The sequence below is a fragment of the Tribolium castaneum genome, chromosome 9 (genome assembly GCF_031307605.1).
Source record: "Tribolium castaneum strain GA2 chromosome 9, icTriCast1.1, whole genome shotgun sequence".
Lineage (NCBI taxonomy): Eukaryota > Metazoa > Arthropoda > Insecta > Coleoptera > Tenebrionidae > Tribolium > Tribolium castaneum.
In genome coordinates this window covers 10907536-11009231 of record NC_087402.1, presented here as the reverse complement: position 1 = coordinate 11009231, position 101696 = coordinate 10907536, and the positions used below count along the sequence as shown (strand labels likewise).

Genomic DNA, 101696 nt, shown 5'->3' with positions numbered 1-101696 from the left:
ACACAAACATCGGGTGATTTACTCCCATAAGTTGCTTCTGGTATTTGTTATCAGTATTATTGACTTTATTCCCCTCGAAGTTTAAAGAGGCGTGTTTGCTTTCTTATTCCAGTTTAGTAATGGATTCAATCAGGCGTAAAATTGGTAAAAACTAGAGTCTGATGCAACAATTTTTCGCTTTAACCACCCACTTGATTGTTTAATCCTATCACGAAGTGACTTAATGTTTTTTGTATTAGTATAAATAAGATCGAGTTTAACGATTCGTCTGCAAAAGCGGACATAAAAGGGCGCCGAAAGAGCCTGATCCGCCCCTGCTCGAACTCTTTCTACTTATTAAGAAATAAGGACAATCGTAAGGCTATTTGGCTTACGACAACACCCGTCTCCAGTATAAATTCGTAATAAAGCAGGCGATTTGCATAAGTTGGCGTATTTTGCGGAGTGTTTTCATGAAACTTAAAACGATACAATATTACTTAAAGAAGTTTATTCAGCCAGAGCCAAGATCTCGCCCAAACAAATGTAATTATTAAATCGAAAAAAGGAAGACACATCCATCGGACAAATTATAAATTATGTAGCAACGTACCTTGCCCTGGTGGGAGTCTCTCAGGGCGACAGCGTCGCACTCAACATCTCAAAGACTCAGTTTACTCACAATCTGCAACTAAAGCGCAACTGGCCTAAGCGCAAAGACTCGAGCACGTGCTTTAGTCGCTCCTGAGCTTTCGCTGCTGTTGTGTTATCAGAAATGCGAGTGCTGTGAGTAGGTTTTCCATTTCCTGCGACCACCACACATCAAGGTAATGCATTTTTGGATTCAAATTTTTCACTCCATTGAACCGTTATTAAATTGCGATAAAGTATGCATAACGTAATTGTATAATTATGTAAATAGCGACAATTCAAGAGCAATTGTTGCAACAAATTGGCTGATTAAATAATGCATGCTACACAAAACAAACATCAATTCCGACATGACATCAACATCCTGGTCGGTGACGAGACGAATCGGGTCAGATTTTCTATAAGCCCACAAAAATTCAGACGCCCAAAACAAGATCGAGACAAGCAAAGGCGTTAAATCCCGCGAGGGTGTGATTTAATTAACTGGATTGCGTAAATTCAGAGCAACTGATTCAAAGGACGAAGGTCGACGCGGATTTCCAAAGTGGACAGTCAGACAACCATTTTTAAATATTTATAAACATTCAAGCCCAGGATTTTATTCATGCGATTCAAATACGAAAAAATAAATAAATAATAGACTCCTCCTACTATTTAAAAAATCAAATGTTAGTCTTTTAACTTTAAAATAAATGGAATTCTATTATGAAAATTAATTATATTATAATAATTTTGCCAAAAACCCTTTCTCTGTGGCACTGTTGTAAACAATTGGAGAGAAATTTCTCGAATCATTTGTTACAACTATTGTCCGGGTTTTCACAAATACCAGACAGTAATTAGCCACTTGGAGCTTTCTTCAAATTCTTAGATAATTTACAATTAGTTTTGCTAAAAATTCAGCATAATTTCTTTCCCAAAGATATGCGGAAACAACTTGTCTAGGAATGTGGATTATGACTATTATTAATTGGAAAAAACTGCTGGTGGGTAAAAATAGCTGGCATATCCTGCGAAAGGATTTCAGGTGCAAATGTCGAAGCTCCGACCTTTGGTGAAAACCCGAGCCCAGTCTTGATTATACATCAAATGACATTTCCTTTAGTAATTTCTGAGCAATTTGAATTTTTTCGAATTCTAGCACAAGAAAACAAATATAAATTACAATCAGTGAGTAATTTCCTTATTAAAATGCAAACGATCACAGGTGCAGGATATTTTATCCATTAATAATTAGGAGAGCAATTAGGCACCACCCACAATATTTTTCTTCATCGTGCACACGTTCGTTCTGATCAAGTCTTGCGGAATTTCGTAAACGTTTCAATTAGATTCGCGCCAAAGGCGTGATGGCAATTTAATCATCAGCCACAGGTGGTTGAAGTCCTTTGTTTCCACTATTAGATGACTTCATGTCATTTACGTAACGTATTTACATGTAATTAATTAGAATTACAAAACTGCAGCGAGATTTTCGCGTCCGACATACAAATCATGAATGGAGCGGAGCGGACCCGCCGCCACAAAGCGATCCCACGCCCAACACGCCTGGAAATGTCAACGAAATGGAATAACTTATGTAAGGACATTGGCGAAAAAATCAACAACACACTGTACATTTCAAGAGAGTGTTTACGAAGTGTGCCCGCTAATGATGCTCATAATTCTAATGGACGGGCTTTTTGATTTATTTACTGGCGTGGGATAACTAATTAGGGAAAACATCCAGCTTTTGTTCCAGTTTCGCATGGCACCGGTCACTTCCGGTGTGATTTATTGATTCCGGACGATTGCATCCCGACGAACAGGACCGGATTTGGACAAATTTTATATTATCATATTTCATTCAAGAAAATAGTTCCTTATTCATTGAATTCACTTCTGACTAAAAAATTTTGATTCTTCAGTGATTTCGGCTAGTCTTATCAGCAGGAACTTAACACCTCTTGAAATACGAAAGAAAAATATAAAATATACAGGATGTCCGTTTTTTGACCTCCACCATGGGAATCTCATTTAGTTTAAAACCTACGAAGGCGGTTAAATTAGGACAAAGTTGCGCATTTTTATGCTGAACCATTTATAGCAAACAGCAAATTAAAAGAGCTTTCTAATGATTCCAACTTAATAAAGTTACATTTTATAAATCCGGAGTTATTGGTAAAAAAATGTTTCGGGTAGCAAAAATCGAGGATATTTTCGGCAACAACTACAAGGTGTTTGTTTTACGAGCTTGACCATAGAGAGTTTACAATAAGAGATACGAGGTCGGTTTGTGCATTTTTATGCTGAACAATTATCTACAAGAAAATTTGATATGTCATCTTTGGTTTTTGAATAATTGTAAAAAAAACGGAAATTCAAGCGAAAACCAAACAAACTAGACGTTTTTAATCAAAACGTTCTTCAGGCAATTTTTTACAAGGAATCTAAATCTGTCATCGTATTTTCCAAGGCATTCTTGATGTCAGAGATAGAACTCTCTACTTTGGTTTTTCTCATGGACGGCATATTAGATTTTTGTATTTTTGAAAAGTGTTTTTATTTCTGATTAAAACGATGTATCACATGATATGATCGAATCTTAGATGCTGATCAAAATTTTAAAAAATAATTGGTGTGCTTTGGAAAAAACGCCAACAATTTAATTGAATTTGGATCTAGAAGGTTCATACTTCCGCCAAGCTTACTGATTTAAAAATTAATCGACATTATAAGCTAGAAGTTTATTTTTTGCAGAACAAAACAAGACAAAGTTATAAAAATTCTGCTCGCATATTTGATAGAACTGTTAAAAGTTAGTTTGCTAAATAAAATTTTTGGCGTTATTTTCCAAATTGTTTTTTTTTATTAGAGTTTAAGTTATACTTATTCTTTTCTCAAAATTTCGATAAATTATTCCAGGAAATATAATCGTCAAGTTTTTTGGGGCATTTTACATCTAACTGTTTACGAAGAGAAGTTTTGACAATCATTTTAAGACTTTTTTGGAAACTTTGCTAATGCAAGGTTAGAAATCATTAAATTAAAGTCGATAAAATTTAATGGGATTGATTATTTAGGCGTGTTAAAATATTATTATGGCGTTGTATTTGCATTTTTTAAATATCCAAGTACTCTTTTCAACCGATATTTTTTTTATTATTATTTTTGCAAGATATCGTCAAAAATTTCCCGAAAATTGTCTTTTTTTAAGCTCTAAACAAATAGGTTGTTCATCCAAAAGCGGAATGATTTCGGGAAAGTCTTACGAAATAAGCAGAATAATTCAGTAATTGTGTCAAAAATTAAATTATTTTTGCAATATGTTAGCATGTTTTTATCTGGAAACTACAACACTAAATAATGTGGAAAACTATATAATTTTTGCCTTTTTTTGTCAGTTTAAAATATACGTTACTAATCTAAAAACTCAGTTTTTTGCGAAATTTCATGTTTCGGAGCTTAATATACCTATAAACTTATGTCTTTTTAAATGGAATGGATACCTTTTATTTTGTTATATTTTTGAACGTACCTTTAATATTGATGAATGATGATTCTGACCTAAACTTTAAAAATCACAAGCACAGATAATAATATAAAGTATTTAATAGAAACTAAATTTTCTGCGACTAGTAGATAATTTTTGAGGTATAACAAATACACTAGTAGACTAGTTGGAATAAATTGCATTATTTTTATGAGGAACCTTTCGCTTATGTTGCCATTAACAAATTTTTTCTTACACTCAGTATAAAAAAACTAGGTTTTTTTATAATTCTAGATAAATTGGAAAGAGAATGACTCGAGTCTTATTGCGCTTAAATTCGATTGAGTCAGAAAATTGATTGCGTTCGAAAACAAAATTCTTGCAATTTCTTTTCCCGATGAATATTCTATGAGTGCGATTATTTATTTATTTTTTCGAGTTTTGTTGACGACTGAAGAATTATGATCTGGAAAAAGAATTGATAATACATTATCATAACAATTGCTATGGAATGTAGTAATTTTTCTTTACTGACAGCTATACTAGAGGTGTAGGTGTTTTTATTATCGCAAAAGAATGAGACTTTCTTTCATTGTTGTCGTAATAAGGTATAAACATTATAAATTTCTACTTGTTTTGATTTAATTATTGAAATATCAAGTTTGAGCAAAGATCGTGTCATGGGGATATTAAATTGTGTGGTATTCATTTTGCATTTCCATATTTAACTCCGGTTTTTTCCGGGTTTGCCAACACTTGTAATATCTATTTGCTTACTTAACTGTGGCCACAAGCTATTAAATCAGGATCAAGTTGCTTTTTTCTCAATTCCCAATAACCATAACGTCGGCTTTGCCCCATAAATAAATGGGATTACAAGTAGTTATCTATAACTTGGTGCTCCTTGCATCATATAAGTGCCGTTTAATAAACTCGTATTTATGTGAAGATTGATTTTTGCGTTGAATTTGGCCAAATTTGGTGTGGTCGCCCGGCGCGCATTCCTTCCATTCGGCGACGAAGGAGTGCGAATTAGCCCATAAATCCATGCATAATGACAAAGTAACACGATTGCATGCACATTCACCTCGTCCATGTAAAAGTCGTCGAATTTTTTCGATAGTTGAGCAAAGTACCAGAGATTGTATGTAAATGTTCATTGACGGAACGTCATGTCGTAAAGTGTCTCCAATTGAAATTGTGGCGGCCCACATAATATCGTTGGGAAAAGATGAAATGTGACAGTATTATTATGCATCGTGTCGATTAGCCCCCCTTGGGCACACCGCCATCCAATTATAAGCAGATAGTGCGTGTCTGCGGAGTATCCGGTGACCGGAGGAAATCTGGCGGGCCATCGCGTATGAATGGAGCGGCCCTGGATGTAGGCGAACACCTATAAGGCCGATGTGTGGGTGACGCGTAGGGTCCGATCTCTAGATGCACTAACCTGCTGTCGGCGGTGCCTCATTACACCCAGGGCCGGACCACGACTCATTTCTTATAAATCCATTCCTTCAAATTCTTCACAAACATGTATTACACTAAATCCAATTTCTACAAATTCTAGTATAAAATCGTTAATCGTTAAGTCAGTGTAACAAGAAAACATCATTCAGATTAGTTAATCGTATTTTTCATAAAGTATTCAAATTTTGGATTAATAAATTTTATTTAAAAAAACATTTTTTTATAACTCAGAAGACATAAAATGCATTTCAGAAGGAATAAATTATGATCCATATTTATAACTTTTTTCAACTGTATTCCAGATCAGCTTTGATTCCCCGAAACAAAAAATTAAGAAAACATAATTACATGTATACAAAATTTAATTTATTTTTCAATTTAATAAATAAATGTTAAATTGAAAAATATGTAAAATATTTTTCAAATTAAAAAATAAAGCGTAGTTAAGCTAAGAAAAGGAAAGTGATGATAATCTAGATCAAGAACGTAGCTTTTATTGTTTATGATATTTTGTAATATTAATTTAAGTTTTAAACCTAAAAGATATTAAAGTTTATGTTTGAATTATAAAATAACACAGCCTGGATTATAATTAACGCTTTCTCAAAATAATATATTACAATTGGAGGGTTCAGAAGTCAATCAGTATACGAGGGTGGATCAGGTAGTACCAAATTCAGCCTAATCCATTGAGTACTTTTTGTTGGCAGCCAATTGTGTCACACAGTGTTCGTGTTTTTCAAAAAATTGGTTAAAAACGCAAAATTGATCCATAACATAATATCTCACTGTTTTAACAGACGGTGAAGGATTTCCATCGTCTTTAGTTTTACGCATGTTTATCCACTTAATTAAAAATAAAAGTCGAATCGAATCAATGTTGTTTTTTTCATTTTTTTGAGAAACACAAACATAGTTTATTGGCAGCCAAATAAAAACTACTCAATGGATTAGGTTAAAATTTGGTACTGTGAACTTCAAAAGATGGCAGTATACAACGATAATGTCAACATCACCGCTTCTTTAGACAAACACGGGTTTTTATTGATCCACCCTTGTAATAAGTCAAATTAGAAAAGTTACATTAATATACCAAAACTTGCAAAGGAGAAAAACAAAATCGTATTAAAGAACTTATTAGACAGATTAGCTTCTAAAAAATTAACAATGTAGTAACTTCTGAACCACATAAAGTACGTGAAAAAGTACTGACACTGATTGATCTCTGAACTTTCCAATTAGGTATCATTTTCTGCAATATACTTTACTCTGAAATACAGTTGAAAAAGTTGTAGAAATAGTTTAAACAAAAAAACTATACTTTTCATGCCACTAACAGAAATGTGTATGAAAAAAGATATAGAGTGTGTACCTATTTTAGAATTTTATAAGAAGGGTAGGTACAGGTCTAAATGAAAGCAACTCTAAAAATAGCGTATACTAATCACTACTGCCTTCTTGTAGCAATTTTCATGTAAACTGTGCCAATACATTGATACACGTTCAAAACGCGACAAGCCCTTAGTAAATATAATAAGTTTTCGTTATTGTGTACAGCGATGTCAAGTTGAATTGGCGCACAAATCCTTTAGAAAACGAGTATGTTATGCCATTTTTTATACTTTGTACCCCTCCTTTTTCTTATTTTAATAAAAAAAAATTTTGGCGATACAGCTTTCAAATTTAAATTAATTCTTAAATAATTTGTGACAGAGCCCTTTATGTCTACTATCTTGTGTGTGAAGATGAGCTTTTTAATTTTGTTAAAATTTTGTTTTGTGATCTAGACCGTAGGTATATTTTATAATAATAGCAAGGTAGAAAACTTGTAGATAAGAACTAAGGTGAAACAATAATGTTCTACTTGACTAAAAGCAAACATTTTTAACTAATTCTGAAACAAACAAGAGACCTTATTGGCAATTTCTAGAGGTTTATAAAATGTTTAATAAGTAATATTCGCACTAAGGTGACTGATTGATTGATTCTTTATTGGTGCTTTAACGGGGTTACACGTTTGACACAAGTCACAGTAAATAGACAGTAAAGATGCAGTTTTGATTTAAAAATAATTTTACACCGAATTCCAATTTCAAGAAAATTAATTACAGGGAAATTCTAGTACTTATTTAAAAAAACAGTACCTAATTGTAATAATTCATATGAAAATTCTAAATTAATTTCAATTATTCCAAATTTATTCCGATAGCTCTAAACACGAAATTCAACATAATTCTGACAAGGTTTTATTAGTTTTTTAAATAATAAAATTTCGAACGGTAATATTTAATTAGAATATATTTTTCCCTCAGTTTGTAATAGTTTATCAATCACAAAGGAAAAACACCACCTGCTGTAATTATAAATTCAAATGACTACATGGTATTTCAATGATTCACAAATAATTCCACTTCCACCAAAATTCCAGTATTTCAAATTATTCAGAGTAATTAATAATAATTAATTAATAATAATTAACTTATAATTATTGGAATTAATCTATAATTCCAATAATTATAAGTTAATTCCCGAAGTTCCAACTTAATTAGCGTAATTTTAAAATAATTCCTGTAATTCTAAATTATGTCCGATAGTACAAAGAAAATCAACTTATAATTTCCATTCCAAGTAATTCGGTTAATTCCTAAAGGAATTCCAGTTATTTCAAAAAGAATTACAGTAACTGCAAAAAAAGTAGGTACAGTAATTTACAACATTCTAAGCAATTTCGGTTAAATTTGTGCAACTAATTACAGAATTAAATACCCTTCAGCTCTGTTTTTTGACTGCTTTATTTCACTATGAAATTGCACGACAAAACCATTTTTTTATTCTTACTTATAAATACTTTAGAACATTGTAGTTTACCCAGTAGTTAGTACACGATATAAAAATCTTTTTATTTTGTTGAATTAAGGTCAAAAATTGCAAACTGGGTTATTTTTTTACTCAAAACTCGCTAATTTTAGAAGTTTTTATTATATCGAGGCAAAACAACTCTATACAGTGGACTAATATACATTTGTCGCTTTGGTTTCTTCACTTTATTAGGTTACTTTCGATAAGAAACGCTATTATTTTATTTTTAAATAACTATTATTGTGGCTCCTTTTGTTCAATCTGGTTTTTTATTTCCATGTTTTGTTATACACTAAATTTGCCGAAAAATGTTTTAAATTTTATTTTTCAGCTTATTCTGTTCGCTAATAAATAGCACGATAATTTCAAAAATTAGGCTCCAAAAATTAGAAGGCGCAGTTCAATAAATCACGAAAAACGCCATCAAATTTGCAGTTACGCTTGCATAAATAAACCGAGTTTTCCTTCTACATTTGAGTATTTTCAATTTGCTTCGTAATAAACACGGCGCCAGCGCAGTATTTTATTTTCGTACCAAAGTATAAATTGCTTTCTTCAGAAAGGTGTAATTTTGCCACCTGTCAGTGGTCGAAGTACTGCGAATAACTCTTTAGAAACGGAACGTGATTTTGAAAAGGCGGCCTGATTACGGCCCTGTCCGTCTGAAGAGAAAGATGGTATTGTGAAAGGCAGGTGGTGGGCGCCAATGAATGGACATCGTATTTGCTACAAAAGGCGATGCGTGATTGTTGATCAGCCCTCCGGATTTTTCTATAATAACCACAGGACGAAATTCGAATTTCCGGTGGATTGTTCAATACCGCCCTAGAATTTGTTCGATTGTATGTACCTGGCTCGTCTGAAATATTGGCAAGCGTTCAAGCTGCCCTCGTTTACATAACGCCACAATAATTTCAAATAATGCTCGTAATTTTCCGAATCATAATATGCACTTACCTAAATAAAATTGATTCTCTTGTTGCGAATTTGCATGTCTGCGCTTTACGTCAAGCCGGCGAAAATAACAAACTGATTTTTTACGGCGGGCGCCACCAAGCTCTTAAAAAATAATCAGTTGGCTAAAAACAAGGAAGCTGGGGCTTCAATAAGACAAGATATTTCGAGAGCTTGCTCGGCGAAAACACGCCGTCAGCAATTACATACTGTTTCCATAATTTTGTTTGTTTTTCCAAAATAGCATCGCTAAGCGGTTTATAATTGTCCACTCTTTAACACCTTATTATCGCCGATACAGTTTCCATAATTTGGCTTTCTAAAATTCGTTCGCATAACAATACAAAGTGCGTTCGTTCAAAATTCATATCTTATTAATATCTTATGGCTTATTTTTCAAAAAAATCTTCGAAGAGGCAGATTTCATTTTTATAAATAGTACTACTCCTTGACATTTTAATTCAAAATTTAGGTTTACGGTTTTTGATAGTGCACTTCTTTATCTTTCTAGTAAGTATAAAAAAAATATTAAAAAAATAAAGCAAAAGAAATTGAAAAAAAAAAAATAAAAATAAAATAAAAATGTTGAAAAAGTTGTGGATAATTTTCCACAAGGTGCTTGATTTTTCTGTTCTGGCTTTATTTTATGACAAACAGTTTTTTTTTAATTTATTGTTTATTTATTTTATTTATTTTTGTGTGTTTAGGCTTTGCAATATGTTTCCACGCTAATTAACTAAAAAAATTTTATTTTATTTTTTATTATTAGAAAGATAAAGGAGTGTACCTACTGTTAAAAACAGCAAACACAATGTCAGCTGCCATTTAAAAAAATAAAAATCAAGTCATTACTCAATAACCAATGACGTTTTCGTTATCAAAATCGATATGTTTGAGATTTTTTTTTAATTTAAATGAGCCATAACAAAGTTGTGAATTTTATAAAGTCTTACTGTACAAGGTGGTGCTTTTTGGATGTTCGAATAGGCTCTCTCCGAATCTTCGAAACTGAGAGGTTTAAAGAAAAACAAGTGACACATTCTTGGTCCGTTTTTTAAGAAAATAATTTTGGTCAAAATCGCATCCCGCTATCGTCTTTTGTTTGTCGTCGAGTTATAAACAAAAGTTGACATTTCAGCGAAATTTAAAAAAATACATTGTTTTCTTATTATAAAAGACATACATCTGGAACAAAGACATTACTTTTTTACAGATAATTTAATAATGTTGCCAGCGATTTTTTTTAACCATTCGTTTAGCTGTGATAATATAAAGTTTTATTTTTTTCAATAGGAATCATAGGCGGCTGTGATATTTTTTAAAAGCTCATTTTTTTTTGATTTGATATGTCTATGTGTGTAATACATTATTTTTACATATTAAAAAAACAACATTTCGCTTTTTCTTTATAGTAGTCTATGGAAAATGTTGGATTTTCAATTAAATCTATGAAAAATATATTACATACCAAGTATTTATAGTTTAATGATTTTTTAAACACTAATTAATTCAAAAACAGCTTATTTTTAGATCAAATTTTTGCGATTAATAAAAATTATTTTTTTTTAGATTTAAAATGGCAAGTTTACAATGCCATTCTATTTTCTAATTAAATACAAAATGTCGAAAAAAGAAAATACTTATTAATAGTATGAATGTTTGTCAAAAAAAAATATTTTACAAAAAAATGACAATACAAACACCAAAATCAAATCTCATCTGCGGTAAAAAAAATCGCTGATAACATTATTATATTTTCTATAAAAAAGTGTCTGTATAATGTCTTTGCTTCAAATGTGTATCTCTTATAATAAGAAAGATTTAACTAAAATGTCAACTTTTGTTTATAAGTCGAAAACAAAAAACGATAGCAGAATGCGGTTTTGACCAAAATTATTTTCTTTAAAAACGGATTTGAATATATGTCGCTCGTTTTTCTCTAAACCTGTTAGTTTCGGAGATCCCCTATTCGGCCATCCAAAATGCAGCACCCTGTGCAAGTAAATAGAAGTACAAAATATGAATTCCATTTGGATTCTTATTAGATTTAACAGCGAACTTAACTGTATTGGTTTGATGATATAATAAATTTCAATTTAACATTTAGTATTATTGATTATTGCTTCTAATGAGTTTTAGATTTTATGATAAGTAGGTACGATTTCGATTTTTACGCTTCTTTGGTGTCAAATATAATTGATAGTTTTCTCACTTCGAAAGCTAATTCTTTAGCAATAAAAGGGGCAGTTACTCTATCTTTACAGCCTTTAAATAACTTCCTATTATGTATAAAATGTCAGACCTTTATTACCTTGGCAGCACATATACCTAACGCCGAAGGCAAAACCAAAGAAGTAGTGCAATTTAACGGATCATTTCACATCGGTTTCTATTGCAGTCAGTCATGATTCACAATTTTTACGCGCCATTCTGTTTATTTATTTAGCCAGCTTATGATCAGTGTAAAAAACTGCAATAAAATCCCAAACACTGGCACTGACATTGAGGAGCAATAAGTTAGTCAGGATTTTATTACATATCACCAATTAAAAAACCCGAAAACGTTGCAGCCAATTACGCCAACCCACCTATTAGCTTTTTGAGGAGATTGAGTACAAACTTGTCTGATTTTGTGTGGGCATATAGTAGCTTCACAGGTCAACTCAATTTTTATTTCCAGATGGTTTTCTCCGGCATCCCTTTCGCCCTTTGCGTCTTCTTCAGCCACCAAATCATCACTTGTATGTCTCGGAGTCCTTCCAGTGACTCGATCCTCGAAATCATCAACACCAAAGAAGTCGAGAGGCTTTTAGCTGAGAAAAAACGCAACATATCACGTGAGGAGCGACGTTATCTTTTGGAAAACGAGCTCGACGAGAACTTTATACCCCCAGACCAGGAGTTTGAAATCCAAAAATTGAAGTTACTGGACGAGGAGAGAGCACCTCGCACGGAGAACCCTCGAGTTGATCTTAACGCGTTTTTGCGCAGGAACAACCACTCGGAACCGTACCGTACCACTGAGCTTCTGCAAGATTTGAGAGGTTTTAACGGGCGCAAGTTGTTAAAATCGAGCAAAAATGCGTTGTTTGTTACGAAAAAAGAGTACTTGCAAAGGGATTGGTGTAAGACTGAACCACTGATTCAGAAGGTGAAGGAGGAGGGTTGTTTGACTCGTACTGTGATTAATCGGTTTTGTTACGGACAATGCAACTCGTTTTATATCCCGAAGAATCCGAAAAAGCGCCACAGGCATATTCCAGTGAGTGAGGAGACGGAGGACGAGGACCAGAACGGTCCAGCTTTCAAAGCTTGTGCTTTTTGTCGTCCGAGTAAGTTCACTTGGATCAGTGTTACTTTGAAATGCCCTTCGCTGATGCCACCGTTCCGGAAGAAGCGCATCCAAAGGATCAAACAATGCAAGTGTATTGCGGCAAATGTAAACTGAGCGATTAGTGAGGATTTATTAGCTGACGTAACGCTCTTGAACTTAAGGACAATTGTAAACTGCTTAAGATAGAGAGTAAAATTAAAAGTCGTAGCCTGGCATGGCTTAGGATTTTTAAAAGTGTTTTTGTACCGCGTTTTTGCCGGCTTAAGTGGCTAATCTTAGTTTAAAACGAGTCGTCGATATTGATCATAGAACCCGTTTAATTGATATTTTATTGCAATTAGTTGCGAGTTGGGCGTCTTCACATGGCGCGTCTGTGCGTAAGGTTTTTTGCCGCGGACGAGGAAACGTCTGCGAGATTTAATGTCGGATAATTGTGATAAAATCTGCGTAAGGATGAGAGTGATATTGCGCGAAGCTAGACGATGGTAGGCGACAAGTGCTAATAAACGTTCCCAACAACATTAATAAGTGTACAAACATTAAACGGCGCCACAAACCTACATGCTGAGTGGGTACCGATCATTAAAGTTATGTTGATTTCTATTTATACTTTTATTATTAAACGGCCTACATGGACCCGAAATCGGGAGATTTTTTCAATGAGGGCCGGTTTCAGACGTGTGGGCTTTGCTTTCAGGAAGGTCGAAGTTTGCTGATGCGGGTGAGGATGCAGTGGCGGACAACAATCCACTTTTAAAAACTATCGCAGTTTTGTTTTATTTTTCACAAACGTGAAACTTGTCAACCAACTTCATTAAACTTTAATTAATTAAATGTCCATTTACAGTTTTTGCAGCCGGGATTTATATCCTAGTAAACACATAAGTTGTATTCAACAATTTTTTGCTGTAACTGAATCGAACTAATTAAAAAACTTTTGCATTACATAAAATACGTAACATATGGAACGAATTTTTTTTTATTTTCTATGCCGTGAACAATTGAAAATAACTGTTTGTGCAATAAAATAGAAAATTTTGTTTTCATTCTTGACGAAGAATTATTTTTTTTTTGTAAATTTAAACGAAGTAGGAACTCTTGATTTTTTATTTCTGGGAAAAATGAATTTTGTCAACTCAAATGAGAACGGAAAAGTTAAAAAAAAATACCGAAGTTTGAAGACGCACCTTGCAAAGCAAAATTATGTCAAATGTCTAACTGTACAGTTAAAAGACTCTTACTATAACTTAAAAACTAATATAATAATAATCGCACAGAGTTCAACGTTTGCTGTTAAATACTTTGTATTTTTCTTCAAGTCTGTGAAGTTTTTAGAATTTGTCTGTAATTCCTTATAATTACAATGAATTAATTATTGAATTGATTAATTGCTTTGTTTTTGAATAATGCTACAAATCATACAATTTTGATTAATTAATATTTTTGTATTTTTAATTTTATTGATATTAATTAATAGACTTAGAGCCTGCTTAGAGAATGCTCAATGAAAGGTAATTGCGCTGTTAAAAGTTAATAACGCGAAAAGACCAATCAAAGTCGTTCAATTTGGTCATGTGATTACTTAATTACGCATTTAATTGCGAATTAAATTAAAGACGCTTCTCTAAACCGAACCTTAGGGCCGGTTTATAGAAAGTTTCATTAAATTTTAATTCGTTGTTAAAAGTTATTCACGCGAATGGACTAACCAATTTATTTGAATTTGGTCGCGTGATCAGTTAATCACATATTTAAATGCAGATTAAATTAATGAAACTTTTTATAAACCGGTCCTGTATTAATTACTTTTAGGACCGGTTTATAGAAAGCTTTGTTAAAATTTAATTCGTTGTTAAAAGTTAACAGCGCGAATGGACCAATCACATTTGTTCAGTTTGGTCACGTGATCAGTTAATCACTCATTTAGTTGTGAATTAAATTAACGACGCTTCGATAAATCGGTTCTTAATTATATAAAGAAGGGTAGAAACATTTTGAAAAAATTTACATACTCGTACATAGCAAAAAAAACCAAATATATTTAGCAACAAATGCTACTATTAGTTCATGGTTTATGAGATAAAGGGCCGGTTTTTAGAACGTTTTAATCACAATAAATTAAATTTTAATTCGCGATTAACTTTATGTTTGTCAGTGTGAAAATGTAAAATAAATAGCAACTTAATTTGAATAAAATAATTTTAGAAAATAATAATCTAAAACAATTTCTTGAAATATTAGCTTTATTTTGGAGTAAAATAAATAAATATTTGTAATTTTTCTTAAAAATTAAACGACAATTTTTAATTTCGAAGAATTCTGTGCTGCTTTTTAGTAATAAAACTTCTGTTAGCCATGCTAGCACAAGTTACAACATACATTATAGATTTTAAAAACTTATTATTCAAAATTTGGAAAATGAACTGAATTAGAGTAGGCCGTGTTTGCGGAATTTTAGCCACATGACAAACATATAGACATATCAGGAATTTTCAAAGACTGATTCCTTGCATAATATAAATTATTCCGAAATGGTGTTTACCACCCTACAAAAGTGGAAAGAAATGGAAGGTGGATGGACATATTCAATTGGTCAATGATGCCTAGCAGAATTTCGGGAGAAATTTCTCTGAGAATTTTTTAAACTGTTATTTTTTAATATAAAAACAGTATTACTGGATTCTCTCTGGATTACCGTATTCTCCTCTACTGTCTTTTGAGACACTATATTTTGATAAGAAATGTGGCTAAAGTTACACAGGTTATACTATCTTTTCAAGGCTTGCTTTAATTCATTTCATTTTCGATCTCATGGTATAATTAATGTAAATGTGCTTCTAGGATAACAATGTTATGTGAATCACCCTGTCCTTTTTATTGTATTATTGAATCATTAAAGATGAGAAATATTAAAACAAATTTATTAATTCAATCAATCAATGACAACTAATATTTGCAACAAATATTGTATTAAGCATTCATGCATGCCTTTGTTTGTTAATTGTTTTTTTAATTATTGATTGTCGTCATATTTTTACTACAAAAATAAAAGGTTTCTGAAGATTAAAATCGTGTTCTCGTTGACAAGGTAAGCTACGTAAAACTTTCTAATTTTGTGGCCTAAAAATAAACCAAAGTAAGTATAAAATTTTATTGACAACAGGGTTATTTTCGTCGTCAGAATTATCGGTGGTTAAATTGGTTTCAGTAAATTTGCCAATTTTACAAAATAAAACAAAGTTTGGTTACACCTAATATTACCTCTTATTATTCCTAATTTATTGATCAGAATTAGCGTGTTAATTAATTAATTAATTAGCTACTTTAGGTAGTTGTACGCCACTGTATTCACATACCTCAGTTTCAGCACGTGAGCAATAATAATGGTTTTTAGGCATTTAATAAACTAACTTCATCTGTTCAAGTTCCTACTATTTTTAGTTAATGGTTAAGTGATTAGTCGTAATTTTGTAATTTATTATTTATTATTTATAATTAACATATTGTATGCGGACGTGAGTTCGGCTTAATTTATTTATCCTGGGATAATTATACGAAATCCCCTTGTAATTGCTTTAATGGCTATGAAATTTTGTAAGTCTGAATGTTAGTATTAACATTTAACAGTGTTATTTTATTGTTACACGTAGTTTCTTTCTATATCGCATTGAATAAAAATAAACATCGAGTACAGTGTTTTATTTGCGGCGCCAAATTGGTTACAGCGACGTTTCCCACCGCCAATCAAATGTTTATTTAGACTGGTGCTACAAGTCTGGATTAGTCGCTTTTTTCCCTTGTGGAAGTGTAGGGAATATCCGTTCGGTGTCGCAGGAACTCGCCATACATCATAAACAAGTAGAGCATTTAAAGGAGTTGCTTTTTAGTCTCGACAAGTCGAAAAGTTTTGCTTCTGGGACAACTACAAGTTTCTGTCTGTCGACGAACATATCAGACCTGGAGCCAGACCGACTGGCCGAGAGAACTTGAATTATCTTTGGTGTGCCAAACAACCAACCTGCCGATAATATGGCAAACTTCCATGGAATAATATTCACCTCGGACGTATAAATCCAGCGGCGATTAGACAAGCGTTAAGTGTTTCCGGAAATACCCGGAAACGTGTTTGTTTGCAGGAAAATACGAGCGCATTTTTTACACGCAATAAAGAGACACTATAACCACTTTTGGCACCAGACCCCGAATTTGCATGATGGACCAAAAACACCGAATTTATTGTTTGTTTACCATTTACAGGAGAAATCCGGAAGTGTTTATTCAACTCAAACACTTTGTAGACAAAACCTTCACATTTTTTCAATTTTGGGTTCGCGGCGCATAAAACATCAAAGTTATATCACGACGCGACAATTTGCATAAATAACTATTAAAAAAGCAGCAGTAAATAAAACAGTGAAGGTAGGCCACCACCAGGTGTCTGACAAAAATTGCTTATTTCTAAAAAAGTGCGTATCCAGATCGGGAGATCAGTGCCGCCAAAATTCACGCCCTCGCTCCTAATTTAATAGATAGTAGGATTTCTTTTAAGACAAAAACAATCTGCTCGTCAAAATAATTGTGCTATAATTATTATTCGCAGTGTTCCAATAAAAAGGATGACATAATTCGGCGTATATGGGTGGTGGCTAATCACTGTTTTCAACACTGGCCAAATTTGCGATTTTTGATATTTCGAGGTATTAATTGGATTGTGTTAATTGGCGTGCCGCAAAAGGAGCGCAGCTTTGACAAACGACCGAAATATTTATTCAGCAATTTCGGAAATTAAATAAAACAAACATTTGCACGATTAATTTATTGTTTCGGGGATTTGATTTTGCAGAAGGTATTACGTAGGTACAAGGTGAAAGAGGCGTGCAAGTTTTGTTGGTTTTACATAATTTTGTTTATTTTATTGCTGCTTTTATTTTAAAAATAGTGGATTACGTTTGGTTTCAAGGAAATTGCTTCATTGTTATTGATTGTTTCGGTTTTTTAAATAAAACACATGTTTGCATTAAGAGAATACATTATATATTTTGACATCTGAAAGGGAACAGATCCATAATGTTGCTGTGGTCTGTTCAAGATAACATAGTGAATATACATCTGATTAGCTATAAGCATAAGTGAAATGGTCAACCATCTCACGATCACACAAATTTTAAAATCTTAAAACACCAAATCTTGATAACGAATTAACATCAATAAATGTTCTTAATTGTCAATAAATGTTTTATCCATTACTAATCCGAGAGATTCCAATATCAAGGTAATGATACATATGATTTGATCATATCTTGGTTCCATCAGAGATGGGTTGATCAAAAGGTATTTTTAAGTCGCGCACTGATTTTACTTTGCAGTGTTAAACACGAGGAGCGCTTGATAGAAATGAGGATTTGCATCAAACGTTCCGAAGAGACCGTTAACAAAGCATTCGAAAATCAATAGGGCCTACTACCCGACTTAACAACACCATTTTTCGTCCAAATTGATATGTCCTTAGCCCTCAGTAACCGAAAAATCACAAACTAAAAACCGGGTCAAACGACATTTCGGTCACTCAGAGAAACACTTTGTCAAATTTCGTGGTTGTAATATGGCCAACGATACGCCATATTTTACAAGAGAATTCGAGTCCTCAGTTCTTTAACAGTATGGGGCCTTCTCAGGGTTAAAAAACACGATTATTTCAAACACTTAAAGCATCTAGAGATATCCTAAAGTACAGTGCTTCCAAGAATCAAAATTGAATCATCAGCCTTATTCGTTGCCATGTCGTTTGTCGTTTTGATCAGACTGTCCTTTGCGTGGCGGCAGCTTCTTCGGCCAGCACTGGAAAAGCTGACGCCACTCGTAATTGTCTTTGGGGCACCTTTTCCTTCAGAATACCACATTGTTGCCCTTCTTGGCCGCCACTGGCAACCTCTCTCCACTCAGAAACGGGTTCAAGCGACCACTCTGCAAACAAACAAACCCATAACACCGTCCAACACCAAACCCTCCCTTCTCAAAAAGAGGTGTTCTTTATATTTTTTGGGGTGCTATGAAAAGTTTTTTACGTGCAATTTGAAATGTTTTTGGCTTTTCGAGTTAGAACACACTTCTTAAACACATTGACTGAAAAATTGCGAAAGTTGAACCAAATTTATGTATGAACCTTATTTTGCAAGATCATATCAAATCTTTATTTGATTTGTTTAACTCAATTCTTGAAAAATAAGCCGAAAAATTACAAATTTTGGTCAAAAAAAGTGTTATTTTAATATTTTTAAAGGAAGTTAAAATGTGTTCGAAGTTGTATCCCCATTTTCTTCTGAGAGACAGTGAAAAATAAACACTTTCCTATTACAAATGTTTTGATTCGGTTTACAGTCATCAAAGAATTAATCTTTCAAAATTTTGTAGAAAACAAACCGTAAGTTAAACTAAAAATTGTGTGAGTTTTGCGTTTTTTGAATTTATAAACACGTCTTTGAGATAACACCAAAACTTTTTTTGGAAAATTTTCGCTAAAAGTTGATGAAAATCAGATTATTTCAACCAAATTTCAACTAGAGATTTATTTGTTACAATTCAAAAACTTTTTACAACAATAAATTTTGGTCAAAAGTAAGTAAATTATTAGCACCTTCTGAAGGTAAAATTTTTGTTTTTCCCCAGATTTGTTTAGAAGAGACCGAAAAGTCACATTTTAGTTATACTAAAATGGGTATTACTTTAGCCTTCTTCGAGTCTGGTTGAGATAAAACCATTTTTTTTTAAATTGAAAGAAAAACATAAAATTAGTCCAAAATTTATGTTATCTTAATTTTTTAGAGGGGAACTAATTTATTTTGTAGGAACTTGTTAAAACACATCTAAAAGTCACAAAATAATTGAAAATTGATGTAAATTTCTCACGATTTACCTCATTTTCGCGAAAAAAAATCGTCAAAATAAGCTGAATGACTACAATATCTGATCAAGAATAATGTTCTGTTTGTGTTAAAATAAAAAAATAGAAAAAAAAATAAATAAAAAAAATTAATAAGAGAGAAAAAATAAAAAATAAGAACAATAAGAAAATTACAACAGTTTTGCCTTTTTTGAGTGTTTAGCAGTTTTTTAGATGAAAACAGAAATAAGTATTTACAAGATTCTATTCAAACCAAACCGAAAAATGAACAAAATCAGGCGAAAATAAATTGTAGTTTTTGATTTTTTTTCCGTGTGGTTAACACTTAGTTTTTTCTCTCGACAAATTTCTCTAAAAGTGGCTACAAATTCACCAAATTTGATCGAAACCGCTATTATTTTTTATATTTTAACCAAAATTTAATTCGTTTTTGAACCTAAAACTTATTTAGTTTATAGGATATTGTAAAAACACGCTACAAAATCGCAGAAATAGAATGCACCTTACTCGTACTTTGCCTGTTTGACTCGATTTAATGTGTTTTTTAGCGAAATTTCGTTAAGTATAAGCAGAAAAATTATAATATTATTATAATATAAAAGGAAATTGGATCTGTCTACTTTCTTTCAAGCTTTGAAACATGTTTTTGCATTTTTTACCTAAATATACCGAACTGAAAAGTCACCTACCTAACATTTTTTAATTTTTGCGTTTTATTAGTACGTTTTTAATAAAATCAGTTTGTTTTTCCTTTAAGATTCTTTATTATTTGTCAGTTACTATTACAATTTTCACAACAAAAAAGAAATAGTTAAATCTCACTGATTTGGGATCGACGAAAAAAATATGCCCATGAAAATTTTTCATTAATTCTATTGTTTTCAAAATACGCAACAACCCGTGGATAAAGAAATACATTTAAAGGTAAATTAAAGAAATAGTTTTAAATTAAAATATTAATATAATACATCAGCTCATGTTTCATTAAACAAGGTGTAATTCTCAAAATAAGAGGTTGAACCTATTCTTATAAACGTTCCTGAGAAAAAATGAAAAATTACTATTATCTGTATTATTACCTTTGGAACATTCAATTCTCCACAAACCAGCCAGAGAGATTTATTGACCTAAGTAGGTTCTGTATTTTGAAAATAAGAGTTAATTAGAACTTTTTATAGTGATTTTCGTGTTTAACTCTACAAAATACTTCAAAAATAATTACTTTTGGGTTTGCATTTTCATTCATTTTAGTAATAATAAGAAATACTCAAATACTTCGAAACAGTCTTAAATTATTGATAATAAAAAAACATAATATTTGCACCAAAAAACATAAAGTGTCCTCTTTTTCGTCTAAAGGAGAGAAATACGTGACCGTTTGTTGGACAGTGCAATCGCCCAAAAACTTACCGTTCTTGCGTACTGATGGAACTTTTTCGCGACCAAATTCTTATGTTGCAACCCGGGATTCATCTGCATTGTGTGTTGCAAAAACTGGTTAAACTCCAAATCATTGAACGAATCGTCATCAGAATCCCCAGGGTTGGGATTAGGACACTCAAACATATGTTCAGTGTCGCACATACAATCCTGAGCTGCTTGATATCTCCTGCTGTAAGAAGCCGTGTTTTCGAATTTTTCAATACAACCTTGCTCCGCTAAAATCGTCTATTATATGATGCAATCGTTGTTTTTTTTACAACCAACCTGTGTAGCCAACAGGACAGGGATTAGGCGGATTGCAATACGCTGGTAAAGTCGAGTCGGATTTAATTTCTTGAATGTTTTGGATGGTGCCTTGGGGGCGCAGCCTCTGTTTGCCCTCCCCAGCCCCTCCTGACATAAACTGGCTTCCATAGAGGCTGCTATGTTCCAGGAATTCCTGATCACGGATGCTTGGGTGGATGTTGGGTTCACCCAAAGCTTCGTAGTCTAAGGGGAAAAGTGGTTCTTCTTCCATCTCACGTCCTAGGGAGCGCACACCAAGCGGGAGTCGGTTTTCGGGGAAGTCCATGTAAGCCAAATCCGGTAAATCCTTGTTCATTCGATTAACGATTTCCCGGAGGAAAACTCCGGGCATGAAATTGTCCTTAAACCGGTTTATTATTCCCAGAATTTGCGTCGGGTCTTGTGGTGAATTTTTTTGCTACCAAAAAATCCACCATCTCCTGGATTATTTACTACTTACTTTGCCATCCGGAATGTAGGCGAAAGCTGCGGCTACACTCCACAGAACTATCGCCAATATCATGGCGATAAGAGGAGTTCTGAAAGCATCATCGGAAAAAACAATGATTTAATCTATTGCGATGCAAATGTAATTAAAATCAATGCAAACAGAATATTTTCCTACTATTGATTCATACCAAATTTAAATAAATAAATATTTTGATAGGCTACGTGGGTTCATCTCATGAATGCGAACTACTTCTGAATGAACCACCTGTTCAACGATCAATGAAACCAGGCTCACTGACGTTTTCTTGCCGATATTTACAATTTAGCAAAAACCCGGAAAATAACCACCACGGATTAACACTTCCGGTTGTTTCCCGAAAAGGTGACGTGTCTCGCAGCACCCACAACATTTCTCTCGAAAATTTTGCAAATTTTCGCAATGCCGGTCATTAATTTAAAGTAAAATTCGAACAAATTAGACAATTGACGAAAAGCAAATTGTTTGTTTATGTACTCACCCGTCAGTTCTTGTCGAAGAGTGCACGAGACCTCCGAATGTAGGCTATGTGAATCAATGACGCCTTTGCGCAATGGACGTCACTGGGCGTCCCGACGGCGACGTCAATTCGGATTACTTCGGGAAAATCGATCATAATTTAATAGGTTCTGATTGCATCCACACGATTTTAACAACGTTTTTGATTATCAGCGACAACAACGAATTTATCACAAAGACATCAAAGCGGATGTGACGTCAGTTATGGCTTTTGCACCCAAAAGCTCTTCACTGGATTAATACAAACGCCCACATTTAGCCAATCTCATCTCTCGAATTCAGGAAAACACGAGACTTTTTGGGGTCTCCGATAATTAGTTTTTCAAATACGTTTACTAATAATATAAGTAATATACCTAAAATTTTATTTTAGTATTACTATTTTTTTATACAAAATATTTTTTGTACGGTATCGTTCTTGTTGTAGACAAATTTGGGAACTGTATATGTTTTATTGCAGGGCTTTAATAAAATTGCAGTTGACTGTTTTTGAATGCTTTTGAAGGCACTTTTTTAAAAAGATCAAAAGTCGATAGTTAAAAAAAATCTATACAAAGTTCAAGTTTTCGTTTCTTGCTTTTTTTTCTGTTCATATTATCTTATGACAATTTTATCTACTGCAAGTTTTAGGTGCCCTTCAACTCTGAAGAAAATTAAATAAAAAAAATGCTGCAGATTTATAAACCTATATTGATTTTTTTTTACAAAACCACAGGAAATGAGCTATTATAACTTAATCAATATTTAATTAAACTATACGACCGACAATCTTAGAGCGGGTTTATAAAAAGCTTTATTAAAATTTAATTCGTTGTTAAAAGTTAACAACGCGAATGGACCAATCACATTTGTTCAATTTGGTCACGTGTTCAGTTAATCACGCATTTAATTGCGAATTAAACAAATATGTAACGCTTCTATAAACCGGTTCTTAAACTTTTTTATTTGTACCAGATTTATTTTATTATGTTGTATTAGCTATATCAGCTATATCAGCGAATATTTCCAGTCACATCAAGTTCTGAGTTGTATATTTATAATTTATAATACACTAAAGTAGTCCTAAAAGTAGTAGAAAGTATTATTTTGAGTAACTACCTCAGTTAGCAAATATTGCTATGAAACAAAAAATAAATCATTTACCAAAAAAGGTAAAATGGAAATAAAAAGCTTAAGCAAAACTAAAAGAATAAAAAAAATACAAAAAAATAAAAAATCTACTATCTTTGCAAACATTTTGATTAAAAATATTTCGATTAGAAACGTATTGTGGTGAAGTCTTTGTGAAGTGAAGAAACATTTTGTTTTTTGTTTTATATAATCAGATACTATTTCTGTTTCAAATTAAATGTCCGATTTAGCTATAATTTTTAAAGTAAAATCCGACACTTAATTTGAAACGGAAATAGCTGAAGCAAATAACGAAAATCAGATCTAAGTAGAGTACCATTCAAGTTATAAAAATTATGTCCTCTAGTGTAACTCAATCGTTTAATGCAAAAAGTAAGATTTTTGACCATTTTTCAGTGTACCTACTATGTTTTCGTTAATGCTCTCTTTTTGTAAACCTACCGTTTAAATTTAAATTACAAACAAAATTAAGTTAAAGAGAAAAGAGTGGTAAAGTTCTGATTTTAATATCCAAGATTAAATATAATGTTTTTTAGCGAATGCTTGAATGTTATCAGAATATATTAAATCACCAACTAACTCAAAGGAAATGAAAGCACAGCATTAAAACGTTTTGTTTTTGTCAATAATATTTTTTCATTAAAATTTCTTTGAAATGTTTTAGTTTATATTAATGTAACTAATTTTTTCTTGTCCATGTGAGAACACAAAAATAAGATGACCAATCGTCCTGATTTAAATTACTTTTTTTAAAAATTGAATCTAACACAGGATAATATGTAATCAATACAAGATGTATCTCAACTAAAATATGCAAAATTTTCGATTTCGATCAAGATTTTAGTCATTTAAGTTTAAAGTGGAACCAAATTTTATCTTAGTTAAATCTTAGTAGAGCTATGACCTCAAGTACTTTTAATATTAGCTGTTTCAAAACTAAAAACGCCAACGTCGCATTTTACCGAATTATTTTTTTAAACAAAATTGCACAGTTAATGATCCGGACTTTTATTGAAACAATAAATTACATTACATCGAAGTTGAGAAGAGTAGACATTATAAGCAATACATTCGTTATATTAAATTGTTTCTTTAAATAACAACTTTTATTTCGTCTCACAACAATTTAGACAATGTTCTCTAAAAGGAATCCGCTAAAATTGAAAAAAAAATTAGTTGCATGGACAATACAGGTGAATGTTTTTCTCTCGCATTTACCATTCGACCCCTTTTGCTATTTAAATTTTTTGAAGGGGTAACTCTGGGCGCCAGAGGTATGCGGAAATAACTTTGAAACTACGTCTCCTTTCCAACCTGTTTCAGAATTTTTTTCAAACTTGGACAAGATATGAGATTTCTGGGGATGGAAATTTTAATTGAGACACTCTGTAAGAGATATTTAACATAGATACGGAAATACTCTATTAATGAAGTTTTTCTTTGTCCTTTTAAAATAATTCTAATATGTAGTTTGCACGTAGATATTTTCCTTATCACTTATCATATCACTCTTGTAAATATCACTAATGTCCTGATTTTGTATTATTTGAAGTTGGTCACCTTACAAAAAATAATAAATCAGCAATCAAATAACACAGCTCTTTTCAGTGATGTTGTTCTTGACTTCTTTTAATTTCTTTTCGTTGTAAGATTTGCGAAAGTAAAAGATTAAGTCGCGATTGCAAACTTTAAAAAACAGTGAGATTGTAATAACAAATTCGACCACTAAACTTTGTTTTTCTCAAAAACATTGAAACGTTACTTGGTCGTTTAACAAAACAAGCCACCAATTTTTTGGTTTGAATTTGGCGCGTCACTTAGACACACGCCAACCGCCAAACCAACCAAACTCCCTAGTATTTGGCGCCATTGTTGTTGTGCTGTCACTTTCGGTTTTTTGCGTTCGAGCCGGATTTATCCAAATTTCCCGTGTTTTTCCACGTTTCGTGTCACGATGGCCGAGAGTTTAGATACCAGCAATGTGAGTGATCAAAATGCCGAAGATTCGGAAGTCGTAACACTGACTTTAAACGATGTTTTGGAACTTGAAGATGAATTGATCCAAGACGCAGCTGCGGTCTTGGGAGCTTCCAACGACAAAACATGTTCATACAATGATGTAAGTTCGTTTCGTTTATGTTAGATTAGCTTGCAAAGCATAATTTTAGGGCTATCTTAAGCGACAGGCGCTGTATTCTTGCCTGACTTGCATCCCTGAAGCCAGGAACGACCCCGAAAAGGGTGCAGGGATTTGTCTCGCTTGTAGTTATCATTGTCACGACGGTCACGAACTTGTCGAATTGTACACGAAACGTAATTTTCGATGCGATTGTGGGAACAAAAAATTCAACGGGGCTAAATGTAATTTATGCAGTGAGAAGGAGGATTATAATGAGTTGAATAAGTACAACCAGAACTTTGGGGGGATTTATTGCATTTGTCACCGCCCTTATCCCGATTCAGAGGACCCTTTACCCGATGAAATGATCCAATGCATCATTTGTGAGGACTGGTATCACTCCAGACACCTTGGAGTTGAAATTCCAAGTGGCCCTTTTGCCGAAATGATTTGTGGTTCATGTGTTGGCAAACATGAATTTCTTTTACACTATGATACCGTGGAAGTAACCGTTAGTGAGGAAAAGCAATGCAAAAAGCCTGAAACTAAATCTGAAAATGTTGGGGCTAAATTCTGGCCTGATATTTCATGGAGGAATGATTTGTGTACCTGTGATGATTGTTTAGAAATGTACAAGAAGGAAAATGTTTCGTTTTTGATCGATTCGGAAGATCCGGTACATCTCTATGAAGAAAAAGGCAAAGCTAAGACCAAAGAAGTGGTAGAAACGCATAATAGAAATTTTATGAATTCTTTGGACAGAGTACAGTTGGTTGAAGCCATAGCTGGCTATAATGATCTGAAGGAGAATCTCGCCGAATATTTGAAAAAATTCGCTGAGAATAAAAAAGTTGTCAAAGAGGACGACATCAGGGAATTTTTTGATGGTATGATGGCCAGGAAGAAACAGAAAGTGTCCGTACCACATTTCTGTCATTAAAAATTATCAGTATTGCTTTTGTTGTAGGAAATAAATGGGGGTCAAAGTATTTTTTTATTACATGTATTTCGAATGTAGTCAACAAGTAATAAAGTAAATGTAAAAATGTTTTCCTTTATTGTCGCACTCGATTCCTATTCCTTTCTAACCGAAAAGTACTCACTGCATTCCTTGGTCAGAAAGTAACATGTATACTGTACAAAGTTACAAGTTCAACAAAATTATCAAACACAACTTAATTACCGAAGAATTAAGAAAAAATTACAAGTAATAGTATAATAAAAGCCTAGTTCTTTCACAAATGGATTAAGGGCCGATTTGGAAGAGTCATTAAGTTAATAGTAATCGTCTTCTGATCAAAATTTAACCAATCAAACGCTAATATTTATGATTTAATTTTTTTTTGACTTGTACAGGGTGTCTCAAAATTGGCGGGTTCAGAGTGTTGTAATCACTTTAGTAGGCCACATATAGGAAAGAAAGATTCGGGGCTTCCCCACAAAAATGCACTGATTTGAAGATCACTCTTTAAACAGCGTTTTCTTCAAATGCAGGCTAAAAGTTCCAGTGGTTTATTGTTATTTATGGTACAGATGACAGTGAAGAATAATAGAGTAAAACAATTTTTCAAAAAATTAGAATAATTTTGGAGTAAAATAATCTAAAATTTTTGTAATTCGTCTAAAAAATGTTATACATTATTTTTAACAATAATCTACACTTATAAATAACAATAAACACTGAAATTTTTAACCCAGTCAAATTAAATAAATGGATAAATCAGTGGAAAAAATTCCTAGACAATTGGAATTTTTTTAAGCGGTTGTTTCTTTACACTTTACACTCGATATACTGGAGCTTTTATTTCAAAAAGAGCCTGTCTCAATAACTTTTGACATTGAGCAAATCTCTTTTCAAGCAAAACCAACATTATACTTTTCATCTCTTAATCGCTAGCCACCCATATTTTAGAATTTTAATTAGCGCCCCCCTTCTTTTAAAACATTTTCGGAAAGAGAAAAAATTTGCGTATACTATAACTGTCAAAGAAAAAAAAATTGTCGATTTGATTTTTAGTTAAGGATGGTTATATTCTTGAAATTTTTAATCGTAGTAGGCTATGATTTGAAGCATATTTAATTTTTTAAACTAAAAAGTAAATTTTAAACAAGTTTTATATTATTGTGGTGGAAGATTAGAACATCAATTTAAAAAACTTTGTTTTTCTCGTTGCAACAATATCTCACAGATTATACGATTTTATTTGTTTGTATTTTCTGTTTGTGACGTTGTATCCACTATACATATTGTTGTAGTCTGTTATTGTTGTGCCGTTTAATTTTTATCGGTTTGTTATTTGTGGTTGGGAACTGATCTTATAAATAAAATCTGAATTTTGCGGTTTAAAAACTTCAAATTTGTTGGCTAGTGGGTGTTGATCGTGATTATAAATAGTAAATGAAATTTCAAAGAGAAAAGGAAGAAACTATTCAGTTTCTTTGTACACTTTGTACTAATTTCACAGTTTTTTATTTTATTTAAGATGATGCGATGGGACTTTGGTGCAAATTGTAGCAGAAAAAGATGCCACAAAGGTCTGTGAGTTTTTTTTGTTCTTATCATTAGTGAGATGTTGAATATGTGATAGGTACCGTAACAGAAAATTTTTGCATTTGATTTCTGTGTTGTTTTATTTTGTATTTTTTTTCACAAATTATAATAATAATAATTTATAGTCAATCTTTATAATAGGTCTTATATCTTATCTTTACTTTTATCTTTATAATATTTTTCTAATATATCTTTACAACAGTACTTACCTGTTGTAGGTACTGTACCTTTATAGAATATATATAGAATTTTTTTCGGGATAAACGCGTTCTTTCATTAAAATTTACAAGAATAAGCTAATTTTTCCATAGTATTATACCATATCGTTTTTACGTGCCAATCTCTGGCTCTTTTAGTAAGGAAATTAATTCTGTATTTAGATACAAAACAGTGATGATACACTCGTATGTCTTGAGAAAACTGAGATATTCAATAATAAAGCTTTCAAAGAGAGAATAAATGCATCCAAAATCCAAAAAAATATTTTTGACGAAATTTTAACACAAATGTAATTTTTTATGTTTAGGTGCAAAAACAATAAATAAACAAAAGGGAGAAATTTAATGATCACATTGATTACTCAAATTTAGATTTCTTTATATCAATTGATAAGGAGCAAGTTGTATCATTGCGTCATCTTTATTGTAGCTCTTGAAATAAAGTTAGCTAAATTAATTTAGGTAAAGTTTAAATGACTTCTGTCCCAGAGTTTATAAAAGCATCACCCTTCTGCCTGCAGCTAATTTTCAAATCAGTAAATCTATTCTTTTTCTTAATAGGTCCTAAACTTAAAAGAATGTATCTGTTTTTGTTATATCCAACTCACGTCTTCACTTTTTTTTTGAATTCACCCCTTTTGGGTAATGTTGGACGATCTACTAGGGGAAAAACACTAAAATTAGGATAATGAGACGAAATGGAGGAAATAAATCAGGAATGTTGAATTGAAACTCTTTTATAATTAATTACTAATTATTAATAATTAGTCAAAAAGGTTCAACAAAAAAAAATCGGATTAAAAATTACAGATGAGGCTTTATTATGTAACATCGATCTCGAGGCTGCGCTTCTGTATCAGAAAACACCGCACATCAAAATTCAACATTGGGGGGGAAAATAGTTAATTTGTTGAGCTCTCGAGGTAATAAAGCTCTATTTCCCACCTTGCATAATTTTAATAATGCACTATAATGGACAAAAAAAGAAAAGTTTCAATGTTTGTCATTTATTTGATAAGTATATCTAAGAGGTCTTGACTTTTGCCGTTGCCAATGCTCTTGGCGAAATGATGTGACCTACAATGCTCTGCCAAAAGACTGACCGGAGCACGTGTACAACAAAAAATGTAACTGTTGTCAATTTTTATTTAATTTATTTGCCCTGAAAAAAGTCCTCATAAACCGGATACAATCCATTAAGGAAGAAGGGCACATCGAGGCACTTGATCCCAGTCCCGAAATAAACAAATCCATATTTGGGTGTTTTAATCTCATGGAAGAACACCATCCCTGGCCAGTACAACGATTTTAACACGACCATCTCCTCTCCTGCTGTAAAATTCTGCAACCAACACCCTTCAGGTATATCAACATCCAAAGGATCCAAAAAATCGATTGCATAATTGTAATCGTCTCTTGTCAGTAGATTCGTGTTCCACTTTCGTGTTGGTTGTCTAAAATGCAGGAAACTCTTCAATTCGCGCGCTTCCAACGGGGTGAGGCCTTCAAAAGCCCGGTTTTCCACAATAACCCCATCGGTACGTTTATACAATGCTCCCCTTGGTACCACTGCAACTTCCTGGTTTATGAGGTGTACCGTTGCAGATAACCGGTCTTCCTCTTTCAGTTTTTTGACTTGGGGTTCCGGAAGCGGATCGCCAAAGCTGATCTCGTCTTTCTCTAGCAAAACATCGAGGACTAAAGCTGGATCGCCTTGGAATCTGGCAGTACATAAGGGGGTTAATTTCAGGGCATAGTCTTTCGGTTTGGGGAGCAACCCCCAATTGAGACAATTCGTACTGTAGTAGAAGATTCGATCATGCAGTGCGTCGCTCCTATACCCGTACACAACGTAATAATCGTTATCGGTGCCACAGATGCGCCCCCAGAAGAAAATTTTCCGGAAGTGATTCTCGTTTTGTAAAATCAGGAGCGAATTGTGGAGGATTATCCCCTCTTCAGTGCTTATCACGTGCCCGCTTTGTTCCGAAACATGCAAACTGTCCAGAACTTCGTTTAGATTCATTTTGACAAGGAAATGATTGTTTGATTTAAATTTGGCGCGTCGTCACGTGATTATAACTAGAGGGCGCTACGGTCGCCAGTTGACTTGACATTTTGTGAGGATCAGCAAACGTAGGTGAATGTTGTGAAATATTTTGATTTGGAGTTGGATTTTGTGTTCCCTTTCGTTTGAAATAGTGATTTGGGACGAATTGGAGGATTTGTGACAATGGCAATGTGAAGCACGCCGAGTAAGGTGAGGAATTTTTGCGAAAAAGCTGATGTTCAAGTAGTGTCACTATAATTTGCGTATAAAGGAATTGACCCGTGCTAGAAATTTCGCTGGTTGTGTTTTTGGGGCTGTTTTTGCGCCAGTTTGTGGTTCTCCACGCGCGTTATTGATTGGCAGTTGTTTAAACAATTGTTATTGGTTACAGGAATCTGGAGCTTGAGCCCTTCGGGTGTGAAAGGTCGCATTAAAGGTACGTGCAATTGGTGACCTTTGTCCCGGTTTTTCCGGAAAATAGCCCAACACCTGGAACATTGTTCTCGTGACATTTCGCGGACGCATTCTCACGGCAACGCAACGTGTAAAATTCTTTGTTTAAATCCATTAAACTCAACGTCATTCGGTCTGTTCATGTGCCTGAATTCAACACGAACACTCGGATTTGTTGCGAACAAAGGGCGTGAGTATCTTGAGCTGTTTTTTTCGACGACGGTTGTCGCAATTTGCACTTTCGTCCCGTTCGAGTCAAGTTTATTTTGGCTGGGCAATGACCCTCACCGAAATAAGTTTCCTAATACTTGCGATGGGAAGTCGCACGAGGGATCATTGTTGGCAGCTTTCACACACCATTTCACAATCTTGACGAAAAGTCTTCAAAATGCGAAGAAGTGGGCCTTTGGATGGCCACCTTGAACCATTTCATTGCGGTCAGGTGCGCGAAAATACTAGCAATTTCATTTCGGCGAGCAGTAACTGGAACGGTTTTATTTAACTATGAAATTACTGTTCTTTGCGTCATTTGAGAAAAGTTTTCTTCTAGTCGTGGAACATTACCCTTAAAATATGAGGTTAACGTTCAGACAATCACGTTTCATTATTTAAACCAGTTATTTACTTAACGTATTGATGATATCTTGTCACGTGCTTCGGAAACGCGAATCAAAATGATTGGGATTCGTTTGAATAAAAAATACTGCTGGTATTAACAACTTCAAAGGTTTTTTATTATGTAATAGTACAAAGTGATGGACTGCCAGCGAATGATGCAATTTTTGTTGTGAAAATTGATAATAAAAAATGTACTTGGAGTAGTATTTTGTTAAAGTAGTTTTTGGAAAATTTGAGAGGAACTACAGATTATTTCTTTTAGGTCGTGTTGAAATTGTTATCAATTTTTTTATTGTGCAATCATAAATAACCAACGTTCTAAATTTTGGTGTGTAATTGATATTACATGAAAAGTTGCATTGTGACTTGTAAAATTTAGCTTGAATCACTCGAAAAATTGCCTGTGAGTCACGAGATACCTAAATCATTAATACGTAGGTATTAGCGGTCAAAAACTGAATAATTTCATACATTTTTTATATTATCTTTATTGAATATTTCTGTACTTAGTCAGCGTCTTAACAATGATCAAACAAGATTTGAAAGATCATTGCATTGTGTTATGATTACAATTATTTATCTATGTATTGAATATTCGACGTTTGAGCGATACACGTGTACTTTCAATGAACTTTGAGTTGTAATTTTTTAATGATTTTTTGGCGTTGTAAATTAAAAATAACATTTCTTCATAAATTATTTACAATATGTTTTTTTTCATACTAGTGCATGTATTACAATAGATACTTGAATACTTTTTTATATTATGATTGTGTACGTTTTTATGTCACTGTAATCAGAATTTTATTGTCTATTCAAGTTACTAATGAAGTAATGAGTAATGATATTTATTGCTTGCTGTTATTGATGCATTTCGTATTTAGATACTTAAATAATACTGTGTAACACAGAAAATGTTCACCTTTTTTAAAATTTTTGTATGCATATTACATATGCACTTTTTATGCTCAAGTGTCGGTCCTTCAAATTTTATTGCAAATTATTTTTCATCCGTAAGAACCATTCAGTAAGCAGGCATGGATGGCTGGATTTTTTAAACAAAATTTTGGAGCATTTGCATAGTGCCATTAATTGTTCTGTTATTCTCTAATTTGTGTTTTTTTCGTTACACTTAACCAAGTTTGACGTTATTTGTTTTTTTTTTTCATTAATAACGTAACAATAAAAGATTAAATTAGGCTTAATTGTAAATTGTCAATTCCAATTTTTTAGCGTAGGCTGATATTAGAAATGAATTGCGACCAAAAATGTATTCAGAAAGACGTATATTTTTAATAAACACTAACATTTTAAAATTTTCACTTTTTGTTACAGTGTAATTTGTGACCAGTATTTAATAACTTTGGCTTAATATTTTTCCAAGATAATTTATTTAGTTTTCGTGCGAACAAGTAATATGGTTGGTTGCTAATTTCATGGCTTATTAAAGCGGTTTACCACAACTTTATTATTTATTACATATGTGTTTAGTGTATACTTTGTCTTGCATGGTAAACTATAGTTAGGAACGTTTTTCTTTATGAAAAGTAGGTATCATTAATCATTATCAAGCAACTATGGTGGATTCATCTACTCGGAAAACGATTTTGCATATTATAATAATATGATGATAATGATTGTTTTTTTTGCGAAAGTGTAGTCGCAATTCCTGTTCAAGAACAAGTCTTTATTTGGCACACAAAACATAGAATACTGAAGGTTCATTCTATAAATTCAGCTTTTTTTTCAGGTTGAAATACCTGGCCTTGGTTTATATTGGTTTATTTTTTAAATTAAACAGATTAGGTATGTGTCCGGATTTTGCCAAAATGTTAATTTTTAATTTTAATTTTCATCGTTAGGTTAAGCACAAACTGAATAAATAAAAGCGTAATTGAAAAAATTTGATGTGGCTTGAATTTATTTGTTAGTAAATGTATAACAGTAATGAAAGTGACTCATATTTAATCATGTTTGTCTCTAAATGGTCCATTTTATTCTGACATGTCAGGTGGTTATTGTTAAGATAATTTTTCACTGAAATGTTTGTCAACGGTTGATAAAAACAAGCATGTGTTTTATTTCATTTATTTATTTATTACTTAGAGAGTATCTAATGCGAACGAACTTTACATACTGTTTGTGGATTTTTTTTTTTTGGTAATTGCTAATTTTAGAAATTCAGCTGTTTCAATAACATGCAGGAACGTCAGTTATATCTAAAGTGCGCCACTGTTTGCGTAAATATGTACAAGTGGAAAAGACAATTTTACTTTGTGCTAAATAATTCTAATGTTTTGAAGAAATTGAAACGTTACATGAAATTGCACAAATGTTTTTGCTTTCAACAACTGTTTTCAATATCTCTGTTTCAACATTTTGTATAAAATGTAACAGTTTCAACAGCAAAATAAAATGGGTCGAACAATAAACCAAAACCTATGTAAAATAAGTCTCCAACAAGGTTAAACATAGTGGAGTTTATTGCAGCACTAAATATCGATTTGTAAAGAAAGGGGGATTTTATTATAATACATCGTCGATCAACTTGTTAACTCTTTTCGATAGAAAAAATATATAGGTTTACGGTTAATTGTTACTGCCAACCGGCCTAGAATATTTTTTAAATATCCGGTACTATTTTTCTTTTGTTCTAAATTAGCTGATTAAAACTGTTTACTCATCTAAACATAGCTTTCTATGTTATAACAAGAGAAAATATTTAAGTAAGTGAAAGCAAATAAATTTTCTTCTAAATTAGTGATAAAGTTATTTCTGTCGAGGTGGATTGAATATTTTGTAAATTAGTTGGGAGAATTGCTTTTTATCTTAATTAAATGTTAGTTCGTCTGTATTACATCCGCCAGTTTAAATTAAATTTTAAACAACTTAACCTGAAATTGGTATTATTCCACCTCGTTAAAATTAACCGGACCAATGCCGGTTAAACCTCCTAAATCACCTATTTTCATTTAAATTACCATTCAATCTGTTTGTGCTTTCGTTTCGATAAGAGTACATGGATTATTGTATGAATAATTGAATAGTATTCGCATCTCGGGATTGTAAAATTGCTGTTTGTTTCATTCATATTAAATCCGCGCCAGTGATTGTATTGAAGGCGTTGTTTGCATCCCTCACCTTGTCCCACCCTTTGAATAAAATAAATAAAATGATATGAAAGCAATCAATAATGCGACTTTTCGCTCTAGCAACTATATCGATTACCATGGCGATTAAGCTGATAAAAATTGAAGGCTTTATTTATAAATAAACACAAAAATGGGTTTGTTTGAAGAACAATCCAAACATTGCATAACAATTTGAGTATCTCAAACAAAACGATTTTATAGATAGCAGAATTTATCCCAAGAATCATGTTTATGTAACCGTTAGAGCGTTCAAAGCGCAATTTTCCAGTGAAAGTCGAAGAGACGAAAAGAAATTAACAGCAAATGCCGCGACGTCGTCGTGAAAGTTATTTTTATTGGCGTAGCACGCGTCGAATTCGCTTCAAGGAATTAATTTCTAATTAAGTGAATATAACGATGATTAAAAATTTAATAAGGGGATGTTCATTCGTCGGCTAGTTTCTCTCCGGTCCCGGTACGAAACAAATGAGCCAAATGAAAGTTTTATTTATAAATAACCGATTCCAGAGCCAAGAATCCCACCAAATTACCACCATCACATAGAAAATTGCGCAGTGACTCATGAAAAATCGCGCGACTATTTTCGATTCTATGTAAATTCGCACATGTTTGCGTGTAAATTTTATGACACATGTATAGTGGGTTGATTTGTAAACAAACAGAATTTTTGAAGGTTGCTATTCTTTGTTTTGGTGTCGGGTGTTGATCTCGTCGTTTTCAAAAATGCGATTTGACGACTTAAAACGCGGATCTACAGTTACGTAACGGGACTTTTTCGTGATGATTGGCCATCGTCGGAAGACGATGCATCAGTGATTTTGTCGTTTGAAGAGATTTTTTGTCGTAATTTGGGTCGATGGAGTCGTGAAAGTCGGAATGTTAAATTTTTGTTAAAATGTTTCCTAAACATTGCACCATTTCCTAAAGATGCGTCAATATTTTCTTAATTGGACGATTAAACCCCGGTTTATTTATCTATTAAGAAAAGATGTATCAGGTAGGTAAATATTTTTTTAATTTTGACATTAATTCTCATGTATCCATTGTTGGTGTGTAAAAAACTTGCGCTGAGAGTCATGTTTTTGTACCGAAGTCTTTATATCAAAGGAAATTGCCACATTGCGTAGGTGGTAATAAATAACTTTCTTGCATAATCTTTTAACTTCAATCTTGTAAACATTGATGATTTTTTGTGATGATTTATTTTGAGAAGGCGAGCATCAAAGACGAAGCAATTTTTAGATGTATGTAAGAAATTAACAGTTTTGAATAAATATTGGATGGAATACCGTGCTTATTAATGAGGAAACGTAGAAATATTTTCCATATTTAATTGCACAATTGGAAACACTTTCAAAGGAAATGACAATTCTATTTACATACAACTTCTGGAACATATTCATTGCGGAATGAGTTTATCTTATCATGCGAATCGTAAATATTATGTTTTTATTGAAACAGCTAGAAACATCTAGAAATATGAAAATGTCCATAACTATGTGTCGTTAGTTAACGCATCCTTTATGATTTCTCAGGTACACAAAGGTGCAGTTGAGAATTGTTTTGTCTCGACAAAGAAATCTTTATTTGAAAGATGACTTTAAAGTGCATTTCCTTGAAAATTTTGCTGTACAGAATAAGGTTTCAAATGTACTACCTACATTTTAGCAAATTATTTATGAAAATAAAAGTGTTTTAAATCGTATAATTTGTTAAAATCGCGCGTAAGCAATGGAAAAATCTGCAAATTATAATAAGCTATAAAAATATTGCATAATTGGGACGGTATAATAGAAAGGTGGCATTAGCTCTTTTCTGTCATAATCTTCACACATTAATTTTTAAAACAATATGATATTAAGACTTGGCGCATTTTTATGAAAAGTAATCTTGAAGGCGGATAATGCGGATTTATTATATTCTTTCTGCTTGTTAGCAGAAAAATAACTATATTTTTGTGTAAGCTTCCGGAAATACGGTATACGTATCTTGTCTCAGGTTGGCTAGAATTTTTCTTTTTGTATTTTGTGTAAACAGAAGGTGTAGTAATGGTGCAATACTTGTATTGTACTTTTGCTAAGTTAATTCAAAACTAAGGCAATTAAATATTAAACCATCTATTAATACCATAGTGGAGACAATCCGTAACAAGTTGTTGCCCCCTTTGTTTAAGAAGCAATCTCTATTTATTTCTAGTTGAATTGCTCATTTGCTACCTGTAGCATCTCAAACGTGCCATAGACTCCCTAAGTAGAACGACCGTTTGAATTTTTAACGTCAGTCTTACCTGTTCTAAATCACCTACAATAAAACGTTATCTCCGATTTCAGATGGCAGATCCTGATCCTGAGACGTTGCTGGAATGGCTAAACAGCGGTCTGGGCGACGAGCGAGACATGCAGCTCATCGCCCTCGAACAACTATGCATGTTACTTCTCATGTCCGACAATGTAGACCGCTGTTTTGAAAGGTATTTCAATAAAAAAAATTGTAGGTTTTGTTGATAATTAAATGATTATAGTTGCCCTCCTCGGACGTTTCTCCCAGCCCTCTGTCGCATTTTCCTCGACGAGCAGGCCCCCGAAAACGTCCTCGAAGTAACGGCACGCGCCATCACTTACTACCTGGACGTCTCGGCGGAATGCACACGTCGTATCGTCGCCATCGAGGGTGCCGTCCGTGCCATATGCAATCGTCTCGTTGTCGCCGAACTCTCATCTCGAACGAGCAAAGATCTAGCCGAACAATGCGTCAAAGTACTCGAGCTCATCTGCACGCGTGAGGCCGGTGCCGTGTTTGACGCGGGCGGTCTCAGCGCTATACTTCCCTTCATCAGAGACAATGGAAATCGAGTACATAAGGATACGCTCCATTCGGCCATGGCCGTAGTCTCCAGATTGTGCACGAAAATGGAACCAGCCGACGTGCAATTACCCACATGTGTGCAAGCCTTGAGCACGCTTCTGAGGCACGAGGATTCGCACGTGGCCGATGGAGCGTTGCGGTGTTTCGCTTCGGTGGCTGATAGGTTTACACGGAGAGGTGTTGATCCTGCACCTTTGGCCCAACACGGTTTAGTAAATGAGCTTTTGAGTCGATTGTCGAACGCTGCGGGTCCTTCAGTGGCGACCGGTACGCAGAATACGTCGGGTAAAGCATCATCAACAACGAACGCTACTGCCGCCGTACCAGACGCTAAAGCAACAGCAGCTTCAGTATCAACAATCATCAGTTTATTGTCCACCTTGTGTAGAGGATCACCTGCGATAACACACGTAATCTTGTTACTACAGTGACGTGATTTGCTTGATTGATGTTTTAAATTTCAGGATTTGTTACGTTCGGAATTACCCGATGCTATAGAAAAATCACTTAAAGGCGACGAACGTTGCGCTTTGGATTCGATGCGACTCGTCGATTTACTTCTAGTTTTATTGTTTGAAGGCCGTCGAGCTTTAGGCAAATCAGGTGGTGCTACCACCTCAGGACAACTCTTGCCAAGGATGAGACGAATGGATCCGGCAGCTGAAAAATCACACCGACAACTTATCGATTGTATTCGGTCGAAAGACACAGATGCACTCATCGAAGCTATAGAATCGGGAGGAGTCGAGGTAAAGACGAGTGGCCAAAAACACTAAACTTTATTTTTAATAAATACACGACACAATAATAAGAATATTTTAATTTTGCACAATTTATTTTGATTTTTGGCTCGAGAACGTGCTAAATAGTTGACCTAGTTTACTGATTTTTCATTCCGGTGTTATTAAATCGAAGTTTTTATTCTATCTGCGTGTTTAAGCGATTGAAAAAGACAATTCTGGTATTATAAGTGATCGATTCGTTGACTGAAAATTTGCATGATTGGAAAAACAAAACTAACTGAAATTCGGTGATTTTTTGAATTATTTTTATTGTAATTTTGGAAAATAATCGCGGTTTTGGATGATTTTGCTTGGATTGTAAAAATTGGTTGATTTTAGATGATTCTTTTCTCAGAAATGGCAAAACTCGCTGTAGAAAACCTGCCATCACTCTACTCAGGTGCCGGGAACGAAGATTTAAGCATCAAGTTTAGCACTTGATTCAGACGATTCATTCACAAAACTTTCTGTCCAAAAAATCTGAAACGACAATTCAAATACAGTTTTGTTGAAATTAGTTGATTTTAGATAATTTATTGTTCATAAATTCGCTGTAGAAAACCTGAAATCGGTTTACCCTACCGATGACAACTACGATTTGAGCACCAATTGTGTTGAAATTGTGTTGTGTTCAATTTTGGACTCTGTCTTGTCCAGAAGTATCAACATAACGTCCGAATGATCTACTTTTGTAATTTTTCAAACCGTCGTGAAAGTTTTTAGCCCTGAAAGCGTATTTTTAAGTACATTATTTTCAAACCAACTCAGCGATTTCTTGGGTAATGAGTAATTTTTTACGAAATTTTTGGTGAATAATTGCGTTCATTGATTTTTCGGTTCTAAAATTTTACAAAAACTGCGTATTTATATCAATAATGGGCCTAAAACACTCGGAAAATGCAAATTTTGAACTAATTTTGAAATTTCTCGGTTTTACAGGAAATTTAATGAAACAACTGCGTTGCTAACTCACACGGAGGGCAAAATAATGTACTTTTTGACCCAATTTAGTATTTTTTTCGGCTGGTTTTTGAGAAATTTGGTCACATAATTACGGTTTTAAAGGTGAATTGCCTGGACAAGCCAAAACTAAATTCGGCTTATTTTGAATTAATTTTCTTAAAATAATAGCGTGTGTCATTGAATAACTTGCTGAAATGTTCGAAAAACGTAAAAATATAAATTTTTGATTTTGTATAAACAAAACCTCACGTATTTGCTCAAAAAAGATAAAAATAACACCATTTTTAACCCAATTCGACAAATTTGACGCAATGTGCATGTTCTTGCAAAACATGACTCTAATATCGACCTCGTGAAGGCCTAGCGAGTTAAAGTTTTGCGGTTAAAAATTTACTGAAATGTAATAATAATAATAATAAAGTGTCCTTATTTAAAATAATATTATTTGTGTCTTAAGGTATGGTATTGACGAATTATATTCAACTTGCTAAGAATTGAACGAAACAAATTATTTTTTTTAACAATAGGAACCAGCCAAATTATTGTCTCGCTTTTTAGTTGTTTTTTTTTAGTCAAAACGCGTGTCGTGTGTTTAAAATTAGGAAGATGGTGCTTTTTGTAAGATTTGTATGTTTCTAGGTGAATTTTATGGACGATGTTGGTCAGACGTTGTTGAATTGGGCGTCGGCGTTCGGAACGCAAGAAATGGTCGAGTATTTGTGTGATAGAGGTGCTGATGTTAACAAAGGACAAAGGAGTTCGTCGTTGCATTACGCGGCGTGTTTCGGTCGTCCTGCGATAGCTAAAGTGTTGTTACGTCATGGTGCTAATCCAGATCTGCGCGACGAAGACGGTAAAACACCTTTGGATAAAGCTCGAGAACGGGCCGATGAAGGACATCGCGAAGTGGCGGCAATTTTACAATCACCCGGTGAATGGATGATTCCGATCGATAAAGATCGCAATCGAAAATCCGAATCGGACAACGATGACAATATTGAACCGCGTGGCGATCCTGAAATGGCCCCGGTTTATCTAAAAAGACTCTTACCGGTGTTTTGTACGACGTTTCAATCGACAATGCTAGCGTCCGTTCGTAAGGCTAGTTTAGGATTAATTAAAAAAATGATACACTACATTCTACCTAGTTTACTGGAGGAACTTTGCAACAATGAATCTAGTCCAAATTTCGGAACGCAACTAGTTGAAGTGATTGCAACGGTTTTGGATAATGAGGTAGGTGGATTTTTTGGGTGCGTGACGGTGTTTGGTTGTGGTAAATAGAAGGAAAGGGGTTTGGGATTCTAGTAGTCAGGTTGCCTGATGGTGGCGCATTTTACAGATGACTTATTGCTGGCCCAACACTCATAAAACCATCACAGCACCCTTCAGTTTATTAGTGCGCACGATGCGTGCTTTGGTGCATGATAGGCGTGTTATTCCGTATCCCTCTCTGGTCAGTTTTATTTTTTAATCCCCACTAATTTTTTCTTGAGTTTATGTTTGGTTTTCCCACAGTTTTCCAAATAATACCTAATCACATAACATACAGCATGCTAACAGAAACGGATATTGCGCATTTCATTTTAACCAAATTGTGGTAGAACTTCCAAACATGCCTAACTCACTCTCTTTCTCTATTTCTCTTTTCACCTGTATGCATTTTTGTATCCCCATTTTTTCATTGCTTTTGCTTTATTTGTTTCAATCAGTTGCCTATGAAAAATACACACGAGTCAGAACGATTTCCTCTCTCTTGTGTATTTTGCAATAAAAAAAACAAAAACAAATTGTGTTGTTTTTAACGTGCATGTACAGTGGGATACTCGGTAGTCATTTTGAAAAGTAAAGATTATCTCCACAGTAAATTGAGTGAAATAACTGTCGTAATGCTCGAAAATGTGCAATTTTCTTTAGGATGACGAAGACGGCCACCTGATCGTTCTCGCCATTATCCAAGACTTGATGGCTAAATGCCAGGAAATATTCCTGGATCATTTCGCGCGTCTCGGAATCTTTTCAAAGGTCCAAGCTTTAGCCGGCCCTCCAGAAGTGCAAGAAAACGAAGAGAACGAGCAACAGACGACCGAAGGTGAGTTATTTTTCCATACTTGGCGTTTTTGTTCCTCCCTCGGTCAGTGTTAATTTTCTCTTGTTAGAAGTTACCGAGCAAAGTCATGTGGAAGATGCCAAAGAAATTTTACCAGGTAAAGCCTACCATTGGAGAGATTGGTCAGTGTGTCGAGGTCGAGATTGTTTGTATATTTGGTCAGATGCGGCCGCTCTCGAACTGTCAAACGGTTCGAACGGTTGGTTTCGTTTCATACTCGATGGGAAACTGGCGACGATGTATTCGAGCGGATCGCCGGAAGGTGGTGCTGATACTTCCGGTAAGTAGCGGAATAGGTTCCAGGTTATGATGCACTTAAATACGAACAGCATGATGTTGTTTTTAGAGATATTTTCTTTGATTGAATCATTTGATAAGCTTGGAGTAATTTTTTTAAATTATGCGGCTTTTAGAATATCATATACATCATCACGAAATCATTCTGATTAGTCGAAGCTATATACAGTTGCTTTTTTATTAGACATTGTTCCGGATTTTTTGATCATATCATGTACTTGCTAATTTGCATTGTTAATATTGCTGAGTGGTAACACAAGTGATTGTTGATTTGTTTGTCTTCAATAGGCAAAGGACGAGCCGCAGACACACTCACGACCGAAGGTAAGACAGCTTCATTTTATACGGAAAACACAGTCGCCTAATAGTCGCTCACCGCTTCGCCTATTTGCCAATTTCGTTCTTTTATCTGTTACTTTGCTCTCATATGGTCGATTTTTTTCTTTAATTTTTTGTCATCATGTAGGATCTATACTACATTAAATGCTTTGCATCTTTGCTCATTTTTCTACTGTGTGTCACTGTTTTAAAATACTAAGCCATTTGGATGCATTCCGTTAGACTAACAATAACCATTTAAAACTTCAGAAAATCGAGGCGAATTTTTGGAAAAGTTACAACGGGCCCGTGCTGCTGTCAGAAGTAACGTCAGTTCGATACCCATTTTATCAAAGCCGGGACCTACGCGTTTGGTTGTGGGCAACTGGTCATTAACGTCACGAAAAGATGCAGAAATTCACATCCATAATTCCGACGGCCAACATCAAACTACGATTTTAAGAGAAGACCTTCCCGGTTTTATTTTTGAGTCAAACAGAGGCACTAAACATTCATTTACAGCGGAGACTAGCCTAGGTAATGTTGTAATAACTAATCAAGGAAACAAAATACAGTGTTTTTAATAGGTCCCGAATTTTCCGCCGGTTGGACCAACAAGAAAGGTAAACGTCTACGCTCAAAAACCGAAGCCACAAAGATCAAAGTGAAATACCTGGCTCATTCGATATACGAACAGTATTTCCGTGCGGCTCAAGCTCAACCTCGAGGAGTAGTAGCGAAATTAGGCAACATTGTAGCTCAAATTGAACGCGCATGTCAAAAACAATGTTCCTACGGTAATAATCGTGAAGGTGGTAATTCCTGGAAGGAAATTCTAAGGAATGCACTCGATGATCTTACCCAAATTCTCGAAGACGACGGTGTTGTTAGCGCTTATGAATTGCACAGTTCGGGTTTAATTCAAGCCCTTCTATCGCTACTATCAACCAGTTATTGGGATCAAGGCTTAAAGTCGAGCAAAATGAACAAATACCAGAAACAAAGAGTGCAAGTCTTTAAACAATGTTTCAAAAGCAGGGCAAACGAGGAAAAGAACTCGATTCAGATTCTTGTACATAAATTAGTGGCGGTACTTGAAAGTATCGAAAAATTACCAGTTTATCTTTACGATTCTCCGGGGTCGGGGTATGGTTTACAAATTTTGACCAGACGTTTGCGATTTCGATTGGAGAAGGCGCCAGGTGAAAGTTCGTTAATTGATCGGACTGGTCGTGGCCTCAAAATGGAACCTTTAAGTACCGTAGCACAATTGGAGCGATACTTGTTGAAGATGGTGGCGAAACAATGGTACGACTATGATAGGAGTACGTTTCAATTTTTGAAAAAGTTACGCGAGAGTAAATACCAAACGTTTAAACATAGTCACGATTTTGACGAGAATGGAATTATTTATTTTATCGGAACGAATGGTAAAACTAGCTCTGAGTGGGTTAATCCGGCTCAGTATGGTCTAGTAACTGTGACGAGTTCTGACGGGCGTAATTTGCCATATGGTCGAGTTGAGGATATTCTATCGCGTGATTCATCAGCTTTAAATTGCCACACAAACGATGATAAAAAGGCTTGGTTTAGTATAGATTTGGGTCTTTATGTTATTCCAAGTGGTTACACGTTGAGACATGCAAGGGGATATGGACGTTCGGCGTTACGTAATTGGTACTTTCAAATGTCACGTGATGGAATCACGTGGACAACTTTATCCACTCATACTGACGATACCTCGTTGAATGATCCGGGTTCGACTAACAGTTGGCCGATCGAACTGTCGTCACCTGATGAACAAGGGTGGCGCCACGTTCGCATCCAACAAGCCGGTAAAAACGCATCCGGCCAAACCCACTATTTGAGTCTTTCTGGTTTTGAAATTTACGGTCAAGTAGTTGGAGTGTGCGAAGATTTAGGTAAAGCGGCTAAAGAAGCCGAAGCACATTTACGCAAACAGAGACGTTTGCTTAAGTCACAATTATTGAAACATATGACCGTTGGTGCTAGAGTCGTTCGAGGGATTGATTGGAAATGGCGAGGACAAGATGGGAATCCTCCAGGTGAAGGTACAGTCACTGGAGAACTTCACAGTGGTTGGATCGACGTCACGTGGGATCATGGTGGTTCAAATTCTTATCGAATGGGTGCTGAAGGTAAATACGACCTGAAGTTAGCGCCCGGCTATGATGTGGAAGCCACAACATCATCCAAAAACGCGACAAGTAAACCAAAAGACAGTAAAGATAAACAGAGTGTGTTAACTAGTCGCAAAAGTAGTTCAACTCCAAGTTTGCCCGAAGCAACCGATGTTAAGACATCGGTTGCGTCAACAGAACAAGCCGCCTCAGCTGATAATTTAGCGGCAAAGCAAGCTGCGGAAACGATCGCCGAAAGTGTGCTGAATATGGCACGAAACGAAGCTTTGGTTGCTGTCACTTCAGAATCTCAAGCCGCAAATAACGATTCGGAACTTTCGGTGGTTGTACATCCATTGAGAGACCCACACCATGACCTATCAACGATAAATAATTCGAGTGATTTGGCTACGATTGTCGAAAGTTTGGCACTGTCTGACACTAAACCGGCCACTGTCACAACACGACGACAAAATTCGGACGATCGACCGAACACATCCGAAAAAGCATCAATGGTCACAAGCAACTCAACTTCAAACCTAAATAAAAGTGGACACTCAAATCGATCAAAAATCAATAATAGTCAAGTGGCCGCAGCTGCAGCACAAACATTTGTCGAAGCCGTCGAAGCGTTAGATAAACTTCGCGAAGGTTCGGACATGTTACGTAACAACACGAATAATTTCCTGTCCGGTGAGTTACTACAAACCGCTTTGAGTCTAGGCCAGACTAGCCAACAATCAATAAGCTCTCTAAATACAGGTGTACGCATTTCGGTATCAGGTAATCCCGAAACCGATGAAGAAAAACCAGTTCGGAGGAAACCCGACGAACCATCAACAACTAAAGATCCATGCAGCGAAAAAGACGAAGTTACGAATAATGCCCGAAACACGAGTAATAACACAATCGTTGTGACAAACCCGATGAGTGTTAGTGTTCCAAATTTGACTTCGACAGAAGCCAATAGTCAAATCGAGCCAACTTCAACCGCTGGTCTTTTAGAAACGTTTGCAGCTTTAGCGAGACGACGAACTTTGGGTTCGGTCACCACGACGAACAGTTCGAACGCAAACCCGAATAATTCGGGCGCTATAACAAATTCCAACGCACAGAATAATCAGAATACGGGTTCTTTGTTTCCGAGAGGACCGAATTCGGTGTCGAGTTTGGTGCGGCTTGCTTTATCGAGTAATTTTCCTGGAGGTTTGCTTAGTACAGCTCAAAGTTATCCTAGTTTATCATCGAGTAATAACACAGCAGCTCAACAAGGGGGAATTTCGACGACTGCAGGGACGGTGCAAGGGTTGAGTCAAGCGTTGACGATGAGTCTAACGTCGACGAGCAGCGACAGCGAACAGGTGTCACTTGAGGATTTTTTGGAATCGTGTCGTGCGCCGACGCTTCTTGCTGAGTTGGACGACGATGAGGAGATGGGCGATGAAGATGATAACGACGATGATGAAAATGAAGACGACGCCGATTATGACGAAGTCATGGTTTCGAGGAATTTGTTGTCGTTTATGGAGGAAGAAGGGTTTGAAACGAGTTCAAGGCCGAGTAAGAGGCGATCATGGGATGATGAGTATGTGCTGAAAAGGCAATTTTCGGCTTTAATTCCCGCGTTTGATCCGAGACCGGGAAGGACTAACGTCAATCAGACTACAGGTATGTTATTATTTTTTACAGGACATTTGCTTGAACCATGATGTAAAATTACATTAACACTACAAGAGATTCTTTAAAGGATTCTGATTGATTAACTCGTCACTGTTTTTATAAAATGACTTTTCTCGCCTGGAATTTGTCAAGTTCAAATGATTCCCGTTTTGAACGCTACAGTTTCGGGCACATTTGTCAAACTCTGTCTTGTGTATCTTGTTTTGTTGTTTTCATTGGTTTTGTTTTGGATCATTAATTAATTAGCACAATAGCAACTCCCAAAACCGTGAATCTCCGTTTCAATGCATTATTTACAAAATATCCAGCAGGCGGGATTTGGATACATTTTATTAAGAAATATTTGACATACAACCCCACAAGATTGTTGAATTATTGTTAATTTGATGTGTATACTTCATTCGAATCTTTTAAAATTTAAATTCAGTGTTGTCAACAGGCACAGTATTTCTGGATCAGTCTGTAGATTAGATTTTTCAATAAAATAAAATAAACAAAATTTAAATAATCATCTGGTACACTAAATTGCCTACAAGTCTTAAAATTTGTTTAGATATTTTATCGGGTATAAACTGTTCGGAAAAAACTTAGGTATTTAATATACAGGGTGTAACGAAAAGATGGGGACAACGGAATCAGTTTTTTTCTTATTGTAAAATAGATACTACCTATCAATAATTTAACACATTTTGGGGCATGTTTTTATTATACGTTATCTGAATGGCTTAATTATTCAATTTATTTAAAATTTATTATTTTTGTCTCTCATAAAGTAGTATTCACAGTTGTGAATTTAAAAAAAAAATCGATTTTAACCCAATATAACTAATTAAATTACACTGTCGTTTTGTAAAATTTAACTGTTACAACATTAAATAATAATTTACTCAAAAACAGCAAAAAATGTGTGTGGTAACAAAATAAGTAAATGATTAAAAGCATGAGTCACCTGTACTATCTCAAAAATTAAAACTGATAGAAAAAATCTTTTGGCAGTTTTGAAATCATCGACCAACAATTACTTCATAGTAAAAAATCAGAGATAACTGTCAACTAATTGGCGACACTTGACACTTTTTAAATTATACTTTTATTCCAAAATCATGATCATGATGCAATAATTTATCATATAAAAATTGTTTAAAATTAATGGCCGTTTCGAATAAAAAATTGGTGCCGCTTGGATGACAAAAATATAGCTTTGAACGTTTAATGTTGTTAATAAGTACTTTACCATAACCAAAAAAAAGCAAAGGAAATAGACCCAAAACATGTGGTTTTAATCGTAAATTATTTTTATTAAATTTCATGAAAAACTCTTATTCTATTAAGAAGTTATTAAAGAAAATCGAAAATATCTATAACTTTTAAACGGTAAGTTGCGCTTTATTTTGATCTGGGAAATATCTGGTTCTCTTTTGTCCCTGTCTTTACGTTACATACTGTATTCCACGGTATCATCTACATTTTGAAATTATACGTTTATAAAGATCATATTTTTTACTAGAAGATTTTGCTGATCATTTCACAGAGACTTTTTTAGTTTTTTTATTAAAAAAATTCACAACTCTAAAACGACACGTCTTATAACAAAGCGGTTTGTTCCATCGAATTCTACGGATTATTTTACGTATCACACTTAGGTTTGCCGATTGTTTGCCGTAATTGAGAAAATAAAAAAATTGAAAATTTTTCAGAGAAACAATATTTGGATTTTTGAAATTATTTGCCTAAAATTATAGTGGTCGTTTCACAGAGGCACTACAATCTAGAACGGCTTGCTAGTAGTTCTGTATTGTAATCTGTAATATACTTTTTCTGGTTTATGTGCAGTATAAAGTATAATTAAAAATTCTCTAAACTAAATTTTTCGGTGAATGGAAAATAAATACACGGGGAAAAATACTGCGTTATCGACTTACGCCTTAATCTCTGCTCCTTGCGAATTAACAATTCAATTTCATTCTCTTGCATAAAAAATGACAATTTTCTTTATTTACAATTAATGCAGATTTGGAAGTACCACCGCCTGGACAAGAAGAAAACGGTTCTTATTTAGAACACGAATTGTTGCCACAACCGAAATTGCAACTAGTGTTGAGGGGTCCAAATATGCCGGGAATTCCCGACGTTGAAATCGAATTAAACGATCCGTCTTGGACCATATTTAGAGCGGTTCAAGAGTTGATGCAAATGACCGAATTCGGTTCAAAACAAGAGAAACTGAGACGGATTTGGGAACCCACATATATGTAAGTTAATTCCATGCTAAAATGTTTCAATTATTTATTATTTCGTGTTTAAAGAATTGTATATCGCGAATTAAAAGACGATGGAACTTACGATTCGGAAGAGGGTCGTGCCACTCCTGTTGTCCTTTATTCCCGAAGTGGAAGTAGTTCAGTTGCTGGTACCACCCTTTCACCCAGTACTCCTGTTCCTGGAACACCATCAGTCTCAAATTGTACCGTCGAAGACGTCCTTCAGTTACTACGTCATCTTTTTGTAATCACAACAACAAAAGAGAACGATTTGAATTCGTTAGACAACAACATCGAAATCACTCCCGACCAATATACTAGCAAAAAGATCACAAACAAGCTATTGCAACAAATCCAAGACCCGTTGGTACTGTCGAGTTCTAGTTTACCGGCATGGTGTGAAGAGTTGAATCATTCGTGTCCGTTTTTATTCCCGTTCGAAACTCGCCACTTGTATTTCAATTGTACCGCATTTGGAGCGTCTCGAAGTATAGTCTGGTTGCAAACCCAGCGTGATGTCACAATGGAAAGGCAAAGAACCACGGGTTTGTCACCACGTCGCGACGAACCACATGAGTTTAGAGTAGGGCGTTTGAAACACGAAAGGGTGAAAGTTCCTAGAGGTGAAGAGATTCTGAGTTGGGCAATGCAAGTTATGAAAATCCATTCGGATAGAAAATCAATACTTGAAGTAGAGTTTTTGGGAGAGGAAGGTACAGGACTGGGCCCAACTTTAGAATTCTATGCTTTGGTCGCTGCCGAATTACAGAGGAGGGATTTAGGGATGTGGATTTGTGACGATGATGCCATTGATATGCAAGAAATTGTTGATCTAGGTGAGGGTGTTAAACCTCCCGGATACTACGTGCGGCGAGTGTCGGGTCTATTCCCTGCACCTTTGCCGCAAAATTCTGAAATTTGTGATAAGGCCGTTAAGTATTTCTGGTTTTTGGGCGTGTTTCTCGCGAAAGTTTTGCAAGATAATCGTTTAGTTGACTTGCCGTTGAGTCAGAGTTTCTTGAAATTGATGTGTCATGGAGAGATTCAGAACACAGTCAATGAACGGATTGGATTTGCGGGTGTTAAAAAATCGAGCGAGGATGATATTATGACTTCGAGTTTGATCTCGGAAGAGAGTGAGAAAGAGTTGGAGTTGGATCCGCCTAAAATGATTATTGAGGATAAAAAACCGTGGTATTTGAATATTCTCGGTGAAGAGGATCTCCATGATATTGACTACATCAGAGCGAATTTCTTGAAACAGATTAGGGAATTAGTGAAACAGAAACATAAAGTAATGCAAGATCATAATCTTTCGCCCGAAGCGAAAACACATCAAATACAAAATATGTGCTTGAATCACGCTTCTGGGCCTGTGCTCTTAGAAGATTTAGCTTTGACGTTCACATACGCGCCTAGTTCTAGTGCTTTCGGCTTTTCGGCTGTCGAATTAGTGTCGAACGGAGCCGATATTGAAGTTAATATAGAAAATATAGAGGAATATGCGGAATTGACAACGTCGTTCTGCTTAGATAAAGGTATAGCTAGACAACTCGAAGCGTTCCATAAAGGCTTCTGTACGGTGTTCCCTATGGAGAAGTTGGCTGCTTTTAGTCCAGACGAAATGAGGATTATGCTGTGCGGCGACCAGAATCCTCAGTGGACGCGTGACGATCTCATCAACTACACGGAACCCAAACTAGGATATACTAAAGACAGGTAAGTGAAGACATTATTTTTTGGTTTAGTTTCACAATTCAACATCAGATTTTTATTTTATAAGCTCTGTGAAAGTAATTTCTGGGCTTAAATATGTCTATGGGCCGGTTTACAGAACGTTTTAATCGCAATTAAATTTTTATTCGAGATTAACTTGACGTTTGTCGATGAAATTTAAATGGCAACTTATGTCGAATTAGTTAATCTGTGTTTAATTTGGAATTTAATTTTAATTTCTACTTCTGTAAATCGACCCTGTGTGTTGGATAATATTGCAAGTCAAAAACATAAACATTTTTTTATCTCACCAGAAAACAGTATAAATGCTTCTTGTATTCTTGTAAGAAAGAAGTAAAAATATAGTAAAAGCTTCATCGCTCAGTCAATATGATGGTCAGTGTTATTAAAGGACGTGATCATGAATTCGTACTAAAAAAATCGTTTTGTGCTTTCTGCACTATTGAATTTTCTCATTCATACAAAAGCTTTTTATTCCAATTTTTGAGGTAGTTAAATAAGCCTTCAAATAAAAATTTGGAGGATATGTTTGAATTTTCGAAATACGTTACTGTGAAATACATTGATTCAAACATTTTATTATCAAACGCTGAGAAAAAGGTAAAAAATTGAAAATAATGTGTTTGTTTCAAAATAAGATTGTTCAAAATACGTAAGAACTGGGAAAAATTGAAGTTGTAAAGCATAAAATTTTACATAAAAATCTTCTTTTGACATTTTCGTTAGCACTAGAATTAACAGAATTAGGGAATATTAGGGTGGTTAGATCTAAAGGAATGTTATGTCCAACTTCAAAAATCATAGAATAAAATTGGGAAACTTTTGTGTTTCCATCCTCGTATCTTTCTTTTGGATAAAACTGAAAACTTATTTTCTTGCAAAAGATTTCTCAATGATTCTAACATCTACACACAAGCTTTAGTCTTGACAAAAGAAACTGAGAACACTGCAGTTTTCTCGTAAAGCCTCATTCATGTTCGTGTGGTGAAATTTTCGTAATGCGAGAATCTTTTATTTTAAAAATTTAGTCCCCCTACAAAATCGAATTACCTTCATTTGCATGGGTTGGGAAATATAGCTACTCTGCATAGGTTGAGTTTAATGGACCCATAGGGTAAAATAATAGTTATTTATTTAATGAGTGGATGATAAACCACTCGTTTTCATTCGTGGTTTAAAAATCCACTCGTGAAATAAAGCGTCCGATTTACACAAAAACGAGTTGAATACAACATTTCATTCTTCGAAATAGACTCTGCAAGACTTAAAATTGCTTTAAATTTGTTAAAAATAATCTGACGTTTCGTACTGAGAAATGCCAAACAGTTGTCAAAATTTCCTTACACAGGAGAAAAACCGTAAATTTTGACAGTGTCGAAGAATAAAAAAATAATAAAATACCAATTTGACATATTCAAACTGCTTTTTTGATAAATGATTTAATAATTAATCAAATCAAACATATTTATTTGAAACAACTGAAATCAATCATTTTTTTAAAAAGATGAAAAATGCCACTCGTCTTGTCACCGTACGCAGGTAATTGTTTTTTTACCATGTTTGCTTAAAACCTTGTTACGAGTATCACATGGCTCAGAGGTCTTCGATTTTCTATAAATTTTGGAGTGACAATTATAGCGTTTGCATTGTAATCCTCTGCTGTATTTATTCTATTTACTTTTTTATACTATTTACTATGTTTGGTTCAATGGACCAATTTGTAGATGTTCATAGAAATAAAAAAATTAAGATGCGTTCTACGGCTTTTTGCAGTATACATAACTCATCTGTAAACATTTAGAAATACATATAAATTTCTTTAGATTTTTTCTGCCATAAATAAAAATTGTATCGAGAATTATAAGCAACGTTGAGTCCATTGGATCCACACCTATGCAGATGAGGGTTAAAATGAAGCTAATAAATAAGTTTTCCTCAATCCCACGTTGGTAAATTATACTTAAAGGCAACAATAATGGAAAGTAAAACATTCTAAGAGATTTAATCCAAAAACAAAAAGACGATTTTCCGCAGCAGGTCACTTTTCATGTTTGGGAGCTACACCATTCGTTTGCATTTACAAACAATTTAAATTTACCAAGAAAATTCATAAATTTATACTCATTGCAGCATGTGGAAAGTCAGTTTATTGTTGCAATAATTTATAATTCTCTAATTGTGTTTCGTTAACAGTCGGCATTTTGTTGTTTTTTTTTCTTTGTTTCAAATATTAAAAAAGTGACTTTGGTACTAAAATATAGATTATTATAATACTTGTAACAAGAAATAATCCTTACTCCAACGCATGTATTTTGCGTTTAAACTGATGTGTTGTGTGATAGAGTAGTTGTGATTGGAATAAAATTGCAGATGACCAATACGCTTAATTGTTTACAGCCCTGGTTTTCTGCGGTTTGTCAACGTGTTGGTGGAAATGTCCCCCGAAGAAAGGAAAGCGTTCCTCCAGTTTACGACCGGGTGCAGTTCGTTACCTCCTGGTGGTTTGGCAAATTTGTATCCGAGGCTGACCATAGTGCGAAAAGTGGATGCTGGCGAAGGCTCATATCCCTCTGTTAATACCTGTGTCCATTATTTGAAGCTACCTGATTATCCCACTGAGGAGATTTTGCGACAGAGACTTTTAGCAGCTACTAAAGAAAAAGGATTCCATTTGAACTAGAAAACAAATGCTGCTAACTAAATTTGTACCTTTTAAATTAATGTTTCTTTTAGGGTAAAAGTATAAAGAGATATAAAAAAGAGTACTGAGACTTTTTTGTATTGTTTATATTATTAATTCTGATATTTTCGTAGCAAATTATCAAGCTGTACACTTTTAAAAAGTACACTATTTTTCAGCAACACTTGTTAACGAAGCTGCTAGTGCATCTTTAGTGATATCTTGAAAAATAGAGAATTTATGACCAAATTTCATCATGATACGTGACGATTTTTTATTTATTGTGATTCATTAATTTGCAATACATTTACTGAATATTTAATTATTAGTGCATAGGGCACTGGGTATTTATGGTTTAGAGTTAATTTTGCTTACTACTCACAGCGTAACTTACAGTAGAAAATGTCTGTATGTATTGATGTTAAATTCAATGTTATTACTCCTAATAAACTACTTTAAATTCTACTCTCGTTTTTGTTTGCCATATACTGCCGATCGATATTTTGGTTGAATTCACAATTTTCTTGTGGGAACATGCAAATTTTTTAGACAGTTGTTTATTTATTTATTACTTGCGCAATTATTAATGCTCGGTTTGCGGAACATTTTTTTATCGAATCAATAACTATCGGTTTTATGACTTTAAGCAATAACTTTAGAATGAATTGGTCCGATTGACAAGTTATAAGAAATCTGATAGATGACCTCAGTATTTGTAGCATTTCTCTCTCAAAACTCGTTAAAAACGTATCAAAATTTACGTTATGTAGTTTTTTGCGACGGATTTTTTGAAATTTTTCCTTAATCGCTAGCCACTTCTTTAAAATTTTAAATTGCACCTCTACTTTCTTAAACATTTTCGGAAAGGGAAAAAATTGTGTATCTAACTGTCAAAGAAAAAAAAATTGTTTTTTAGTTAAGGGTGGTTATATTTTTGAAATTTGTAATTATAGTAGGCCATGATCTGAAGCTAATTTAATTTTAATAAAAAAATTTTGATTAAGGATGCAATGAAAGATTTTAAAACTAACATTTTAACTTTCATCCCTTAGTCGCTAACCACCCTTTAAAATTTCTAATAGCACCCCCAACATTTTAAAAGATTTTATATTGGTTTTGAATTCAAAAACAAATCGAAAAAATGACTGCTTTTACGGTTAAACTCTCTTATGTACACTGAGGTACAACTATTTTTTTTAATAAATAAATTAAAGAAAAAAGAACCTAAAAATGAAGCAATGAAGCTTTCCACTGATGTGAAGAGTAAAATGTGAAAAAAAAGTTTTTTATCAGTTATCACTGAATTTCAGACACATGAACAAGGGCAGAACATTTTCAAAATACTCATAAACAGTAATAAATTAATAAAGGTGTGTAATTGCACTCAGATTTCAGGAAGGAGTAATTTTTTATAAATTTGAAACTGAAACTTTCTTAATACGTCCTTGATTCAAGATTCCATGTTGCCAGGATTTTTTTTGTCATTATGCATATTTACTATTATTGTATACGTAAATAATTCATAATACATTGGAGTCCCGTTAGAAGGAACTCAGAAATGCATCAAAATCAGTTCGTTATTAAACTTACTTTATACAGGTAATTTTTAAAAGACCGACAAAATTTTATCACAGTTTTCCAAGGAAAGATAGAGAAGATCTGTACTATTTATACGTTTTTATTTTTTATTTTTATTTCGAAAACAGTTACTGAGAGAATTTTATTACTATTCGTTCCAGCATGTAAGCATTTGATACTAACGTGAGTTAAATTTTGTCAGTCTATTTAAGAATCACGCTGTATATGAAATAAAACGAATTAAATAAGTCCATATCTATTATAAAAAACGAATATTTTGCAGAACAACAATATGTATACTGTGTGTATTTACAGTTGTGCAAATATTGTGATGGGTGGTCAAATGAAGTTAAAATAACTTAACTTGCATTATCCGAATATGAGATATAATGAGAGTGTTGATCGGCGAATAAATTTGGCACTAATAAAAATTTTAATCAAATCTGATTTTGAGCTTACTTAAAATTACCAAAAACAACCACAGAAAAAGTCTTCACACAAAAAAATTAACAATTTTGCATCAATTTTTTTGGCAAAGATAGCACGGAATTTCATTTTCTCAAATCACCGTCTATTTGTCTTTGTTAATATTTAAAAAAGTACTTAAAAGACGTAAACCTAAATAATATTGCGTTTTTGACGAATTTTTAAGCTGAAATGGAGGTTACACCCTCCATATTTTAAAAAGTAGTAAATGTTCGAATAAAGCAAGTCTATCTCGGCTTTTTTGAGATTTACTACCATAAAATATATATTTACTCAACTATCAAATTCACACCGTAATTATATTTAAAAACACGTTTTCACTGGTTAAATTGATTTTAATTAGAATTCAATAATATGTTCATTATTTAACATTTCTCTTGCTGCTTTGTCAATATTATCAATCCTTCGGTGAAGAATTCGTTATAAACGGAAAATTGCATCATATTTTACGTCAAATTTAGTTCGTTATATCCGGAAGTAGCGAGTTCGCTATAACCGGACACCATTGTAATATTTTGTTTCAACCGTACCGTAATAAATATTTTACTTTTATAATATTCATGCCGGAAAATACCATTTTACCGGACTAGTCCGGCAAAAACAATACAATGAACTTAGAAGTTTAGGGAATTATTTATTATAAATAGTACAATGTACAGACATGCTACATGAAGAATGAGGTATTACAACTGCAGTCGTGTTTTTAACATTGTTAATTACGTTAGACACTCCTTCGAGATGAATAAATCCTCATCGCGGTTGCAAAAAAATGTACGCATCACGTACGGAAAGTAATCTTCTTCTAGCAGTAGTAAGCTACCAGGACTGGTTTTCGACTCGTCCTGGTATTTGCTTACTCGTCACATTTCATGTGCTTTTTTTGATTTTGTTGTACACTTATAGTTCGTTGTAGGTATTTTTCAAAAGGCTTAGCATCGGTTCTAATAATTTTTATTTTTTAATATTTGCCCTGATCTCAATAATTTCTTTCTTGCATACATGAACTGATAGAATTGTGAAATTCTATTTCTTCGAGGTTAAAAATTTCAGTAATTTTTAAGATAAAGCAAAATAACTCACTAAAATTATGTCCAAATAGGGACAAATACAAAAATAATTTGATATTTTTTTGTCATAATACAAGTTATGGAACAGATATCTGGTCATTATTGGCCCGATAAGTTATCGAACAGATATGGATTACATAAACTCCCAATAAAGTTTCAGAACCACTTTTTGGTAGTTTATTGAAACCATAACTTTATTGGACAGATATCTATCGGGTATAAGACACGATTATTACTGTACAGTTTTATTAATAAAACATAAATAAATGTACAAAAATGTAAATACAGGTCACTGTTAATACGTTACAATCACATGAACATGGTATAAACCTAAATAAATCAAGCTTTGATAGGGTCTAACTTAATTATATCCCTAATCTCATCCAGTCGTATCCTCGACAGCCTATTCTTCTTACTCCTTTTCTGATGCGCGTGATAATTGTAATGACCCTCGTTATTATCCTGAACTGGGGGCGTCAGATCTTGCTGATAATCACCTTGGTCAACTTGTTGGTACCCAGCATCGGGAGACGTTGGGTAATAGTAATTTTGTCCTTGATTCGAGCCCTGATCATAGTAATAATCCTGGCTAGAGTCACCACCAGGACTCGTATACGCATAATGCATTTCTGGCGTTTCCACTTGAACCGCACTGTAAGCATGTTCCGGGACTGCAATGGTTTCGGGTTGATTTTTATGGAAAATAACCCTCGTGTGGGTGTCTTTGGGGTAATTTTCGTGCGTTAGCAACCCATCGTTGTATTGTTGTTGGTGGTGATATTGGGGTTGTTGTTCCACTAGCGAACTTTGCACATACTTGGCAAGCAAAGCTTGGACATCTATTGAGTTAACTACAGGGGCCATGGGGTGAGTTTGGGGCAAATTGGGGTGAAGTACGGCCGAAGGGTCGGTCAGTTGACTCGGGAAAACGCGCAGGATTATGACAGGTACTTGGGGTTCGTGTCCTTGGTGAGGTAGATACGAGGATAGTCCTCCAACTTGTCCCTGATTATTGACGCTCGAGTATAAAGTCGTGCCCGGTTGGACGTTGTAGGAAATTGATTTTTGTACGTCATAGTTGTGTGATTGGATGCCTTGTTTGAAGACAGTCGGGGGGCCTCGGTATGGGGGTATGTCATGCTGGGAGTACTTGTAAACTTGGAATTTGGGTGGCGCTTGGTAGCCGTAGCCTAAGGACGAGTCGATCGTCCTCTTGGAATTTTTCGAAGTCTTGTTCTCGTTGGGATCGACGATTTCGATCGCAATAATTGCCGGAGGAGATTTCGGTTTCGTAATGAGTTTTTTCGACTCGTCCTTGAATTTTTTCGGCGATTTGGATGTCGCCGACGTGATGTAGATCAAGAGTATCTGGAAAATTACTCATTTTAGAAAGTGAAAATAATTCCGGATTCCCTATTTATCTAATCACGTTACTGGCTGATGTAATCCAGTGCCATCTGCCGGACTTTCACTGGTGGTACTTTCTATGGTACGACGTTATGATTATGATGGGACAAGTTCGTGGTCTGTCAATGACAATCAAGACTGTCTTCTGGTACATGGTACTTTCAAAAAAATCAATAAAACGTTATATAACCAATTTGAATATGGATTTCGACCATAAATCAGTGATATATCGGACGTGTTTTTTATCCCGGAGAAAGTATAATGGAAGTATTAAGTTAATATCGAAAGTGGTCATTTGAAAACCACACAGGGAGAAAAACACGTGTGAAATACATCCAAGGTGATTACAATTTATTAAATTCGTATACGTGAAAGTCGGTGCTTCAACTTTGCCTTATTTATCATTTAAATTTTATTCAAGTGTAGGTACTACTCCAAGTTCCGTTTAATTTGAATATCTAATCCCAAAAAAAGAAAACACACATTTCATTACACCACTCTATCATTTTTTATCAAGCGCAAACATGTTCTCAGTTTTCTCATGAAATAAAATCGGATAAGTGTGAAGAAATTGCGTGTTGGTTTAGATAATTTCAAGGATGGTTGCGAGTTAATCTACGATCTTTTACCCAGTGAAGAAATTTTTATATAAAAAATTTATGAGAGTACCTAACCCAAATGAGTGAGCGGTTCTTCGGAAAAAATTACTACCAATATTAAACCTTGATATATTTAGCCTAATTTAATCAACACATTGTAGGCGATTAGCTTGATGTTGAAACAGCGAACCTTGAATTGGGAACCACGAACCAATTTCAGCAATTAATTAATCTCTTCATATCCGCAAATCAAGTGAAATTGTGAGAAAAAGTGGCTTGACCTTCCTCAAATCCATTCTTTCAGGATAATAGTGATCGGCCGAGCTAATTATTGCCGATTTGTACTTTCACTAAAAATAATAACAGTCCGCAAAGAACGCATTGTTTTTTACATAATAGGAGCGTCGTAATTAAGTAATTTCTGCTCTGTCTAGCAGTTAGTTATTTTTCTTTTTTACGACTTGTTGGTATTCTATGTCAATGTTACGTTACGTTATGGTCCGGAGGTGCTTTTGCATAACATTTCAAGATGTTTCAAGTGAAGAATTTACCGATAAGTGCGGAAAAGTGGGTCAAATGTTTTACTATCACTAAGTACAAAAAGTTATGATAGTAATTAAAAGAGCGTCATACGACGTCTCAGTTTTCCTTTTCTATGTAGATTTTGTTCACATTGCTTTCTAATGAACGTTCACTTATTTTTATCAATTGCATAAACCCCGTTTGACGGGGAAAAATTAATATCAATAAATTTGGAACGTTTTTTAACGCTGCTCCAAAAATTATGCTAAAATATGCGAAACATTTGTTGGGATTGTATTAATTTAAATAACTAATTTATCATTTTGCAACAAAAGTTTGGTATTTACAATTTGATACATGTGCTAGAATTTACGGAAACTAATCAGTTTTGAAATTTTTCGCCGCCACTAACTTGGAAATTTATCACTCAATTAAATAATAATTATGCCAATTTAGCGAATAGATAATCCCAGTCATTTCTTAATTGGTTAAAAGTGTTTCCAAAGAATTGCCATGTTGACATAAATAAACAGTAAAATATTGTAGGAAATCATTTTTTAATGGGGTTCAATAATTTTATTGTCTGTCTTTTCACGTGACTTTACATTGTTTTTTAATTAATGGGTTTGGGAAAATTGGCAGTGCAAGACAAGCTTTTTAGTTAATTAACTTTTTATGTCTCTATTATTAATTAAAATCGCCGAGGATGTAATTAATTGGATAAACGGAAACATAAAATTAATAGGGATTATCTTAATGTGGAAAAAATGCCACTTACTACTGAAATAAACCTCATTATCACTCCACTAAACCCACTACCAACCGATTCCTTTTATAGACTAGCGTGCAATCTCCGGATTCTTAGGTTTTATACTCACTTTACACAAGACACCATCCCTTCCTTCCGGTCTGTTGCATCCGCAAATGCAATTCTTTATCTCAAATTGGCATAAAAGTTTATTTGGAAATAAAAATAATCTCGCTTTCTGATCATTTACATAATAAATGTGTTTTGTTGTATAATTGAATTAGAACAGGGGACCAGTTTATTTTTGAAAATTGAGATGGAACGGCAAGTGCTGTAATAAATTAATTGTGAAAGCCTTATTGCAAATTAATGCACTCGGAGAGTTGGTCAGTGACATATTAGAAATCAGCGAAATTCCCAAAATTTCTCTGTTGTCACAAGACACTAATTAAAAGTTATTGAAAAAAAAATTCTATAACAAATTGTGCAGATGTTCGTGATTTTTGAATTATGAAGGCTAAGGTTAAACTTTCACTGATCGATCGTGCTTGCTCTGTTATTGTTTTAATTTGTCCAAAAAGAAAGGTTTGAAAATCGCTCACGATTGCATCAATTAGCTTAAGGCGATAAGTGTGCGATGGTTACAAGAGTATAGTTCTAGTGAAAGCTGCATTTTTGCCAAACAAAACCAATGTCCAGTTTGTTTCATCTCTGTGTATGTACGTGAGCTGAATTCTATGTCACGGTTGTTGTAGACGGAAACGTTCAGTGGTTTCCGGACTGTTTTACTTCTGTCTGCAAAAATAATGCTTTCCATTCAAAATCCCGCATTTGCCAACTGTTATTCCGTTTTTTTGTAGAAGATTAATGGAAATTTGATATTCCGGGTGGTCGATGAAAAGTTTACAAGGTGATAATTTAAAACTTGTATTCTTTGAATTTAAATTTTGTGTTGTTTTAAGTATCGGATTTCAGATTTTTATTTATTTTTCATGTTTCGCAACACATTTACCAAATTTGTTCTTACGGGGTTATAAATTTAATTGTTACTTGTAATTATCTTTAAGTAGATTAGATTTACTCTCTGTTCAATATAGATAGTGATTCACACCTCATACATTATTAACCATTTCAAGATGAAGTTCTTTGGAGTTGTATTTTTTTTCTTACTAGTTGTCGCAGCGAGTTTTGCAATGTTATATTTATTTATTGTAATGATATTTTAAACAATTTAAAGTACGAATAAACAATGCACTAAAAAATTATAATAAATGCTCAAAGTTTTGGTGGCATACACCGCTTCTAATGTTTCTGGAGTGATCGTAGCACTAGCGGCATGAATTCGGTTCACTCCTCACGAGTTCTTTAAAATTGCCTCTTCTGCAGCAACGATTTTCGTGCCAAGTTCGCTTGGTAAAAGATCCAAATGACCAGTTGATCGCATTCTTTGGTTTAGTCGATGAAAATAGTTTTCGTCTGGATGCCTCCGTACGGCATACTGACGAGCGGCTTGGCTTCACTTGCATTTCCAGCGTATTCACCAAACAGCAAACACAAGTCAGAATATTCATAGTAGGAAAACATTTTAATCCTTCACTTTTTGAAACTGAAAAATTACCGCTTACAGACGAAATAAAAATTTTAATGACATTATAAGCAATCCCCGTAACCATGGTTTCATTTGAACAATGGTTTGTGCCAAGTGTTGCCAGATTTATTATCATTGTTGACTCAAAAATTTTGTTAACATTTATAAAAGAATCTGGAAAGGTTTCTTCAGTTTTTATGTTACTAAGTCCTTTTATGCAATGCCATTTATACCACAAATGAATTTGTATTCGAAATAGTAGTGCAAACACTTTTATTTTTGGCAAAGAATTTTTAATCTTTATTTTATCATATCTTCGTCAATAAAAGTCTTAGATTTTTTTTAACATTTTTCTCGTTATCTAGGGTATCGACCGATGATGTAGTGTTACGGCGGTGCACAACTTTCCGAACACTGTATATACTACTGCTAATATGCAAACTTGGCTAAATTGTAAACTAGCCAAACCGTTGGCTAATTTACTAGAAAACGCGGTTTTAACTAAAACAATAGCTAGTTCACAAAGTAACCATCAATCTTAGCTAATTTACTTTGTAGGATAAAATAGCCGGATAGTTTGTGAACTTTCCAACGCAGTTTGGCTAAACCAAACTTTCTCGCAATACAAAATAACCATTGCTCTAGCTAGTTTACAAACCAACCAACTCGCTGGTTAATTTAGCAAATAAAGTAGGGTTATAAGATATTTTTATTTTTGATTAGCAGTTTGGGTCAATGGTCAGATTTATAAACTAACTGAAACATTGAATGTTTTAGCTATAGTTTATCAGGGGCGGGTCCAGAAATTAATTTTAGGGGGGAGGGGGCTTCCAAACATTTTTTAGAGTGGCGAAGCTATTGAATAAAACTTTTTACCGTTGTTTAAATAAATTTGTACAAAATTTAAGCCCAAAAAACCGTTTTATTTAAAAAAAGTTAAAATGCAAATTTATGTAAATAAATACATAAATACAACAGGCGATGTTAGTTTAAACGCAGTTGTTTAAGTAAGTTTTTAAGTAATACAAATTTCTGTACGTAAAAAAAAATTCTCAGCAACCTATTTGCTTTAATTTTTAGGAATCAATATTTTTTATTAAAAGTGATAATAATTATTTTCAGTACAAGGAAAAGTATTTGGTGTTTTTTGGACTACACTCAAAAAAGACAATTTTCTGGCAACATTTTGATTTTAATTTAATCTGCTACAGGCCGCCATTTATTTTTAAGGAACGGGTTGAAGAAAATTAAATTAAAATCGAAACATTGCTAGAAAATGGTAATTTTTTTAGTGATAGCTCAAAAAACATCAAATCCCTACTTTTCCTTAAACTTTCTGAAACTAAACAAAATGGACAAAAACACATTAGAAATAAACAATTTTTTTAAATAATTTATTAATAAATGTCTTAATAAAGACTTCTTATGTGATTATTTAAAAAACATTTGTTTATTTAGCTTTTATATTATATATTAAAAAATTAAAATTAATGTTTGGGGCCATGGCCCCCGGGGCCCTCTCCCTGGATACGCCCTTGTAGTTTATTAACCAATCAATGAACTTTCTTGCCAATTGGACTTTATTAGACAAAGATTCAAATGCGAATATTGATTTTAATTTTCTTGTCATTGATCAATTTAAAATAATTAAATGAAAAATATACTGTTTTTTGTAATAATGCATTAGATTATATTGTTTCAAAACTATAGAAATGCCAATGTCGCATTTTACCAAATTAATTTTTTAAATAAGGTTGATAAAAATATAAAATAGTTATTAATAATTAGATCTCTCATTGAAACTATAAATTACATTAGCTATTAACTTTTTGAATAAATAATAACTTACAAATAACGTTTAGAGAAAATGCGACGTTGGCATTTCTATGGTAATCATTGAATGTTTTAGCTAGTTTATTAACCAACCATGAACTTTCTTGCTACTTGGATTTAAATGCAAATATTGATTTTTATTTTTTGTTATTGACAAATTCAAAATAATTAAATAAAAAACAGACTGTTTTTTTTAATAATAACACTAATGATTTTATTAGCTGTTTCAAAACTATAGAAATGCCAACGTCGCATTTTGCTCAATTATTTTTTTAATAAGGTTGATAAAAATGTAAAATAGTAATGATTAGATCTCTTAACTTTTTGGATAAATAATTTGGAACATGTAACAAGTAACTTTTAGAGAAAAGGCGACGTTGGCATTTGTATGGTTTTGAAAACCTAATAAAATATAAAAAAATGAAAAACTAGAATTTTATATGAGATTGAAAGTTTTCCAATAGCATTCTCAAAAGTTATTTCTATCTTTATATATCGCTTAGCGATAACAAAATATTTTTTGCATAAAACAATTTGATTTCGGGAAAATAAACGTTGTTTGGTTATTTCGTCTCACGAGAAGGTTTGATTTTCATATTAGCCAAACTGCCTTGGCTAGTTTACAAACTATCTAGCTATATTGTATTTTAAGTAAATTAGCCAAGATTCTTAACTTAAACTATGTAGTTGCTATTTTAATTGAAACTGTATTTTCTAGTAAAATAGCCAATGGTTTGGCTATACAAACTAGCTAGTTTAGCCGTAACATATGATTTACTCACTTGTGAGCAGAACTGACAGCTTTCTCGCTCTTGTGGGAGAAATTTGATTTCTCTCACCGAAAACAATGGTATAATGTACCTAAAAAACTGCACCTATAAGATAAATATTGTATTTATCAGGCGGATATTTACTTGAATTTCTTGGATTTTTTTTACAATTCACCTGTAAGATGAAACGTCGTATATCACACGTGATCGAATTGCCATTATAAGGCTCGTGAGAAAAAATTCTCACTCGTATATATTGATGCATTTCTATCATTTATAATATAATATATTATATAAACCTACTTTATTTGCTAAATTAACTAGCAAGTTGGTTAGTTTGTAAACTAGCAAAAGTATTGGTTATTTTGTGTTACGAGAAAGTTTAGTTTTCATATTAGCCAAACTGCGTTGGCTAGTTTACAAACTATCCGGCTATTTTGTTCTACAAGTAAACTAGCTAAGATTTTTGGTTTCTTTATAACCTAGCTACTGTTTTAGTTGAAACCGCGTTTTCTAGTAAATTAGCCAACGGTTTGGCTACTTTACAAACTAGCCAAGTTTACACATTAGCCGTAATATATACACTTAAAATGCGTGTATCCTTCTTTCACTGGGAGTGCTTGAAAGAAAAGTAACTACTCAATTGAGTATTCAATCGAAAAAAAAAAGAAAAATCTGAAAATAAAACTTTATGAAGAGTACTAAATTAAACTACGATTATTATTTCACACGCCTCGCTTTAATTGCTTGTAATTGAATTTTAGCAGGTGAAGTTTTAATTTAATTTTTACGATATTCTTTTCACGCGATTTGAACGTTAAGTTTCATAAAACCTTTGTGAATTGAACACGATTAATTTTTTAAGAACACTAGTTTCATGTTGTTGTTTCTAAATCGTCGTGAACTGCCATTTATATTAAAAAATCAGTAATCAAATGTCTAATAATAAGAACAATCGAATTTTAAAAACCATAGAAAAATTCATATTACCTACAAAATGTAAACCGCATAAAATTTGAAATAATAATAAAATTTTAATATCGTTTGGGAGGAAGACAAGAAAATATTAATATCAGTCACAAATTTAAGTACATACCAAATTACACAAAATTGCATAGAGATGGTTCAATTAAAATAAAAATAGCATAAAATTTTAAATAAAATACTTGACACGTATCTTTTCGATATAATTTTTCCAATATTGGTTACAAAATTGATAACTAGGACTAAGTCCAAGACTGAATCTTAAAAACACCGCACAAAAATTAGTGAAAACAATGTTTTAAATAGCATGAAATTTTGAATAATTAAATATTTGATAACAATTTAATAAGCAACTGTTTTCGTAAGTGTAGTAACTTTGAAATTTTGATTTGTTGTGGTGACTTAAACTTTGTTAAAACTAAAAGTCTTTGTTAAAAACAATATCAAACGTAATTTTGTTTAACTAAAAAATCTTCAATTTCAAAAATTGTTCTGCTTCATGATCTAAAATACAAACAAGAACAAGAAAAAGTAAAGTGAGAAAATAAAAGAACTTTTTGTTTTCCTAATATCAAAAACAAATCTTTTACAACTGCTTTAATTATGAAGACAACAATTAATTATTTCCTTAATCAATTATAAACATATTTAATAACAAGTTCCACCATTCCACCACCAATCACAATACTGGCCATTACGTGGTGGTTGACTTCGTTGGGAAAAACCTTCTACCTCTTGTTCTGACCAGTCTGGCTCTAATTCTAAAAACATTAACAATTCAAGCAAATTAAAGAAAAGCAAAACTTACTAATGACTAATACCTTCTCCAAAATTTGCAGCAACAAGTAAGAACAAAAATAACACAATTTCGAAGAACTTCATCTCGAAGTGATTGACGTATAAAGTCCGAATCGATGTTTATATACAAAATATGATCTCTCCTACAAATAATTACCAGCATGAAAAATAATCATAATAAAAAATGTTCACAATGGCATAAAATTGTAAATAATAATAAAATATCTGATATCTGACCATTGGCTATTTTAATTGAAACTGAGGTTTCTAATAAAATAGCCAATGGTTTGGCTAGTTTACAAACTAAACTAGCTAGTTTAGCCGTAACATATGCAGGGTGTATTAGAAATACGTTTAATTTTAAAAATTAAAAGAGCTTAACAAATAAAACATTTTTTTTATTTGTAATTTTTCAATAGAAGTTTGAAAAATTTACTTAAAATTTGGAAAAAATAACATACTGAAACGTGTAATCGACTATGGAAACAATGTTACTAATGAACAATGAAAACTTATTATTAAACACTCACCGGCTCGTTTCCACAAAATAAATGAGGAAAACAGTGGAAATAAAAATAAGGATTTTGCAAAACGTTATATATGTAGAAAAGTTGTTGTACTTGATGAGTTTTATTACGTGGTAAAAACAACACACGTATTTCTGATACATCCTATATATCTATGAAATTTAAAGCTACATTAACTTAAAAATTCGCGAAATTGGCTATCAGATATTTTATTATTATTTACAATTTTATGCCATTGTGAACATTTATTGTTAAGATTATTTTTCGTGCTGGTAATTATTTGTAGGAGAGATCATATTTTGTATATAAACATGGATTCGGACTTTATACGTCAATGACTTCGAGATGAAGTTGTTTGGAATTGTGTTCTTTTTGTTCTTACTTGTCGCTGCAAATTTTGGGGAAGGTATTAGTCATTAGTAAGTTTTGCTTTTCTTTGATTTGCTTGAATTGTTAATGTTTTTAGAATTAGAGCCAGAATGGTCAGAACAAGAAGAAGAAGGTTTTTACCAACCGAGAGGACCACCACATAATGGCCAGTGGTGTGATTGGTCGAATGGTGGAACTTGTTATTAAATATTTATATAATTAATTAAGAAAACAATTTATTTGTTCTCTTCATAATTAAAGCAGTTGTAAAAGATTTATTTGTGTTATTGAGAAAACAAAAAATTCTTTTACTTTCTCACTTTACTTTTTCTTCCTCTTTTCTATTTTAGATTCAGAAGCAGAACACTTTTTAACGTTGAATATTTTTTAGTTAAACAAAATTACGTTCGATTTTGTTTTTAACAAAAACTTTTCTCATACTTAACATTTATTAGATATTAAATAAAGTTTAAGTCACCGCAACAATTCAAAATTTCAAAGTTACTACACTTACGCTTATTAAATAGTTATCAAATATTTAATTATTCCAAATTTCATGCTATTTAAAACATTGTTTTCACTAATTTTTGTGCGGTGTTTTTAAGATTCAGTCTTGGATTTAGTCCTAGCTATTAATTTTTTAACCAATATTACCAATTATTTTATTTAAAATTTTATGCTATTTTTATCTTAATTAATCTCTATGCAAATTTGTGTAATTTGGTATGTACTTAAATTTGTGACTGACATTAATATTTTCATGTCTTCCTCCCAAACGAAATAAAAAACATTTATTTCAAATTTTATGGGGTTTAAATTTTGTAGGTAGGTAATACAGAGTGCTCAAAAACTGGCGCACTAACTCAGTGGTACGTTATTGAGAAGCAAGTGCAGATTACGGGAAAAATGTTAGAAAAATTCCTAAAGTTATATTTTAAAAAATCTGGAGCTACAAACTTACTGTGTTAATTTCTTTAGTTTTCATTATTTTTTTATATTTCTATGTTTCATACCAGGTAATCGTTCCGTAACAAAACGATGAATAATTATTTTAAAATTTACTATCAGATTTTAGTAGTTTTTTTAATTTAAAAAAATTAAAATTCATCCAAAAAATCACAATGTGTAGATGTGCCAACACTGGGAATTATTTCCTAGGAAACTGTTTCAAAAATAATTTATTTTTATTGTTGCCCAAATTCTATTGCGATTATGACTGTTAGACAACGTTGCCACATATCATTTATCTAAAATCCGTTATTTATCAATAACTTTAATACAAAGAATTTTTTACTATTTCTACCTTTATATGTAACCACTTCTCTACCACACACCATTGAGTTGGTGCGCCAGTTTTTGAGCACGCTGTATGCTTTTTAAAAATCGATTGTACTATTATTAGCTATTTGATTACTGATTTTTTAATATAAATTGCAGTCCACACTACATACGTAGATTTAGAAACAACAACGTGAAATAATAAAAAAAATCAGGAAAATGAACCGCAAAAGAATTGTTACCAAAACGGAATGCTGCAGATAAATCTTCTTCGACAAGTTTTCGGAAAGTAGTCGAAGATTTTTTGACCAACAAATACTACCAAAAACTTATAAACAATTTGATGAAAAATTTCAAAAATTTAGGATGCAGAATGTCCAATAAAATGTTTTTTTACATTCACATTGGGACTTTTTTGAAAAATTTGGGTGCTATAAGCGGAAAACATGAGGAAAGGTTCTATCAAAATATAAAAGCGTTATCAAGGAAAAGTAACGCGGCAATGATGGTAGGTTACGTATGAACCTTGCAACCAAAAAGTAAATTCACTTTGAAAGGAAAAAAGATTAAATGTTTATGTTTAGTCGACATAATTTTAACAGAAGGTGTTTTTCATATTTCTTCATTTGTTAAATAAAAATGTTTTCTTTGGCTTTATTTGCTTTATTTTTTGGTATTTGATTTAATGTTATAGTCTAATTTAATGAAAAGTAAAATATAACGTAAGTTCCAAAAACGTAAAGACAGTAGCATGAAATTTGTTGAAAATTGAAAATTGTAAACAATCCTATATACAAACAAAAAGTTATAATTTGTTTCATAGTGTTATTTGTAGCAAGAACCGTCTTTATGTAATTTAGTTTAATTTAGAAACAACTCTCCAACTACTTAAAGTTTTGACTGATATTAATATTATCTTATCTTCCGCCCAAACGAAATAAAAAAAAATTATTTCAGATTTTGTGCGGTTTAAATTTTCTATTATAATTTTTTATACGGTTTTTAAGATCTTATTGTACTTATTATTATTTGATCGATTATTTTTATATAAATTGCAATTCACACTTATCTTGCGACGATTTCGAAAGTAATCACAGCAACATGAAGTTCTTTGGAGTAGTACTATTTGTGTTCTTACTTGTGGCGGAAAGCTTTCAGCAAGGTGTATTAACTTCTATGTGTGTTTGTTAAATGTGTTATTATATTTTATTTTTAGGGTTTTGGTCACCCAGAACTTTTATCGGTCGACGAAAGGCTGACTATTGTGACGAAGTCTGTGGAAAATGTTCTTAAACTTTTTGGTCAAAATGAAATTATTTGGCCTTTTTAAAAAATAAAACACTAAAGCACGTATAAAAGTTTTTCCGTATTATTTTAAACCGAAATTACTTTCCTCATATTTCACGTCCTCGAAAAATATTGTACCTTGTTACCTTGTTGCGAAATAGTTATTTGCATAACCAGGAAAGCATCTTTATTTACTTATAATTCTCCTAACACTGGAAACACCAAGAAAAATTTTAAAGGGTAAAAAAAGTTATTTCTTTTTTTCCCGAATTACTAGATTATACATTAACAATAAATTACATAAAAAATTGAACAAACAATTAATCAAAATACGCTTTTACATGGTTTATTATTGTTTGAGTTTTAATACCATTAAATATTAGTTGTTATGACTAACTGTTTTCACAATTTTAAGATTTTATTGTACTTGTAATTATTTGTAGGAAGAATAATGATTTGAATGCGATTTTCTCTCTTTTATTATAAATTACTTTTTACTTATGGTACACCGTGTGGTACACGATTATTTATATAGAAATAAATGAATTTGAAAAAATACAGGCAGATAGAGCATTAAATTCTCAATTGTAAGACTTAAACATAACATAATCCAAAAATTTTATCGTAAACTTTGCGAATACGGTTACAGGTGTAAGAAAAATGTTACGAAGAATGTTGTAGAAAATTAAATTTTCCATAACAAAAGTCTCTTTAACGGTTTAGTTAGCTATAAACTAACTTTTCGTTACTTGACCGGTAAAATAAAACGAATCCTTCTTTGAACGTCTTTGGTGACTTAACCGTTGACGATAAAAATAAAATGTAAAGATAAAAAAAATTAGAATTGCAACAGCGTATTTTTCGGAGTGAAAAATGAACCACAAATTCTATAAAAGAAAAGAATTCTGTGTTAAACTAAATCCCAACAACACATTTTAAGCTAAGAAAACCTATCAGAAACTGTCAATTTGTGCTCCATTTTTCTCCAAAAAATTCAAATGCGCTATTGCGAAATTCTACAGACTGATCCAGAAATACTGAGTCTGTTGGCAACACATTTGAAAGTATTTGTGCTCGTAATTTGCAACACTGTAACCGAATTCGATTTCTTTTGACAATTATTTGACGTACAACCCCACAAGAATGTTAAATTGTTGTTAACTGGTAGCGTATTATATTGGTATCCTTAAAAATTTAAGTCCAGTGTTGCCAACAGACTCAGTATTACTGGATCAGTCTGTACTATGAACTGAAATGGGATTCAAAGACTTTTTTAAAAAAATTTAATTCTCTACAAATTTTTTCCTAACATCTTTAACCGTATTCTCAGCTTCTTGAAATTTTTTCATGTCTTCTGAAAATTTTAGTCGTTAGTTTTTCGCAGTCTGTGAAGAGTGCTTTTTTTCCAAGTAATTAGTGAATTCTTTAGAATTAAATAAATCTAAAACGATTTTTGTAAATTTTTATTCTGTCGTACTTTTTTTGGGTACAGAAATTCCTGGGATTTTGTATCTCGTTTCGTCTCCTAAGTTATCATTCTCCGTAGACCACATATTTAATTCCAGCGTTTGGAAAGTTGCCTATCTATTAGAAATAAAGTTCCTCGAACCACTGCGCTGTGAAGCATAATTTTTCAACAAGATTAATAATTAATAAGAAATGTCAACCTACAAACAGATGAATACAAAGGATTGAGACAATGTTTTATTAATATTTAATCTATTATCAATAAATAAGGCATTAGGTTGCTCGTAGATTTATTATCGATACGTAATTTTATTTCCAAAAATGCATACACGGAACAGTAATAAATTTGATAAAACTTATAACTAATCCAAACATGGATTATTGTGTACTGATAACAAGAGGATAAAATTGTGAATTAGAGTTGGTAATTTGGTAAATTTAAATTTAACGCTTAACAAATAATTAATTTGTTAGTTGTTATCTAGTAATGGGTTCGTCTAATATTTACTTAAAAAAATAAAACATTGCAAATTCTCTCTATTTCCGCAATTAGTGCGCGTCAAGATAATCTTCGGTCTGGTTTGCTGACTAAATTACAATCCTCATTGTCACAAAATCCGAAACTAAACAATAAACATTACGGATATCATAGATAATGAGCTGCGTTGTTTCCTCTTCATTTTATCCACCCTCTCATCCGTGAAATGTGTATTTCGAATGCTAAATCGTCGATTTGTGCCTTTGATTCGCTTCTCACGCTTAAATTTAAACACTTGACTTCTTGCCCCAACTGGTGGGCAGTAACGATAACGGTGGGAAGTTTTAAAATCGAGCCTGCGTTAATTGTTTCTGTTATCAGTGATAAGTCGCGATAGGCGCAGTTTAGTCATCACACGAAACAACCAAGTCCTCCTGTTTCGACTTTTCCACGAGATGAAACAACACGAATGTTGATAACAAAGAAAGGAGAAGAAGAGAGTGGGGCTTGAGCGTGATAGTGGTGAAAATCGCGCAGTTTCTGTGTAGCGATGGAGAAGACAACGTCCACACCGTCGCTACACTCGAAATTCCTGAAACGACCGGATTCCCTCCAGTTGGAGCTTTTGCCCATTCCGGAGGATGGACCCCTGGCCAAGTACCAGCAAAGCTCGACGGGCTTGGTGCATGTCGGGTTCAAGGACCTCACCTACACCGTCAAGGAGGGAATCCTGCGAAGGAGTAAGTCACAGCATGGCTTATCACAACACAGCTTCCACTGTTTTGATAACGAAATAAAAAACATTTATTTCAAATTTTATGGGGTTTAAATTTTGTAGGTAGGTAATACAGAGTGCTCAAAAACTGGCGCACTAACTCAGTGGTACGTTATTGAGAAGCAAGTGCAGATTACGGGAAAAATGTTAGAAAAATTCCTAAAGTTATATTTTAAAAAATCTGGAGCTACAAACTTACTGTGTTAATTTCTTTAGTTTTCATTATTTTTTTATATTTCTATGTTTCATACCAGGTAATCGTTCCGTAACAAAACGATGAATAATTATTTTAAAATTTACTATCAGATTTTAGTAGTTTTTTTAATTTAAAAAAATTAAAATTCATCCAAAAAATCACAATGTGTAGATGTGCCAACACTGGGAATTATTTCCTAGGAAACTGTTTCAAAAATAATTTATTTTTATCGTTGCCCAAATTCTATTGCGATTATGACTGTTAGACAACGTTGCCACATATCATTTATCTAAAATCCGTTATTTATCAATAACTTTAATACAAAGAATTTTTTACTATTTCTACCTTTATATGTAACCACTTCTCTACCACACACCATTGAGTTGGTGCGCCAGTTTTTGAGCACGCTGTATGCTTTTTAAAAATCGATTGTACTATTATTAGCTATTTGATTACTGATTTTTTAATATAAATTGCAGTCCACACTACATACGTAGATTTAGAAACAACAACGTGAAATAATAAAAAAAATCAGGAAAATGAACCGCAAAAGAATTGTTACCAAAACGGAATGCTGCAGATAAATCTTCTTCGACAAGTTTTCGGAAAGTAGTCGAAGATTTTTTGACCAACAAATACTACCAAAAACTTATAAACAATTTGATGAAAAATTTCAAAAATTTAGGATGCAGAATGTCCAATAAAATGTTTTTTTACATTCACATTGGGACTTTTTTGAAAAATTTGGGTGCTATAAGCGGAAGAACATGAGAAGGTTTGATTTTCATATTAGCCAAACTGCCTTGGCTAGTTTACAAACTATCTAGCTATATTGTATTTTAAGTAAATTAGCCAAGATTCTTAACTTAAACTATGTAGTTGCTATTTTAATTGAAACTGTATTTTCTAGTAAAATAGCCAATGGTTTGGCTATACAAACTAGCTAGTTTAGCCGTAACATATGATTTACTCACTTGTGAGCAGAACTGACAGCTTTCTCGCTCTTGTGGGAGAAATTTGATTTCTCTCACCGAAAACAATGGTATAATGTACCTAAAAAACTGCACCTATAAGATAAATATTGTATTTATCAGGCGGATATTTACTTGAATTTCTTGGATTTTTTTTACAATTCACCTGTAAGATGAAACGTCGTATATCACACGTGATCGAATTGCCATTATAAGGCTCGTGAGAAAAAATTCTCACTCGTATATATTGATGCATTTCTATCATTTATAATATAATATATTATATAAACCTACTTTATTTGCTAAATTAACTAGCAAGTTGGTTAGTTTGTAAACTAGCAAAAGTATTGGTTATTTTGTGTTACGAGAAAGTTTAGTTTTCATATTAGCCAAACTGCGTTGGCTAGTTTACAAACTATCCGGCTATTTTGTTCTACAAGTAAACTAGCTAAGATTTTTGGTTTCTTTATAACCTAGCTACTGTTTTAGTTGAAACCGCGTTTTCTAGTAAATTAGCCAACGGTTTGGCTACTTTACAAACTAGCCAAGTTTACACATTAGCCGTAATATATACACTTAAAATGCGTGTATCCTTCTTTCACTGGGAGTGCTTGAAAGAAAAGTAACTACTCAATTGAGTATTCAATCGAAAAAAAAAAGAAAAATCTGAAAATAAAACTTTATGAAGAGTACTAAATTAAACTACGATTATTATTTCACACGCCTCGCTTTAATTGCTTGTAATTGAATTTTAGCAGGTGAAGTTTTAATTTAATTTTTACGATATTCTTTTCACGCGATTTGAACGTTAAGTTTCATAAAACCTTTGTGAATTGAACACGATTAATTTTTTAAGAACACTAGTTTCATGTTGTTGTTTCTAAATCGTCGTGAACTGCCATTTATATTAAAAAATCAGTAATCAAATGTCTAATAATAAGAACAATCGAATTTTAAAAACCATAGAAAAATTCATATTACCTACAAAATGTAAACCGCATAAAATTTGAAATAATAATAAAATTTTAATATCGTTTGGGAGGAAGACAAGAAAATATTAATATCAGTCACAAATTTAAGTACATACCAAATTACACAAAATTGCATAGAGATGGTTCAATTAAAATAAAAATAGCATAAAATTTTAAATAAAATACTTGACACGTATCTTTTCGATATAATTTTTCCAATATTGGTTACAAAATTGATAACTAGGACTAAGTCCAAGACTGAATCTTAAAAACACCGCACAAAAATTAGTGAAAACAATGTTTTAAATAGCATGAAATTTTGAATAATTAAATATTTGATAACAATTTAATAAGCAACTGTTTTCGTAAGTGTAGTAACTTTGAAATTTTGATTTGTTGTGGTGACTTAAACTTTGTTAAAACTAAAAGTCTTTGTTAAAAACAATATCAAACGTAATTTTGTTTAACTAAAAAATCTTCAATTTCAAAAATTGTTCTGCTTCATGATCTAAAATACAAACAAGAACAAGAAAAAGTAAAGTGAGAAAATAAAAGAACTTTTTGTTTTCCTAATATCAAAAACAAATCTTTTACAACTGCTTTAATTATGAAGACAACAATTAATTATTTCCTTAATCAATTATAAACATATTTAATAACAAGTTCCACCATTCCACCACCAATCACAATACTGGCCATTACGTGGTGGTTGACTTCGTTGGGAAAAACCTTCTACCTCTTGTTCTGACCAGTCTGGCTCTAATTCTAAAAACATTAACAATTCAAGCAAATTAAAGAAAAGCAAAACTTACTAATGACTAATACCTTCTCCAAAATTTGCAGCAACAAGTAAGAACAAAAATAACACAATTTCGAAGAACTTCATCTCGAAGTGATTGACGTATAAAGTCCGAATCGATGTTTATATACAAAATATGATCTCTCCTACAAATAATTACCAGCATGAAAAATAATCATAATAAAAAATGTTCACAATGGCATAAAATTGTAAATAATAATAAAATATCTGATATCTGACCATTGGCTATTTTAATTGAAACTGAGGTTTCTAATAAAATAGCCAATGGTTTGGCTAGTTTACAAACTAAACTAGCTAGTTTAGCCGTAACATATGCAGGGTGTATTAGAAATACGTTTAATTTTAAAAATTAAAAGAGCTTAACAAATAAAACATTTTTTTTATTTGTAATTTTTCAATAGAAGTTTGAAAAATTTACTTAAAATTTGGAAAAAATAACATACTGAAACGTGTAATCGACTATGGAAACAATGTTACTAATGAACAATGAAAACTTATTATTAAACACTCACCGGCTCGTTTCCACAAAATAAATGAGGAAAACAGTGGAAATAAAAATAAGGATTTTGCAAAACGTTATATATGTAGAAAAGTTGTTGTACTTGATGAGTTTTATTACGTGGTAAAAACAACACACGTATTTCTGATACATCCTATATATCTATGAAATTTAAAGCTACATTAACTTAAAAATTCGCGAAATTGGCTATCAGATATTTTATTATTATTTACAATTTTATGCCATTGTGAACATTTATTGTTAAGATTATTTTTCGTGCTGGTAATTATTTGTAGGAGAGATCATATTTTGTATATAAACATGGATTCGGACTTTATACGTCAATGACTTCGAGATGAAGTTGTTTGGAATTGTGTTCTTTTTGTTCTTACTTGTCGCTGCAAATTTTGGGGAAGGTATTAGTCATTAGTAAGTTTTGCTTTTCTTTGATTTGCTTGAATTGTTAATGTTTTTAGAATTAGAGCCAGAATGGTCAGAACAAGAAGAAGAAGGTTTTTACCAACCGAGAGGACCACCACATAATGGCCAGTGGTGTGATTGGTCGAATGGTGGAACTTGTTATTAAATATTTATATAATTAATTAAGAAAACAATTTATTTGTTCTCTTCATAATTAAAGCAGTTGTAAAAGATTTATTTGTGTTATTGAGAAAACAAAAAATTCTTTTACTTTCTCACTTTACTTTTTCTTCCTCTTTTCTATTTTAGATTCAGAAGCAGAACACTTTTTAACGTTGAATATTTTTTAGTTAAACAAAATTACGTTCGATTTTGTTTTTAACAAAAACTTTTCTCATACTTAACATTTATTAGATATTAAATAAAGTTTAAGTCACCGCAACAATTCAAAATTTCAAAGTTACTACACTTACGCTTATTAAATAGTTATCAAATATTTAATTATTCCAAATTTCATGCTATTTAAAACATTGTTTTCACTAATTTTTGTGCGGTGTTTTTAAGATTCAGTCTTGGATTTAGTCCTAGCTATTAATTTTTTAACCAATATTACCAATTATTTTATTTAAAATTTTATGCTATTTTTATCTTAATTAATCTCTATGCAAATTTGTGTAATTTGGTATGTACTTAAATTTGTGACTGACATTAATATTTTCATGTCTTCCTCCCAAACGAAATAAAAAACATTTATTTCAAATTTTATGGGGTTTAAATTTTGTAGGTAGGTAATACAGAGTGCTCAAAAACTGGCGCACTAACTCAGTGGTACGTTATTGAGAAGCAAGTGCAGATTACGGGAAAAATGTTAGAAAAATTCCTAAAGTTATATTTTAAAAAATCTGGAGCTACAAACTTACTGTGTTAATTTCTTTAGTTTTCATTATTTTTTTATATTTCTATGTTTCATACCAGGTAATCGTTCCGTAACAAAACGATGAATAATTATTTTAAAATTTACTATCAGATTTTAGTAGTTTTTTTAATTTAAAAAAATTAAAATTCATCCAAAAAATCACAATGTGTAGATGTGCCAACACTGGGAATTATTTCCTAGGAAACTGTTTCAAAAATAATTTATTTTTATTGTTGCCCAAATTCTATTGCGATTATGACTGTTAGACAACGTTGCCACATATCATTTATCTAAAATCCGTTATTTATCAATAACTTTAATACAAAGAATTTTTTACTATTTCTACCTTTATATGTAACCACTTCTCTACCACACACCATTGAGTTGGTGCGCCAGTTTTTGAGCACGCTGTATGCTTTTTAAAAATCGATTGTACTATTATTAGCTATTTGATTACTGATTTTTTAATATAAATTGCAGTCCACACTACATACGTAGATTTAGAAACAACAACGTGAAATAATAAAAAAAATCAGGAAAATGAACCGCAAAAGAATTGTTACCAAAACGGAATGCTGCAGATAAATCTTCTTCGACAAGTTTTCGGAAAGTAGTCGAAGATTTTTTGACCAACAAATACTACCAAAAACTTATAAACAATTTGATGAAAAATTTCAAAAATTTAGGATGCAGAATGTCCAATAAAATGTTTTTTTACATTCACATTGGGACTTTTTTGAAAAATTTGGGTGCTATAAGCGGAAAACATGAGAAAAGGTTCTATCAAAATATAAAAGCGTTATCAAGGAAAAGTAACGCGGCAATGATGGTAGGTTACGTATGAACCTTGCAACCAAAAAGTAATTCACTTTGAAAGGAAAAAAGATTAAGAGCCGGTTTACAGAACATTTTAATTGCAATTAAATTTTAATCGCCATTAACTTGACATTTGTCAGTGGATTTTAAATGGCAACTTAATTCGAATTAGTTTAATTTTGATTTAAATCTTAATTTCGCTTTCTGTAAACCGACCCTAAATGTTTATGTTTAGTCGACATAATTTTAACAGAAGGTGTTTTTCATATTTCTTCATTTGTTAAATAAAAATGTTTTCTTTGGCTTTATTTGCTTTATTTTTTGGTATTTGATTTAATGTTATAGTCTAATTTAATGAAAAGTAAAATATAACGTAAGTTCCAAAAACGTAAAGACAGTAGCATGAAATTTGTTGAAAATTGAAAATTGTAAACAATCCTATATACAAACAAAAAGTTATAATTTGTTTCATAGTGTTATTTGTAGCAAGAACCGTCTTTATGTAATTTAGTTTAATTTAGAAACAACTCTCCAACTACTTAAAGTTTTGACTGATATTAATATTATCTTATCTTCCGCCCAAACGAAATAAAAAAAAATTATTTCAGATTTTGTGCGGTTTAAATTTTCTATTATAATTTTTTATACGGTTTTTAAGATCTTATTGTACTTATTATTATTTGATCGATTATTTTTATATAAATTGCAATTCACACTTATCTTGCGACGATTTCGAAAGTAATCACAGCAACATGAAGTTCTTTGGAGTAGTACTATTTGTGTTCTTACTTGTGGCGGAAAGCTTTCAGCAAGGTGTATTAACTTCTATGTGTGTTTGTTAAATGTGTTATTATATTTTATTTTTAGGGTTTTGGTCACCCAGAACTTTTATCGGTCGACGAAAGGCTGACTATTGTGACGAAGTCTGTGGAAAATGTTCTTAAACTTTTTGGTCAAAATGAAATTATTTGGCCTTTTTAAAAAATAAAACACTAAAGCACGTATAAAAGTTTTTCCGTATTATTTTAAACCGAAATTACTTTCCTCATATTTCACGTCCTCGAAAAATATTGTACCTTGTTACCTTGTTGCGAAATAGTTATTTGCATAACCAGGAAAGCATCTTTATTTACTTATAATTCTCCTAACACTGGAAACACCAAGAAAAATTTTAAAGGGTAAAAAAAGTTATTTCTTTTTTTCCCGAATTACTAGATTATACATTAACAATAAATTACATAAAAAATTGAACAAACAATTAATCAAAATACGCTTTTACATGGTTTATTATTGTTTGAGTTTTAATACCATTAAATATTAGTTGTTATGACTAACTGTTTTCACAATTTTAAGATTTTATTGTACTTGTAATTATTTGTAGGAAGAATAATGATTTGAATGCGATTTTCTCTCTTTTATTATAAATTACTTTTTACTTATGGTACACCGTGTGGTACACGATTATTTATATAGAAATAAATGAATTTGAAAAAATACAGGCAGATAGAGCATTAAATTCTCAATTGTAAGACTTAAACATAACATAATCCAAAAATTTTATCGTAAACTTTGCGAATACGGTTACAGGTGTAAGAAAAATGTTACGAAGAATGTTGTAGAAAATTAAATTTTCCATAACAAAAGTCTCTTTAACGGTTTAGTTAGCTATAAACTAACTTTTCGTTACTTGACCGGTAAAATAAAACGAATCCTTCTTTGAACGTCTTTGGTGACTTAACCGTTGACGATAAAAATAAAATGTAAAGATAAAAAAAATTAGAATTGCAACAGCGTATTTTTCGGAGTGAAAAATGAACCACAAATTCTATAAAAGAAAAGAATTCTGTGTTAAACTAAATCCCAACAACACATTTTAAGCTAAGAAAACCTATCAGAAACTGTCAATTTGTGCTCCATTTTTCTCCAAAAAATTCAAATGCGCTATTGCGAAATTCTACAGACTGATCCAGAAATACTGAGTCTGTTGGCAACACATTTGAAAGTATTTGTGCTCGTAATTTGCAACACTGTAACCGAATTCGATTTCTTTTGACAATTATTTGACGTACAACCCCACAAGAATGTTAAATTGTTGTTAACTGGTAGCGTATTATATTGGTATCCTTAAAAATTTAAGTCCAGTGTTGCCAACAGACTCAGTATTACTGGATCAGTCTGTACTATGAACTGAAATGGGATTCAAAGACTTTTTTAAAAAAATTTAATTCTCTACAAATTTTTTCCTAACATCTTTAACCGTATTCTCAGCTTCTTGAAATTTTTTCATGTCTTCTGAAAATTTTAGTCGTTAGTTTTTCGCAGTCTGTGAAGAGTGCTTTTTTTCCAAGTAATTAGTGAATTCTTTAGAATTAAATAAATCTAAAACGATTTTTGTAAATTTTTATTCTGTCGTACTTTTTTTGGGTACAGAAATTCCTGGGATTTTGTATCTCGTTTCGTCTCCTAAGTTATCATTCTCCGTAGACCACATATTTAATTCCAGCGTTTGGAAAGTTGCCTATCTATTAGAAATAAAGTTCCTCGAACCACTGCGCTGTGAAGCATAATTTTTCAACAAGATTAATAATTAATAAGAAATGTCAACCTACAAACAGATGAATACAAAGGATTGAGACAATGTTTTATTAATATTTAATCTATTATCAATAAATAAGGCATTAGGTTGCTCGTAGATTTATTATCGATACGTAATTTTATTTCCAAAAATGCATACACGGAACAGTAATAAATTTGATAAAACTTATAACTAATCCAAACATGGATTATTGTGTACTGATAACAAGAGGATAAAATTGTGAATTAGAGTTGGTAATTTGGTAAATTTAAATTTAACGCTTAACAAATAATTAATTTGTTAGTTGTTATCTAGTAATGGGTTCGTCTAATATTTACTTAAAAAAATAAAACATTGCAAATTCTCTCTATTTCCGCAATTAGTGCGCGTCAAGATAATCTTCGGTCTGGTTTGCTGACTAAATTACAATCCTCATTGTCACAAAATCCGAAACTAAACAATAAACATTACGGATATCATAGATAATGAGCTGCGTTGTTTCCTCTTCATTTTATCCACCCTCTCATCCGTGAAATGTGTATTTCGAATGCTAAATCGTCGATTTGTGCCTTTGATTCGCTTCTCACGCTTAAATTTAAACACTTGACTTCTTGCCCCAACTGGTGGGCAGTAACGATAACGGTGGGAAGTTTTAAAATCGAGCCTGCGTTAATTGTTTCTGTTATCAGTGATAAGTCGCGATAGGCGCAGTTTAGTCATCACACGAAACAACCAAGTCCTCCTGTTTCGACTTTTCCACGAGATGAAACAACACGAATGTTGATAACAAAGAAAGGAGAAGAAGAGAGTGGGGCTTGAGCGTGATAGTGGTGAAAATCGCGCAGTTTCTGTGTAGCGATGGAGAAGACAACGTCCACACCGTCGCTACACTCGAAATTCCTGAAACGACCGGATTCCCTCCAGTTGGAGCTTTTGCCCATTCCGGAGGATGGACCCCTGGCCAAGTACCAGCAAAGCTCGACGGGCTTGGTGCATGTCGGGTTCAAGGACCTCACCTACACCGTCAAGGAGGGAATCCTGCGAAGGAGTAAGTCACAGCATGGCTTATCACAACACAGCTTCCACTGTTTTGATAATTATTTACGGCATGTTGAAATTTTAAACACAGTTATCTCCTAATGTTAAACACCTTTAAAATTCTGTTGAATCCTACTAATTGCAACATTTTTTTCAACCAACCATTAATTTTGTTTATGGACTTGGAAAAGTGGCTACTTAACGTAATTTATTTCATTGTTTTCAGGTTTTTTTTATCTAGTTGAAAAATTACGTTTTCTGGCGTTGCTGCTAGAATTAATAAATCACTTGGTCGCATTTTTTCCACTGTTCTTCGATTTAAATTCGGGAACTAAGCGAGCATTTATCAGTTTCACGTGCCTAATCAATAATTAGGAGAATAAGGAATATTTGACACAATAAGAGCACGCAAACTAATAATTAACCGCAATGGCACGTTTTTTAATCATAACTTTGAGTAAAATATTTAATAGAACATTATACGAGTTTTATAAGACGTTCTATTGCACTACGAATGGTTTTGGAGCACGACGAAGGAGTGCCACAATTAAGTCTTAAAAAAACGAGTGTAATATACTATTTTTTCTACTTTCAACTTATGTTGTTTGCTTTTGTTTACATTTCAAAATCTGTTTAAACTATCTCCTCTCAATTTTGTTAATTATTCGGGCTTTATCATTAAACGATTTGACGCTGTTGACAGATCACACACTAAATTACAGTGATGACTAATGACACCCAACCCAGCAGTGTCAATACAACTCGTAAAAATTAACTAAAAGGAGTTACACAAAAGTTATTTTTATGAAACTACTTTCAATCTCACAATGAACAATTTGTGAAACCAAAGTAGAAAAATATTTTTTTATGGAATTATGAATTCTAAAAAGCTGTTAGGTAAATAATTGGGTCAATGTTGGATTTTCAAAATTTTTGTTAGTCCCAGCAAAGGTAAAATGCTCCAAAAAATTATTGTAGCAACGTTTTCTTTGTACACCATAAAGTTTTACAGCAGTTAATATGATAATCAACCCTTACAATAAGATGTTTTGACAAGGGTGACCCGAAGATATTTACGATACTGATCGGTTCGTCTGTAAGATTACAGCCTGTCTGCAATAAATTACACAATACGCTTGCCAGAGTGAATAGTTTAAAGGATCCTCGCGTTTTGGGGTAATCTCAATAAAATTTAATGGTGTACAAGTAAAAGTTGCAACAATAAAACAAAAATTGCTTCAAGTACGTCAACCGAGCCCAACCAGTTTTAATCAACTAATAAATAAAAAAATAATTCGGTTTCTGCGAGGGTTTCTTGTTTAATTGTTTATCCTTTTAATTTGTGAGATTTATTTGTCTAGACATCAAACGCCTAAAGTCAATGCAAATTTTAATTTATGTGACCCTTGATATTGGCTTGGCAAATACCGTAAATCGTGTCCAAACATTTGAACAGTTTTACTATTTTGTTAGGGATAATAGAATCTTGCAGCTGTTTGATTGATATTGGCGATAAGCACCTGTTTATCCTGATAAAAAATCAAATCGATAAAACTTGAACTTCCTAGCGACTATTACTCAATTATTAATTCGGGGAAAATGGCAACATCAATATTCATTAATAAATGAGCGAAATTATGAATATTTGAGACCACATTTGCCGTGCATTTTTCATTTCGCTGATCAATGAGAGGTTTTGATCAAAGCAATGATGGGCTGCCGACAGCACTTGAACTTAGTTTGACCCCGTTTTATTAATTAAAGGAACAGTCTTTCATTTAGTGCAAGCAATTTTTGAGATTTTACCACATTGTGCGACTTGAAAACATGTTTATTGCTCTTGAAAGGGCGTATTATAATTTGTTGCAATTATAATCTTTTAATTGCTTTCATCTGAATACATTCATTTTTTGCATTGAATTTTCCAGAACCAAGAGACCTTTTACGTAAAGTGAACGGCGAATTTTCGGCCGGAGAACTAACAGCAATAATGGGCCCTTCCGGCGCTGGTAAATCAACCCTTATGAATATATTAGCAGGATATACGTAAGTTCTAAACACTAATTAAGCAATTCGCAAACCTTGCCGCTACTTTGGATGCACTTTTTCCCTCTAATTGCAACGAAAGTCGCGATTTGGTTCGAGGCCATCGAGATTATGTAAAAATTAAAATGCATTCAAGCATTAATCAATTATAAATTCATTGTTTCAATCATCAACGCGTTGCGAATTGATCGCTCGCTCGCGTCGTAAATACCAATAATCTCGCGTATAATTTATTAATTCACAAACTTTTCGAGCGTTCAACCGCATGAAATTGCCTTGTTTTGTATAATGCAGAGATGAGTTGGGTGCACTCGCACCGACTGACTCAATATTGATCTAAATCCGGTGCACGCGTACTTGAATGAAAGTTGTTTCCGTGCGTTTGTACCGAGCACTTTGTTCTTTTTTAGGAGATCAGGAGTGGCAGGAAAGCTTCTCGTAAATGGTGAAGAAAGAGAAGAAAGTACATTTAGGAAACAATCGTGTTATATAATGCAAAATGACAATCTCCAGCCTTTGCTCACAGTTCATGAGGCAATGACTGTGGCCGCAAATCTCAAACTTAGTGCGAGGAATACTCACAGAGAGAAGCAATCTAGGGTAATTAATAATCAATTGTTGTAATTAATTTGTTTCAATTGATTGGTTCCAGGTTAAAGAAATATTGGAATCTATAAACTTGTGGCAGAATAGGAAGGTGAAAACGTGTTCTTTGTCCGGGGGACAAAAGAAGCGTCTATCTATAGCTTTAGAACTGCTGAAAAATCCTCAAGTTATGTTTTTTGACGAGCCCACAAGCGGGCTCGATAGTCTAACGTCGAAACAATGCGTCATGCTTTTGAAACAAATCGCTTCGACTGGTCGCACGGTGATTTGTACGATTCATCAGCCAAGTGCTATGATTTTCGAAATGTTTGATCATCTTTACGCGGTAGCTAATGGCTATTGTATTTATCAAGGAACGGTCGAAGGTCTCCTTCCATATTTGGAACAAAGCAACTTGAAATGTCCACCGTATCACAATCCTGCGGATTACCGTAAGTACCATCGAACACTTGCTTAATCGCTTTCAGAGTTGCATTCAAATTCGACTCTTATAGATAACGTATTCAATTAAAAAAAAATTGTCATTGTCTTGCAGGACAAGGTCGTTAACACTTTTCCTGGTTATCGCGGGATTAATGACGTGTCTCTTTGTGGTCTTTGTTTACATCAGGCGCATTGTGACAATTTTAACTTTATTTCTGGGTTAGATTACAAAGTAATTACAGTCATTGGTTTCAAGTCATAAAATGTGAGATAACTTTGTAAATTGAGAAAATTTATTAATATGCGACTCGAAACCTTCAGGAAACTGGTCCGTTGTTTAAATTATTTGACCTTAATTCTGAGGTTCTTGTGCGTAATTTTTACTTGTCGCGATAAAAGTATTTACAAAAACGTTTTTTCAGGTTTTGTCTGTAAAAATAAACGTTTTAAAAACGAGGTAAGCGTCAGTTGGACTGGTTTTTCGGTCACATTTATTCCGTTTTTTTAAAAACAGTAATTAAATACTATTTACTAAAACTAAATATCGACCAAGAAAAATTAGAAAGAGTTATAATGTAGCCTTTAAATCATATTAAAAGAACTGAGACAGACGAGCGTCTCGTCTCGTTTGAGTCTCATATTCATACATATATACCGGGTGTATCAGAAATACATGTGTTAATTTTACCACGTAATAAAACTCATCATTATTTTCAATGTTTTTCTCCTTTTTGTGTAAACGAGCCGGTCATTGTTTAATTATAATTAGTTTGTATTCATAGCAACCATTTTTATTGTTATTTTAAATGCTTAAATTCTTCAACATAAATATTTATTTTTGTACCCATAGGCGGGTCATCTTTCAATATGTTATCCATTTCAAAATTTTAAGAAAATTGCTGTAACTTTTATTGAAAAGATACAAATAAAAAATGTTTTATTTCTTAAGCGCTGTTACCTGTTAAAATTAACACACGTATTTCTGATACACCCTGTATATATTTTTGTAACAATCGCAACATTTTAGTTCAATATTTAAAATAATTGCCCCAGAAATAAGTGAAAGAAAAACACTTGTCACTTAGATAGATTAGATAGATTTTTTTGGTGTTTTATACTAGAGTCAAAAAAATAATATTTAACAATGAAAACACAAGTGCAAAATAATATAAGACAAATTTTTACTCAAAATATATGAATGTTTTTTTATATTATTTGAATAACACCTACCTCATCTTGACCTACCGAACGTGAATTTATACAGGCTGCTCAAAAATTGGCCCACCAACTCAGACTACGTTGCTGTGTGGGTTAGGGGAAAAATCTTGAAAAAAATTGTAGTCATATTTTAAAAAATCTGAAGCTTCAAACTTACTTTGTTAACTTCTTCAATTTTCATTATTTTTTAATGTTCTTATATTGCACACTAAACATTCGTTCCCTAACACTATAATTATTTTTAAATTTACTATCAGTCTCTAGGAGTTTTTTGAATTAAAAAAAAAGTTATCAATAAATTTGTAGGCATGTCAACAACTAGGCAATATTTTTAGGAAATCGTTTTACAAATAAATTCATTTTTATTGTTGATCGAATTCTATTTCGATCGCGATTGTTAGACAACGTTGCCACATATCATTGATTTAGAAATCGTTATTTATCAGTGTCTTTCATACATAAATTTTTTTGCTATTTTTATCTTTGTAAGCATTTCTCTACCATACCACTGAGTTGGTGCGCCGGTTTTAGAGCACCCGGTATATTTTCTATTATTTTCTGGAGTACCCATACTTTTTATTTTTTTACAAGATTTTACAAGCTTAATAATTGGCGCAGTCAGAAGATTTTGTAACAAATTATTTTAACGGTCATTCAGCGACTTCAAAAAATATTCAAGGACTTTAGCAAGTCGATAGTGGAGAAAGTTATCATTTTATTCAAATAATCGTAAACTCGACAGGAAGCAAAAAACAAATGTTTTACAAGCTTACTAATTGGCGCAGTTAGGTTTTGTATCAATTTTTTTTAATTTAAGATTTATTATTTTATTCAAATAATCCTGAACTCGACTGGAAGCAAAAAGTTAACAAAACAACACAAAACAATGTTTCGAAACAAATTTATGAGCTCCGGCAATTTTCACAGACGAGTAAACGTTCAGATTTATAATAAAATTTCGAAAGATAAAAAATAAAATGAAATATATTGCAGTATTTGACATATTGACTGATTAATCTTCTGTGATAATTATTAAGGTTGAATAGGGTGTTAATTGAAGAAGTCTGCACTTCTAAAATTTTTTGATTTTAAGTCAACGTTTTTCAAAATGGCGGCTTTTCCTGCATGGTTCATCAAATTCTAACTTAAAAATGTTTTAATGTCATGATTAAGAGTTGAGATAAACTCGAAACGTCGACTTAAAATAAAATGTTAAAAGTCCGGACTTTTTTAATTAATGCCCTCAATATTGTACTATATTTAAGAAAAGTTCTTTCAAAATACAATGTGTTATTAAATGATTCTCATCTAGTCGTCTGTGAATTTCTCATGTAAAATCAGAAAATGCCGCTTCATAGAAATAGTGATAGGCGATTAGACATCGAAATTACTATTCTCCATTTATTAAGTCTCGAATTCGGAAATAAGCTTCTATAATAAAAGTGTTTTTTTTGCACAGTGTAACAATTTAGTTGCATTTTAATGAATTTTTTTAAAGCAATTAATTGAATTTTACCACTGACACATTTGATTTAACTGACAGATTCAACTTACAATTGGTTAACATGTAAAAAAATTGTGCCACTCTACTCAATTTAATCCTCTGTTAATACAGAGGATCCAATTGAGTAGAGCGGCACAATTTTTGATGAGAATCATTTAAAAACACATTGTATAAATTTGTAATATTTGTGTTATTTTGCAGAAAATTTTATTGCTTGTATAGAAGCAGCTGTTTCAAAACTATAAAAACGCCAACGTCACATTTTACTGAATTATTTTTTAAATAAGATCAATAAAAATGTAAAATAGCTATTAATGATTAGGTCTCTCATTGAAAATATAAACTACGTTTTTTTGAAGTGCATGAATAATTCATAACAGCAAATTTTAAGAGAAAATGCGACGTTGGCGTTTTTATATTTTTGAAACAGCTAATACACTATTTTCTTGTGATTTATTTAAGTTTTAAGTTAACCAAAAAATAAAATAAAACGCAAAATGTGTGTGGATAGTTTTCGTTGAATAAGAACAACTTTTACTAATTAATTTTTTCTGTTACCTATATTTATAAATAAACTAACAAATTCCTTTTTATGTTGCATAGGCTCGACTTACCATTTACTTTGAAATTCTTGTTTACATCAAACGTGGGAAACAATGCTTTGTGTGCACTTTATTTTCTTATGTCTCTTGTTCACACAGCAAGATTTAATTTAACAAGTTATCAAGCAAAAACATTTGTTTCAGTTTTGGAGGTGGCATCTGGCGATTACGGCGACTTCACTGAAATCTTGGTCAAGCAGTCAGATAACGGCTTAAATCAAGAATGGCGAAACAAACAAAGGAACTCTCTCCAATTTCAATCGCTTGACCACATAGGTACAAGTCTGATTGAAACTTCGTTAAATAATTGTTGAAAATTACAGACAAGTTAATGGAAAGTGGGCAAATAACCCCAGTCAAGGCCCCTCCAATCCTGTTCAAAAAAATAACCAATGGTAACGCCAAAGAGGCCACTTTTTGCGGCAACAGTCAGTACCCGACTTCGTTCTGTAACCAAATCTACGTGTTACTGAAACGGACATTTCTCTTGATAAGTCGTGACCGAACTTTGACATATTCGAGGATATCGACACACTTAGGAATAGCCCTTTTTATCGGAACACTTTATCACGGTATAGGAGAGGATGCTTCGAATGTTCTCAATAACTTCAATTTCTTATTTTTCTCCGTGATGTTTCTGATGTTGACGGCGTTCAATTGCGTCACAACAACCTGTAAGAATACGAATTGTACTCTTTTATTTGTAAACGTTCGGTTTCTAGTCCCTTCCGAATTGCCCATTATTACGAGGGAGCACTTCAATAAATGGTATTCGCTCAAGTCGTATTATTTAGCAATAACACTAGCTGATATTCCAATACAAGTAAGCGGTTTATTTTGCAGCGAAAATATTGTTTTATCGCTTTTAGATGGTGGCGACACTTCTTTACGCGATTGTTACTTACTTTCTTACAATGCAACCAGTGGAAGCCTTTCGAATATTTTCATTCCTCTTTATGTGCGTTCTGATATCGCTAGTGGCGCAAAGTTTCGGATTATTTATAGGCGCCATCATGGACATAAAGGTGAGTCATTTATTTTTATGACTAAATTATTTGAACAGTTGTTCTCAGAACGGTGTGATATTTGGACCATTTTGCTTTCTCCCCTTCACAATCTTTTCGGGATTTTTCGTCCAATTGAACGACTCTCATCCCTATATGAGGTGGCTGTTTCACATATCATTTTTGAAATATGGTCTGGAAGGGTTAGTTTTATCAGTTCTGGGCTACGATCGCGGCAAATTGCCCTGCAGTGCGGACTATTGCCATTTCGTGTATCCTGAGAAGTTTCTAGATCAGATGGATATGGAATATGCTCAGTATTCAACAGCTGTGATTTTTATGTTAAGTCTGGTTGCTATCATTAGAATTGCGGCTTATTTCGCCTTGAGTCTGCAAATCAAAAAGCGGACGTGAAATTTCGTTAGTTATGTAAAATGTGTTCAAATGAAATGTGATAAGAGAATGAGTTATTTATTTTTTGTTGTTTGGTTGTCCTAGTCTTTATAGTTTTATAAATAGAAACGAACATTGAGTTGATTTGGATGTTAGAATAAGGTGCACATTGTAAGCTTTGATAGGCCGATTTACAATCAAGTTTTTGTAAAAAAATTTACAAAATAAATATGATTCTAAAAAATATTTGGTTTTATTCAATATATAAAAATAAAAATAAAATAACACAGGCATTTACGAACCACTATTACAATTTACCCGATTTTTTCAGAAAACAATACTTATACTCAAAAGGTCTTTGATTGTAGAAAAATTGTAAACCGACAAGATTTTTTAAAGATGTAATAATTTTTTTGGTTTTCTCAAATTATTTTGTCATTGGCTCGTTTCTAGACGAATTATTTTAGACGAATCATCCTTACAATTTTCTTGGTTTTTTGCAGAAAACAAAACTTTTCCAATGGTTTTAGATTGCAAAAAATAGTGATCTGACAATAACTTATTAAGACCTTATAATAAGTTTTTTTTTCAAAACATTTAGTTATTGATTTGTTTTAGATGAATTTTTTTTGGCGAATCATTCTTCCTTATTTTTACAGAAAAAAGACCGCTTATCCAAAAGGTCTTCGATTGCAAAAAATAATTGTGAACCAACAATAACTTCGCCATGCCTTAAAACATTTTGTCATTGACTTGTTTTGTTAGACGAATTATTTTGTGGCAAATCAATTGTAAAATTTATGTGATTATTAATGTAAAAATTTATTGTAATTAATTTTAGACAAACTTAATTAAATGCATTAGAATTAGCGTTTTTGTAAGGTTTCTATCAAACGGACGTGAAATTTCGTTACTTGTGTAAGATGTGTTCAAGTGAAATGTGATAAGAGAATGAGTTATTTATTTTTTGTTGTTATAGGTTGTCCTAGTCTTTATAATTTTATAAATAGAAACGAAAACTGGGTTGATTTGGGTATCTAGAATAAGTGAGCATTATAAACTTTGATAGGCGGATTTACAATCAAATTTTTGTAAAAAAATACAAACTACCAAAATACGATTCTAAAAAATATCTGGCTTCATTCAACCCACATTTAATAAATATAAAAATAAGCGTTTAGTGAACCGGCATACACTTTTCCTGATTTTGCAGAAAACAAAACTTATTCAAAAAATAAATACTGAAACGATAATAACCTATAATATGTAGTGAGGCCCCTATACTATAAATTTTGGTTTTCCCAGTACAGTTTGTCATTGGCTCATTTATAGACGACTTATTTCTTGGCGAATCATTTGTACCTGAGTTCTGAAAAATTTATTCAAAAGGTCTTTGATTGTAAAAAAATTGTGAACCGACAATAACTTCTTAATGCTTTAATACATTTTTTAGTTTCCACCAAATATTTTGTCATTGGCTCGTTATTCTTAGATGAATTCTTTTTTATCCAAGCATCAGTAAAATATTTTTGATTTTTGCAGAAAACAAAACCTACAGGACTATCGATTGCAAAAAATAGTGAAGTGTTAATAACTTTTTTAAGGCCTTATAATAAATTTTTAATTTTTGTTATTGGTTTATTTTAGATTAATTAATTTTTGGCAAATCATCCATACAATTTTCCTACGTTTTTAGAAAACAAAGCTTATATCCAAAGTGCTTTCGGTTACAAAAAAAACAGTAAAACGACAGTAAATTCTCAATGCATTAATAAATATTTTGATCTTGTTAAAATATTTTGTCATTGTTTCATTAGACGAATTATTTTGTGGCAAATTATTTGTAAAATTTATGTGATTACAATTGAACATAATCGTAAAAATTAATTGTAATTAATTCTAGACAACTGGATTAAATGCATTAGAATTAGCGTTTTTCTCTGGTTTCTATCAAACGGACGTGAAATTTCGATCATGTTTTCAAATGAAATGTGATAAGTTTTATAGTTTTATAAATAGAAACGAAAATCAAATTGATTTGGTTATCTCGATTAAGTGAACGTTGTAAACTTTGATGGGCGGATTTGCAATCGAATTTTTGTAAAATAAATACAAAGTAATTGCGATTCTAAAAAATATATGGTTTAATTCAACTCGCATTTAATAAAATTTAAAAATAAACGATTAGTGAACCGGTATTACACTTTTCTTGGCTTATTCAAAAAATAAATACTGAATACGATAATAACCTATACTATAATTTTCGTACCTGAATTTTGCAGAATTTATTCAAAAATTCAAAAAAATCTTAATGCTTTAATACATTTTTTGGTTTCTTCCAAATATTTTCTCATTGGCTCGTTATTTTGAAATGATTTTTTTTACCCAAGCATCAGTAAAATATTTTTGGTTTTTGCAGAAAACAAAACTTGTCCAATGGACCATCGATTGCAAAAAATAGTGAAGGGTCAATAACTTTTTAAGGCATTTTTAATCTTTTGACATTGGTTTGTTTAAGTTGAATTATTTTTTGGCGAGTCATCCATACAATTTTCCTGCTTTTTTAGAAAACAAAGCTTATATCCAAAGGGCTTTCGATTACAAAAAAAATGCCTTAATAAATTTTTTGATGTTAAAGTATTTTGTCATTGTTTTATTGTTTCATTAGACAAATTATTTTGTGGCAAATTATTTGTAAAATTTATGTAAGTTCATAATAACATTGATCACTAACCATAAAAATTTATTGTAATTAATTCTAGACAAGCTTGATTAAATGCATTAGAATTTGCGTTTTTTGACTTGCCATCTGTTTGGTTTCTTTTAAACAGACGTGAAATTTCGTTAGTTCTGTAAGATGATAAAATGTGATAAGCGAATGAGTTATTTAGTTATTTGGTTGTCCTAGTCTTTAGTTTTAAAAATAGAAGCAAAAATTGAATTAACTTGGATATCTGGAATAAGTGAACACTGTAAGCTTTACAATCAAATTTGTGTAAAAAAACTTACGAAATAAATACGATTCTAAAAAATATTTGGTTTAATTCAACACACATTTAATAAATATAAAAATAAAATAACACAGCCTTACACAAATAAATAACTTAGAGCTAAATCAGCGAACCGCCATTAACTTGTACCGCAGAAGAACGTACGCAACGATCCTCAAAAAGAACAAAATGAGAACCAGTGCGATTACATCGTTTCCAAACTGGTCGCCCTTCATTGCAATATCCTCAAGCAGTTTCTTCGGGTATTTATAATGACAGTAGGCATCGTCTGGACACCAAATCGTCTCCCTTTCAAGCCCGTAAATCGCCCCAACAATCCCTTCAAGTCCGTATCTCAGATACGAAATATAACTCCCCCAATATAGATATGCAGGGAGGTCTCGAAGTGTGACCCCAAACCCGGCAAACATCATCATAGGAACGGAGAGAGTGGGCCCCAAAAATGTGCCGTTCTGCAATTTTCTTTTAGACTTGTTTGCTTGTTATTATTTTTTAATTGTACTTACAACAACATTGAAGACGGCACCAACCATTAAGCCGAAACTTTGGGCCACGAAAACTACGAGCATACTTATGACGAAAAACATCATAAAGCGTTGTTTGTCAAGGGGTTGTCCGGTCATGTAGTAAATTATTGTCGAAAAGAGGGCACAACATGCGATCTGAAATTGTTCGGTTTTATTCGAGTTTTGATATTTTTATTGGTGAATTACCGAAACTGGAATGTCGACTAGGGTTACTGAAGTGTAATACATTTTGAGGGAGTACCACCGGTTGAAGTGCTCTTTTATCAAAATGGACATTTCGTTGGGAACTAGAATTGAAAAGTTGAAAAATGAGCTAACTGCTTGTCTTGTTAATTGTTAGCTTTTACGTAACAACACACAAATAAAAGCAAATGGAAAAAAATAGATTAATATAATTTACTTATTTGCAAGTAAAGTACGTCACAAATCCGGTTTTCAAATTACTTAGAATACTTTGTCATTGGCTCGTTTTTAGATGAATTATTTTTTGGTGTAGTTTTCCTGAATTCTTGCAGAAAACAAAACCTATTCAAAGTATAATTGCAAAAAATATTCAACCGATAGTATAACTTCTTTATAAGGCGTTCGTATGTTTCGGTCTTTCAAAATTAGTATTTTGTTATTGGCTCGTTTTTAGATGAATTATTTTTTGGGGACTTATCCATACAATTGTCTGATTTTTAAGAAAACAAAATTTATTTAAAGGGCATTTGATTGCAAAAACGTAGTAAACCGACAGTAACTTTTTAAGGCCTATATAAATTCTTTGGTCTTTTCAATATTTTTTAACATAGGCTCTTTTTTAGACGAATTATTTTTTGGCAAATCATTCGTACAATAATTTTCCTGTTTTTTTTTTTTGGTGAAAACGGTGAAAACAAAGCTTAATTTCAAGGGTTTTTTTTTCAATTGCAAAAAATAATGAACCGACAGTAACTTCTTATAAAACTTTAATATTTTTTTGATTATAGTCGAATTATTTTTTGGTGAATTTTTTGTACAATAGTACAATATTCTTTTTTGTAGAAAACTAAGCTTATCCAAAAGGCCAAAAGAAAAAATTGTAATTTACTTAATACACTTTTTTGGTTGTTTAAAAATATTTTCCTGGCTCGATTAAACAAATATTATTTCTTAAACAAAGCTTATTCGCACTTTATTTATTTTAACAAATGTCGACGTAATTGGGATATATTTTTAGATTTAGCTGATTATTCGAGCCAAACCTGCGCACCAACTCAATGGTGTTGGTAGAGAATTGTTTGCAAATAGAAGTGAACATAGTAAAAAAAGTTTTATATCAAAATAAATAACGAATTTTAATAAATGACATTTGGCAACGTTGTCTAACAGTCGTGATCGCAATAGAGTTTGATCAACAACGAGATCAGCAACAAAAATAAATTATTTTTTCAACGGCTTCCTAGGAAATAATTCCCATATTAATGGCACATCTACAAATTGTGATTTTTTGATGAATTTTATTTTTTTTAATTAAAAAAACTATAATAATTTTAAAAATAATTATGCACCGTTTTGTTAGGGAATGATTACTTAATGTAAAACTTAAAAACATTAAAAAATAATAAAAACTGGAGAAGTTAACAAATAAGTGGGTAGCTCCAAATTTTTTAAAATATGACTTTAGGAATTTTTTCACGATTTTTCCAGTAATCTACACATGCTTCTCAAAAACGTATCACTGAATTTGTGCGCCAGTTTTTGAGCACCCTGTAATTTAGTTCTAGCTATTTTTTATGTTATCTTTAGAGATTGATTTCCTAACCTAGTATTTTGCTAATCAGTGATTTCAATAAACAGCGTACAGTTTTTTATCGACATAGGCAAATTAAGCTTTTCTGCAAATTTTGATGTCTTTCAAGTTAAGTTTTTTTAGCTTAAATATTATCTAGTATTTTAAAAAAAATCGAAAATTTTGTCATTTTGAGACGTCGTGGTTATAAATTTAACGAATGAAATTTGGCCATGTTCCGAAAATCTTTATAATGTCTAGTAACGATAGTTTGGAACGCAACTTTAATAATGTAATTTAAAAAGGCACAGGTTTCAAAACAAAAACTTTTACTAAAAAAATGTCGTAGTAAGGTTCCACAAAAAAATAATAACTAATAATAACTACTTTTGAAAAATTTATTCCTGAGATTTTTTTCGTAAAAGTTTGTTTTTATTTATAGCGTTAAAATATTCTTGAAAAAAGTTTTGAGTATAATTTTAGATATATTTTCAGTTTTTGAGCATTTTTCAAGCATTACATTACATTTTTAAAGCACTTATTTCCGTCATTTTTGTGCTAAAAAGTCCGAACTCTTGTTATTTATATGACTATTAATTTGTTAATTATAACTGTAATTCATTCTAGAGAAGTTTAATTAAGAAAATACGGATTAGGTCGGGTTTATTGAAAGAACAAAAAAAAAATTGATCATTTGCGTAAAAGTGCAACAGTTAGTTAAACATTTGATTTGATTAGATTAAAATCAATTGATCTAATTTGACTTAATTGGTTAATTCATGACTGCTCTTGCTTTTTAATTGATAGTTGATTTAATAAAAACGAACCGAGACGCTTTGTTTGATTTTGCAAAACATTTGGTTACAATTGCGCAACCATTTGTATGTTTACAAGTACCAAACCTTGACTATTTCCTCGTTAAACACTTACATGTCAATATGGTGAGCATCATCGTGGACATCATGTGATGCATAAGTATGGAGAAGAGCAAATTATAATTATCTAAAACTTTGGTACCATCTGACCCCGCCTGCCAGTACAACGTTCCCAACATTAGACCAACAGAAGCATTGACCATGAGCCGCATATACGTCAAAGTCTGTAAACCGAAAACATTAAAAACGGATTAAAATACACCGGTACTCACTTTACCTGATCACGTTTTGTCTTAATGTATCCCCTTCGTAACAACACTTTCAACTGATTGTACGAACTGGTCGCTTGTAACCCGGATTCATCATCGGAGGATGTTTTCGCCGAATTGCCTCCAGCTGAAAGAAAATCAAAAGTCAAACGTGATAACCGCACAGACCGCCTGTCGCAGGTGGTTATCATTCTTCGATTGCTAAATTTAGATCACTTGCTGGAAGAATGATCGAAGGAAAAAACGAAAAAATGTGATCTCAAATAATCTGTTTGTTAATTAATCATGAATAAATGTTTACATTGTTGTATCAACTTAATTACCGATTGGTCGTTTCAATGTTGGTACTACTTCTTTGTCGAAGTACGCCACCGAACTGCCGTTCTCGGTGGTTGCGACCATGGTGTCGATTATTTCAGGCCCGTACTCTTCGCACGCCAATTCGATGACAAAATCGGCTGGGTTATGGTATTGTGGACATGGGTACTTGACGTCGTTCAGAAACGGGACTAGATTTGTGGTACTGCCTTGGTACAAACACCGCCCAGCGGCCAGTACGTAGACTTGGTCGAATAGCTGGAAAAGGGAGGCCGATGGTTGATGGATGGTACACACGATGGTCCTCCCTTGGCGCGCCAAATCCTTGAGCAGTTTGATGCATTGGGAACAGGAAGAGCTGTCCAAACCGCTGAAATTGCACTTGTTATCAATGCTTGGTCAACCGAATTGTGCAACTCACGTTGTTGGCTCATCAAGAAACATAACAGTTGGGTTATTTATAAGCTCCAAAGCGATGGACAGCCGCTTCTTCTGGCCTCCGGACAACCCCGCCGCCTTCGTGTTCATCGTCTTGCTCAATCCCAACCATTTCAAAATTTCTTCAATCTGTCGTAAACAATTTAATCTAATGAGGAATACGCAAAATATGTTTTATTGTCCTAGTTGTCTTGGAGCGCTTTCACGGGTCAAAGCAACGATAAGAGCAGCACGCGTACATGTTATCATTATTATTTTTTACAAGAGAATGTTTAAAATTATTTCCTTACACAACCTTGACTAAAATAGCCAAGAAAGGTCAAGACAAACTCACCGTTTCGGTCTTCTCCCGTTGCGAAACTTCAGGGCCTAGTTTGAGATCGGCGGCGATTTGCATGTTCTCCGCTGTGGTCAAGAGGGGTTGGAGCCGGTCGTCTTGCTGGATGTAGCAAGACGACTTGCGAAACGCTTTCAAGTTTCGGGGAAAACCGTTGGCATAAACTGTGCCAGATACGCCACGGATGCGGTACCCGCTGAGGATGTCAAGGAGGGTACTTTTACCAGCCCCTGACGGGCCCATAATTGCGATGAGCTGGCCTGGGGGAAATTTCCCATTGACTCCATGGAGGATTTCCTTAGTACCTGGATTACGAAATTGCAATTTTCGTGATATCGTTATCGAGATAATCACCTTTTCTAAACCCCAAAGAGGCCGTGTATTTGATATCTTCGAACTGTAAGTCGATGGTTTGCTGGGGCGGTCTGGAAAAAGTACCACTTTCTTCCTCTTGCATCAAAGTCACTGATTTTTCCGCACTGTTATATTTAACACTCTCACTTTCCTCCGTCGGGTTGGCCGCTTCGTGCATTACAACTTCCATGGTGAGACGTGTTCACTTTACACCGACATGGAAGAATGAACAAAAGTTGTTTGCGATCGCGCTTATTTCTAGTGAATTATTATCATCTTGCTTTGGTCACTTATATAGAGTGTGGAAAGTTAAACAGATTGGACCGCGATTAAAGTCCACTCTCGTGTGAGAGTACTCGTATTGTCACAAACGAGATGCTCGCTCGCTTTTCGAATGTGCACAAACTCAATCAGCAATTTTTTCAAATAAATTCAATTCAGCGGTTTCGTCACAACTAACTGGTATTTTGAGAAATTAATTATGCATCAGGTATGGTACCTAGTTCAAGGCCCCACTGGTTTTTTCTGGTCTGTGACGTCGATGGGGAGTACCATGAAACAGTCTATAGGTCGACTCCTGCTTTTGATTTTAAAAATATGGTACTTTGTTTGAACCTCGCAATTAGCGGAGAATTATGTATTATACTTTCAAATTATTTTGTGACGTGTTATTCCTGCTCAAAACGCATCTTAAAGTTTATTGTTTTGGACTTTAACACAAATTAAATAGTAATTATCCATTCATTACCACACAAACGCTCATTAATAATTTTTCTGATTACTCGTGGAGAATTTAGGTACCTACCTACTTCCTCATTTTCTATGTAACCGGCAAAGACTAACAACTCATTTTTTCAAAGAATTATTTGAACTTTAGAACAAATGTGATAAAATTGTTCGGTGATTAAGGTAATGTGTCTCAATTATTTCAATACTATTGCTGTCTATAGATAATTGATAAAAAAGTACTTGACGGTAACTATAGCTAGTGTAGGATTTGATTCAGTTGTAATTAAAACACATGAAGTTTTTAATAAATTTATTCAAACAAACCGTCAGGGTGTTACATATTTGCGTAATTACGGTAATAGAAAAACGTAAACAAGATAAGTTATTCTATTAGAAACGCTAGAAATAGAAATAACTCAATAATATTAAAAACATCACTTTTTGCTTCTAACATTTTTAGATCACAGTTTCGAAATGTGTTGGAATTGTACTGCGTGATAATTTTGTGCAAAAATGTGTAAACATCGAAATATCTGTATAGGAGAGAGTGACCACTTCTGAATTAGAATCATCTGCTTTATTTATCAATAATTTAATTAGGCAAGTTCTGAATCGACTTTGTTATAATAAACAAATAAGAAATCGCATTTGTCATTTTCTAGCCACGAAACTCAAGGAAGTGGGAGTAGTGATAAAACTTTTTTAACCTTTTGCACTCAATTTATCACTTTGAATAATTTCGTTGCAATGTTTGACGTATTATATAACTGAAAATTGTGGAGCCTGCACAGTTTTTCTCGAACATAAGTGGGTCGGTTATTTGTCTCCCTTAGGGTTAGTTAAGACGATCGCATATGTGCGTGTGAGGCAGGTCGAGGACATTAAACCAGGTACGAGGTAATGTCTTTCCTGAGGCAACGACGATTACCTCGACGAGTTGCCACTTATCACATAATGCGTACTCAGTGTTGATACATTTTTTGGGCGCACGAGGCATTTTCAAGTTTGTCCCAATTTAGAATTTAACGATCAGTTTTTAAATCTTATCTACTGGCATCTGGAGAGGCGATATTACATAAAACCTGGTCAAAAGTTCAAAAAGGTGTCATTGTTAGAACAAAAGCCATTCTTACGGCTGACCTCGCTTTCATTTCGAAATCGCCAATTTTCACCATTCCGTATTAAAAAATGAGATTAGAGCATTTGTGAGTCAGATGCTCTTTGCTCCTCTGTGACATTTTTTAGCCATTTATCACGACAAACAATAACTTGTATGAATTTTGGTAGTGGAATATTTGATTGTAATATTTTTAAATAATGAATTGTAAATATTTACTGATTAGGAATCAGTAACAACTGTGGGTTCAAAGTACGACAAAACTTATAAAATTTGAGAAAATCGTGGGTTTTGATTCATTGGGATAAAGTTCGGAGTGATTCAGTAACCGCAGCGAAATCAATAGACTTGAAATCAAGTACAGATGACTGTTATCCGAGAATCCAACTCGTAGTAAATACGCCCAATTCGGTTAGGTGGCGCCAATCAACGTGTAACGCCACTGTATTGTTAAATAATTTTTTTTATTAAGTAATTAACTAAAGACGAGCGAAAACCCTTAAGCCCTCGGAAAGATAAGTAACTTATGATATAATTATACCCTGTATAAGTTACATTTAAGGCTATAGATGCAAGCTTTTTGTACATTTTTGCGTAAATAAATTGCTAATACTCGTGTTGAGTTAAACTGGAACTTACGTTTTGCTGCATGTGATTAATTCATTTGCTAAATGGATCTCCCCGTTCTTTAGCTTAACAAAACATAAAATCTGAACGTTTACCCACTATAATATATTCAAGAGAGTTAAATGAACGGTGTTAATTTTAGTGATATTGGCAAAGTTAACACAGCGAGATACGAAATATTTGAGGCATGTTATAATTTAATAAATTTTGCTGTAATAAGGGAATAAAAACCTGGAGTGATCGGTTTTCCTTTTTAATTAGGGCCGAATAATGAATTGTTATTGGCCAAAATACGCCAATAAAACCAATCGATATTTAACAGCACTGTCATAAATAATCCCAAAGTCCCAATCTGTTCCGAGCCACTATTAACTTGCTAATAAATTCATTAGATTTAGCAAACGCTATTTTGCCTAATTGAATGACGTTCTCAACAATTCAAAAGTCTTCTTACCATTTTATTAAATCATGAGACTAGTTTTTTCACAGTTTTACAACTAACTATTCACTAGTATTTATACCGGCTTTGGGCCTAATTTTGGGCGTGTGGGTGTAAAGTGGAATTGCTTTTAAATTGAGAGAAAAATGCAGGATAAAGGCTTAGTAATCGGATTGAAATCGCATGACAATTAACTACTTCAAAGTTGATGAGGGATAGAGGATGCTAAATGAATAAAACTTAAATTTGGAACTAGACCAAAATTTGTTTATGTATGAAGCCTTCCATTTGCTCTTAATGAGAAAATTGATCGAATAGATAATTAGTTAAGTAATTGTTTTTGCATAAAGTAAAATATTACCCACATGTTTTCTAAACCAACTCCAAGACCAAAAGTGAAAATGTAAAAATAAAATAACAAAAACCTGAATTGTTGCGCGGCTTACCGTTCTTGGCAACATTTTTTATCGTTAAAAATCACCGGCAGAAAATACGTCTTTCAAATTCAATTCGAAGAGAAGCAATTTTGTACCGATTTTTATTTATTTGAAACTTGAAATACAGAATGTCAGAAATACGTGTCTTGTCTTAATTTTAACAGGTAACACAGCTCAACAAATAAAACATCTTTTCTATTTAAAAAAAACGCAAATCTACCTAAAACGTGTACCCTCCTATGGGTACAAAAATAAAAGAGCCGAACTATTTTCCTTGTGATAGAAAGGGACAGTTTAAATAATTTAAAACAACAATAAAAATTGTTGCTATGAAAACAAACTAATTATTAAACACTGACCGGCTCGTTTACACAAAAAAGAAGAAAAACAGTGAAAACTATAAATAAGAATTTTGCTGAATTTTATACAGAAAATTTGTTGTATTTGATAAGTTTTATTACGTGGTGAAATTAACACACGTATTTCTGATACACCCTGTATATTTTACCAGAAACCGGTTTTTGTTTTTTTGTTCACGTGGACTGTAAAGTCAAACATTAAAAAAACGATGTATTTTTAAGTAATTATTAAATTATTACTTCCGTAATTAATTGTGTTGCCAATTTTAGGATATGCTTATCGGTTTCTAATTCTGCATTATTTCCACTTGATTTATGTTGTGTTAGGCAATTTTGTATACACTCAATTACATTCTATCATTGAATAAGGTGTACTATTTATAAAAGTTTGATGCGCCTGAAGTCAGGCAACACATAATGCGCATATTAAATTTGGACGAATTACAATTAATTTAACTGTTTTTTGGGTAAAAACATTGACGTTTTGTTGTAAACAGTTATCGTTTGCGGTGATAATAAATCACCAAATAATTAAAATAAACAATTGATTTGTAGTAAACAACTGGTTGTTTTTTGAATAGGTTGTAATGACAATAAACACAACGTAATGCCTGTTTGTCGAAAAATTATACGGTGTTAATACCCTGTCCGATTAAACAGAAATGAGCACTGGTTTTTGCATAAATTTGCGCTGCCTGATAATCGCGATATCATATTAAATATTTTTATTAAAATCAGATTTTTAGCGGAAATATTCAACATATCACATTTTCATCAAGCTTTTATATTTTTAATTAAACATTTTTGCGAATTTCCCGTCCCGAATGTGGGGTAATTATGCGAACGCACGTGCAATCTTATAAAAGTACACGTGTGCAAGCGATTTATGATTAAAGTTTGTTGTATTAGCGGTTAGATTAAACCATAAAACGCGTCGTTTCCTTGTTATGCCACTTAAGAATTTGTAATTTCTTTGCCCGAGTTATTAAAGTCTCTCGTAGAAAAGTTAATCGTCTTATTTATTTTGTTTGTGTGGAAATAATGCATTCGAGGGGGTTGTTTGTCGTATAGCGCTGACATCATTTTAACATCAATTATCTTGATGCGGGTGGTATATTTCACTCTGATATTGGCACAGCCAAAACACTGTTTTAAGTTTGGCTTGTATGTATTTCATGTTTAACCATTCTATTTGCAATATGACAGAACATCATACATCCGATGATAAATGTTCTCGGACACGGACGCGCTCCCGATTTATATTTGCAAATTTTAACAAAAAGCCACCGGTTTGGACAATCTCGCACACGGCGAAATATTTATCCCTCTGTTCAAAAAACGCTCACATATTTTAAGAATAGAGGGATCGTTTGGTTCTGATGAACGCTAATCTGATTAAATTTCCATTGTGCCAATTTGAATTTCTCTATGAAAGGAAAATTCGTTCGTCGTCCAAATTTCTAATTGCTTCCCGTAATCAAGTAACGTACCACAACATTTCACAAAATTAGGACCTAACTAAAGAAAGTTAGTTAAAGCTAAGCAGATTACGACTACGACATCGTAAAACCGACTAATTTCATGCGTCTTCCTCATCATATAATATCAAGTGCGCAACGAAGGCCCATGTAATTCAATAAAATATAGGGATATATAATTAGCGTAATGAAGTAAGGCGTATAACGAAATTTCACACCGGGATGATGAACAGGTGGCATAACAAGACGATATCACGCCTTTTACCGCCTGAATATTTCATTTGGATTTAGCAAAAAATATCGCTATAAAATGGAATAAAAACCGACAAATTAAAGAGATAATTATTTTTAAATTTTTGGTTTTTTCAATCACTTTTACATAAAAAATTCTTTCTATAACTGAACGCCCAAATAAATTTAAAGGTTGCTTGTTTTTAAAAATATTTTGCGATAACTGAAGGTTGAACTATTACCTACTGGAAATAATAGAAAAGGGGAACTTTGAAAAAAAAGTAATCAAAAAAATATTTTCTTTTAATTGTTGTCCTAAATTAAACCATTATTACCTT

General features: G+C 32.8%; 8 protein-coding genes, 5 long non-coding RNA genes and 1 other non-coding gene across 21 annotated transcripts; 8 read left to right on the top strand and 6 right to left on the bottom strand.

Moving 5' to 3' along the window:
* Nucleotides 1–639: 639 nt before the first annotated feature.
* Nucleotides 640–16407, top strand: LOC662541 (gremlin 1). The gene is made up of 2 exons (XM_968631.4): nucleotides 640–806; nucleotides 12066–16407. Exon 2 carries the CDS (start codon nucleotides 12066–12068, stop codon nucleotides 12831–12833), a length of 768 nt encoding a protein of 255 aa, XP_973724.2. The 5' UTR covers nucleotides 640–806; the 3' UTR covers nucleotides 12834–16407.
* Nucleotides 16408–17730: 1323 nt separating this feature from the next.
* On the bottom strand, nucleotides 17731–22450 carry 7B2. The gene is made up of 5 exons (XM_968599.5): nucleotides 22317–22450; nucleotides 21809–21887; nucleotides 21328–21709; nucleotides 21031–21278; nucleotides 17731–18683 (listed from the first exon to the last, which is right to left on the bottom strand). Exons 2-5 carry the CDS (start codon nucleotides 21869–21871, stop codon nucleotides 18606–18608), a joined length of 771 nt encoding a protein of 256 aa, XP_973692.1. The 5' UTR covers nucleotides 21872–21887; nucleotides 22317–22450; the 3' UTR covers nucleotides 17731–18605.
* Nucleotides 22451–25327: 2877 nt separating this feature from the next.
* On the top strand, nucleotides 25328–26650 carry LOC662472 (uncharacterized protein). Its single transcript, XM_968564.4, has 2 exons — nucleotides 25328–25604; nucleotides 25654–26650. The coding sequence occupies exons 1-2, from the start codon at nucleotides 25440–25442 to the stop codon at nucleotides 26542–26544; spliced, it is 1056 nt and encodes a 351-aa protein (XP_973657.1). The 5' UTR covers nucleotides 25328–25439; the 3' UTR covers nucleotides 26545–26650.
* Nucleotides 26651–29364: 2714 nt separating this feature from the next.
* On the bottom strand, nucleotides 29365–30450 carry Rsph9 (Radial spoke head protein 9). The gene has a single exon (XM_968534.4). The coding sequence runs from the start codon at nucleotides 30397–30399 to the stop codon at nucleotides 29527–29529; it is 873 nt and encodes a 290-aa protein (XP_973627.1). The 5' UTR covers nucleotides 30400–30450; the 3' UTR covers nucleotides 29365–29526.
* Nucleotides 30451–30492: 42 nt separating this feature from the next.
* Nucleotides 30493–52945, top strand: Ufd4 (Ubiquitin fusion-degradation 4-like). Of its 8 annotated transcripts, none has more exons than XM_064359097.1 (15): nucleotides 30493–30633; nucleotides 30815–30859; nucleotides 36977–37116; nucleotides 37168–37921; nucleotides 37976–38260; nucleotides 39896–40492; nucleotides 40599–40712; nucleotides 41174–41348; nucleotides 41416–41646; nucleotides 41952–41987; nucleotides 42252–42518; nucleotides 42569–45790; nucleotides 47814–48054; nucleotides 48109–49782; nucleotides 52198–52945. In XM_064359097.1, exons 3-15 carry the CDS (start codon nucleotides 36977–36979, stop codon nucleotides 52478–52480), a joined length of 8019 nt encoding a protein of 2672 aa, XP_064215167.1. In that variant the 5' UTR covers nucleotides 30493–30633; nucleotides 30815–30859; the 3' UTR covers nucleotides 52481–52945. The 8 variants fall into 8 exon arrangements, with proteins under 8 accessions (XP_064215167.1, XP_064215168.1, XP_064215171.1 ...); XM_064359101.1 differs by lacking the exons at nucleotides 30493–30633; nucleotides 30815–30859 and adding an exon at nucleotides 35502–35643 and having other exon boundaries at nucleotides 42569–45328; nucleotides 45383–45790; XM_064359102.1 differs by lacking the exons at nucleotides 30493–30633; nucleotides 30815–30859 and adding an exon at nucleotides 35503–35643 and having other exon boundaries at nucleotides 42569–44815; nucleotides 44885–45790.
* On the top strand, nucleotides 37226–37287 carry Mir11650 (microRNA mir-11650). The gene has a single exon (NR_161912.1). It is a non-coding gene; the product is annotated as a microRNA mir-11650 (primary transcript).
* A 2895-nt stretch (nucleotides 52946–55840) lies between the features above and the next one.
* Nucleotides 55841–59013, bottom strand: LOC662370 (uncharacterized protein). Its single transcript, XM_008194628.3, has 2 exons — nucleotides 58918–59013; nucleotides 55841–56979 (listed from the first exon to the last, which is right to left on the bottom strand). The coding sequence occupies exons 1-2, from the start codon at nucleotides 58933–58935 to the stop codon at nucleotides 55951–55953; spliced, it is 1047 nt and encodes a 348-aa protein (XP_008192850.2). The 5' UTR covers nucleotides 58936–59013; the 3' UTR covers nucleotides 55841–55950.
* A 5631-nt stretch (nucleotides 59014–64644) lies between these two features.
* Nucleotides 64645–65500, bottom strand: LOC107397782 (uncharacterized). The gene is made up of 3 exons (XR_001574809.2): nucleotides 65391–65500; nucleotides 64884–65003; nucleotides 64645–64823 (listed from the first exon to the last, which is right to left on the bottom strand). It is a non-coding gene; the product is annotated as an uncharacterized LOC107397782 (long non-coding RNA).
* Nucleotides 65040–66030, top strand: LOC135267172 (uncharacterized). Its single transcript, XR_010335523.1, has 2 exons — nucleotides 65040–65793; nucleotides 65854–66030. It is a non-coding gene; the product is annotated as an uncharacterized LOC135267172 (long non-coding RNA).
* Nucleotides 66031–66398: 368 nt separating this feature from the next.
* On the top strand, nucleotides 66399–68392 carry LOC107397781 (uncharacterized). The gene is made up of 2 exons (XR_001574808.2): nucleotides 66399–68196; nucleotides 68251–68392. It is a non-coding gene; the product is annotated as an uncharacterized LOC107397781 (long non-coding RNA).
* Nucleotides 68393–73765: 5373 nt separating this feature from the next.
* Nucleotides 73766–74621, bottom strand: LOC135267087 (uncharacterized). Its single transcript, XR_010335356.1, has 3 exons — nucleotides 74512–74621; nucleotides 74005–74124; nucleotides 73766–73944 (listed from the first exon to the last, which is right to left on the bottom strand). It is a non-coding gene; the product is annotated as an uncharacterized LOC135267087 (long non-coding RNA).
* Nucleotides 74161–75151, top strand: LOC135267088 (uncharacterized). The gene is made up of 2 exons (XR_010335357.1): nucleotides 74161–74914; nucleotides 74975–75151. It is a non-coding gene; the product is annotated as an uncharacterized LOC135267088 (long non-coding RNA).
* A 4384-nt stretch (nucleotides 75152–79535) lies between these two features.
* LOC662332 (ATP-binding cassette sub-family G member 1) lies at nucleotides 79536–88295 on the top strand. Its single transcript, XM_968433.5, has 9 exons — nucleotides 79536–80273; nucleotides 82192–82309; nucleotides 82720–82909; nucleotides 82962–83346; nucleotides 86807–86938; nucleotides 86986–87336; nucleotides 87385–87485; nucleotides 87532–87687; nucleotides 87736–88295. The coding sequence occupies exons 1-9, from the start codon at nucleotides 80084–80086 to the stop codon at nucleotides 88078–88080; spliced, it is 1968 nt and encodes a 655-aa protein (XP_973526.1). The 5' UTR covers nucleotides 79536–80083; the 3' UTR covers nucleotides 88081–88295.
* Nucleotides 88296–91076: 2781 nt separating this feature from the next.
* LOC662294 (uncharacterized protein) lies at nucleotides 91077–96328 on the bottom strand. The gene is made up of 9 exons (XM_008194627.3): nucleotides 95942–96328; nucleotides 95585–95892; nucleotides 95234–95379; nucleotides 94818–95182; nucleotides 94503–94621; nucleotides 94281–94449; nucleotides 91784–91884; nucleotides 91577–91732; nucleotides 91077–91522 (listed from the first exon to the last, which is right to left on the bottom strand). Exons 1-9 carry the CDS (start codon nucleotides 96129–96131, stop codon nucleotides 91175–91177), a joined length of 1902 nt encoding a protein of 633 aa, XP_008192849.2. The 5' UTR covers nucleotides 96132–96328; the 3' UTR covers nucleotides 91077–91174.
* Nucleotides 96329–101696: the final 5368 nt, after the last annotated feature.

What these genes read in the sequence shown, in the direction of transcription:
- Ufd4 (XM_064359096.1), top strand. An exon ending in AGACACACTCACGACCGAAG is followed by an intron (nt 41,988 to 42,251) that starts GTAAGACAGCTT and finishes TTAAAACTTCAG; the next exon opens with AAAATCGAGGCGAATTTTTG. An exon ending in ATTTGGGAACCCACATATAT is followed by an intron (nt 48,055 to 48,108) that starts GTAAGTTAATTC and finishes TCGTGTTTAAAG; the next exon opens with AATTGTATATCGCGAATTAA.
- LOC662332 (XM_968433.5), top strand. Translation starts at nt 80,084, where the DNA reads ATGGAGAAGACAACGTCCACACCGTCGCTACACTCGAAATTCCTGAAA. An exon ending in GGAGGGAATCCTGCGAAGGA is followed by an intron (nt 80,274 to 82,191) that starts GTAAGTCACAGC and finishes TGAATTTTCCAG; the next exon opens with AACCAAGAGACCTTTTACGT. An exon ending in AATATATTAGCAGGATATAC is followed by an intron (nt 82,310 to 82,719) that starts GTAAGTTCTAAA and finishes GTTCTTTTTTAG; the next exon opens with GAGATCAGGAGTGGCAGGAA.
- LOC662294 (XM_008194627.3), bottom strand. Translation starts at nt 96,131, where the DNA reads ATGGAAGTTGTAATGCACGAAGCGGCCAACCCGACGGAGGAAAGTGAG. An exon ending in TTTCTTGATGAGCCAACAAC is followed by an intron (nt 95,183 to 95,233) that starts GTGAGTTGCACA and finishes GTGCAATTTCAG; the next exon opens with CGGTTTGGACAGCTCTTCCT. An exon ending in GTGCCGTCTTCAATGTTGTT is followed by an intron (nt 91,523 to 91,576) that starts GTAAGTACAATT and finishes AGAAAATTGCAG; the next exon opens with AACGGCACATTTTTGGGGCC.
- LOC662472 (XM_968564.4), top strand. Translation starts at nt 25,440, where the DNA reads ATGGCCGAGAGTTTAGATACCAGCAATGTGAGTGATCAAAATGCCGAA. An exon ending in AAACATGTTCATACAATGAT is followed by an intron (nt 25,605 to 25,653) that starts GTAAGTTCGTTT and finishes GCATAATTTTAG; the next exon opens with GGCTATCTTAAGCGACAGGC.
- 7B2 (XM_968599.5), bottom strand. Translation starts at nt 21,871, where the DNA reads ATGATATTGGCGATAGTTCTGTGGAGTGTAGCCGCAGCTTTCGCCTAC. An exon ending in CTGTCCTGTTGGCTACACAG is followed by an intron (nt 21,279 to 21,327) that starts GTTGGTTGTAAA and finishes AGACGATTTTAG; the next exon opens with CGGAGCAAGGTTGTATTGAA. An exon ending in TCCATCAGTACGCAAGAACG is followed by an intron (nt 18,684 to 21,030) that starts GTAAGTTTTTGG and finishes GTTTGTTTGCAG; the next exon opens with AGTGGTCGCTTGAACCCGTT.
- Rsph9 (XM_968534.4), bottom strand. Translation starts at nt 30,399, where the DNA reads ATGAATCTAAACGAAGTTCTGGACAGTTTGCATGTTTCGGAACAAAGC.
- LOC662541 (XM_968631.4), top strand. Translation starts at nt 12,066, where the DNA reads ATGGTTTTCTCCGGCATCCCTTTCGCCCTTTGCGTCTTCTTCAGCCAC.